This window comes from Delphinus delphis, chromosome 10 (genome assembly GCF_949987515.2).
Source record: "Delphinus delphis chromosome 10, mDelDel1.2, whole genome shotgun sequence".
Lineage (NCBI taxonomy): Eukaryota > Metazoa > Chordata > Mammalia > Artiodactyla > Delphinidae > Delphinus > Delphinus delphis.
The window spans coordinates 101161840-101303408 of NC_082692.2; the positions used below are offsets into that span (position 1 = coordinate 101161840).

At 57.3% G+C, this 141569-nt stretch overlaps 2 protein-coding genes across 7 annotated transcripts in view; both read right to left on the reverse strand.

The window, feature by feature from the left end:
* Positions 1–28256: 28256 nt before the first annotated feature.
* Positions 28257–103404, reverse strand: FBLN2 (fibulin 2). 6 transcript variants are annotated; one of them, XM_060023123.1, is made up of 18 exons: positions 103176–103404; positions 77200–78518; positions 51340–51451; positions 49722–49851; positions 47061–47241; positions 45980–46183; positions 45275–45388; positions 44690–44791; positions 42668–42808; positions 38550–38684; positions 36581–36718; positions 35958–36146; positions 35719–35847; positions 35213–35338; positions 32986–33102; positions 32201–32329; positions 31004–31127; positions 28257–29100 (listed from the first exon to the last, which is right to left on the reverse strand). In XM_060023123.1, the coding sequence occupies exons 2-18, from the start codon at positions 78461–78463 to the stop codon at positions 28743–28745; spliced, it is 3693 nt and encodes a 1230-aa protein (XP_059879106.1). In that variant the 5' UTR covers positions 78464–78518; positions 103176–103404; the 3' UTR covers positions 28257–28742. The 6 variants fall into 6 exon arrangements, with proteins under 6 accessions (XP_059879106.1, XP_059879107.1, XP_059879104.1 ...); XM_060023124.1 differs by having other exon boundaries at positions 35958–36101; positions 45980–46189; XM_060023121.1 differs by having other exon boundaries at positions 45980–46189.
* Positions 103405–134857: 31453 nt separating this feature from the next.
* Positions 134858–141569, reverse strand: part of HDAC11 (histone deacetylase 11) — a 14834-nt gene continuing 8122 nt past the window's right edge. The window contains exons 4-10 of the mRNA XM_060023128.2: positions 140519–140635; positions 139489–139531; positions 139155–139231; positions 138072–138134; positions 137716–137812; positions 136707–136885; positions 134858–136534 (exon numbers count right to left, since the gene is read on the reverse strand). Coding sequence (XP_059879111.1) covers positions 136319–136534; positions 136707–136885; positions 137716–137812; positions 138072–138134; positions 139155–139231; positions 139489–139531; positions 140519–140635 — 792 coding nt within the window. The 3' untranslated portion in view covers positions 134858–136318. The remainder of the gene's footprint in view (positions 136535–136706; positions 136886–137715; positions 137813–138071; positions 138135–139154; positions 139232–139488; positions 139532–140518; positions 140636–141569) is intronic.

Consider the following 141569-nt stretch of genomic DNA (forward strand, 5'->3'; position numbering starts at 1 on the left):
TAAATGGCAGTATCTATCATGCTAATCTATATTTTTCTCTTTCATTCTTTACAGAATTAAAATATATACAAAGGTTGGAATGGAGCATTAAAGCCCTACAGTTTTTAGGGTAGCTATAAGCTCTGTGTCTGTAGCTCTGTCTTCAGCTCCATGAAAAGGAACCAAGTTCCCCTTGCATGGAGGTGTCACTATCCCTTCACAGCAGAGGAAACAGCTCTTCTCCAGAACTCAAAGAACATCGAACCACAGAATCACTGGGCTTAAAGTTACTATTCCACAGAGGAGGAGACGTGGCCCAGAGACATTGAGTGACTTGCTCAGGATCACGCAGCACAACCATGGCAAAGACTAGAGCCCAGATCTTTGAAGATACATTTCAGATTGAACCTGGTCTGGACAGATCTCAGCCCTGAAGGTTGTCCAAGGCAGGGTTTCTTACTCCCCGAGATGCTGAAATTCCACTATCCACAGTAGCCTTACACGTGGGTCCCAGTGAGGTGGGAGACCAGAGTCGCCTTTGAGTCCTGCAGCTGCTGTAAGGTCAGGGGAATGGGGAAAATAATTAATCAAAACTTTCAACCAAATGCAGGGTGAAACTGCTAAACAATGAACTTGAGAGTTGGAAAAAAATGTTTTCCACTACAAGTCCATTTCCTTGGGTCAAAAGCATTTCAGCAGGATGGGTTTCCAGTAGACCATGAAGACCTGAACATACCCAAAATATGTAATCCCTTAAGAAGCGCTGGAGAAACCCTGTGCCGGCGCCCTAACAAGCTGCCACCCGAATCACAATACAGTTTCAGCCCCCGGAGAGGAATCAAAGTCCCCGTTATTAAAATGCGTTATTTATGGCTTACAGAAAGTCTTCCAGACCCCTGACAGCTCAGGAATGACCTCAGAAATTAACTCTTTGATATTATCAGGGTCAATTCATCTCTCTGAATTCTTCACCCTGTGTTCTTCTATTCTTTTCTTTTTCTGAAAGGCACATACGGAAGAGGAATTTCATTCAAGGCACACAGGAGTGACGAAGTTGGCTGGGGCGCTGCATTAGTCCCCTCACTGACCAACCCTCTGATTCATCCGTCCTTTCTGTAAAGACAGAAATGACTTTTTGTTTCACTGAAGGTGGCTGTGAGGACCGGAGAGCCCAGGAGGTGGCTAGGGATGCAAAGCACGAGGCTGGAGAGCTCCCAGAGACCACCTGATCCCACGGAGGCTCAGAGAGGGCATGGAGCCTGGCAGACGTCACACAGCAAGCCTGTGGCCCAAGGTTGGGCTGGGGTGGCAGAAAACCAGAGTCTCAGGCCAGTGCCTCCCCCCTGAAGGGCCCTGGCAAAGTTCTGACTCTGCTTGGAGCCTGTTTTTCCATCTGTAAAATGGCTGTGGACATGAGTTCAGCGTCTTTCAAACTTTTTTAGTGGTTGAATTCCTATTTATTTTTCAACTGAAACCATTAAAGAATCCCCAAAACATAAAACAACAACAACAAAAAAGATGAAAAATGCTGTCATTTTCTCCTGGCCCATCGACCATGAAGGCCGAGGGACCCCAGAAACTCTGGGCCACACAGAAGCTTGTGTGAGCTTCAGGCATGAGTCGAGACTGAGGCTCTTCCCATGTGGAATCTGGTTCTGTGTGTGGGAAGCTGTTCCTCTGCCCCTGAGCTGAATTCCTCCTGCGCTGGTCCTCGGCAATAGCACAGCAACCGTCCCCAGCTCTAGCTTCATGTCCTGCCCCAGGGCCCCCAGTACAGAGACGGGCCCCTGCTGGGAGGCAAAAGAACTGGCCCACCCACCTTGCCTGATTCTGGGGGCTCCCAGCCCCCTACCAGCTCACCCTCCCAGAGGCCATTCTAAGCAGGGCAAAGAGGCTCGGAGAGGCAGGGCCTTGGGTCAGCTCCCGTGTCAGTTACCAGCTCACTGGGTGACTTTAGGCAAGGTCTCCCTCTCTGGGTCTCCCTCCCTGGTTTCTCTACAAGTACAATGCCGGAGGGTATACTGGGCAGGATTACTTCAGGTGCCAAGGGCAGCCAATGCAAACCGGCTTTTAAAAAAATGGAGAAAAAGGCACCCTTGTGTACTGTTGGTGGGAATGTAAACTGGTGCAGCCACTATGGAAAACAGTAAGGAAGTCCCTCAGAAAATTAGAATTAGAGCTACCATATAACCCAGCAATCCCACTCTTGGGTATTTATCCAAAGGACACGAAAACAGGATCTCAAAGGGATAGCTTCACTCCATGTTCACAGCAGCATTATCCACAACAGCCAATATATAGAAACAAGGTAAGTGTCCAACGAGGGGTGAACGGATAAAGCAGATGCGGTTTATATAGATACAATGGAATATTACTCAGTCATTAAAATGAAGGAAATCCTACCATTTGCAACACCATGGATGGACCTTAAAGGCATTATGTTAAGTGAAATAGGCCACACAGAGAAAGACAAATATTGTATGATCTCACGTATACGGGGAATCTTTCAAAAAAGAAGTCAAACTCATAGCATCACAGAGTAGACAAGTGGTTGCCTGGGGCTGGGCACGAGGGGATTAGGGAGAGCTTGGTTAAAGGGTACGAGCCTTTGGCGATAAGATCGATAAGGACCTAAAGTATAACATAGCGCCTATGTCGACAGCCTGTGTCGTATAATTGAAATTTGCTAAGACGGTAGAATTTAAATGTTCTCACCTCACACACACAGAACACAAACAAACACATGTGAGGTGACCATGTGTAAATCGACCAGATGGGAGGCACCATGTATACGTATAGCAAATAATCATGACGTACACTTTAAGTATCTTACAATTTTATTTGCCAATTATACCTCAATAAAGCTGGAAAAATACATGGAAAATGAGAAATGGAGAAGTAGGGAACACTGGCACACGTAAATGAAAAGCTTAGTGGTGGATCAGGACTCAGGCAAGGCTGGACATCTGGCAAAAGGTGTCCCCAGGACTATCTCTTTGCCTATTTCAGCACTGTTTTGACCTGTGTGGCTCGTCCTCAGGCAGGATCTCTCCTGTGGTGGCGAGATGCCGGCCAGCAGCCCCAAGCCCCTAGAAGGTGGCCCCCTGAGGGAGCCAACCTCAGCACCGGTGCTGACTGGCCTGTCATGTGACCTCATGTGTCTCATGTCATGTGACTATCCCTGAGCCACATTCAGTGTGGTCAGGACATGCTCTTCTCTGAATGGCCAGGTGTGAGTCATAGCTCACGTCTTCAGAAGACCACATCCACAGAGGACCCTAGAGAGACGTGGGGTCCAGCTCGTGTAAGCACGAGACCCTGACCTCAACACCCAACGCACGAGAAAGCTCAGGTCGCTTTGGTGGAAGGAACTGGGTGGTCCAAGACCTGCTCACACGCTGCCTTCCCCTCCTCCCTGCATCCCAGCAGGGATGTTCAAAGACCCATCCAGCTCCCTAGAAGAGATGCTTCCATGGCCTCGGGGGCTAGGACTCGCGCTCTGTACCGCCAACAATAGCCTGAGATCAGGACAACCGCGCCAACCTGCGCCTCCCCGCTGACAGGCCCCAAGGTCATCCTACCCCACCTCCCATGTGACAGCTAAATCCCTCCCCAGCAAACGGTCTCTCCACCCTCCTTCCCACCTCCAGGGTCAGAGCACCCACTCTCTCTCCTGACTCTCACCCCTCTAGGTGTTGTCGCCTGTTCAGTCTTCACTCCAGACTGTGAGCTTTGCAAGGGCAGAAATAGAGCCTGTTTCCACTGCTGTGACCAGCCTAATGCAAGGAAGATCGATAAATACCGGATGGATGGGTGGTGGCTGGACAGATGGATGGTCAGATAGACAGAAGGACAGATGGATGGATGAATGGATAGATGGATGGATGGATGGGTGGATGGATAGATGGATGGATGGATGGATAGATGGACAAATGGATGGGTGGTGGCTGGACAGATGGATGGTCAGATAGACAGAAGGACAGATGGATGGATGGATAGATGGATGGATGGATGGGTGGATGGACAGATGGATGGATAGATGGATGGATGGACAGATGGATGGACAGATGGATGGATGGATGGATGGGTGGTGGCTGGACAGATGGATGGTCAGATAGACAGAAGGACAGATGGATGGATGGACGGACGGACAGACAGATGGATGAAAGGAAAACATATCTCTGAAGATAGCCCATCTCTTCCCCAGAAGTTGGGACTGGGAAAAAGCACTTCTCAGACAGAGCTACCAGCCTCCCTCACTGTCACATACACAGAGGGCCCTGACCCTGTGCTCTGACCCACAGACTTGCCTGCTCCCCAGCCCCCAGCCCCCTTCATTTCAGGAAAGTCCCTACAGACACCAGAGCAGGCAGTGACTGGGACCCTGGGTTCACCTCTCTAAGCTGAGTGGCCCACCTCCTCCAACCGTTCCCCGTGAAGTGATGTCTCTGTTGCCTGGCTGCCCCACCAGACACCCCCAGCCTACACCTGTCCTTGTCCCAAGGATCTCAGCTGTAGCATTTAAGGGATTCTGAAGAGTACAAGGGTGAAGGCAGCAACCACCTTCCCCCTTCCAGGCTCTACGCCCTAAGTAATATGGCCTGGGGCACATCTGCTTGTCTATACCACACAGGGACTGAGCTCCTGACCACCAGGGACAGCGCTAAGCCATAGCCTCTGACTCTGGCCACATGCCACTTGCTTTGGGGACCCCAGTGCTGGAATTGACATTTATTGCTAATTAAATTCACTTCGCATCATTCCTGCCAACGTGACAAAACCTTTCCAACTCCTGAATCCGTGTGTGGCCTGTCCATGGCTCTGGGCCATCTCCAGATGGCCCAGGCAGGACATGATGGCATTCTCCCTGGAGGGACCACAGCTGACAGGGAGCTGGAGAGTGGGGAGGGCAGGGCAGTGTCCTCGTGGCGAGTGCAGGAGTTGGACCCTGATCCTCGACCTTCCCCTAAGTGTTTCCTTTTCCCTCCTCTGCTTTTCCTTTATCCCACATTTGCGGCTGCAGTACCCCATCTGCCAGAAGCTTCCCAAAGACTCAACCCTACTTTTCCCCCCGAGAATCACTGACAAATGTGGGCAGATAGGGAAACTGAGGTCTTTGGAGATGATGCACCTTGCCCAAGGTCTCCCAGAGCTCTGGGAGCCAGACCAGATCCCACCTCTGCTAAGGCATCCCCACCACTTAACACACAGGGCTGTAGAAATGAAAACAAAGATAAACGAATGGCACCTCATCAAACTTACAAGCTTTCGTACAGCAAAGGAAACCACAAACAAAACAAAAACACAACCTACAGAATGGGAGAAAATATTTGCAAATGATGTGACCAACAGGGCTTAATTTCCAAAATATACAAACGGTTCATACAACTCAACAGCAAAAAAACAGACAACCCAATTAAAAAAAGTAGGCAAAGGACCTAAATAGACATTTCTCCAAAGAAGAAATGCAGATGGCCAACAGGCACATGAAAAGATGCTCAGCATCGCTAATTATTAGAGAAATGCAAATCAAACTGCAATGAGGTACCACCTCACACTGGTCAGAATGGCCTTCATTTAAAAGTCTACAAATAAATGCTGGAGAGAAGGGAACCCTCCTACACTGCTGGTGGGAATGTAGATTGGTGCAGCCATTATGGAGAACAGTACGGAGGTTCCTCAAAAAACTAAAAATAGAACTACCATATGATCTAGCAATCCCACTCCTGGGCATATATCCAGACAAAACTATAATCCAAAAAGAACCATGCACCCCTATGTTCACAGCAGCACTATTTACAATAGCCAAGATATGGAAACAACCTAAAGGTCCACCAACAGATGAATGGATAAAGATGTGGTACATACATACGGTGGAATACTACTCGGCCGTAAAAAAGAACAAAATAATGCCATTTGCAGCAATGTGGATGCAACTAGAGATTATCACACTAAGTGAATAAAGTCAGAAGGAGAAAGACAAATACCATATGGTATCACTTATACGTGGAATCTAAAATATGACACAAATGAACCTATTTATGAAATGGAAACAGAATCACGGACATAGAGAACAGACTGATGGTTGCCAAGGGGGAGGAGGTTGGAGGAGGGACGGAGTGGGAGCTTGGGGTTAGCAGATGAAAGCTATTATATATAGCATAGATAAACAACAAGGTCCTACTGTATAGCACAGGGAACTATATCCAATATCCTATGATAAACCGTAATGCAAAAGAATATTAAAAAAAAGAATGTATACATATGTATAGCTGAATCTCTTTGCTGTACAGGAGAAGTTGACACAACATTGGAAATCAACTATACTTCAATAAAAATTGTTTAAATAAATAAATAAATAAAAGTAAAATAATGAATTAAAATTTAAAAATTAAACTAAAACAAACAAACAAACAAAACAGGCAGGGTCACACAGTGGTTATACAAGGGGGTGAGTTTCTGCAGTGGAATCCTAGCTCCAGCCTCCATGACCTTGGCCAATGACCTCTCTGGGCTCAGTCCACCTGGTTGTAAAATAGGGATGTTTATTCTGTTAGGAATGGGGCCGCACAGCAGGAGGTGAGCGGTGGGTGAGTAAGCGAAGCTTCATCTGCCGCTCTCCACCGCTCGCGTTACCGCCTGAACCGTCCCCCTCCTCTGTCCGCAGAAAAATTGTCTTCAGTGAAACCGGTCCCTGATGCCAAAAAGGCTGGGGACCGCCGCTGTATTATAGGATTTACCACATACCGTCCAGGTGCTATGAGGATTAAATGAGGTACCCTATGCAGGTGCAAAGAACAGAGCCCCAGACATGGAAACGGCCAAGATGAAACTCTGCATATTTCCACTACTGGGTACCAGACATGGCACTGGGCACCTGACATACATCATCACCTTTCTTCCTCACAACGCACATGCTAGTTAGAAAGCATTATTCCCATTTTACAGCTGAGGAAACTGAGATTCGGAGAAGGAACCAGGCCTGCTGCCCTCCCTGCCCCTCAAACTGCCCCATGTATTCTGTTGAACAAGAGGCCAGAGTGTCCACTCTCAGGTCACTGCCCACCTGCCTCCCAGCTCATGGTCATTCTCATTCTCATTTCCAGGCACTGGGCTCTCGGGAGACTGCAGGGAAGGGCACAGGGGAGGTCCTGCTTCGTCTGTCGTGCAGAGACCTGGGCTGACCTTCAGCCAATCCACTGCCTTCCTTTGGTGCCCCCGGTACCCCTTATGCAAGTAAGCAAATACCTAAAAAAGACAAATTCCAAAAGTGAAAGTGCGATGATGAGAATAAACAGAAGAATAAAGAGATGAGGGTGGGCAGGTATTTATTAGCTAGGACAGCCAAGAAAGACCTCTCAGTAAATACAATTTGAGTTCTTGAGGAAACAACTCAAATTGGCTGTCTGAGGGAAGGATTCCAGAAAGAGGAAACAGCAGGTGCAAAGGCCCCGAGGCAGGCATGTGTTTGGCAAGTTGGAAGAACAGTGAGGTGGCCAGCCCAGCTAGAATGAACTAGAAGAGGCAGACAGTGTGAGGCTGACACGAAGGAATGAAGTCTGCCTCTCAGGAGGTATCGATTCTCCCAGAGCAGGGGAGATCGTGTTTGAAGGAGGAAACAAACAAGACACAATCACTTTTCATCCCAGGACATTTTGCATAAAAACTAACACACAGCTGCTGGGAATATGAACGGGTATCAACAATCAAACATTAAAAATGCACATCCTGGGACTTCCCTGGTGGTCCAGTGGGTCAGACTCTACGCTCCCAATGCAGGCGGCCTGGGTTCGATCCCTGCTCAGGGAACTAGATCCCGCATGCGTGCTGCAACTAAGAGTCCACATGCCACAACTAATAGTTCACGTGCCGCAACTAAAGATCCCATGAACAGCAACGAAGCTCCCGCGTGCCACAACTGAGACCCGGTGCAGCCCAACAATTTTTTTAAACATTTATTTATTTTTTAAAAAATGCACATCCAAAAAAAAAAAAAAAATGCACATCCTCTGACCAGGCGATTTTAGCTGCAAGAGTGATCAGATGCATTTAATTACAGCGGGCACGAGGTGGTGGCGGGGGAAGGGTACGGAATCTAGTCAACACTTTGTGTCGATGGAGGGTTAGGCTGGGTGGATCATTACACTGTATCCAGGCCTCAGTGTTACGTGGTGGCCATGGGAAATGATGCTGCGGAGTAATGATTCCCAGCACAGAAAGACGTGCACTATGTTCCGTTAAAAGGAAAAATGGCGTGGTCCCTTTTATCTAAATACAGATACACACAGGCGTAGCAGAAGAGACTGGAAATGCCAACGGCCATCTCTAGGGGAGGAAACTGCAGGCAAGTTTTCTTGTTTTCCTTTTGTTTATCTGGGGGTTTTCCCTCAAAAGTTACTTCAATTCCCCTGAGTTAAAATGGGAACTTCAAAGAGCTGCATGGCTTTGTGGTTCTATAGCTGGTGGGTGCTGGGCCGTGGCTCTGGGAGATGTGACACATATGGTTGCCACCTCCATGGGTAAGTCTGCCATCCTCAGCCCTGGCTGGTGATGTGCTGACCCCCAGCTGAGTTGTCAAACAGGACACTCTTGGGGCACCCGGGGGGGCCTACATGACCCTGGGCCAGCGCAAGGAGAGGGGAGGTGTGGTGGCAGGGCTGGGCCTGCCGGGCAGGCAGGACACCAGTGGTCAGCATCCGTGGGGCGGTGGCCTTGGGTGCCCAGCCCTGTGTCAGAGCTGGCCCCACACAGCCTTCCTTCACGACCCCAGCAACCCAATCTGGGGGATACTGTGGTCCCCACTTTACAGATGGGGAAACTGAGGTTCAGAGAAAGGCACCAAAGTACCCTGGGTCTCACAGCCTAGCAGCACCAAAGCCAGGACCCAAACTCAAGGTGTGAGGACGTTTGATTGGATGAGAGGGTCAACCTACAGCCGGCGTCCACCTGCCCATTCAACAGCTCTCAGCTACTGCCACAGCCTCACGATGGGAGACAAGCACAGAGAGATTAAGCAACTTACCAGAGGCCACACAGCCTGTAAGTGGCAGAACCTGGGGCTCCAACCCCCACTGCACACTTCGGCTTCCACAATGGGAACAGGCCAGAGGGAGCCGGCAAGATAGCCACCTCCTGTCCCTAAGGACTCGGTGGGGAAACTGAGGCAGTTGTGGGTGGGTCTTGGGAGCTGCTGATGACCCCCTTCTGGGGCACGCCAGCCTCCCTGCCTGACCCTCCAGAGCCTGAGGATCTTGAGTGGGAACTGATCGAAGTATCCATTGGAGGTGCTCTCAGAGCCATGGGGTGCCAGGAGGAAGCCCAGAGGGGGCAGTGACTTGCCCAAGGTCACAAAGCACAACAGCAAGGTGGGCCCCCTCCCCGGGCACCACAGCCTGGAGTAAGGGGGTTGTCAAGGAGAAGGAAGGAGAGGAGCTGCGTCTTCCAGGCAGAGAGAGATTCCTCACGTCTGGCGATCACGTCATCGGCCGGGACGCCGGCCCCCGGAGTCTCCGTCCCCGTCCTTCATGACCTCATCTCTTGGCTGGGCCCCAGCACAGCGCCTGGTGCCTGGAATCAATACCCCTTGGCAGGGCCCGAGGCCCCCTTGTCTTCCTGCCGGCCTCTCCCGGGCGGCCCTACCCAGAAGCACATCAGCCTTCCGCCCACCTCCTGCTCCCAGGCAGGGAGTCAGGTCGGAGCTGCCACCGCTCACCGCAGGTTGGAGGTGACCCGGAGATCTTCAAGGGGTTCCAACTCATCCTCCTGCCCAGCAGCTCCCCCAGGCTGCACTGTCTGTTCAAATCCAGATCCCTCGCACACTTGCCGCCCCCTCAGGCAGCTCACACGGCCGCCTTGGGGCTCAGTTTCTTCATACGTGAAAGCCGGCGATGAATCCAGCTTACAGAGCGGCTTACAGTGCCTGGCAAACAGCAGGTGCTCAACAAATGCTCCCTTCAGCCTGGAGCTTAATAAAGCGTGTTCAGGGCCATTATCACTCTTGGCAGCAACCATGAGAAGGAGGCAGGGTGGGGACAAAGGACTCCACTTTACAGATGGGAAAGTGGAGGGTCAGGGAGGGACATATGGAAACAGGTTTGGAATCCAGCACTTTCTCACTTCAAACTGCAGCTCAAGGTTGCATTTAAGTGCCCGGGCTGGAAAGCCTCTGAAAGAACACGTCACCAGCCCCCTCCTCGTTCACAGGTGGGAAAACCAACCAAGGCCCAGCAAGGTCAAGGGAGCGCCGAAGGTCACACAGCAAGTCCCAGGTCCGGTCCTGTGCATTCTGGTCAGGGCACACCCCTCACCACACACGTCACTCCCACTAGCCCAGACTCCCCCCGAGGGCCACACCTGGCGGTGGGCAGGGGCCGCATGTTGGCCTTGAGAGGGCATGGCTGCCGCGAGAGGCAGATCGTGCTCCCCACCCCGAGACGTCCACGTCCCAACCCTGGGACCCCGAATGTGTTACCACACACAGCAAAAGAGACTTGCAGATGTGGTTAAGTCAAGGATGTTGAGATGGGGACACGACCCAGGCTATCCAAGTAGGCCCCACATAACCACAAGGGTCCTTAAAAGGCAGAAAAGAGAGACAGGTCAGAGTCACAGGCACTTGCCTCAACAATTGATCCAGATAACCCGGAACCAGAGCACGGCATCCTCCTGCCCCAGGAACTGGCACAGAAACGACCTAATCCCTGCAAAGGCCAGAGCCTCTGCTGGCCCTGCTAAAAATCCCACATGTGAGGCCTGGAACCTCTGCAGCCACTTTGCCGTCCTGAGGGGGTGAAAAACCAGAGGCAGCAGGAGCAAGAGAATCACAGTGAGAGAAGCTGAGGCCTGAGCTGGAATAGTGGCTGTGGAGAAGGCAGAGGGGCCAGAAGGAGGAAGACTCAGGAGATGGGATGGGAAGCCGGAGCTCCATGCTGCTGGGGCAGGGGACAGCCTGCAGGAAAACAGCCGCCAGCGTCTCAGCTACATTCTGCCCACAGCAGCAAGGGGCACCCCGTGAAGACCTAGGTCAGAGTGTGACCCTCCACTGCTCAGACCGCCGGCTGCCGCCTCACGCCCAGTAAGAGCCAAATTCCTTACAATGGTTGCAAGCCCCGCATGACCTGGCTCTGTGACCTCCCTGACCTTGCCTCCTGCCGCCTTCCCCTCTGCCCAGCCCACTCCACCCTGGCCCTGCTCTGTAACTCAAATGCACCAGGCACACACCTGCCTCAGGGCCTTTGCTTGGGCTGTGCCCTGTGCTCAGCACACCTTCTGCAGATGCTTACTTGGCTCACTCCCTCCTCTATCTCCAGTCTTTTTGCCCAAGTGTCACCCTCCCAGCAAGTCCTTCCTTGACCACCCAGATCTAAAACTGCAATCCCTGCCATCACCCCAACTCCCTTTCCTGCTTGGTTTTGCTCGCGTTTATTCACTTATATCTTTGGTTAACTGACGGCAGCTCCCCGGGGGCCGGGAGCTTCTCTGCTGAGTGCCCAGTGCCTAGAACAGAATCTTACTCGGAATAGCTGCAAAACATACCTGAATCAAAACCAGGAGGCCCCCAGGTAGAAGCTCTGGCTCTGACCCCACCCCCACCCCACCCAGTGCCTGGAGCCTGCTCTCGGGCGCCCCCCAGCGCCCGAGCCGGCCATGGCGCCAGACCTCCGGAGTCTGCACGGACAACTCTGCCTTAAAAAGAGCAAGCATTCCTGGGCGGCCCCCTCCTGCCGCCCCTGCCCCGGGCCTCCGGTGCACGAGGCACATGTGCAGACAGGCCGGCACGAGGGGATTCCAGGAGCCGAGGGAGCAGCCCGCCGTGGGGCACCACCAGCCGCCGTCCCCAAGCTCCCCGAATCTGCTACCTGAACCCTGCTCCTCAGCACCTGGGCACGCACACACACAGGCACTCCATTTGGAAATGCTAGAATCTCAGAATTTTGAAAGCTTATTTCAATTTAGCCCACGTTGTTTTCTTGGAAGTCTGGACATGGCAGACTGCACAATTCCAGACCCTCAGACCCCTCAAGAGTCAAAGCGGAAAGGCCCCACGAGATCACCCTATGGCAGAGTCAGCTGGTGGCCCCCAGCACCACCCTCCCCTCTTTCTCTGATTTTCAGCTGGGCTCCCAGTATGAAGACCTCATTCCCAGCCTCTGCACATCTAGGACTGGTCATGTGACTCAGCTCTGACCAGCGGGATGTAAGAAACAGCATCCAGCATCAACTTCCATGAGCCTTTCTTAAAAGACATCTGATACCCACACTTTGCCCCCTTTTCTTCCTTTCTTCTTCCTCCTTTCTGCTGCTTAGAAGTCAGATGTGACAGCTGGAACTCTGGCAGCCATCTTGGACCCGAAGAACCAGATCTCCACCTCTGTTTGGTAGGGCCAGGAGCTAGAGGGAGGCTGGTCCTCACACGACCTGTACCACATACCCCTAGGTTTAGATATGAAAGAGAGAGAAATTTCTCTCTTGTTTAAGCCATTGCTCTTTGGCATTTTCATTTACAGTCCAACCCCCTTACTGCCTAGACGGGGCAAGTGGAATGGAGTTACGCACGGACCTGTGCAAGGCCAGATGATGAGTCAGGGCAGAGCCAAAACGCAACTGAGGCACCTGCCTTGTCTTGTTGTGAGGCTTGGGCCAGCTCCCCTGATTTCTGCTCCAGTGGGTCACAGGACCTTCTTCGCCCAAGGTCACCCAGGCCAGCCCGCTGCCTCATTCTCACCCACGGTGATCCCAAGGTCCCTAGAGGCAGCCCTGTGTGGAGGCACTGGAGGCCTGGGCTCTGCCAGGGCATCTCCATGAGCCCGGGCAAGGCCCTTCCCCTCTCTGGGCCACATCTGTTTTCCCTAGCCTCCCCCAGGACCCAGGATTCCTGGGTTCTGATTTGCCCTTAAATCTTAAGACCAGAGGCCCTCAGGAGTTCTCTGACCCAAACCCTGTCCCTCCCCTGGCATCCCTGGCACATGGTCACTCAGGTCCGGCGGAGACACCTCAGGGGACAGAAAGAACACTTCTTTCCCAACATCCTAGCTCGGCCCTGCCCTGCTGAGCTCTGACGGGGACACCTGAGGCACTCTCTGGGCTCACCTGGGGACGGGGACCAGGGTTCCCTGAGGCGGCTCCTCTCCAAGCTCATGGGTATTTGCTGACCTGCCACTTCTGAAGTCTGCATCCCAGGGAGATGTCCTGCAGGAGATTGGAGGGAGGGAACGCAAACTCATTGGGCTTCTCGAGGACTGGGTTTCTATCTCAGTGGGCAAGGGAGCTGCAGGAGCTGGCCCAGGCCTCGCACAGCATGGCACGGGACTCAGCCCATGCTGAGCCCTGCTGTGCACCGTACAGAGCGCCGCTTCATCACAATCCTCTAAGGCACACTCAAGGATTAACCCCATTTCACAGATAAGGAAACTGAGGCGCGGAGGAAACTGTCCACAGTCACTGCCCTGACAAATCCAGATGCAACCCAGGTGGATCCTATTCCAAGACCCACACTCGTCCTGACCCAGACTCAGCGGTGGGGTCTGGGCGCTGGCCCACGGCCTCCCAGGGCCCCTCCCTCGGCCCACGTCGAGACAAGACTCCGACTTGCAGGAGAAATTATGAATAAGGCGAAAGAAAGTTGTCCTGGCCCCTGTGCATGCCTTAAGTATTTAAATTCTTTTTCATAATTATCTCAAATAGTAATTATTGTAGGAGCAGATGCGCTTATCGCAGACAAGAAACCACCTGCCTTCCCATTTTTGTCAAAAGTGGAAACACTGACATTATTTTCGCGATTCGCTTCAATAGCTGTTTTCACTGTAAATACCACCTTAACCACAAGAAAAATACCCTGGGAGATGCTGGAGGTATTCGAGGTTTCGGAGGAATTACTCCAAGAGGGCTGTGGTGTTTCACAAGGACGTGGAGAAAAAGGGGCTCGGGAGACTGCGCACAAAACACCACAGGGAGAGGTGCACCCACTGCGAGAAGAGTTCACCCCACGGGGGTCCACACGCCACTCTCCCAAACCCCCTCCTTCTCTTGTCCCAACTCTCGCCCCCGCCATCACCTCCAGCTGCCCCCCCCCCCACCGACGGCCCACCCTCCAGAAACACCTCCTTCCCCAAAGGACATCAAAATCAAGGGGCGCTCCCACAGGTTCCATCGGAAATGAGGGGCCCCAGCTCCAAGAGGAAGCTCTAAGAATTCAAAGGCGGGAAGGGACGAGGTTTCCAAGAATGTGGTGTTCCAAGATTTCCAGGTCTCTAGTCCTCCACAGTCTGGCACAGGGGAAGCTGGGGAGAAAAAGGAACCCAGGCGCCATGGCCTGAAAAGTGCCACTCTCGCAAGCTCCTTCCTGGAGTTCTACAGAGGCCCAGCACCGGCTTGTCAGGGAGAGAGGTGACCTCCCTGGGGGTGTGCAAGCAGGGCCTGGACAGCCACCATGGGGAGGAGTGTCCAGAGCTGGGTGATAGGCTGGGGACAGGGGCCTTGAAGGCGGAGGCTCTCTGGACGGGCAGGATAAGCTGTGGCCACAAAGAGGGCGTCCTGGACTCCAGTCCTGTGTCAGCTGCAGGATGGCCGTGGCCGGACTTGGAGGGGCTCTCCGCCTCGTTCCTGGCGAGTAAAGTTGGGCAAACCACCCTCCCTTTTCATAAGCTTCAGCTTCTCATCTGAACTGCAGGTCTCTCTCGGCTCTGCGCCCCCCAGTCATGCATGCGCTTGTCGTGACAGTATCACCACGGAGCCTTTACTGAGAGCCAGGCTCTGTGCTGGGTCCCTGGTGGGCATGACGCATTTTGTCAGGTTTCTCGCACAAGATTCCCCGCCACCGTTCTGCCATCGTTCCCATTTCACAGTTGGAAGACTGAGGCTCAAAGCGTGTACGCAGGTGGCCCCAGGCCACGTAGCTAATTGGCTGAGGCACACACGATGGCAAACAGACACTGTTACTGGGACCCACGCAATCCTCGAGATGGAACTCTGTTCCCACCTCACAGATGCAGATCCCAGTCTCCAGGGGGACCCACCTTACCTCAAGCGCCGGAGCCGGGACTGTAGCATGTGTCCCTGCTCGTTAGAAGGGAGGAGCTTGAGAAGACAGTGGCAGGATGGGTGCAGAGAAGCGGAGAGGGAGGGGTCCAGTATTCAGCCCTGGTTCCCGACGGGGGTCCCGCGAGCCCGCAAGGCGCTCAGATCCAGCCAAGCCTCCCCAGTCCTTCCCAGTGGTGTTCTCTGTTGCCCCCGTGTGGCCAAAGGAATCAACACAGCCCCTTAGAGACGGCTTTGGGGTCTTGGAGCCAGCTTGAGTGAGGAAGCGGTGACTGGGCAGGAGGCAAGGGGGCCCTGGGCACGGGGCACAGCCCTTCTTTGGAGTCTCACCCACCCCACTCCAGCCATACCGGCACGTTCGTACTTCCCGGCTTTTGCCCTTGCACATCCCTCTGCCTGGGACGCTTCCGGCCTTTCACATGGCAGCCACCTTCCCATCATCCAGGTGTGTGGTCCTGTGACACCTCTGCTCTCCAACCCGGGCCCCCGTGTTCTATGTGCCCCAGACTCTGCTCTGTTGTCCCTCTTCATACTTTTCACCACCTACCATCACATTCTAATTTAATTTGTTCACTGTCCCTTTCTCCAGCAAAATAATGTCAGCTCCAGTGTCTGGCATACAGTAGGTGCTCAATAATGACTTCTGGACAAACAGCTGCATGAGCATTCCTGTCAAATGGCCATCCCAACCTGCGAACCCCCATTACGGGGCGGCTATGAGCAAAATGGCGGCACTTCCTCACAGCTTTGGGCCCTATCTTCCCAAGGGTCCCAGCCCAGAGGCCTCCCAGGCCCTCCTGCCCCAGGACAACCCTGCAGAGAATTAGGGACAGCAGCTGGAACCCCTGAGGCTGTGCTTCTCCTGGCTGAGCCACTCCATCTGTTCACAGGAAGGAGTCTCCAGGAGCTGCTCTCCATCTCAGAGTCCACTGAAGGATGTGGAGCTGAGCACAGGAACCAAGAAGCTCAGAGAAGAGCAAAGCCTAACTGGACATCCCCTCCCTCATTACAAGCATAGACCTTTGGTAATGTGGCCTGACAGACACAGTCATTCACTCAACAAGCAAATCTTCATGCCGAAAGGTCTGCAGAAGTGAACCTGGCCTGGATATTGTTTGCAGGAGAGGCATACGGGCTCAGCCCCGCTTCGTCCCACCCTCCTCCATCTAGCCACGTGACCCTGGACAAGTCCTTTATCCTCGCTGGCTTTAGCTCCTCTTAGGTACAGTGTGGGGCTAGTGAGATGGTCACAAAGTTCCCTAGGACCCAGGCAGCCCCCATGTCATTGCCAATGATCCTGTCCCCATGCTGAATCTGTGCCTTTCACAAGAACCTGCCCCTGGTGTGCTTTCCTGGTCCTGCAGTGACTGCCCATGGTGCCCTGCTGCTCAGGGGATGGCAGCCTCAGCAGGGGGCTGTGCCCAGGCGAGGCGGACAGCCAGTGGAAGTGAGGGCTGCCATCCACCTGCCCAGCACCCTTCCAAGATGGCCCGACAGCAGCTTCCATTGCCCTCTTCCGGGTGAATGGGCTGGTCTGTCCCAGGCCCCCCCATACAAGCCCCTCTCCTGCTGTGTGACGGAACTAAAAGAGGCAGCCACCCACGTTTATTAAGCACCTACTGTGTGCCACGAGGCATCCTGGATGCGCCTCCTCAGCCCTACATGAGACGCATCCGCATCCCGTTTACGGGGGGTGGGGGGAGACAGGTTTGGAGCACCCCACAACGTGCACACAGCCCCCAGCTGGCTGGCGTCTCCCAGGCCACGGTCTGGACCCCACACAGACTTCACCTTCTACAGCTCAACCTCCTAGGGCCTCTGGTCCTTTTCTTCCCAGCAACAGAAAAGTCTGGGCCAAATGTCTCGTGGACGCCCCCAGCCATCAGGGTTCACACAAACTGCGTCTCTCAGCTTCCTGACTCTGCACCTCCAACTGTGTCTCTGGGTTTCTGAGCCCATGAGTCAAACACGCTGTGATGAGCGATAATAATCCCCACTTCACAGAGATGGTGATGTGTAGCCATCTCTCAGCTGAGAAAACAAGGCACAGAGAAGTTAAGGGCTTGCCCACCGGCACTAGCTGCTTAGTGGCAGAGTGGGGATTTGAAATCAAGACATCCGGCTTCAGGCTCTGTGCTAAAATTTAGAGCGCATGGAGCCCAGAATTCTCGTGCTGGGATTTGGAAAACGCAGTATTACAGACACCGAAGGGACTGCAATTTCCTTCATGGAACGTCTTCGAGAACTCAGCCTTCAGCTCTCCAGGAAAAACATCGGTGCCCAGAGATCTCTGCGCACCCGTGCCCTTCGGAGAAGTGGCCCAGGATGCCTTGAAGGAGCGGCTTCCACCACAGGCACCTGTCGGTGGGCGCTCAAGCGGGAGCCGCGGCGGTGTCGGGGTCGGAGCCGCCGGCCCGCCTCCCCGGGCAGCGATAAGCAGCCAGACCAAGGGGTGAGGTGGGCGGTCCATCGCCTGGGCCTGGGGAGCAGCCGGGAGACCCGCAGCGCCGCAGCGGCCCCTGGCGGCGTCTGGCGGTGCGGCTCCCACCTTCCTGCGGTACCCGGGGAGCCCAGCGGGGAGCCCAGCTGGGAGCCCAACGGGGCGCCAGGTGGCAGGGGAGCGGGGATGGGGCGCGGGGCGGCGGGAGGGGGCGACTCCGCACGGCCGGGCCCTGCCACCTGTGCGAAGGGCGGCCCTTCCAGGGGGCCCGGGCTTCCTACCCCTCCAGACCGGGCAGCAACAGGACAGGGAAGAGAGCGGCCACACCCCAGCCCGGGGTCAGGAACCTTCCGGCCGCCATTGGCCGGGAGGCAGAGCAGGGCTTCCTGCCGCGCCGGCGCCCTGACCTCTCACGACGCGTCTTTGGTGGAACCTAGCGGGGACCCCCACCCCCCAGCATAACTGCATACTGCCCCGTAGGCCTGGGCACTGGGAGGGGGCCCAGCATCGATCTTGTCAAAGCAGAGCTGTGAGCTGATGGAAATGCCAGGGCTGGGGGTGCAGAGAAGAGCGGGGGACTTGCCTAAACACAGGGTTGGGTCCAGATGCCTTGGTTCCCTGGGCCCCTGATCCTCCACCCTGTCCGGTGACTTCTGCCCTTCCATCAAGTGTCTCACAAACTGATGGAGTGAATGGCAGGCTGGAGGGTGAGGAGGATGGCCGGCCTTGCCCCTCAACAAGCACAGACCTCAGGCAGCATTCTTCCCCGAAACCAGGCAGCGGGGCCCCCAGAAGGCAGCCTTCCCTGGATCTAACAAAGGGAGGTGGATGCTCCCTCCGCTGGAGCCTCAGCCTCTGTTTCCATGGCAACCTCTCTTCCAGGACAAAGCGAAGACTCAGAATTACCCACATCACATTAGCAGGCAGTACCAGAGGGAGGGCGCAGGCCTTAGGGTACAGAGGAGAAACTGAGGCCGAGAGAGAGGCAGCGCCACGCTCCGAGACCACCCCCAGAGCCCCGAGTCGCCCCCATCGTAGCACTCATCACACCACTGGGTCGGTCTAGCAGGGACCCCAGACGGTAATCACACAACTAAATGTACAAAATATTATCAGTGCATGTGCTTTAAAGGTAAATAAAAAAGGCTAAGAAGACAGGGAATGCTAGGCAGTGGGTCGGGGGGTTATTGTACATGTGGGGTCAGGGAAGACCTCTGTGGGGAGGTGACAATTGAGGAAAGACCCGCACAAAGGGAGGACAGGAGTCTTAGGAGTACCTGGGAACCAAGCGTTCCAGTCAGAGGAAAGAGCAGTGCAAAGGCCGTGATGCACTAGGCAGGACGAGGAACAGCGAGGAGGTGCCGATGGACGTGGAAGGGAGCGAAGGATGTGAGGTCAGGTCGCAGGGTGCGCAGGAGGCGGAACTAGGGCGGTCTCAACAGGCTACAGTAAGGAACTGACATTTACCCTGGGTGTGATGGCAAGCCATGGGGCGGGGAGGGACTGAGAACAGGCCAGTTACTTAACATAACTGCTCAGGCAGTGAGGAGAAAGGGTTGTGCAGACGGGAGGGCTGTGGCTCAGGGATGGGGCTGAAGCCACTGCCAGGACCCAGGTGAGAGATGCTGGCGGCTGGAGCCGGGCTGCCGACAGGACAGGAAGAGGAGCTGGCTGGGTTCTGAGGTGCTCTGAGGGTTAGGGGAGGCGGAGAGGCCGGGGAAGAGGTTGCGTTCTGGAATGTTCTGAGGGTCCAGCGGGCAGGGCTCACTGATGGTTTGCATGTGGGGACTGACAGGAGTCCAGCCACTCCAGATTTCTAACTGAGCAACTGGGTGACCTGAGACGCCACCGCCGTGCACCCCCTGATCCAACTCTGGCTCACCTGCCCCTTCCCCGCAACCCTGTCGGCTGTGATTTCTGGAACTCAGTTTGCAGCCAGCAAGCCCCCTAACACCACCTCTCCCTTGACTCCTTGAACATCTGAGTCACGGCCAGTGCCTGAGGACCCCTGCTGAGGAGGCTCCCTCTTCAACCCCGATGCCTGGACAGATGGACGGGAAGGCGTTCGGCGAAGACCACGTGGATGGGGGAGGGGAGCTCCCCAAAAGAACATGGGGTTGGGGTGGCCGGTCCAACAAGTAGGGAAGAGCCCCCCAGACAGACACAAACAGCTGGTGTCCCCGCGTTAACCAATGTGGACGTACACTGTCCGAGGGGCCCGAGGGGTGGCTACTAAGATTTAAGCCCATTGACAGTTGAGGAAACTGAAGCCCTGACCAATGTCCTAGCCAGTGTCTCAGCGGGACCAGGCTGGGCTCAGCTCAGGCCCCCTCGCTCAGATGCTACCCCCCACCACGGGAGTTCCCATCCCACATCAGTGACGGGGGACCTGTGTTCACTCTGGGCCCAATCTGTGAGGGCAGCCGGGATCTCAGAATGCCTCCCTCTTGCCACCTCCTGGCAAGCTCCCGGCCCGCAGGCCTGGCCAGGCCCCCTGCAGGGATGGCCCAGCGTCAGCCCAAGGGCGTCAGCCCGGTGACCAGCTCTCAGGGTGGGGGCAGCGAAGCATAAATCCTGACGTGGCTGACAGTGTCCCGGGGCAGGCGCAGAGACCCACTGTCCCCTTCCTGTCCCCGCCCTTCCTGGCGTGTTTCACAGGGTCAGAGTGGCTGGGGTAGGGAGGACAAGCACATAAACCTTGGCCCCAGCTGGGCCGGACCAGCCTTGAGCTTCCGACCTGATAAATGGACAGAGGAGAGGATAAGGTGTGGCCCAGCACTGACCTTTTAGGGCCGAGACTGAAAGAACCACAGAGGGCTGAGCCCATGGGGGACCCTCGGGGGGACCCCCCCAAGGAGCACGCGGCGGGTGTGCAGCTCCCAGACCCCAGCCTGGGACCCCGCCCAACGCTGCCGCCACCACCAGCCAGCCCTGCTCCTACTGCAGCTCTGGGCCCAACCTAGACAGTTGAACCAACTCTGATGACCACCTGAGTAGCCGGAGAGGACCCAGCCTTTCTCTGGAGCAGCTCATGGGTGGGTGCGGGGGTGTGCAAACATGTGTGTTTATTCATTCAATAAACATTTATTAGTGCCTACTTTATGCTGTGCCCGGTGCTAAGAGCTGGGGAAACAGATCATGTTTATCTGGGTAAATCCTGAGAAGGGCTGCCCCCGGGGCTGTGTGAAGTCAGTGGTGAGCACAGCGGGACGCATCAACTCTATGTGGAGTGGTCAGAGCAGAGGTCTGCAGGATGAGTGAATCTGCCAGGCACTCCCAGCACAGGGAACAGAATGGGCGGAGGCCTGGAGGTGTGAAGGCGCTCAAGGGAGCCGGGAAGGGCTAGTGCTGGGGTGGCTGGAGCACCGGGATGGATTGGGTGTGATACCAGGCCGTGGAACTTGGACTTGAAGCTGGGAAGGATAAGGAGTCGGGATGGGAATTGCACAGGAGAGGGGCCAACGCTGAGACCCCCCCCTTCTATCTCGGCCTCAGGCATCTTCCTCTCCTGAAATGAAAGGCAAGGACGCCGAGGTTCAGAAACACCAGGAATCCTGCCCCTCGTCATCCATGGCTGCACTGCCTGTGTGGCCTGGGCAGAACACTCAACCTCTCTGGGCCTCAGTTTCTGCATCTGTAAAACGGGGGTGATCACGGGAGGGAGGATGAGTTTGGCGACACAAAAAGGCGACACGGAGCCCACCTGTCTCCCTCAGACGAGGCAGGGCAGACCCCCCCACCAATACCACCTGCCACCCCTGGAAACACCTGAGCAAAATCCCCTGTGAGGGCCAGAATGACCAGGCTGAACACGGGGCTGTAGGTCAGGCCGCTGCCAGAACCCAAACACCAGAGACAGACCCCCTACACACACACACACGCACGCACGCACACACACGGCACCCCCCACATCAGATGCACTCCACTGGTTCCTCCACACTCAAGCTCACCCACCCACAGACACAACCACTGACGCCCCATAGGCCCCCGATGCGAGGGAGAGTCTGTGCACACCTGCTGCCCCTTTTGCACCCAAGCGTGCAGATGCAGACGATAAATTGTATGGTCAGCACCTTACAGGGGGCACTCGCTGGTGTCATCATTCCTCCTGGGAGGCGGTCGCAAACACTGTGTGTGTGCTTGTGCATGTCTGCGTGTGCATGTGTGTTTGTGTGTGCATATTTGTGTGCACGTGTGTGTGCCAGAGGCACCTTTGACAGTCTGGAGGACACTGTAGGTTTTTAACTGCCAATTAGATTGAAATTATAGTTATCAAAATACTAAAAAGAAGTCTATACTACGGCACAATGTGGGCCTGCTTCCTAACACCATGCTTCCTAACGCGATCCAGCGGCAGGTGGTAATTTCAAAGTACTGACGAGCCGCTGTTTTGAGACTCCTGAGATGTGACGGCAACACAGCTAATGCTACTGCGGTTTGTTGCCTGTGCTCATAATGAAAGGAAACGCTTCATTTCCATTAGAGGTTAGTGACAAACAAAAGATGTCATATTTTGCGCATCTATATTCACGGACCCCCTGATTTCTGCTCCAGGACAGGGCCAGCACTCTGCCCAGCCCAGCCCGCCCAGGCGAGCACAGCTTCTCCCTGGTCTGCGCCTGCGCGGCCGCCCGCAGTTCCGCGCGCTACCGCCAGGTGTCGCCGCGGACCCCACCCACCACCACCACCACCTCCACCTTCGCGCCCAGAGGAGCCCGCGCAAACCCAGACCTCGCCTCCAGCCTAGCCCACCTCCTGCGACTCATCTCTGCCCTCGAAACCCCACTCTGCACCTCGAACTTCCGCTGTTCCCCCAGAGCCTCACACCTCCATGCCCTTCTTCGTGCTGGTTCCTCTGCCTGTAATGCCTGCCCTGCTACTCCAGACCTGGGCCGTGAAAGCCCACTGGAGACAACACTTCCTCCAGGGAGCCTTCCCTGATGCCAGTGTAATAGCTCCTCTGAGTGTCCACAGCCCCCGTGGCTTCGTCATCATTGCAGTGACTGTCCAAATGGTTGTACCTGTTTCTGTCCAAACCCCACCAGACTGTGAGTTTCCAGAGGCTGGTTAGGGCAACTCAGTGATTTTTTCTTTTCCTGAGCAGTCTTAGGTTCACAGCAATATTGTGTGGGAAGTGCAGAGTTCCCACACACCCCCTACTTGCACACGTGTACAGTGTGCCTAACCATCGGCATTCCCCATCACAGTGCGGCATTTGTTACGACTGACGAGCCCTGCTGCACTGTTAGTAACAAAAGTCCATCATTTATATGAGGGTTCACTCTTGGTGGTTCACATCTTATGGGTTCAGAAAACGTATAATGACATCTGTCCCCCATTGTAATACCATAAAGAATAGTTTCACTCCCTTAAACAGCCTCTGGTCTCCACCTATTCATCCCTCCCTCCCCCCACACTCCTGGCGACTACTCATCTTTTTACTGTCTCCATAGTTCTGGCTTTTCTAGAATGTCATAAAAGTTGGAATCGTACAGTTTTCAGCGTTTTCAGATTGGCTTCTTTCACTTAGTAATAGGCATTTATGGTTCCTCCTGTACTTTCATGACGTGTTAGCTCATTTCTTCTTAGTGCTGAATAATATCCCATTGTCTGGAGGTACCACAGTTTATTCATCCATTCACCTACTGAAGGACATCTTGGTTGTTTCCTAGTTTGGGCGAATATGAATAAAGCTGCTATAAACATCCATGTTCTCGCTTTTGGGTGCACATAATTTTCAGCTCATTTGGGTAAATACCAACGATGGCAACTGCTGAATTGTATGTTAAAGAGTATTTTTAATTTTGTAAGAGACGCCAAGTATCTTCCAGAGTAGCCGTACAGTTTTGTGTTCTCACCAGCAGTGAGTGAGAGGGCCTGCTGATGCACATCCTCACCAGAATTTGGTGTTGTCAGCATTCAAGATTTTGGCCATTCTAATCGGTGTGCGGTGATACTTCCTTGTTTTAATCTATAGTTCCCTAATGACATATGATGTGGAGCATCTCTGCACCTGCTTGTTTGCCATCTGTAGATCTTCTCTGGTGAAGTGTGTGTTCAGATCTTTTGCCCATTTTAAAATTAGGTTATTCATTTTCTTATTGTTGAATTTTGAGTTCTTTGTGTTTTTTAGATAACTGCCCTTTGTCATCTGTATCTTTTGCAAGTGTTTTGTCCCTTGTCCTCCCATTCCCTTGAGCCATGAGCTTTTGCAGTCAGGCAGATCTGGGTTTGAGTCTCTGTATGACCTTGGGCAAGTCACATGCTCTCTCTGAGCCTCAGTTTCCACTTCTGTAGAATGGGAACAGAAGCCCTCCCTCACAGGTCACAGCAGGATGAAAAGCAATCTTAGCGATGCAGAGCCCCAAGCACAGCAGCTGAACCCCTGTGGTGTCTCCCGGTAGATGCTGGCGGAGCCCAGGCATGTCAGTTCTCTGCGTGGCACCATTTACCCCCAGTTCCACCATTAAAGCACCTGGCCGTCAATGGTGGTCCCATCCATGGCAGGGCAGGCCAGGCCAGGTCAGTAAATTCACTTGCCAGGAAGATTCTTATGGGTGGGAATTCTTGGTCCCACAGATAGGGCAGAGGAGCAGAGCCTGGGAGACCTCAGCACCGGGGCCTCGGACACACCTGCTGTTCAAGGGAGGGGTGATCACGCTGCCAAAGTCAGGGCGCCACTCAGGCCCATGTCCCCTCGAGGACCACTCCTCGCTCCGCACCTGGTGCCCTCCCCACCTGGCCTCCCCCAGACCTCCAGCCTCTGCTCCCACTACAGCCTTCCCTCCAGCCACACTGGGCCATGGTCAGGGTCTCTCGTGCGCCGCCATGAGGTACCACGGCCCTCCCTGCCACCAGGAACACCTTCCCCCATCCCACTTGTCCAAATCCATCCCTCTCCATTGGTCATTGGTAGAGCTCCTGGGCTGGGCTGCAGCCACGAGGGGGCACCGTTGCCTGGCTCAGGTGCCTGGAACGTCCAGCCTGTTGGAAAGAACCTCCTCCACCCCACTGGCTTGCAGAAAAGCAGGAGGGGACAACGCCTGCCTCACAAAATCATGGAACGTGGACAAGACAGAAACTCCAGGGCCCCATCCCATGTCCAGTGGACCTTCTTGGCCCAACTTGCACACCTCCCGTGACGGGATGCTCACCATCTCCAGCCAGGCTGTCACCGCTTCGCCATATGGTCTGTTTCGCAGGGGCCATGAGGTTCTAAGGGGCCACGGGGGCTACCGAATCGACACATTTTAAAAGAATAGCTTTACCTTGGGAAACCACAGGAAGGGAGAGGCCTGGGGTTTCCAGAAAAGCTGAAAACCTACACGTTTGGGTGAAAATTCTCCATGTTTCCATGTTGGCTCAAGACTTTTCTAAACACTATGCCAGCCATGCAATGGAGCCCACGGGCCCTCAGCTCTCCGGGAGGGACCCTGATGTTGGGGGAGCTCAGTGACTTGGATGAAGCAGGCCTGGGCACCCACGTACAATGCTCAGAACCACCACTACCCCCTCCCCGCACACAGGCCAACGGCCCTGCCCGCTCCTCCTCTTGGCACGTGTCAGCAAGTGAGACCACCCATGGGACACAGGGCACAGGAGGCTGGCTGGTGCTGCCTTTCTGGAAGGCAGCCCGGGAGGCATCACAGGGTTTACTGTAGGGGGGCATCCCAAGGTGGGCTCTGCAGCAACAGACCAGACCCACAGTGACAACGATACAAGTTTAAAGCGGTGCAAAGCAATTAAGAGACTGAATGACACCTAAAACAAGACCATTACAGACCGAAAAATACTACCAAAAAAAAAAAAAAGCCCCCTACAGGGCTTGCCCTCATGCCTACTATCTACCCTCCAGACTGCAGCCAGAGGGATGGTTGTAAACTGCAAAGGTGGCCCCCAGTGCTTCAACAGACCCCCACTGCCCTGAGAACTAATTAGGGTCACATCTGCGGTCTGCTGTGACTCCGGCCACCTGCCCCCCACCCTCTAACCACGCCCCTCACTCCTCAAGTCTCCAGCACACCAGCCTTCTTCCCCAGCTCAGAAGCTTTGCACATGCCATTCCCTTTGCCCGGCACACCCTTCCTCACTTGTTACTGCATTCTGTTGGACTTTGCCTGTTGCATTTGACAGAAAACAATCAACTAGCTTACATGAAAGAGAAGATAAAGGCAGAAAATTCAAAGGTCCGGTGGCCTCAGGCCTGGTAGGTTTCAGAGCTCAGGCTCTGCGGTTGTGCTGCCCCCTCAGGGGCTCCACCCAGACTTCAGTCTCGGCTTTCACCTGCTGTCACGTGGCGGTGGCCGCTCCAGGCCCGACAGTCCCTTAGGTTCAAGGGCAGGGGTCAAGAAAACCACCTCCATCTCAGTACCCCCGCAAAGACCTCGGGTACATCCGAGGCCCATCGTGGAACCAATCAGTGTCGGGAAACACGGGTGTCATCGGCTCAGGCCCATCACATACGAACTCCACTGTGCAGGAGGGAAAATTCCCAAACAGACTGAATCTGTTATCAGCCTGGCAGCCAGTAGAGGAGGCAAGGGCAGCTCCTGCGGGGGCACCTGCTGCCTGGTGGTGGTGAGGGAAGGTGGCTAACAGCATTCTCTTCAGGCACGACAGCGCTGGCTCTTACTGAAAGGGCCGGTCTCCTCTGCACCTCCAGAGGGCCTCCTCCACCTTGAGGACCCCAGGTTTCCACACCAGCCCTTAACGTCCCACGGCAGACCTTGGCCGAGCAGTCAAACGCCCCTGGATCTCTGTGACTCTCACACGCAGGTCTTCAGCCTGCCACACGGCTCGGTCTGCCCTTCCACCGCAGGAGCCAGGCGCCTCTTTGGGAGCTGCCGCCGAGGGCCCCTGCCTCTCACCCTTAGCCAATACCTGCTCGTTAACAGCTCCAACTTTCTCACTGTCCCTCTGCAGGGCAATACAGCTTGGCGGCAACCAGCCAATTCTGCTGTTGTATTTTTCAAATGCTTGCACCGTCGCATCTGTTGCAGCATCCCCTCCACCAGGACATGCCCCCAGGTCACCACTGGTAAGAGCATTGGCAATTGTACTGCTCCCTTGTGTCAGGGAATAGGTGTGCCCCAGCTACCAACCAGCTCCAATAAAAACTCTGGACACCAAAGGCTCAGAGGAGCTTCCCTGGTGGGCAATGCTCATACGTGAAGGCTGGGAGGAGGTTATGCCACCTGGGACTCCATGGGGAGGGCATAACCAGAAACTGTGTTAGGACGCCTCCTGGACCCTTACAGATACTGTAAGCGTGTGGGCACGAGAGACAGTGTGCCAGTTGGGACCACCAAATCACATTTCTTCAAACCAAGGATCACACGTGACACCCCACAGTGTCAACAGCAGGCAGAGAGACCTCCTCCTTGGAATGATGTTTAGGCAGACAGTTAGAACGGCATCTGAGACCCCAGTCGTCTGACATGGGGCGGGGAAGATAAAGATGCGAAGGGCTGGCTTTCAAGCCTTCCTGAGTATACGTTCACCCTCAACACCAGGGAGCCAAGGCAGGTCCCCACTAGAAAGATTCCTCTGCTTTTTAGATGATCTGGGACAGGGGGTGGGGTAGAATTCTGTTGCGACCGCACAATTCTTCACACAGGGGGAGGATGCTGGCATGACACCATCTCAACTTTCTTTTTTTGTATCTGACGCAGCTGTCCCGGGAGCAAGGCTGCCACTGTGCACGCAGGAAGCAGGGCTGATTCCTAAGCAAGAAACCATAACTAGAGTTTTAAACCTTGGTGTCAGAATTCCTAAGGGCCTGATGGGGTGGACGGTGCCTTCACCCCATCTGGCAAACTCAGGGTTGCAGCTGTGTGTCGCCCGCTGGTTGACATGGCCCCCTGGTTAACTCTACCTATAGGAACGGAGTGCGCCGGGGTACGGGGGGGGAGGTGCTCGCTGGACGGGCATTGCTGCCCTTCATCTAGACCAGCACGATGGCCAAACCTAACGTCCATTCCCAACGTGGAAGAACTGGGGTACAAATGGAGAGAATCGGAATGGAGAGAATCGGAATCACACAGGGGAAAGGATGAATGGGTTACGCAACAACTACGTTTGTCCAGGACATTAGTATCTCATGAGGCTTAGAGAAACAGGCAACACCATCTCTCAGCTCCATTATACCAGACGGCTGAAAGGGTGAAGCCGAGCTCACTCCTTCCTTTGGAACCTGACAAAGTGAAATGGACGCTGCAAACCTGAATAGCCTTGTCCTGGAAGCCATGTAGTCACATGAGAGACGATTCGCTGGATGAACTGCTAATGACTGCAGGGCACTCCAGTCTCATTTTGCAGGTTACTCCTACCTCCCGTGATATGTCCCCATAGCCCTGGCACCACTGGTGAAGCTATAATACTGACAATGGCCAAATACACTGGGACACGGAGTTACAGCCTCCGCAGGATGGAACACCAATGGAGAACGGCTGGCCCGAGAGAGAACTGGATTTAGCTAACCATTAGCTCATTTCTACGCTAAACAGTCTCACGCACGTTCGTCATCAGGTGCGAAGAGCAGTCGGTCAGGAGGTGACAAAAGTAACACTAAACGTAGATGTCCAGCTTCTGGACAGCGTCCAAAGTGACAAGCCAGGTGCGGCCCACATGTGGAGAAGGAGAGGAGGGAAGAGGGAGACGCAGGCGGAGGAGAAGAAGTAGGATCAGAAGCGAGCACGCTCCCACTGCCGTCCTTTCAGCAACCCAAGGTGAGGCCCGAGGCGGGGGCCCAAGACACGCAGGCACCGCTGGCACACGCAAACGCTGCACAAAAGGAAGCGGGTTTTCTGTTTTCACTTTTTTACTTCATAACCCTTTTGTACTATTTGAATATATATATATATTTGCAATATACATGTACTACTTCATAATTAAACAAAAACACTTAAAAACGATTTTTAAAAAAAGTGAAGAGCTAATCACAGTGGAACATGAAACAGAATATCATCATTGGGGACAGGTCACCCAGTTGAGTCCAAAATCTCCAACGTGGTCGCTGATTCCAGTCTTGGTCATGTCCAGCCTCGGATCCTCCGACCCCATCCACGGGGCACCAGCAGTGGCCTGCGCAAAGCTCCCTCCAGGGGCACAGGAGAGGCCGAAACGCGAGGAACAGGTCAGCAAAATTAAGTTAATTTACAGGGTCAGAGTAAACTGGCCACATCGCCCGCCCCCCACGCGGCCGGCAGGGAGCACGGAAAGAGGCGTGCGGCCGGGGCGCCGGGCCAGGGAGAACCGGGGGCTCCACGCGCTCGTCCGCGGCCGCGCCTCACAGGGCAAAGGTGGTGAAGAAGATGTGCATCTTGGCCAGGAAGGTGGTGACGGAGCCCTGCCGCCATAGCTTCATCTCCACGTCCAGGGCGAAGTCCCGTGGCTCGCGCACGGACCGCTGCAGGAAGACGACGCCCGTGTAGGCGTTGAGGCGGCGCGTGCCGAAGTAGCCCTCCTCGTTGCCCTTGGTGATGGTCAGCGCGATGGTGTCGCCGGCGAAGGCGGGCACCGGGCTGATGCGGAAGATGTGCGCCGGCACGAGCAGCCCGGTCTGGAAGTTGAGCCGGTAGTACGTGATGCGCGCCGGCGCGTTCTGGCACTCCATGAAGTCGTGGCACAGCGCGCGCTCGCACTTCCTGCGGGGCGCACGGCGGGGGCGTCAGCGGCGGGCTCGCTCCCCCCCCTACACTCACCCAGCGCCACCGGGCGCCGGCCCCCAGCCCAGCTCCGCCCTCGGCAGCCTCGCAGCCTCTGCCGGGTCACCTGACCTCCCTGGACCTCAGCTTCCTCGTCGTAGGACGGGTTAATGGCCTTGCGATTTCACTGGTGGGAAGGGGTGAGGTTATAAACATGCGGGCTCTCAGCACAGCGCCAGGTAGCTTGTCATTCTTACCTCCCTGCCTGCATTCTTTCCCTTGCCTATGTGCATGGATTCCCTGGCCTCGGTGTTTTTACTGTTGTGATCTTTTCTCAGATTCCCTTTTCTTCCATGATTGACTCTCCCGCGGAGCCATTTCCTCTTCTGACTTGGGATGGCCTGCCCTTTCCCCTCTCCGAGGATCAGAGAGCTGAGTCACACCTGCTCCAGAGGACGCCGGGAACTCGGCCACGCTACGGGACCACGATGACAGAACCTGCACCAAACCCCACGGGGCCCAAGGCTTCGGTTTCTAAGCTCAGCAACAATCTGGTCTCTTCTGGGTGCAATGAGACACTGTCACCTCCATCACCAAATCCCTGTCTCAAAGCTCAGTGCTTCCAAAATGGCCACCAGGGCCCAGCAGGTCTCGTGGATGTTCTGAGCAGAGCTCCCCAAATGGGGGACCACAGTGCCCAGCCACGCGGGGTTGGGATATGACGTCACCAACACATGGCACCAATGCAGCGCCAGGCCATGCCATACACTCTGTAAACTCATGACGTGTTTTCACTCATGCCGTGCTGACACCCACCCTGGGGCTGGCGCTACCATCACCCATGTTGCAGGCGGAGCAGCTGAGACCCAGGGAGGGGAGGCCACCTGCCCAGGGTCACCCAGACACAGTCACCCAAGCGTCCCAACACACCTGCACGTAGACACTCCCCAGCACTGTGTGTATTAGCAAGCATGTCACGGGGTCAGCAGGACAGCCGGCAAGTAAATCACGAGCGCATACATGCTCAGAAGCGCCACCCCAGGCGGGCTGCACGCACAGATGCAAAAGACGGCGACCAAGCAGAGAAAGCACGCTTCGAACAACCGAGCACATCCACATGACAGCACCGCGCAGAGAAAACAAGATGGGCGCTCCAGCAAGCCCTCTATGGAAATGCATGTTTAGTAAGGAAAGGACAGGAAATACGGCGAAACACCAAGAGGCATCACTAGGGAGTGTGGTCACCAGCCTGCGAGATGGCCCCGGTGTGTCCCCTCCTGTCACTCACACTTTGAATGTTGCCTCCCAGGGTACCCCATGCAGTGCTGGACTGTGTGGCCAGGAGTAGAAGTGATGAAATGTCACTTTTAGGATTGGGACCTTCACTTGCCTTCTTCATGACCCGTGCTGGGAGAGCTCCGGCCCCATGAAGAGGCCACATGGTGAGGCGCTGAGGCCTCCTGCCCAGAGCCATGAGTGGGCAGCGGGATCCTGCAGCCCCAGTCAAGCCTTCAGAGGACCCAGCCCTACGCGACCCTTAGCCAGGACCACCCAGCTAAGCAGCTCCTTGGCTCGTGACCCTCCAAGACTGTGTGAGATGATAACTACTTGTCACGTTAAGATGCGAAGTGCTGGAAAGAACTCGTTACACGGCAAAAGATAATGTGTGTGTGTGTGTGTGTGTGTGTGTGTTTGAAAGAGATTTTTGTGTGTGAGTTTTCCTCCTTTCATGCTCTATGCTCCAAGCTTTCCGCAAGGTGCTCCCTTGTACCATTTATAGTCATCAGACCACAGACCTGGCAGTGGGGCCTGTGAAGAGCAGGAGGTGGTGAAGGCATGCGCCGGTCACCTGGCCTCCGCCCTGGGCAGTGTGGATTGGCCGAGGCCGGGTGGGGGCACTCACGTTTCAGAGACCCGGACGTAGTTTGGGGGACACTCGAAACGCAGGCAGCGGAAGCCACCCTGGATGTTATGGCAGGTCTCAGCCTCAGAGCAGTTGTGGGTGCCCAGTGCACACTCGTCCAGGTCTGGGGGGAGCAGAGGAGGGCGATGGGAGGGATGCCCAGAGCTGGAGACCCTCGTCCGAGCCACCCCAGCCCGCCCCAGGGGCCTGGGTCTCAGAGCAGCTCGGCCTGTGGGCGCACAGCTCACGTGCCACCCGAGCGTCACATACTCCCGTCTCTTCCACTCTGTACAGTAGCCAAGGGCCTGGGAGCCTCTGTGCTGCCAGCACAGGCCATTCCCCAGCCCCCGCGCCAGGAAGGCCAGGGAGGAGGGGTCGGGGGAGATGTCCTGAACGCGAACAGGTTTCCGGCCTGAAGCGCCTTCAAGGACCAGAATCATGGCAGCGTCTGAGCCGCCCAAGAAGCCCGTGCTGTGCTCCCACCATCAAGCAGAACAGGGCCTCAGGTTCAAAACTGAAATCACGCTCTAGGCACATGGAGTCATCGTTCCCGCACAGCTGTTTGCGGCAGGTAAGACCCTCACCTTTTACAGAGTCCACACTGATTTTTTTTTTTTTTTTTTTTTGCGCTACGCGGGCCTCTCACCGTTGTGGCCTCTCCCATTGTGGAGCACAGGCTCCGGACGCGCAGGCCCAGAGGCCATGGCTCACGGGCCCAGCCGCTCCGTGGCATGTGGGATCTTCCCGGACCGGGGCACGAATCCGTGTCCCCTGCATCGGCAGGCGGACTCTCAACCACTGCGCCACCAGGGAAGCCCCAGACAGATTATTTTTTAAATTAAAAAGCAGACAGCTCTGCAGCCACGAAGGCTTGGCCAGCTTCTGGGACCCCTGAGGCTTCTCTTGAATAGGCTGGGTAGGTCTCCTGTCTTTAGAACCATCCCACAGGACCCCCGTCCCGCTCGCAGGGCAGGGCCCAGAGCAGAGTCCAAGCCTCTAAGCTGGGTCAAGCAGCAGAAAGACTGCCACCTGCCTCATCCCAGGCGTAGACCTCGGTGAACACGGCCACCAGTGGCATCAGCCATTCTCTGCCTATGCACTTGGTGTCAGAGCTCTGGGAGCACAGCCAGCTGCATGAGGCTTCTGGGCCTGCTTGGAGGCTGCCTGAGGCCCCGGTGGGGCGGACCCCGCACTCACCTTTGCAGGACCTCCCGTTGGCCGTCATGGTGTAGCCGCGCTCTGGGCACACGCACTGGTAGCTTCCTGGCACGTTGATGCAGCGGAAGGTGCAGAGGATGCCGGCGCCCTGAGCGCACTCGTCAATGTCTGCCAGAGAGAGTTTCAGCCCCTCGTGAACCCTGGGTCATGCTGCCACAGCAGTGGAGCCTAGGGGCCCATTTTACAGGTAAGGACGACAGGGCTGAGAGAGGAAGAGAGCTGCCTGAGGCCACAGAGCTCACAGGACCCGCATTCCAGGGCTTGCCTCCCGGGGCCGCCCCATACTTGCTACTGCCAGCTGAGGGCCAATCAGGTACCAGACAGGGTGTGGACAAGGTACAGCTGACCCCTGAACAACACAGGTTTGAACTGCACAGGTCCACTTACACGAGGACTTTTTCCAATAAATACTACAGTACTACGCCATCTGTCCTCGGTTCAACCACAGAGGCGGAACCGCAGATACAAAGGGCCGCCTGTAAAGTTATATGTGGATTTCTGACTATCGGGGAGGGGAGGCCCTAAACCCCGTGTCATTCAAGGATCAACCGTAATTAACTTAATCCTTCATCCCACTGACGTCAGACGTGGGAAGCATTTGTCCAAGGTGGCACAGCCAGGAAACGCCCGGCTGGGACTCAAACTCTGATATGACGCTAAGGCCTCCGTGTGGCCTGTGTCCCTGGCCCGGTGGGGACTCGAGGAGCCTGGCACACGGGAAGTGGTGTCTCTCAGGAAGGGGGCCCTGGGCAGAGGAGAGGTACCTGTGCAGGTATGCCCGTCCTCGGCCAGCTGGTAGCCCTGGCGGCAGTAGCACTGGTAGGAGCCATAGATGTTGGCGCACTCCTGGCTGCAGCGCTGGGCCTCACACTCGTTCACGTCTGCAGACAGACCAGCCGGAGGTCACTGAGGTGTCCTTCCAGCGCAGAGGGCCAAGGTCTGGCTCACCCGGAGCCTTATCTTGAGAGACCATCAGTCCCAGCCTCCCTTCGGGCCGACGGGGAACCAGAGGCCCAGAAAAAGGCAAGGAGCCTGCCTGAGACATGCAGTAGGCAGGGGCAGCAATGCATTATAGCTTGCTGGTGCAGTCCCGGCCTACTGCCCAGAGGAAGCAGCCACAGGTGGGGCTCAGATCCCCACACGGGGAGCTAGATGCTGCCCTACTGAGGGTCCACAGCACTGGGTAGAGATGGGTCCGGGAGATGTCACCTAGGTGCTAACAAGGACCTGCCCTTGACCCCCAGGGCCGGCCTGCATGGGGGTGGGGGAGGGGGGAGAGCCGGCCTGCAAGGCAGCGGGTGAGCTGTGTGAGTGGAGGACGGGGGAGATGGGGCATCTGCTGGACTCTGAGTTCCTTGTGGGCAGGGACTTGTCTCTCATTCATCCAACCAAGACCTGCCGGGCTCCGACAAGCGCCAGGCCTGTGCTGAGCGTGGGGACAGGGCCACGAGCAAGACGGACAACCACCCCCCTGTCATAGAGCTGATGTTCACGTGTGTGCTGGGGAAGAAGCGGGGGGATTAAAGGGGCGGAATACCTAGTACGGCAGAAGGTGGCGCGTGCTATGGGAAGAGAGCAGAGAAGGGGCAAGGGTGCGTCTGGGAGGGCTGCAGTGTTAGAGTCGCGCGGGCATCTGGGGAAGCGTTCCAGGCAGAAGGCACGGTGAGAGCACAGGCCCCGAGGTGAGGGTGCGCCCTGGGCACGCACAGAAGAGCGAGGAGGCCGGTGTGGTCAGAGCAGAGTGCGGGGGACGGGGTCAGCTCACACGTGGCCTTGAGGCCACTGTCTGACGCATGATCCTCGGGACCTCACAACATACACAGCTTTCACACAAAATGATGGAAGCCGTGAATGAGTGAATGAGTGGCTTCTCTCCTCTACCAGGCTCTGAGCTCCCGGGGGCCAGGGGCCAGGCTGGTTCCATCTGAGTCTCTACCGTCCAGCCACAGATGGAGCTGGAGAGAAGTGGCCTGAAGTAGGGGCGGCGGGGGAGGCAGAAGGGCCAAGAAGTGAACGAATGAACTACAACTAGGGTGGGAATGACGCTCCATCCCCACGGCTGTCTGCACCCAGCCTGGCCGGGGGGAGGGCTCACGGGTGGCTGTAACCCCCGTGAGTGAAAGGGAGTGACAGGGTCTGTTTTGGGAGCCCATCCAAGTGCCGTCTGACACAGCCAGGCCTGGGGTCACTCCCCTGTCCCTGGGCTGGTCCCGTCCCACAAGAGGCCAGCTCTTTGGCCAGGCCAGGCAATCAGAGAGAGGTGCATGGCCTTCCCAGGGGTCTCAGCAGACTCACCTCCCCAGGAGGGAAATGAGGAACGCGCCTCCAGGGGAGTGCTGGGAAAGACGGCACCAGCAAATGGGGCCAGAGACCCCACACCCCCTTACTCACGGGGCCCCTCCCCACTTCACTGAGCAGCCCGGGACCCCTGCACCCCTCCACACCAACCCCCCCAAACCTGGCCCAACCACACCATGAACACAGGTGGGAACAGTGTGACGGTCCCTCACGTGTCCCCTCCGTCAGCCCCAGGCGCACCCCACATGGGTGAGTTCACGTGCTCGGTTTAACACACAGTGTGTTTAAGTTTAGATCCACCAGCGACATGTACAAACCAGCAGACTTCGCATAAATATCTAGATTTCTGGGCTCTGGAAAACCAAGATGGGGTGACTCTGGAGGGCACTGCCAGGTGCTGTGTGGCCGCCGGGCCGTCCGCGTGGCCACGGGCCTACCTCTCATCTCACTCACTCTGCCCCCCGCCTGAAGCCCAGGGCACCGCGGTCATGACCAGGGTCAGCACCTACCAAGGGGCAGAGGCTGGGCCGCCGCCCCTGCCTGCCGGGAGCTCCCGCCCAGGGGTGCACACAACACACACACCCAGCCCTTGGGTCTGAGATGGCAGTGGGGGGCCCTGGCAGGAAACAGCGTGCAGCTGAGGCCTGGGGCCCTGCACGGGGCGCCACGGGTCAGAGGCCGGGTCGGCCGTACCTTCGCAACGCTTGCCGTCGGCCGCCAGCCGGAAGCCGGAGGCGCAGGAGCAGCGGTAGGAGCCGAGCGTGTTCTCGCACGCGTGCTGGCACAGGCGGCTGGGCGAGCTCCAGCACTCGTTCACGTCTGCGGGGCGGGCGGCAGGTGCAGGGCCTCAGGGAGGGCGGAGGGGGCCTGGACGCCAGCCGCCTCCAGCCCCGGGGAGGAGAGGGACCCAGGAGCCCAGAAGGAACGCGGGGGAAGAGGGAGCAGGGGAAGACGGCAGAGGAGGTGTTGGACAGAGACCAGAGGCAGACATGGAGAGACAGACGGCACGGCAAAGGGCAAGAAAAGAGCGCGATGGGGACCGAGAGCAGAGCCACAGCTGGACAGGACGGCAGGAAGGCTGTCCAGCCCAGAGCGGGCCGGCCATGTGGTCAGGGCAAGGCTGGCCGGGGGGAGGGCCTGGGGCAGGCGGGCACCTCTCAGGGCAGCCGGACGGGGTCCCGGCCACCAGTCCCACCTACCGACGCAGGCGCGGCCGAAGGCGTCCCGCTGGAAGCCAGGCTTGCAGTCACAGCGGTAGGAGCCGGGGAGGTTGTGGCATACCTGCCCCTCGCCGCAGCGGTGCACGCCCGCCTCACACTCATTCACGTCTGCAGGGGGAGGCGAGCAGGGCACCCTGAGGCCCGGACTCTCCCCCTGCACCAGCCGCCCCGGCCCAGGGCACCCGGGAAGCCAGAGGCTAGGGGGAGGCGGGCCTTACCCACACACTTGGTCCCATCCTGGCTGGCGTGGTAGCCACGCCCGCAGATCACCGGGTTCCTCTGGCACGTGTAGGAGCCCACCGTGTTGACGCAGCTGAAGCCTGGCCGACACGGCTCGGAGAGTGACGTGCACTCATTGATGTCTGCGGAGGCGGGTGCGGGTGACAGGGAGCCTGCTGGAGCCCCTCCTGGAGCCCCAGCATCTGAGTCCAGGGCTGCACTGGGAGGCGGCCAGTCCTGGGCCCCAGACCAGTCCAGGTCGGGCTATCCAGTCCCTGAGTCCCAGGACCCGTGGGCTTTCCCTCCCAGAACCCAAGCGCTGTTGGGTAGGTTAAAAAAACGTGATTCACTTTCATCCAGTCCAATCCCACAGATGGGTAAACTGAGGCCACAAGAGGAGTCAGCCGCGAGCAGACAGTTCAGGATAATAAGAGCTTCCATTCTGCAAGTGCCTCGCGGGGCCCAGGCACTGACACATCCATTCACAGAGGGACACTGAGGCCGGGAGGGGGAAAGTGCAGCGAGCCAGGGCTCCTCTTCTGTAAAGCCCTCAGAGCCTATCCCCCCAACGACCTCTCCTAAAGACCCCCAGGGCCAGGCAGCCCCTCCAGGCCCCACTCACCCACGCAGTTGCCCTCGGGGTCCTGCAGGAAGCCCTCCATGCAGCGCTGCCGCGCCTGGCAGTAGAAGGAGCCCTTGGTGTTATGGCACACGGAGCCCGCCTGGCAGTTGTGTGTGCCCAGCTCACACTCGTCCACGTCTGCCACACAGACCAGGCCGGGGGTCAGGGGCCGGCGGGCTGGCAGGCCCCTGCCCGCACATCCCCACAGTGACCTTGACGGTTACAAAGGTCTTCTGCGTCACAGGGAGCTGCCGTGGCCCATGCCAGCAGTAACAACAACGTTACCCCCTCACGGAACTCTGCCGTGCTACCAGGCGTGTCCCAAGGGCTCTGAGACGTACTTATTTACTCAGTGCTTACATGTACCCGGAAGCAGGCTATGACGAGCCCCCTCCTTCACAGGGGAAACTGAGGCACAGGCAGGGTTCCATAGCTGGGGCACTGCTTCTGGGCAGCCAGGCTTGGAGCTTCCAACGATGGAACTGCCAGACCTGGACGGCACCGCTGTCCCCGCCTGCGGTGTGGCACCAGCAGGTCACAGGTGCCCCTCCCCGCTGTGCAGCACCCAGTTTACAAAGTGCAGGCCCCATGCTTCCCCTGTGCTTCCCGCACAGCAGGCATGTCGGGCTCTTTCCAGACGAGGAAACCGAGGCACGGAGCAGAAAGGGGACACAGAGGGCTAGTGGCACAGCCGGGACCGCCTCGGCCTCCTGACGGCCTGACCAACCTTGTGGGTCTGTCCGTGTGTTGTTCATCCATCCACCCCCTCCAGTTTCCAAGGTTTCCACCACTTTCCCAAAGGAACCCAGCCTCTAGGCAACCCTGTGCTGGGTTCTAGAACCCCCTCCAAGGACCCCCGGGAGGCTGAGAACACAGCCCCTGCCCAGCCACTCTGGTCTAAGAAGGAGGCCCTGGGATGAGAGGGGCGGGGTGCTGGGGCGTCCAGGGAGACGGCCCCCCTCCCCACGTGTCAGGGTTCTCTAAAGGGGGCTCACCGTGGATCTGTGTGAGCCCTGTGGGCATGTGTGGGTGTGCACAGGTGTGCGCCGAGGGGCCTGGGCTCACCTCCTGCCAGCTCACCCCACCCCTGCTCCGCGCCCAGCTCAGGGCCCGGCATGGAGTGCGTTCAGCACCTGCCTGAGCTCCCGCCGACCTCAGAGCCGCTTCCCACCGCCATTTTCCGGGCTTGCAACAATGGAGCACTGCTCTGGGTCTCACCTCCTGGGTGACTTTCTTCTAGACGTTTTCAGTTAAAATAAAACGCTTCCCGTCACAGGTGAAACAAACTCCCAACTGCTCGCCTATCTGGGCCTGCCAACCCCGCAGCCTCCTTCCACCGGGCAGCGTGCTCTCACCCGAGACGCCCTTTCTGCCTTTTGTGCCAAGACTCCTCCCCTCCCTAAGGGCATGACACCTGCTGCTCCCTCTGCCTGGAACACCCTTCCCAGGGGCCTCTCATCCTGCAGGTCTGTGCCCAAACATCACCGCCACAAGGGGCCGGCCTCTTTGGACCCCACCTAAAGCAACACCCAGCCCCGCGTGCCTGTGGGCCCGCCGGTCCCCCCATCAGGAGGCCAGAGACAAGAACACAACCCCACCGGTACCCCTGCCACCCAGAACCCTGCCAGGCCCACAAACGACACTGGGGAAGCATCTGCTGAAACGGTTCAATGGAACCTCTCTCTCTTCTGAGGCGGCTAGAATTTTCTGGTAAAAAGGACAGAAGTGACCGTTCTGTGGGAACTGAGGCATAGGGAGGGGAATAACTGACCCAGACACACTTACCTCGGAGGCCACCCCCCGCCCCAGCCTCTGCCCCTAAACCGGCGCAGGAAACCCCAGGGCTGGGAGCTTGCCAGAAGGGAGAAGGCTCTGGGCGGGCCAGGTGGGCTGCAGGCGGGCTGGGGGCGGATCAGAAGGTGGGGCGGGGGTGGGGAGGTGGGCAGGGCCTCCAGCCAGCTCGCCTCACCTGTGCACTCGCCATCCTTGAGCATGTAGCCGGACTCACAGGTGAGAGCCTTGTAGCAGCGGAAGGAGCCCACCGTGTTCATGCAGTGCTCGCCCCGGCTGCACGTGTGCAGGTCCGTCACGCACTCGTTGATGTCTGCGGGGAGGGTGAGGCCGTCAGAGGCTGCGGGGCCCTCCCGGTACGGCGCACGCGCTGCCGGCCAGCCGGCCCTGCCCTCAAGGTACTCACTTCCCAGAGAGCAGCACGGTCTGTGCAACCACCCGTTCAACAAAGATTTATGGAGCATGTGCCATGGCCCCAGGGGTCCATGGTGAACAAGACAGACAGAAAGTCTGCCATGGCGCGGGACACTCAGAGCGGGGGGACCAGCGGACAGACAAACCTAAGAGGGAGGGTGGTCCTGAGTCTTGTGCAAGAGAGAGCGAAGGAGACCAGGAGTGGGAGGTGAGGGGGCGGAGGCACGAAGGATGCTCAGGGCAGAGGACACTTGAGCAAAGCATCTGAGGAGGTGCCAGGATGAGCCGAGCATGTATCTTAGGCAGAGGGGACAGGCCGCCAGGCAGGCCCAGGCTCTGGCCCAGAGGGGTGTGACTGGGGCGGGAGAGGAGAGTGTTAGGAGATGCGGGGGAGGTGGGAGCCATCGAGGGCTCCAGCAGAGGAGGGAAGTGGGCTGACTTATTGGTAACAGGGTCCCCTGGCTGAGTGCAAATACTCCAGGGGTGAGGGCCTGTTAGACTAGGAGATGATGGGGCTTAGGCTGCCGCCCACAGAGGCGAAGAGAAGCAGTCGGGTCCTGGAAGTGCTGTGAAGGTCAAACCGACAGGATCTACGGTGGATGCGACGAAGGAGAGAGAAAAAGAGGAGCCCATTGGCCTTGGCAAAGCTTTCTGGACGAGCAGCTCTACAGATGGGGGCCCCGCACCCGGGCTGGGGCCAGCTGGGAGGAGCAGGCTCACAGCGGAAGGCTGGGAGCCCTTGACGTCACACTGGGCTTGAGGATGAAGCGGCAGCCAGAGGCCTGCCTCGGAGCTCATGGAAGGGGTCTGAGGCGAGACATTGACGTGGGAGTGGTCACTGCTGAGGTCACCCGGGGGCCGAGTACTGACGCCTGGGATGCGCAGGTGGGGAGGGGAGAAGCCAGCAAAGGAGGGAAAGAAGTAGCATCAGGGAGGGCGGAGGAGACCCAGAGAGGTGGCCAAGTCAGACGTCCCTGCAGGTGGGCAGAGGACACCCCGTGTCTCTGCCACGCTCCACCTGGCAGGGGAGGTACAGCAGTCGTGCGGATTCGTTCATTCACTGGACACACCTTAACGAGCAGCTATTCTGTGCTAAGCCCAGGTGGCCTAGAGGTGTGTCACAGCCTCTGCCCCCAAGGAACTGCCAGTCGGCAGGCAGGGAGAGAGGACAGGTCAGGCGGAGACGCTGGGGAGGTAAGCTGCACAGCCCCGGGCTCGGGCCAGAGCACTGCCCGCTGTGGGCGCTGCGCTGTCAGAGCTGCTCTCAGGGACAGTCATGTCTGAGCTGAGCCTACCAGGACGACAGGACCACGTGGAGAGGAGGGGTACAGGGCTGTGGGGCAAGAGACTGTCCCAAACTCACAGGTGAGCCAACTGGTGTACAGGCCCGGCCAAGGCTGGTTGGGTGGGGAAGAGGAGGAGGAAAAGGGAGAGTTCTGGCCCGTGGTTTCCAAGGAAGGGTTGGCTGGGCCAGACAGAGACTTCTGATTTATAAGCTGGATTGACAGCAAGAGACACATTCTCAGGAGCCCAGAAACATCATGGGCCAGGAGCCCGCCCTAGCCTGGGAGGAATCGTGGTGAGAGATGACAGCAGACACCACTGACTGTGTGGCTCACTTAGGGATCGGGCGGCTTACAGGAACTGCCCTCGATCCCCCAGAGATACTGCTTCACAGATAAGGAACTAGGTCTCACAGAGGGGATGTGACTGAAGTCTCCCAGCCTGCACGGGACAACAGCAAGAACAGAACCCAGAGCGCCCAGCCCTTTCCCCACTGCCGCAGAGTGGGCCCCAGAGACGGGGCTCCCATCGTCTCAAAGCCAAGCCCACCTGGAACACTATTCCCAGGACCCAAGATGTTCCTCAAAGGACAGGGCACAAAAGGCCAACGGCAAAGCACAGGGGATTCCTCACAGAGGTCACCTGTCTGTTAGAAGTCCTGTGGACTTGGCACCGCCCAATACTGTCCCACTTCAGCTTACATACCTCCAGTGATGGGGGCTCACTACCTCTGCAGGCTGCCTCAGTATAACACATTTGTTGAATCACAATTACGGCATCAAACACTAGCAAGTTCTTTACATGGATTCATGTAACCGCCACAGTGACCCTCTGAGGTAGACATTAGTCCTCTCTTTTCACAGGTGAGGAAACTGAGGTTCAGAGAGATCAAATGACTGGTCTCAGGTCCTACAACTAGAAAACGGCAGAGCCAGGATTTGAACCCAGCCAGTCTGGCTGCAGAGGCCACACTCTTAACCCGGGCACCCGTCTCCCATCTCACCAGCCAGGGTTAATAGAACATGCCTGGAGCTCACAAACGCACCGCAGAAGACACGTCTGTGGATGAGCAAGTGATGGAAAGAACGAGTGCTCACAGGTGAGATGAACACATAAGCGGAACACAAGGACGAAGAGGACACTGGGGTCCGTGCCGGATGATAAGGAAGGAAAGGCTGAAAGAATGACCATAAACTTTGCTGAATGGAATGCACCTCTGTGCTTTCATCCCAGAACCCGTTTTCCAGCTGCCCGGCGACCCCTTTCAGGACAAGGTCTTCTCTCCAGGCCGCCAGGGAACCCTGCACACCCGCGTCCTGGGAGGGTGCTCACAGGGTGGACCGCCTTTTCCCAGACACACACAGACACGAGCCGGACGGGAGGAGCTGCCCCGCCACTGACAAGCAGGCTCCAGAGGGCGCATGTTGGGCCGGGGGCTGGAGGCCAGGGGCACACATGTCTGCAGCGGCCACTCCGCTGCCCGGCGGCGGAGGGTGAGGAAGAGGACATGTCCAGGTTGGGCGTGGTCCCCAAGCACAAGGACGACACACGGGGGTCTGGGCACGTGCAGTGCAGTTCCCACCTCCACATGTTTGTTGCAGCCGTTCCTTCCTCCCTCACGCCCCTCCCAACTCCCAAATCCCCATCGTCCTTGGAGACACATGCACACGCCACCTTCTCCAGGGAGTGTGTCCAGACGCTGCCAGCTGGAATGGCCTCTCCCTTGGCCTCTCGTGTCCCTGCCACAGCATTTCCCAGTCTGCCCCGAGCCCCTGCTACCCTGGGTCTATCTCTGTTCAGGTCCATGATGTTTCCTAAACGAAAACACCAGACCCCCAGCCATGGGAGAACAGCAAGTCCTTGCTGCCCACAGAGCAGGCCTGGAGCCCCAGCCCTGGCCCACAAGGGCACCGAGAGGCAGGAGGGCAGGCGCATGACTGAGCACCAGCCCATCCGTGCACAGGCCGGGACCTGGGTACCAGCCCGTGCCAGGCCTCCGAGCCCCGAGGTTAGAGGTGAGGAAACAGGCTCAGAGACGCAAGCACTACTGCTCCGGGTCACACAGCAAATGGACGCCTAGCTGGGGTATTTGCCTCTGAAGGGGCTCTGGCCGCATCTAAGGACAATCTCAGCAGCTGAGGTCCCATGCACACCATGCCCTGGGCTCTGGCTATGCGATACACATGTCACATAACCTCCAAACGGGGAGCAGTGCCCTCAGTGCTCCCTTTTCACAGATGATAAAACGGAGGCTTGGGAGGAAGTTCAAGCCCACAGAGATACTAAGGGGTCCTGCTTCGAACCCAGGCCTCCCTATCCTGCTGCCCACATGTCTCAATGACCTCATTTCAATGACCAGCCAGGTCACACCTCAGACAAAGTTCTGACTCAGGCACGTCCCTGGGGAAAGCAGCTTCCCGGTGGCGTCGGTGGAGAAGCAGGACACGAGGGGCACGACATGGAGCATGGGGTGGCGGGCCGTGCTGAGAGCTCATATGCAAAGGGCAGGCCCTTTAGCATGTGGCTGCAGTGTGGCGGGCTTGGCGTGGAGCGGGGCAGGGAGCCGTGACAGTGGCGGCAAGCGGGGCTCTGGCTTACCCACGCACTTCCTGTGTGCATTGAGGATAAAGCCCTCCGCACAGAGCACTGTGTGGTTGACACAGTAGAAGGATCCCAGGGTGTTCACACAGAACTGTCGCCAGCTACAATCGTGAGTGCCCAGCAGGCACTCGTCTTGGTCTAGTGACGGCCGCGGGAGGAAAAACAGAAGGGCCGTTAGAGAAGCGTGGCCCCCAGTGACATGGAGCCTCCAGTGACAGATGGGGAAACTGAGACCCAGACGGGCAGGGACCTGCCCAGGACCTCCCAGCCCATCAGTGGTCCCTCTGGGCTTTGGGCCCAAGTCTGAGTTTGTCCAGTTGAAAGATGTCACAGCAGGAGCCCTAGCAGAGACAGGTGGCAAAGTGAAGCTCAGAGAGGGTAGACAGCCTGTCCGGGGTCACACAGCGGGTGGGACCAGAGGCCGTCTCCCACCCATGCTCTGGAGACCCTCTACCTCCACGGGCAGCCACGGGAGCCACACAATGGCAGGAGTTGCAAACCTAAGTGCTTAGGGGGCCAGGCTGGAGACATAAACAGGAGAAGGGGCCAAGGGGGCTCTAGGGCACTGCGGAGCCTGTGCTCTGTCGAAAGGGAGACCAAGGTTGTGGGCTCCTTGTGGACAGATGTTACAAAGTTTCAAGAAAAACCTGAAATTTGGACATTAAAAAAAAATTCTTGATCTGTCACTGCTGGTAACTTGTTTGATTATTTTAAACAGATGATAAAATGTCATCTGCAGGACTCCCCTGCGGGGCAGGCTACACCCACAAAACGCCCTCTGCATCCTCTGGCCTGGACCCCACAGCCTCTACCACTGGGGGCGCTGCAGAGAGAAAGGGAGGCCTGGAGGGATAGGGACACGGGCCCATGGCCTGAAGGAGTCCCAACCCAGAAGAGATACAGTCCTCATGTCTTCAGGGCCCTGGGAGATGAGAAGCAAAGCCAGATCTGCCCCCACCATCTGAGAGAAAGGCCTGTCAGTCACCACCATGCTGTGTGCTCTGGGCAAGTGTCCTGTCCTCTCTGGGCATGAGGATGGTTTTCATCCACACCAGAACAGTCCTGGGCAATTGGCTAGAGGTGGGTTTCGGCTTCTGACAGGGATGTGGGTCTCTTCCCAGGCAGACTTAACCCTGTTACCCATGGACCCAAACCAGGTTCATGTCTCCTGAACTTGAACCTGAAACTAAAGCATTTCCTAGACCATCTGCATGCTGTCTGCCTGCCTGTCTCCACACACGAGGAGGTGCTCAAGGTGTCATTCACTGTGGGAACCACCCCAGCAGGTGTTGGATCCGATGCCCCCCAATTCACAGGGGGAGGTCCCAGCCCGCAGAGACCCCATCGGGACAAGACCCAGACTGAGCGGGTTCGTAAGTAAGGGAGGCCTGTGCTTTTAAACCCTCTTCGGCCCTTCTGTGAAGGCAGAGTCACCAACATCCACCGTCCCTCCTTGGTTTCAGAACTGAGAATGTGCCCTCAGCTGGGGCTGCCTCTCCCCAGCCTTGTTCCCCATGGAGGCCAGCCGGAGCGATGTCCTGCCGCAGGACGACAGGGCAGGCACCGCCCTCTGTCGGCTCCACCCGTGGCTGGGACGGGAGCAAGGCGGTCACAAACCCAGTCAGGCCACTCAGATGGGGTGACCCTCGAGGACAGAGCTAGTCAGAGCGTGACCCAGGGAGTCTCGGGCCTCCCCGGCTCCAAGACCTACTAGGTCAGACCCCTGGGGCCGTGTGGACTTCTCAGGATCCTGTGGTCCCAGCCCACAGGTGACCCTGTTGCACACTGAAGTTTGTGGAGGCCTGCTCCAGGGAGTGGCGGGGCTGCGGCCAGCCCGTGTGCCCACCTGGGCTGCACGCACACCTGGCACGTGATGTGGGCGGACGCAGCTGTTTCAGCTGGTCGTCATGGCAGCCACACCTGCTCCCCGCTCACCAGCACAGCGAGGTTTGGCCCTGGAACACCTCCCCCGCTCCGGGCCCACTCAGGTGTGCGGGGCCCACGGCAGGGGGGACTCACCTTCACAGGACACGCCGTCCGCCATGATGGCATAGCCGGGGAAGCAGGAGCACATGGCGGTGTCCCCGACCACGCTGCACACCTGCTTGCAGGGCCCGTTGTCTGCGAGGAAACCGCACGGAAGTCAGAGACCATGCGGCTCCGGCCTACAGGGCACCCCACTCCTGCCCCTTTCACGAGGTCACCCCTTCAACCCGCTCACACACCGGCTGGTGTCTGGGACCTGCCCCAAAACACCCCTCCCTCAAGTAACAGGGATGCGGGTGAGGAGGACGGAGGGGAGGACGGGAAGGTCGCAGAGAACGCCCGCACGTATCTGAACGCGGGCTCCGTGATGCCTGGGCGAGCAAGGATTGTACTCTCTGCTTTACAGAAAGCGAGGCTGAAAGCGGCTGATGGGCCATGCTGGGGTCACCCACGCCTGCCCCAGGCTGCGCCCCCCATTCTCACCTCTCACAGCTCCTCACCCAACCTCCGACGGCGAGGCCAACCGACCCCCCATGCCCGAGAAGCAGCACGCCCCGGTGGGGCCACCCCGCACACGCCCAGCCCCGAGGGCTCCCCGCCTGCCCACGGCCAGCTTACCTTTGCAGGTGTTGGGCTGCGGCACGGGCAGCGCGATGGTGTTGGGGACCACTTGGGAGGATTCGGGCCTCACCGCTGACTCCTCGGCGGCCTCCGGCTTGGGGCGGTCACCGTCTGTCACGGACAGAGCAGACAGGAGGGGGGTCTCGCGTCTTCAGGCAGCCTCGGGCCCTAACAGGCGCCATGCCGGGCTCTCGAGGCCGGGGGGCGGCTCATTTTACCCACCCCCATCCACCCCACGGGAGAGGAAACTGAGGTTCAGGGAGGGACGCACCTCAGGCCAGATCCGTCTCACCGCTAATCGGGGCAGGGAGGGTGGAGGAGGACCCGTCTGTGGCCCCAGATGAATCTACCCCGGGAAGCTGGCAGGGAGAGGGTCCTTCCAGACCAGGTGCCGGAGCCTGACCGCCGCGGGCCCGGTACTGGGGACGCGGCTAGGTAGGCGGGGGCCTCGGTGGCCCAGGTCCCGGCCCTGCACTTGAATCCAGGGTGGGCCGCTGGGGCTGCCCTGCAGATGGAGCCCCAGGAGGGAGCCCGTCTGCCTGGCCTCACAAACCCATCGCTGGGGACCCTCGGCGCCGGCGGGTTCCACAGTGTGGGGTGGCGGGAGGCGAAGTCCCCCACGGTCCCCACCCGAGGAACACCACGCTCTGCGGTCAAGATCAGCCCCGCCCCAGCACCTGCCCCAACCGTCCGGGCCCTCACCTGGGCGGCAGGTGCGGCCATCGTCCTGCAGCGAGAAGCCAGGAAAGCAGGCACAGTGGTAGGAGCCCACGGTATTGATGCACAGGTGTTGGCACAGCTCCCCCGGGAGGAGCAGGCACTCGTCCTGGTCGTCACCGGGCAGGCTGTTGGGCAGCTCAGTCTCCGTGCCCAGCGACAGGGCCTCCCGGCTCGTCAACTCCGCCTCTGAAACTGGGGCAGGGGTCCATGCTCATGATGAGACCCAGGCTGGCCCCAGCAAGTGGTTGGGACCACAGGCCCTCAGGAAACCAGATCAGGTCTTCACCAGAACCTTCTGTGTGCTCAGCTGAGACAGCACGATGAAGGACGGATGGGTGGGTGGGTGGATGGGTGGATGGGTGGACGTATGAAGGATGGAGGATGGATGAATGGAGGGGTGGGTGGATGGGTGGATGGATGGGTAAGCGGATGGGTGGGTAGATGGAAGGAAGAATAGATGGGTGGATGGTGGATGGATGGAGGGTGGATAGAGGGGTGGGTGGACGGAGGGGTGGATAGAGGGGCGTGCGTGGGTAGGCGGACAGATGGACGGGACGGAGAGGTGGGGGGGTGGATGGAGGGTTGGGTGTGGAGGTGGATGGAGGGGTGGACGGATGTGTGAATAGATGGATGGGAGGATGGGGGAATGAGTGGTGCATGGACCAGAGGATGGGAGGGGGATGTGTGAAATGGATGGTGGATGGGGAGGAAGAAGTATGGATGTGTAGGTGAACAAAGAAACAGGAGGGTGGGTGGGTGGAGAGTGGAGGGAGATGGGTGGTACTAACTGGGCAGAGCAGATAGTAAGTAGAAAACTGAATGAGACCACCATCTCATTCAGAAAATCTCATCTCCTGAAAATCTCATCTCCTGAAATAACAGGAGCCCATCATGGGAGGCCACAGAACTCTGTCCAGAGCGGAACTTGTGCCTTGAACCACAGATGAAGGTGACCAAGGTCCCCACAGAAGGCCAGAGGACCCCCAGCCTTGCCTAGAAGCCCCAGCAGTTCTCCCCCGTCGGCCAGCTGGCCCATATGCCTGGCCTGGGGAGCAGCACGCACCTCTCCGTGGTACAGCCTCAGGCTCCGGAGGCCGGCGGACCTCGGGCACGATGAGGGGGTCTTCGCCCTCACAGCAGGAGAGCATGACGTGGTTGCAGGGGTAGCCGAGGTTGGGGTTGGACTCACACGACTGGCCCTCGGCCCGCACGCGGAGCCCCAGGCCGCAGCACTCACAGCATTGCTGGAGAAAGAAGAGCCGTCACTGCCCAGCCCGGCCGCTCAGGGCCTTCCGCATGGCCTGTGAGCCTGTGGGACTCACGCTGGAGCCCCAGGCTCTGGGGAGGGGCTGACAAATGGGAGCGAATTCACCCTCGTCTCCACATTGTGCCCGGGATGTGCTCTCCGGGGGCAAAGGTGTCATCTGTCCCCATTTCCCGTGTCTGGCTCAGCTAGTGCAAGTTTTTTACAATAATTCATAAATGGCCTCTTATGAAAAGAACTACAAGTTAACCCACAGCCACACCAATTAACTGCTCCCATATTTACCAGCAGACTGCCAATCTATTCAGGCCACCTAAAAGGCAGCACTTCCCTTAAAGTTACAGATAAGAGACACTGGGTGAAGCTTTCAGGAGAGCTTTTAACCGGGGCTGACTCAACTTGAAAGTACATCTTTTTTGCTCTCCCCCTTCCTCCTTTTTGGAACAGATGTGATGGCTGGAGCTCTAGCAGCTATTTGGGGTCATGAGGTGACCTTAAAGATGGAAACTACAAGCTAAAGATGATCGAGCAGAAATATAGAAGCCTGGGTGCCTGAAGATATTACACAGATTCACCCCTGTCCCAGACTGCATGCCTCCAAAAATAAAGTCTTTGATTCGTTTAAACTACTGTGGTAGACTGATTACAATAACAGCCCCAGTCGTTCACTCTTCACTGTGTCCTCTGTCTTTGCAGTCTGATAGTACAGTTCCTCCTGTCGAAAGACAGGGTGCATTTCCCAACCTCTTGACTGTGCCTCATGACTTGCTTCGGCCAACAGGAGGAGACAGAAGTGACAGTGCGCCTCTTCTGAGCCCAGGCCTCAGAAGGCCTTGCACACATCTATTCCCCATGTTGGAACCCTGCTCAGCCACTACCTAAACAAGCCCAGGCTAGCCTGCTGGAGGTTGAGACCACATGGAACAGGGAAGTGTCAACCCAGCTACAGCCATCCTAGACCTAGTGCCAGCAGAACCATTAGCTGGTGGCAGCCAAGGTCAGCTGGGCATGGCCCAGGTCAGCACAACTACCCTGACTCATGACCTGAGCCGGTCATCAGCCACTAGGTTTGGGATGGTCTGTTACACAGCAGTAGCTCACTGATACTCCAGACTGCATCTCCCAGTGGTGAACATATCCACTTAGTGAACATATCCACATACTTGGTAAACAGTTTGCATTACCTCTGATCCTCACAAACACCCCGAAAGACATGAACTATTATCCCCATTTTATAGATGGAGAAGCTGACGATGAGGAAAAAGGACTGGTCCAGGGTCAAACATATAAACACAAATGGAATTCTAAACTCGCCAGTCACCAAGGTCCTTTCGCTAATATCAGTTATTTTTTAGGAAAAATTGACCCCAATGAGACAAAATTCGATGTCAAAGGCCTCTGCCAGATGGTGCCCTCCTCCAGAGGTCCCTCAACCATCATCCAGGCTTGTGGTTTCTTCAACTCCGTCCCTTTCTCTCCCCCAAACACAACATCCTTCTGTGATACTTCCTGAAACTGTTCCAAGTTTGCCCTCATCCTCTACAGCACAGACAGCCAGCTGTTAGCCCCCAAAGTCCGTTTTCCCTCCTTCCACATTTGCAGTGGGCACACGACCTCTCCAGAATAAGGACTAAATTTCCCAGCCTTCCTTGCAGCTAGGCAGCCGCCAGACTAAGTTCTAGCCAATGTGATGTAAGTGGACGTACCGTCTGTCCTCTAGAGAGGGGCTTTCTTTTTTTTTTTTTTTTTTTTTTTTTTTTTTTTTGCGGTACGCGGGCCTCCCACCGCTGCGGCCTCTCCCGCTGCGGAGCACAGGCTCCGGACGCTCAGGCTCAGCGGCCATGGCTCACGGGCCCAGCCACTCCGCGGCACGTGGGATCCTCCCAGACCGGGGCACGAACCCGCGTCCCCCGCATCGGCAGGCGGACCCCCAACCGCTGCGCCACCAGGGAAGCCCCGAGAGGGGCTTTCTTACACCCACGTTCACAGCAGCAATATTCACAGTAGCCAAGAGGAAGAATCAACCCACGTGCCCATTGACAGATGATGGATAAACAAAATGTGGTCCCTCCAGACACAGAATATTACTCAGCCTTACAAGGAAGGGAGTTCTGCCACATGCAACAACGTGGATGAACCTTGGGGACATCACACTCAGTTGAAATGCCAGTTACAAAAAGACCAAAGGAAAAGAAAGCCCCGTGAGGGAAGGGAGTTTTGTGTTACTCACTTCTGCGTTCTTAATGCCTAAAACAGGGCCACCACAGACTGGTGTTCAAACAGTACTTCCCGAATGAATTGGTCCGTATGATAACTGGTGCTGTTTTCTATGCAGATGCAGAGCTCCCCTGCCCCCAGGCGTGAGCATCCTCCCCTCAGAGGAGCCCCACAGGGCGGCCCACCCCCTGGGCCCTCAACGACCTTCAGGCTCAGGCCACACACGCCCCAGGGCAGGCTTGCCTTGTACAGGGAGACACCGCAGGTGTCGCTGTCCTCATCCCCGCACGCCGCGCCCTCCTTGGCCCCCATGACACCGGCCATGCAGCTCTTCTCCTTCAAGTAGGACGCACAGCAGTGCTTCTGGGCCGTCCTGCAACAGAGGTGCGCCTCAGCCCCACCAAGTGCCCCATCCTCCCAGGGAACCCGCCAGGAGGGGCCGCAGGCCCTGCTTCACACAGGAGGCTGCAGCTCAGGGAAGAGAAGCCCCCGCCACGGCCCGCCGCCGGTGGGCCCCTGCTGGCGCCAGGGCATCGGCAAGGCCAGCGCATCCTCACCAAGTGACATGGGTTTTGTTCTCAGCTTAACTAAGACGACTCAGGCCTGGGTCCCACTGGGCTCTGTGTCCCTGACCAGATGAGGGAGGGGGTCCGTACTCCAAGCCCCCCAACAGGGCTGAGAAGGAAAGGGAGACCCAATCTCAGGAAGGGCTGGGCGGTCGGCCTGGGACCGCCAGCGTCCCTGGTCAGGCCTCCAATAACTGTAGGGCTGCCCCGGGCAGAGACAGCTGATGGGCCAGCACACAAAACAGGGAGATGAAAAGGTGGGCTTCAGTCCCACCTGAGGAAGGGGTTCGGCCTCACCTGAGGAAGGGCGTGTCCCAGCAAGGGCCATCTGGTGATGGACCTGGCTGGCTAGGAAGCAGTGAGTCTCCCACCACAAGAGGGATACAAGCACGCACTACTTCAAGCCTCCTGAATGCTGCATGCTCTGACTCCTAGGCAGCCCAAACTGGTGGGATGACCAAAGGGAAAGGAAAGGGACAAGGCTAGAATTTAAATGTTTCTAACGGAGGCATTGTGGGCGGGACAATAGGAAACATGGAGTCTAATCCTGGCCAAGCTCCCAACGAGCTGTGTGGCTTTGAGTGAATCACATCACCTCTCTGAACCTTATCTTCCTTATCTGGAAAGAGGAGTAGGCTGGACAAGATGGCATCCCTGGAATAAAGAAGGGGTGAATGGCTGAGCAGGATGTCACCCGGGCCTGGCACAAGGAGGGTGTGGGTATAACTGCTTCCTTTGCTGAGAACACTGTCATCAGAAGAAGCAGTCAGCGCACACAGCAGAGCACAGGGAGAGGCCAGCCTTCCTGAGACCCCAGGGTAGCAAAGTGGGGAAAGAAAGAGGGCTGACGGGCTTCCCTGGTGGCGCAGTGGTTGACAGTCCGCCTGCCGATGCAGGGGACACGGGTTCGTGCCCCGATACAGAAGGATCCCACATGCCGCGGAGCGGCTGGGCCCGGCTCAAGTCTGAGGTAGGAAATTCCAGTGGGCTGAGCACCGCCCAGCAGCAACGCAGCACCTGGTAAGAGAAGCAGCTGGCCGTCCCCAGGTGACAGCGGTCCCAACGTGTGCTCTTCCGACCGTGCTCACCAGGCCGGCGACAAGTCTGCACTGTTAGTTCATTCTTGGGGCAAGTCTCGGGCTCCCCACACCCGGAAAGAGCCCGGCCAGCCAGCCAGGCAGCCACATCCAGCCACCTGCGGGCACCTGGACGCAGGTGGAGTGGTGCTCACCTGGCAGTGCGGGGCCCGGGGCGGGGAGGAGGACACAGGGACATGGAGCCGGCGCCCACCCTACCTGCACACAGCACTCTCAGCACCGCTCTCGGGGATGTCCAGGCACTCATCGTTGTCAATGGCCCACTGCTGCCCTGCCGCACAGCACGTCTCGATCAGGTCCTTCGTGGACACTGTGGGTGGTAACACAGGCAGAGTCACCGGCTGGAGGAGGTGCCCGGTTCCCAGGTGTCTAGGCCCAGCGGGCGTAGGACGTGCTGCTGCCGCCGGGCCAGATCCCCATGCATTACTGGGCTGGGAACTCACTCACCCGCTGCCTGTTGCCACCAGCAGCTCACAGGCACAGGCTTCTCTGCAGAGCTGCCTGGGAGGGTAAGTCCACCCAGGGGGAGAGGGCCGGGAGGAGGATGGCCAATCACTGAGTAGTGGGGCTTCAAGGGCCAAGCCCGTCTCCAAGGAGACAGCCCTGTGCGGCCACGCCCGCTCCAGAGCTCTCCGTGGGGCCAGGACCATCACCAGCTCCTTCCCTGCCCCCCGCCCTGGGCAGTTTCTCCAAATGAACCACGTGCACAAGAACCCCCAGCTCAGGCTCTGCTTCCGAGGGACCAGATAAGACACCAAGACAGGACAAGACATAAGAAATAGCAACAGCATCGAGGAAAGCTCCTGGGGAAAATATCTGTGACCGGGGAGGGCAGGAGTCGGGGGTTGGGACAATGTCTTAAAACTCAAAGGCACAGACCACAGGCTAAAAAACGGATGAATTTTCCTACCTCAAAATTAAAATTCTCTGTATAACAAAGAATTCTGTGGAGAAATATAACAGACTGCTGACAGGTTAAGAGATGTTTTGGGAATGTTCTAAAACTGACAAAGAATTGCTATTGAGAAATACAGTAACCTTCTGAAAATTAACATGAAAAAAACCAACCCCAAAGTAAAATACCTATGAAACCGGAAAAATGAGAAAGAGTGATAAATGCCAGGCACAGGTGCGAACCCTCATGCCCTGGGGTGTGGGAGTGGCGACTAGAGCAGCCAGTCTGGAGGGAGACCCAGCACCTCTTACACAATTAAACACAGGCATCATCCCGGACCCAGTCGTTCTGCTCCGGGGTGTGTATTGCAGGGAAGTTGTTTCCCGGACCCATATGTAACCAGTACAAGCTCACTTCAGTGTGATTTATGGAAGTGGGTGGGAGGGAGACTGGACTGTCCATCACTGGAGGAGTATGAAGAGAACATGGGGACGTCCTCCACGGAGGACTCCACAGATGTCAGAAATGGCAGACGAGAAGTACACACCACATCATGAAGCTGGACACACGTACACACAGCAACACAGAGCAGCAAAGGACAGAGCACTGAGGGGAAACAGGAAAAAGCCAAGTGAGATCCATTACGTGAATTGAAAAGATTGTGTGCAAAATTACAGTACACATTCGCATGAACACATAAAAGCAAAAAAAAAAAGAAACCCACACGGATTGAAGAGAATGGTTGCCTAGGGTAAGCGGAGGGAGAAATGTCAACGGGGAAAGGAGATAAAAGGGAATAAATACATCAATTAAAAAAAAGAGAGTCTTGCTAAGATGATAAGGAACCAGGAAATAAGGAATGCAATTAATGCAGCCGTTTGCCTCCGAGGTCTGAAAATAAACGACATTCAAAGATGAAGCCCGTCTCGGACACCTACATACGTGCTGAGGACACCAGGGTGTCACAGAATAACTCTGAACCTGGGTCCACACCTTAGTACTACCATGTACAGCCATTTCTCCTCCCTAGAGACTCAGTGTCCTGCTCTGTTATGAGGACCTACAGCTGCACAGCCGCTGAAGCCTACAAGGATCTCTAAATGTCCTTGAGCAGTTCACATAAGCTGGCAGGGAGGAGGAAGAAATGCACCAAGAAATGTCAGCTGCCTGCAAGATTCTAGGAACAGAAAGAGCTCACTAAGAATCATCCTCTTCACCGGCTTAGTGGGCGTTTCAAGTCATTGAGCGCTTCTGAGTTTCAATTTTCCTTCTAAAAGACGGGGAAATAAGCTTCAGTATCAACCTGAGGGCTGTTCTGAGGCACCAGGAGGAAAAAAAAAATTCTCGATAACCAGTGTCTACCAGAAACAAGTAGCAACATCACACCCAGTGGTGAAACATTAGACACACACCACACTGAAGTCAGAAATATGACAAAAGTACCGACTGACACTACTGTTTAACAGTGTCCTAGAGAGGCTAGCAGATGCAATAAAGCAAGAAAAAAAGCAGCAGCAGGAGTATTAGAAAAGAAGAGACGACAGTCATTATTTGCAGATGTTACAAGTTCATCTTTCTAGAAAATCCAAAGGAATCAATATTAACACCGTACTTAAATGAATACTAATTTATTATTATCATATGGTGGCAAAAAACAAAATCAACATACACAAATTAGTGGCTGTCCTATACACCAGCAACAATTAAATAGAAAAGGTAAGACAAAAAAATCCCACTGAAAAAAGAAATAAACCTGGAAATCAATCTATGTAAACACATTAAATCTACATGAAGAAAAAAAAAAACATGTCTCATAGATATATAACAGTTTACTTTGTTAGAAATATATACCATGTGTCTAGATGGAAAGATTCAATACCGTAAAGATGTCAATTTTCCTTTATTTAACCTACAGCTTAGGTGGAATCCCAGAGTCCCAAAATAATTAGTCATGAAATTTGTCAAGTTGATTCTAAAATTCATCCCAACTAGGAAATGTCTAAAAATACCTGAGAAAATTTCCAAAAAGAAAAGAAGAGAGCACCCCTTAAAGTTTTAATAATTAAAAAGATAAGGAGATCAACGGAACAGAATAAAATTCAGAAACAGGATGACGTGCATATGGGAATTTAGTATATAATGAGAGTGGCATTCACACTCAATGGGGAAAGGATTGACTATCTGATGATGGGCTCTACCACACATCACACACAAAAATAAATTCCAAATCTATAAAGTCAATACTAGAAGAAAACCAAGGAAAATAATTTTAGGATAAAGAGAGACTTCTTCAGAAATAAAATCCACCAAAGAATGATACTGTACTCTTGTCTCACACCATATACAAATATCAACTCAAAATGAATTACTGAAACCATACAACCCCTAGAAGAAATCATAGGGGGAAAGATCCTTAACACTGGTCTTCACAACAAATTTTTGGTAATGATACCAAAAACACAAGCAATGAAAGCAAAAATCAACAGGTGGGACTACATCAAACTTAAAAGCTTCTGTACGGCAAAAGAAACAATAAAATTAAACGACAATTTACGGAATGGGAGAAAATATTTTCAAACCATGTATCTGATAAGAGGGTTAACATACAAAACATATAAGGAACTCATAAAACTCAATAGCAAAATATATATATATATGTATATATATATATTAAAAAATGGGCAAAGGACCAAAAGAGACATTTTCCCAAAGACATAAATGGCCAACAGGTATGTGAAAAGGTGCTCAACATCACTAATCATCAGAGAAATGTAAATCAAAACCACAAAGAGATATCACCTCACACCTGTTAGAATGGCTACTATCAAAAAGACAAGAGATAGTAAGCGTTGGTGAAGATGTAGGAAAAAGGGAACCCTTGTGCACTGCTGATGGGAATGTAAATTGGTGCAGCCACTATAGAAAACGTTACGGAGGCTCCTCAAAAAAATTAAAACTAGAACTATCATACGATCCAGCAATCCCACTTCTGGGTATTTATCTGAAGAAAATGAAAATACTATCTTAAAAAGATATCTGCCTCCCCATGTTCATCAAATTATTCACAATAGCCAAGACACGGAAACAACCTAAGTATCCATCAATGGATGAACGGATAAGGAAAATGTGGTGTACACACACACACACACACACACACACACACACACACACACAACGGAACGTTATTCAGCCATAAAAAGGAAGGAAATCTTGCCTTTTGCAACGACATGGATGGACCTTAAGGTCATTATGCTAAGTGAAATAACTCAGACAGAGAAAGACAAATTCTGTAATATCACTTATATGTGGAATCTAAAACAGCCAAACTCATAGAAACAGAGGAGAACGTCTGCCAAGAACTGGGGGAGAGCAGGTTGGAGGAACGGACCCATGTTGGTCAAAGGGCACACACTTCCAGTCACAAGACGAGTAAGTTCTGGATCTAACGCACCGCACAGTGCTTACGGCTAACAACTTGAGAGTTCCAACGAGAGTAGGTCTTCAATGCTCTCGCCACAAACAAGAACAAGAGAAAATGGTAACTGTGTGGGGTGACAGGTGTGTGAACTAACTTTATTGTAATAATCATTTCACTACACATGTGTATATCAAAGCATCACATTGTACACCTTAAACTGACACAATACTATAGGTCAATTACATCGCAATAAAGCTGGGGGAAAAAAAGAAATAAAATCCACAAGCAAAAAGGAAAACCTTAATACAACCGACCAGATAAAAGTCTAAAATACCTGTATGGCAGAAGACAGCCCCAGTCTGATCACATCACTCACTTTCCAGTCTCCACACAGCATTTATCACTATGTGAAACCCTCGTGTTTATCTATGAGCTTACTTTTTCATTTGTCTGTTTCTTCCCCTACAACGTCAGAGTTGCGACTTGAGTCTCTGTGGCCCCTGAGAGTGACGCCACCATTCCACGCTTAATCCTCTCTCATCACACTCCGTGCACATGGGGGTCTCACCTTGTTTGAATACCTCTGGTGGTGGGGATCTCGCTCCATTCAGGCAGCTTGTCCCTTTCTGCATAGCTCAGCTCAGAACGTCCTTTCTTTTACTGGACTGAACTTTTTCTCCCTAAGCCTTCTCCAAGATTGCCTTACAGAGATTAGGAGATTCCAACAGGCCCCTGGGTCTCAGCTAGATGACACGGGATGGGTGTCCTGTCAGGGGAACAGTAACGGCTGGAATGCACTGGTGCTCACCACGAGCCAGGCGTGAGTCCAGGCACGTTCATCCCCACTGGTATTACGGTGAGGACCGCTGCTAGGCTCGCTCTAGACCAGGCGGGGAGTTAGAAGCCCCAAGCCTTCATTTCTCCTCTCCGGCCTCAGCTTCCTGTCTCTGCACGGGCAGCTTGATGCAGCCGGTCCTGGAAGCCCTCTCTGAGAATCTAAGCACCGGCCTGAGGAGGCTCTACTTCCCTGTGGACTGAATGGGGCTCCCTTCCTGCCCCTCCCGAGCAGATGCAGGTTTCAGCCTGCGCTTGGCGGCCTGCCCTCCATTCTCTCCTGGCCTTTCCCATCCTGGTTTCCCCTCTTTCCAAACAAAGGAACTCAGGGGCGTGACCCCTTATGCTGGGGAGGCCACCCACTTGGAGCGGGAGTGGGAATCAACACAGGGGCCAAGGGCGGCGCTGCCCAGTACCGTCCAAGGCGTGCGAGAGGGGGCCGGGCAAAGCCCACAAGGTGTGTACCCCTGCTGCTCGTCCAGAGGCCCACCCCGAGGCCCCCTCCCTGACCACCCCCTCCGAGGCCCCAGCCTCTGTCTCTCTCTAACCCCTCAGAGTTTGAGCCCCAGGGCCTCTTCTCCCGTCCACGCCCCAGCCTGGCTGACCTCACCTGGCCGCCCTCCTTCATGTCCGTCTCCTGCAAACACACAGCTGGCTAAGCGACCACCACCGGGCATCCCCGGCAATCCCACGGCCTGAATCTGTTCGGCAGCCGATTGTGCCCGGACCACCTCTCCCATGGTCTTCCCTGTGCCAACCTCAGGACCCTCCTGGGCCCATTCCTTCCTCCTCACCTCCCTCCTCCCATCCGTCACCTGCAGGGCCACCTCCAAAGTCACCCCTGTCACCACCTCACCCCTCACTCTGCCACCATCTCTTGGGCCCGAGAGGTACCCTGCTGCCCTGTGTCCTCCTCTGGTCCATCTTCCAGATGGCGTCAGAATGACCATTGACAAGTATGAATCAGACTGTGTCTCTCCACGGCCTACAGCCCCCCAGAGTCCCCCCTTTCTTTACCAAGACCTACCTGGTATGGCCCTGCGACCTCCCCACCGCGTCTCCTTTCTCACTCACTCTCTCCACTTGAACCCCTCAGGCTCTTCCTGCCCCAGGGCCTTTGCACGCACTGTACTTTCTGCCTGGAATCCTCTGCCCTTTTCCTGAGCCCTGCCCGACCCCCACTCTCTACAGGGCTACCCTTGTTTGGGGCTCTCATCTCCTCAGGCAGGATGTCCCTGACTTCTGAATCTAAACTAACCTGCACCCCAACCCTCGTTGCAGCACCCTACTTAGTTTTGCTCATAATGCCCTGGCCTTCGCCAGCTCAGAGTCATCTCGGGGATCCCTGAGGCCCACGGACCCCACTGGAAGGCCACTGCCCTGCAGGATAAAGCACCCCTGCCTGGAGCGACAATCGGGGCCCTCACAGCACAGCCCAGACTCACGTCTCAGCACTTATTCCACCAGCTAGCAGGCTTCTCTGTGCACCGTATCTTTGCACATGCCGCGCCAAGCTGGGAACGCCCTTCCTCTACCCTGCCCAACTACCCAGCCTTAACAAGCCAGCCTGCACACCACTCCCTGCCTCTCCATCCTCTGTGGTCCCGCCAGCATCCACCTCCGTCCCGGGCAGAACAAACAGCCCCTCGTCCAGCCTCATTCACAGCAGCACTTGGTACATATACAACGTCACTGCCAGGGACATGCCAGCCTCAGACAGCAGAGGGACAGGGTCTCAGGGGCCAAGAACGGTTCGCAGTCATTTCAGGGTCCCCAGTGCCCGGCACAGACCTAGTACTTGATAAACCCTGGGGCTGGGTGGAGCACACCCCAGGCCCGTGGTGTATACCATCTCATGCAAAGCTCACCTTGACAACGTGAAATCGGTCAATTACCTTGATCTCCCAGATGTATAAATAGCGATCTAAGGGTTTAAGATACACAGCCCAATGGCACAGACTTAGGAAAAGGAGGGAGAAGAACTTTACACGCACACACATCACCTCCACACAGCAGTTTCTACCGAGTCTCAGAGGTGAGCCTGGGCGTGTCTGACCCATCACCGTGAGCACTGGTGTTCAGCCAGGGCACCCCTCCCTGCCTGGGGGACGTAGCCAAGTCACTCACCCTCAAGCCTCTGTGCCCTTGCCGGTGAAATGGGCAAATCACCCCTCCTGCCCGCATTTCACAAAGTGGGGAGGGGAGAAGCCAGTGTCTGGCAAAGGACAAGAGGACAGGAGCTCAGTAGGCAGTACCTCCCCACCCCTGGCACTCTTCAGTTAATTACTTAATTACAGAGGGACAGGCTGATAAAAGGATGGACAGGACGGTAATCCCTCCAGAAGAGGCAGGCGCGGCGTCCAGCAACCCCTCCCTGCTCTGCTCTGGGTTTTCATGGACTCCCCCATTTCTGTTCACTTTGCCTGTGCTCGGCCCAGAGGGAGCATGGCCTTCCTTGCCTGCCGGTTAGGCACGAGCACCGTGGCCAGAGAGGTGAAGGCCACCTCCCACTGTGACAGCTGCAGGCTGGCTGGCAGGCTCTCACCAGCCTCGTGGCTGACCCGGGCCGGGATCAGCCTGGCTCCCAGATGCATCCCCACGGGCTGCCCCTCAGAGTCAGGACACCAGGCCCCACCAGCCAGACAGCACGACCTTGACTCTGGCAGGAGTCCCACCTCTGACACCCCTGAGGAGCGGAGGGAGGATAAATCCACTTTGGAAGATGATCTACCATCATCCAGGAAAGCGGAGACACGCAAACCCGATGACGTGGTGATTTCACCCCCAGGTCCACGCCCAGGAGAAACGGGCACCCATGGTCTCCACCTGGGGACCCACAAGCAGTAGCTCCAAACTGGAAATAACCGGAGCGCCCAAGGACAGGAAAAGGTGGCCACTAGGACATGACCAGGCCGTGCAAATGGGCGCGCGGTGACCACACGGCGAATCACGGGGACACGGCCCCAGGGGAGAAGCAGTCACAGAAGGACACTGTGCACTGCCTTTCATGTGAAGTTCAAACCCAGAGAAAAGCAAAACACCTGTTGAGGTGGTAAGAACTCGTGCTCACGGAAGCCAGGACAGTGGTAACCAGGGAGGAGGTCAGGGCAGCCATGGCTTCTGTCCCCAGGGCTGGTGCCTTGGGGGGTGCCCTTCCTTAACTGTTGAGACAGTCCCTTACGCTCTTCTAGTCACAAATACTCCATGACAAAAATATTACCGGAAAACGTAGTAGGATTAGAAAATTCTAAGACTAAAGAGGCAAACAGCCTTTTAAAAATGTGACCCAGGTCTTCCCTGGTGGCACAGTGGTTGAGAGTCCGCCTGCCGATGCAGGGGACGCGGGTTCGTGCCCCGGTCCGGGAAGATCCCACATGCCACGGAGCGGCTGGGCCTGTGAGCCGTGGCCGCTGAGCCTGCGCGTCCGGAGCCTGTGCTCCGCAACGGGAGGGGCCACGACAGTGAGAGGCCCGCGTACCGCAAAAAAAAAAAAAAAAGGTGATACAAGCCAGACACAAAAGGACAACTATTATATGATTCTACTTATACAAGGGCCCTAGAATAGGCCAATTCCCAGAGACAGAAAGCAAAATAGAGGTTACCAGGGCCAGGGACGGGGGATGGGGAGTTAGTGTTTAAAGGGGCCAGAGCTTCACTTTTGGGAAGATGAGAAAGTTCTGGAGATGATGGTGGTGATGGCTGCACAACAGCGTGAATGTTCTTAACGCCACGGATCAGTACACTTAAAAACAGTTAAAATGGCCAAATCTATGTTATGTGTATTTTACCACAATAAAGAGAAAATAATGCATTGAAGTGTAAACACAAAAAAGTGACCCAGCACTTCCCCTTCTAGAAATCTAATGGCTGACAGACGTGCCGTGGGCACAAACACGTAAGTCACGGATCCTGGCTGCGTCCGAATTTGTGACAGCAAAGATCCAGAAACAACCAACCCCCATCGACAGGGCAGTGATGAAATGATTGGTGTTACATCCGCCCAATCTCACGCAAGTGTTAAAAAGAACGTGTTAGATCTTCACTCACTTCTGTGGAACAGTTTCCAAATATATCACAAAGAATGAAGAAGACAGGCTCAATGCTGAACAGTATGTATAATAAGTCACCGTTGGTCTTTTTTAAAGTAACACGTGGACACACGTGGAGGATTTCTGGAAGGAGGTCCCAGAAACGGGTAGCAGCGGGTGTCTCAGGGAGGGACCGGGCCCTGGGGAGGGAGGGAGCAAGCTGACATCCACTGTTTACCTCTTTTGTATCTTTTATGTGTTTTCCTTCCCGTGGGCAGGTATTACCTATTCAAGAAACATGCTGTCGTAAAAAGATCCTGAGATTCCAGGGAACCTAACCTCCTTTGATCACAGGCAGTGGGTGCCCAGAACAATCCGACCTGGAGGTCATGACCCCTCTAGACAGTCCCCTCTCCCGGACATCAGAGCCCAAAAGAATGGTGGCTTCGGAAATGCTGCAAAAAACACTACACCTGGGGGTGATGAGCGGCCACCTCCACCAGCACCCTGTTTGGACAGGATGTTTGTGGGGCCTGAGCAAACACCCCAGGGAATGCTGCAGCTCTGATGTTCTGTACTGCGGCGGGGGGGGGGCAGGGGGGCGGCGGCAGGGTTGTCACCCGCAGGCCCTGGTGGTGCCGGGAGTCCTTTTACAATGACTAGAAGATGGACAAACAAGAAGGATCCTGAGCGTTGCCGTCCTGCCCCGGGACCCCAGACACAACGGCTGAGAGCCAGCAGGAGCTGCTGGGCTGAGCCCACCTGCTGGGCCCACCCAACCTAGCCCCTCAGAGATGCCTTCATCCATCACCTGAGGCAGGACAGCCCCCAGCCGCCCCTGCCCTTTGCAGCACCTCCCCCAGCCTAGCTTCCTCGTAGGGGTGTTGACTGGCTCCCTCCCCCCGCCCAGGTCAGCATCCCACCCACCTGCTCACCACCCCAGCCCGGCCTGGGAGGCGCTGGGCCACCCTGGCTGACTAGCTGGACCTCTGGCCTGGCCGAGCCGCCTGGCGGGCCCCAACCTGCAGCCACGGCACCTTCCCTCCAGCTCTAGGAAGAGGATCCTATCCCCACGACGGTTTTACAGGTGAGCAGGCAGCAGCCCAGATCACATGCCCCAGCCAGGGGCAGCCACATGACCAGATATCAAAAATGACTGGAGGACTCCAGTAAATCGAGGCAGTGTGCAAAGACAGCTTGACAACAGAACAGAACAGAGAGGGCAGAAAAGACCTACTCATCTGCCCTTGGTTCCTGACTAAGGTAACAGTGCAGTGGGGGAAGAAGGTCTTTACCACACCCAGCATGGGGGCAATTGAACATCCCCTGAAAACAGAATGGGCTCTGACTCCTACTCACACCGTCCAGAGAAACAAACCTAAATGTGATCTAATGCGAAAGGTGAAACAAGTTAAAATGTCTAGACTGTAACACAGGAAAATATCTTCATGACTCTGGGGTAGACAAAGATTTCTTGAAAAGGACACAAAATACAATAACAGAAAAGTAAAGATCAGTAAATTGTATTTCCTTAAACCTCGGAATCTGCGTTCCTCAGAAGACAGCATGTGCAAAAGGTGCTCATCAGGAAACGTCCTCACGAGAGTGGAAAGAAACGCCAGAGAGCGAGACACGGCACTTGTGATCCAACAAAAGACGCATCCTCAGAATCTGTCAAGAACTCCTAGAAATCGGCAAGACAGAGAAACCTGATTTAGAAACGGGCAAAGAACGACGGAATCCCAACAGTAACATGAGAGCGTGTTCAACGTAGTAAGCTATGAGGGAATGAAAATTAAAACCACAGTGAGATCCCACTGCACAGCCATCAGGTTGGCGACAGTGAAAAAGAGACCACATCCAGTGTCGGCAAAGACTTCCACTCACGGCTGGCGGGGACGGAAACCGGTGAGGCTTCGGAAAACCGTCTGGCAGCGTCAGCTAAAGCTGCCAAACCCTCCAATACAGCAATTCCACTCCTGGTAAATAGCCGACAAATTCACACAGGATGTCCACAGCCCCTGTATTAATCACAGCCCCACACTGGAAACAGACCAAACCTCCAGCCACACTAGGACAGATCAATAAACCATGATTTATTCCTACAATGGAAAAATGAAGAGCAACTTTTTTAAGTGAATTACTGCTACACGCAAAAGTCTGGATGAGTCTCAAACACAGGATCTTGAGCTAAGGAAGTTAAACGCAAGCAAAATCACACCATATGGTTCCCACTACACAAAATAAATTCAAGAATAGGCAGGAGTCACTGATGGTGATAAAAGTCAGCCTCGTGGTTTCCGTGAGGGGTGGGGGGCAGTGGGGGGAGGGAGAGTAGAATTGGCTGAGAAGGGACACCAGGAAAATTCTGGAGTGCTTGAGATGTTTTGTATCTTGACTTGAGTGGAGCTGCCTGGAACCCACTGAGCTATTTTAGGAAGAAGCGTGTGCTTTACATACATAATACTTTATAAAACTACATAATCAGATATAAAAAAAAATTTAAGGGAGGACTGTTATATTAATCTAGATTGAAAGATATTCAAGAGTATCTATAGTATACTTTAATAAATACTTTCCAATAGAAGGAAATTCAAGAGAAAAAACAACAAAATAGGAACCAAAAAAGATCTCACCACCCCTGATAAAATATTACTTTACTAAACGGGCTATACGTTACACTTTGCGGGCAAGTGGAGAATACAAACATGGCACAAGGGAACTGGCAACTGTGGCAGGTGTAGGATCACAGTATGCAGTAATACAGGAGATGTCTTTATTTCTCCGTTGCGACACACCGTGTCAAGGCTGAAATGTTTCCATCACGCACGTGTGCGCACATGCCCGCGCACACGCTGTATCTCAAACCACAGAGAAAGAAGAGCAAGCACTGGACCGTTACGGGGCTGAGACTTCTTCCCTGAGCCCCCTGCCCTTAGAGGGTCTGTCCCAGCTGCCAGGTGGCGGCTGGGGTCCCAGGTGGGACTCTGGGATGCTGGTGCGCTGCGGCTGGTGAAGCCGCAGTTACGAGAGGACTCGACGGCGGGCTTTGCTCATGTGGAGGAGCCCTGAGGCCCCACGGTGCTTGGCTTCAGGCTGGTCCCCGGGAAGCTTTGGGAGGTGGGGTGGTGAGGGTTGGATCACCCATGCACAGGCCCTACCCTCCCTCCATGGCCTCCCAGGGAGCAGGGGGTGTGCGTCTGTCATGGGCATTTTAATGGGCTACGTCTGTTGGTACTTTCACAATCAATGAGAAAAGCCGCTTGTACACAAACAGGCTGCCCTGATGCGGAGCAGCGCCAAGACTTGCGACAAGCTCAGCTCTGTTCAAGAGGACTATGCGGCCCTGGCATCTGGGTTAGAGGATGCACCCCAGAAAGAGTCACCGGCCACATGGAACCCGCAGGCAAATGCTGAAAAACTGAATGGGACCAGCCTCATTTTCTTAGAAAATAACTTCCCCAGCACAAGGACAGAATAAAGAGATTCAAGTACTTGGACACAGGAGTGGACAGCTCACATCCTAAGAATGAACGAGTCACCGGGAGATCAGTCTAGAATCACACCATTGCAAGCATCCTTCTAGCACAGAGCGTGTGACCGAGGCTGGATGCCCATCAGGCGGGCCTTCACCTAAAAGGAGAGCTGTCCGTCCCTCCGCCAGGCTCACTCCGCCGCCAGTCATGTCCACCCCCTGCTGTGCTCCCCAGGCCTCCGCAGACCCCCAGCCCCACCCAGCACAGCCTTCCAATGTAACTCACACTTCACACAAACCAAACGTGTGGACTTCCAGAACTTCACCAAGACACTTGGGACGCATTCTGTTCCTCCTCAAAAAGAACTGCGAATTTCCTCCCTTTCATTATTAGTTGAAGAAACCGCGGCCACCCCCGACTATGCTACGGCTCAAACCAGAGTCTGATGGCATTTCGCTTCTTGGGATAGCGCTTTGTTTCATACATGAATCTTGTAAATGACTTAATTCTATTTAACTGTTCTTTCCAGATAGTTTAATTTAATTACCAGTGCATCGTACATGCACACAGTTTAATAAGAGATGATGTTTAACTTTAAGGCAATTTTGGTTTTCCCGGGCCAGTATTTACTATAAGAGAAATGTAAACATAACCTTATTTCCCACCTTAATGAAAGTGATTGGTTAAAAAAATACAAAAGTTGAAAATATCACATAAAAAACTGGACATCGGGCTTCCCTGGTGGCGCAGTGGTTGAGAGTCCTCCTGCCAATGCAGGGGACGTGGGTTTGTGCCCCGGTCCGGGAGGATCCCACATGCCGCGGAGCGGCTGGGCCCATGAGCCATGGCGGCTGAGCCTGCGCGTCCGGTACCTGTGCTCCGCAACGGAAGAGGCCACAACAGTGAGAGGCCCACGTACCGCAAAAAAAAAAAAAAAGAAACTGGACGTGTTTTTTTTCTCCTCTTAGAGGCAAACAGGAAGCAGGTCACCAGTGTGGCTTCCTGCGAAGCCCCAGGTGGTATCACTGGGCCGGGCGGTGGCAACATGGAAATCCTGCCTGGGGAACAGGCAGTGGGCACACTGGGGTCAGGCATCAGATGAGGCGGGGGGTTGGGTGGGAGGGCTGTACTGGCCAGGGGTCTGGGGGCGGCAAGTCTGTGACCTCAGGCTCCTAGCGTTCCCAAGTGGGATGCCATGCGGCCAGCTTGGGGCTCTTCTAGCCCAAATTCCCAGGGACCCCACGCAGCAACTTTCCATTTCTCTTAAGCCACATACCTGGGCCACAGCCCCAACTAGACCTTGACCAGACCTCTTCCCCTCCCCACCCCAAATATCTCCATCCTTTGTCCCACTCCCCCTGCAGCCTGCAGACTGGCTGGTGAATATTCAAAGTGAAGCAATGAGCCCCAATCAAGGGACCCAGGAGACCCCCCCACACTGAAGACCCTAAACTGGGTGTAGGTGGAAGCAGAGCTAGGAAGCCAGAACCCTGCTCTGCTTCCCACTGGCTGAGCCATCTCAGGCAACACCCTCGGCCTCTCTGTCCCTGCATCCGGGCTTCAGGGGCCATGCAATGGCAGACAAGGAATAGCGAGACCTTCCCAGGTGATCACCCACCACCCCCCCGCTGCCCACCTGCCAAGTGAGGCCAACCCAGGGGGGGAAAAACAGAAGCCTGGCCGATCATTTTCCGCCTCCGGCCCGGACCTCTTCCTAAGGCACCTCCCCTCCCCTGGGGGTCAGCGAGTGGCTCCGACACTTCCAGGATGGGATTGACCATAAGCCGCCCTCACCCACTGACCTGGGGTCGCCCATCTCAGGAAGCACGCTGCCGCACCTGGGCCTGGGAGGTGGAGTCCTGTAGATCCCGGTGCCTCCGCAGCCACCAAACCTGCCGTCCCAGATTCACCTTCCACCCTGCCCACTGCTGATGGAGCCTGGCCCCCACTCAGGCATGGCCACCTCTGTGTAAGGCCACAGCTCCCCTCTGGGCCTGGGGTGACAGCTCCCACCGCTGCTGTGCCCTCACCCTGCAGTCCCCTCTGTGACTCTCTCCAGGGGCTTTGAGCCTGTGCCACCTGTTTCCTGGGCTTTGACTCTGCTGGGCAGGGAGGTCTGGGGGGGAGCACACTGGCCTGGGAGCCGGAACTTCGGGGACCCCACCCTCGGAGCTCGCTGTGAGTCTCTGCCAACCCCCTGCCTGCCTCTGGGCCTCTGCGACCCAGACGTATAACAAGAAGCAGCTGGCGCTCCGTGAGTCTAAACTGGCAGCAAACCGGTGCCCACTTCATGCTTTACTGAGGCTTTGATATACGTGAATTAGTTGCCAACATTTACAAACGGGGAGATTTTATATAAAATTCCAGATCCTAGGCTTCTTTCAGAAAACTTAAAGTGATGGGCCACGCTGGGCCCCCAACTCCAGGGCGACAACTGGAGCCCGGGAGCGGCTGCAGCTGCATCCTCATCCCCACGACCAGCGGCTCCCCTCCACCAACTGCCTCACCGGGGGCACCTGGCTTTGCTCCCTCATCGCGTCCGTCCCAGGCCTGCGCGTCACAGCAGGCACCCCCACCCCGGGCAGGAGTGTGCTGGGCGGGGAGGTCTCCACCGTTCTGGTTCCCACTGCACCCCCAGCACCCGATACAGTCTGGCCCAGAGCACGGGGCCCATGAACTGTCATGAACGAGAACTCAAGTGGGGCAGGGAGTGGGGGGCTGCAAGGGAGACAAGACAGCTTGTCTCCTTCTCTCCCCGCCCACCCCGTCAGCTTCTGGGAGCACTGGGCCCAGGCAGGCAGGCTCCCCCCAGCCAGACTGGCTCGTTCTGCTCCCCCTTCCCTCCACCATATGGACCCCAGAGAACCCCAGAATCTCAGACTCTGGGGCTGGGGGCCTGCCAGCCCTGCCCTGGGCCCTGTTTTGCCCCTCCTGGGCTGGGGACACAGGGCAGCCCTGGAGCCTCGATCTGCTGACAACAGGAAAATACCTACTCGTGCCAGGCAGCTGGGCAAACCCTGGGAGGTGCTGGGGCAAAGGCCGAGAGTCAGTGGTCGACAAACATCTGCTTCGCTGCCCTCAGTTACCTCCCTGTGCCTCAGTCACCTCAGCTCTGAAATGGGCATAATGACCGTCCCCCCGCACATGGGTGTCACGAGGCTTTGACGCACCGATCGATTCACGCCCGGGATGCCCACAGCCACGTGATAAACGCTGCCCCTGCGAGGGTGAAGGAGGAGACCCTCCCCATTTCTGGGACGTCAGCCCCGCAGCTAGGCTGTGCCGCTGAAGGCGAGACCTCAGGAGGGGGCTGACTCCGTGGGCAGACGCTGGAACAAAGGCGCAGGGCAGGGACGGAATAGTGGAGGGGCAGCACCCCCTGCACACCTGGAGGCAGACGGAGTGACCGGCGGGGTGGGAGCAGCCAGTGAGCAGTTGAACACCCTCAACCCCACCACACGAGACCTGGCCCCTTTGCCTTTTCAACAGCGGGACAACTCCTGGCCACCAGAAAAGACCCACATCTGTTCACTTAAGCGAAAACAAATCCATGCCCCACCACCCAGAGTGCAGGGCCCTCGGGCAGGGAAAGGAAGGGGCTCACAGCCACAGCAGCTGCTCTGAGCCAGCTGACGTCCTCTCCCTACCCCTGTCAGTAATCCTGGGGGGATAGAGATTACTCTTCCATCTTGCAGACACTGAGGCTCAGAGAGCGTGAGTCCATCACCTGAGGTCACACAGCCAGGGCAGCAGAGGCAGAGTTCACACCCACGGCTTCACCCTCTGAGGACCAAGCTGGTTCACCCCCAGCACTTCTCGGCCCCAAGCCCGCTTTCCCTGTACGGAGACCCTGGAGTACACAAGGAGGGCCCAGCAGAGCCCCAGTCCACGCAAAGCTGACCTCGGCTAGACGGAAGTTCCTCCTAAAAGCTCCATTTGCTGCAGGACAAGGGACCCCGAGGCCACACAGCCCCTGGCCCGGCGCGGACAAGGTGCTGTCAGGCAGACGACGTTGACCGCCCCCCCCCAGGGAAGGTCACAGCCCAGACTTCTGACCTCCAGTTCACGGAGGCACCCGGGATTCCAGAAGGCTCAGGGTGCAGGAGGCTGGGGTGGGGCGACTTGGCTCAGCCTCGGGAGAGCCGCTCGGCATGTGAATGGGAAGCAAGCCGGAGCTCAGAGGCCGCCGCCCTCCTGGCACAGCCCCCAGGGCTGAAACCTCAGCGACCAGGACACCAGTGTAAGTGGAGCCCTGCTACGCGGCAGACCCCAGCACCTGAGGCCCGACACCAGCTTTCTCCCAGTGAGAACACGCTCTAGGAGGGAGCCCTCGGTAAGCCCACTTTACAGATGAGAAAACTGAGGCCCGGGGCAGTGAAGTGATTTGCCTAAAAGTCTCACAGAGAGTGAGGGGCAGAGCAGCCTCCCCCTGGGGGAGGCTTGGACCAGGCCAGAGACGCCTGAAGCACCGAAGGACCTGGATCCAGAGCTGGGCCCACCACTTACTCGCTGCTGGCCTGTGGGCCCATGTCCCCTGGGAAGGGGAAGGGACTCATGGTAAGGTCGTGTGGGGACTGAGATGAGGCACCGGCCGGGGCCGGGGGTAGCTTCACTGTCTGACCCCCCCATCCTCCTCCCTGCCTTTCCCACGTCCCCGGCGATGCCCATCAAGAGGAGCCCTCGGGGCTTCCCTGGTGGCGCAGTGGTTGACAGTCCGCCTGCCGATGCAGGGGACACGGGTTCGTGCCCCAGTCCGGGAAGATCCCACATGCCGCAGAGCGGCTGCGCCCGTGAGCCATGGCCGCTGAGCCTGCGCGTCCGGAGCCTGTGCTCCGCAACGGGAGGGGCCACGACAGTGAGAGGCCCGCGTACCGCAAAAAAAAAAAAAAAAAAAAAAAAAGAGGAGCCCTCGACCCCGGGCTGGCCTCCTGACAGGCAGGCAGCCCAACGTGGAGAAAGCAGTGGCTGAGCCAGTTCCAAGCCTGGGCCCAAGAGTTCCTGTGCGCGTCTCATCTTTCACTCTGAGCCCTGTTTCTGCGATGGGAACGAGTTCGTGGAGCAGAGGCAGCCGCCCTGGCAGAGGCTGTCCCAGACCAGCCACTCCCAGCAGCCACTCCCAGCCTGGGGCAGCAAGCCCGGCTGACCAGTGGACTTGGGATCAACAAGAAACGCCTACTGTGCGCCCCAGACGTTCTGCAGTCGCCTGCGACTCGCACTACTGAGGCAAGAGACTATTCGTTCCATGACCGAGGTGTGTCCCCGGCAGGAAGGACAGGAGCGGGTTTGGCGAGAGGGCAGAAAGACCACCCCCCACGCCCACGTGCTGCTGGCGGGGGTGTGGCCAGACTTGCTGGGGAGCCCACAGCCAAGGTGGGGGCAGGGGCGTGGGGGGGAGCAGGGCACACTCACAAACTAACGCCCCTGCAAGACAGCTCCCACCAGCCAAGGTGGGAACATCTGGCTGCCCCTGCTCGGTTTTCTCCCTAGCGCTTCTCACCATGCAACACAGATGAATGACTGTGTGCCCCCTGCCCCTGCCCCGATCCCACGGAACACAAGCCTCGTGAGGGGTACCAACTTCAACCATTTTGATCACGGCTGTATCCCTGGCACCTACAACTGGGCGGTAGGCACTCAATAAATATTTGTTGAATAAATAACCTGGGGAAACAGGCATTCCCATACATGGCAGGTGTGAGCAAAATCTGGTACACCATCAATGTAGATGAGCTGGCAAGTACCGCGTTTTAAGTAGGCCTCCTGTGGCCTCTGCAGCGGAGCCCATGGCAGCCAGCACCTCCCCAGAGAAAAGTGTGCAGACGACCATCAAAAGACTGGTACGGCAGGTGCACGGCAACGCTCTTGCTAACGGTCCAGGCTGGAAACAACCCCAGAGCCCTTGGCAGGAGAAGGAGCCACCAAACTGGGGTCTGACCATACCATGGGGCAGCTCTCAGCCACGAAGAGGACCAACCACGGAGCCCAGAGCATGTGGACCTAGAAATGCTGTGCTGAGCACAAGAAGCCACACACGAGAGCAGACTGCGTGGCCCCGTTTACGAAAGTCCGAGAGCCAGTCACAGTCAGGGAAGCGGTTCCCGGGACGGGCACGGAGGAGGGGACCCGGGTTGTCTCGGGATGTTTCACGATCTGAGTGCCGAGCACACGGGGTGTTCCTTTGTGAAATGTATTACTGATTTGCATGCTTCTAATAGGTTCTCCTGGTTACACTTGGATAAATGGCTTACAGAGAGAAAATAAAGGAACGCATGTGCACACAGACCCAGCGATTCCACACCGGGTGCAGCAGGAAGCCATTCACTGCCAGCAATGGACACAACGCAGCATCCGTCTGCCAGGACAGTCAGTAACAGCTGGGACGTGCACACGGCGGAGCCCTGGCTGGTAAAGGGAGCTCCCCACGTGCCGACAGCGAGAGTCCCAAGGGGGGCTGTTCACGGAGGAAAGCACAGGACAGAAAGGTGTGCACAATATGCTATACGTGAGAAAAACAGTGCACACACCTGCACGCTTGCCATCGTAGGACCTGTGGTTCCCAAGTGTGGTCCTATAGGCCCTGAGGGTCCCTGGGACCTAATCGGGGACCACGGGATCAACATTATTTTCAGAACAACACTGCAACACTGGTTGCCTCCTTCACACCCTTTCTCCTATGAGCATACAGTGGAGTCTTCCACACACTACGTGACTTAGTAATGATGTCATCACTTTGATGGCCAATGGAATGCGTACTTGTGTATTCTCTGTTTTCTAGAATTTTCTGAAGTAAACTCATGAAAAGATGCTCAACATCATTAGCCGCCAGGGAAGTGCAAATTAAACCTTCAGTGAGATACCACTTCACACTTCACACGCTGGGACGGCTACATTCAAAACGACAGACGATGACAAGTGTTGGTGAAGACGTAGGGAAGCTGGAGCCCTTGTGCGCTGTGGCTGGGGATGTAACATGGTGCAGCCGCTGAGGATGACAGTTCGGTGTTTCATCTTATGGTCACACACAGAGTTCCCAGATGACCCAGCAATTCTGCTCCTGGGTACATTCCCAAAAGAAATGAAAACATACGTCCGCACAAAAGTATGTCATGAATATTAACAGCAGCAGTGCTCGCAATAGCTCAAAGGTGCAAACACAGTGTCTGCCACCTGGTGAATGAATAAACAAAATGGGGCCCATCCACACACTGGAATGTCCGCCACGGAAAGGAATGAAGCACTTATTCATGCTGCAACGTGCAGGGGGCTTTGAAAGCGTTACGCTTGGCGACGGAGGACCGTCCACAAAGGCCACATATTGTATGATTCCATGTCCAGGAATGTCCAGAAAACGCAAATCCATAGTGACAGGGAGTAGACTGGAGGCTGCTGGGGGCTGGGAGGAGGGAGTGGGAGGTGGCTGCTACCGGCATAGCAGTCGGGTGACAAGAATGACCTAGAATTAGATTCTGACCATGTTCTCACGACCCTGACAAAAACTACTGAACTGCACACTTTAAATGGGAGGGCTTTATGGTACATGAACAATAACTCAATAAAGCTGTCTAGGAAGGAAGGAAGGAAACACAGTTTTTAAAAATTAAAGAACCCCACCACAGGCCGAGCCTTGGCCCCAGAACCTCTCTATGGGGAGCGGCTGTGAAATGCAGCTGTAAGCTCTGGGGCAGCCAAAGCCAGGGGGCCCAGCTACAAGCCACTCAGACCCCCTCCTGCCCCATGTCCTCCATGGGAGCCACGAGCCCAGCCCCTCCCCTGGGAGCCTAGGGCCCCCTGCCCAGCTCTACTATGACCCCAGAAAAGCCTCCTCCCCTCTCAGGGTGCCATTTTCTCTTCCATAAAGCAGACCAAACAGTCTCTCTCAAGGTCGCCACAGGGTGAAACTCAGTGCCTGACAGATGCCCCCAGCAGAGGACCCAGCTCTCCTCGGTTTTATCACCTTTAGAGCCCCCCCACCTCCCCGCAAGTCTGACAGTCAGGCAGCCCCTTCTCAGCTCCCCCAGTGTATGGCCCAGGGTACATGGGCCTGGTGTGCCCGCAGCTGCCGATTTTCAACAAAAGCCAGAAAGCTGGAATTTATGGGAAGTCTTCCAGCTTCTAAATGTTTGCAACAAAATTCTAGTGCTTACAAAGATGCTCTGCAGAAAGAAGCTGACCGGTGACAGGGGCGTGCACCATTAGCAGAGCAGCAGACAGAGGCGGGACCAACCCCGGCTACGCGGGGTCAGTGAGGAAACCGGGGCTCAGAGGCATCGCGGCCCAGGCCCCAGGTCACACAACGAGCGCGTGTGAGTTTCGGCCCGGGACTCACCACGGGTGAGCAGGGGCTGCGGGAAGCCCAGGCCCCTCGTTTGCAGGCCCTGCTGCCCTCGGCAGAGCCTACGCTGCCCTGGAACAGTCAGACATCCCAGGTCAAGGCCCGTGGGCTGGGGGTGAGGAGGGGAAGGGCCGGCTGGCCCACCTGCAAGCTCTCCTCGCAGGGCGCCCCCTCCCCAGGCCGCTTTGGGGAGCCAGGAGCTCCTGTGGCTGATTCTGGCACACAGAACATGAGCTCAGGTGTCCAGACTCCCAGCCTGGCTCCCTCTGGTCCCCAGGCTGTGCTCAGGGACCACTCAGACCCCACACAAGCTTAAGTCTCCCACAGCTGAGCCTGGAGAGGAGAGGGGAGGGTCTGTAGGAATCCTCTGGGGAATAGGGCGAGGCTGGGCGGGTCTCCCTCTGCCCCCTGGAACCACAACCCAGTGATTCTGGGGGACCCTGGAGACCCCCAGACACTGAAGGCCCAGGGCTGGCTCCTGGGGCTGCAGGGTGAGGCGGGGAGAGCCTGCTCCTGTGCTCTCCTCCCTTCACCCAGAGGAAGTGCTGCATGACACAAATAAGATCCTGCCAGTTCCTGCCTGACACCTGCAGTGGCTCCCCACTGCCCTTGGGGAAGGGCCCAGATCTTCATCCTGAGGGTAAACACCATCGCCCTGGGCCTGGCCCCTGACCACTCCCCAGCCTCTTCTCACACCAGCTACACAGCCTCCTTTCAATCCAACTTCTTCCCTCCAGCTGCAGGGCCTTTGCACGTGCTATGCCCTCTGCCTGACGCACTCTCTTCTCTCTGCTCCCCACCTCTCACCCAGTCAGCAGCTCCTTGTGCTCAAACAGCACTTCCCCGGAAGACCTCCCTGATCCCCAGGGGAGTCCGATCCCCCAGACAGGCTCACAGAGCACAACCACCCCATTCCTCGGTCCTCGTCCTATGACTACCACGTTTTCTTCCCCACTAAACCATAATGTCCCGAGGGCAGGGGCAACACGGTCCATCTGGCGTCTGCCACAGCCCCTGCACACGCCGGGCACCAGACATGACTATCAGGGGTGAAGACATGAAGAAACGGCAGGGGCACCTGGATCCACCGCTTCCTGCATGTGTGTCCGTGGGCAAGTGGCCCTATTCCTCTGCTGTGCACCAAGGGGGCGGCTGTGGTGATTAAAGGAGCCAGTGATCTCAGAGGGCTTACGATGGTGCAGGCACAGGTCATAAGCCAATATGGTGTCTGCAATTAATACACAGTTATTTGAATTTTAAAGCTTCTCTATTAACTGGAACGTCAAACCGTTCAAGTACCGCTGCCCCACGGGATCCGGTGATGTGAGGCCCCGAGGAAGGAGCTCCTTTCCTGCCACGGGGTCCTGGGGCCTGCAGGTTTTGCTGGAGCCCTTTTCCAGGAGAGGGGCTGGAACCTGCATCTTCTGAGGGCGACCCTGACCCAGGTTCCCACCCTTGTGGCCCAGGAGGGCGGGGGGTGGTCCCCAGCTCCCTCCATCGTGCCAGCCCTGTGGTAGAAGGCGCCCTCACAAGCCCCCTGAGGGACGACAGACGTCAGGGCCCTTCTCCCCGGCAGGGAGCAGGGCATGTGGCTTCCATTAGGCTCCATCTGGACATGCTCAGAGGCAGCCTGGATCCCTGGCACAGCTCCGGCTCAAAGACAGGACCCCCGCTGCAGCCGGGCCTGGGGCAATGGCTGGAAACCTCCTCCTCCAGGCCCCAGGGCTGCCATGGCAACATGGCCGGGGGTCATTTCCGCCCCACGGTGCGCCTCTCAGCCGGCCCCACGGGCAAGCAGGACAAAGCTACCACCTCCCCAGTCCTCCCCACTGAGGGCCCCTTCATCCCTTGGGAACCCCCAGGGCTCCCCCTACAACAGCAGTCAGAAGGCTCTAAGGCCCTCACTGCCCCAAGGACGCTCGTCGGGTCCCTGAGCCCCACCCAGCAGGCATCCCCTGGCCACCCTCCCCACTCCGTGTGCATGGCTGTGACCACGGACAATCTTTGTGGGCTCGTCCATTACCGCCCTCCACCCCCATCAGACCCCAAAGGGGAGAGGCTGTGCCCACCCGGTTCACTGGACGGCCCCTGGTGCAGAGAGGGTGCTCTGCACCTATCTGCTGCAGAAACTAAGTGGGTGGATCGAGGAACAGATGGTGAATAGTGACGGCTAACATTTCTAATTACTCAGCAGTGCTAGGCCCCATGCCGAGTTTGAATGAGTTAGCTCATTTAATCCTCAAAACACCCCCAGGAAGCAGGGCCTTCTCTGCCGCTTCCAGATGGAGAAAATGAGGCACAAGGCGGAGAGCCGCTCGCCTGAATTACAGAGCACATGCGCTGGTGGGTGTCAGGTGGACACTGGGTGAGCAGAAGCAGGGAAGATGGACGGGGGTGGTGGACGGCAGCCAGCCTCTGCTTACACGGCCTGGGCCAACTCCTGGGTCCCATTTAAATTCACCCTGCCGGCCCACCTCTCCCAACTTCCTACATCTCCCTTTCCCCGAGCTCCAAGAAGCACAGCCTGTCCCTGCCCTGCTCTGGGCTTTGCATGGGCGGGGCCTCTGATGGGATGAGAGGCACTCAGTCAGGGGCCCCACCCCCAGGCGGCCTTCACCAACAGCCACACCCCAAAATCCATTTGAGAAAGCCTGGGGCAGAGGAAAGAACCCGGGGCTCCTGAGAACGAAGCATCTCTCCAGGGTTCCAAGGCCCACACCACAGAGAGGCCTCTGGTAGCAAGGGGGCGGGTGATGGGGCCGGGGCCGGGGCGTGTCTATTTTGGAAACCCTGGAGGCTGCACGCACCATCCCCGGCGCCAGGCCTGCAAGCCCGCCCGGGCACACGTGGACTTCATTACAGCCCCGCCCCCTGCAGGCTCGGGGCTGGGCGGGGAGGAGCCCCCGGAAGCCCCCCGCCCTGGTCCCCGCCGCCACCTCTCACGGCGCACCCTGCGGCCACGAGCCACACCTCTCCACCCTCAACCTGGTCAGCTGAAAATGAGAAGGAGCCCAGCTCCCAGCTTGTGGGCGGATCGAGTCACAGACGGGGCCGGGCACCTAGTAGGTGCTCAGCAAGGGCGAGTTCTGTGCCCGTCCACGGAGAGCAGGATGGAAGGAGCCGCCAGGGCGGGGGCCTGGGGGCTGTGGGAGCCTGCAGTCTCGGCCTTAGCACACAGCGGTCGCCCAGCAAGGGCCATAGCTCTGGACACACGGGCCCCCTCCCCCAGGAAACCATCCCAGATGCCACCCGGGCAGCCCCCACTCACAGCCTGTGGACCACACTGGCCAGTTCCTGCCTCCCAGCGGCCCATTAGGGCCTGTCCACAGTTGCTACCTAATAAGGGTCTACAGAGTGAATGACACAGGACTGAACAAGACATGGACTCGCAGCTGTGGAGAGAGATATCTAGACACCCAGACAACTCCTAGGGCTCCCTCAGAGGTGGGGGCAGGGAGCTGCAGAGTGGGGATGGAGGAAGGGTCATGCAAGACACAAAGACCCAGTGAAGGATTCCTGGAAGCGGTGCTGCCTGAGCTCACTGGGAAGAGTGTGAGCAGAGGGGTGGGACACAGGGGGATGACAGTGTAGGGTGCTCATGGGGTGGCAGAGAACTAGCACGAGGGGGGATGACTGGCAAAGGGGTGGCCAGAGAGCCCCCCCCATTCCCTCAATAATTCACCCAATGTTTACAGAGCACCAACTGTGTGCACAGCAGAGAAGATGGCAGATGGGGTCCCTCCACTCATGGCTCTAACATTCCACCGGGGGAGACAAAATTAAACAAGTAACGATGTGCTACAATGCCAGGTATTACTGGGAGGAATTAAAGCAGTGTAAGAGGAAGGTGGGGTGCTCTTTGACTGGGGTGGTCAGGGCAGGCCTCTCTAGGCAGGTAACCCTGAACAGAGAGCAAATGGCAGGAAGAAGCGAACTTCACGGACACCTGGAAGAGCACTTCAGGAAGAGGCAGTGGCAAGTGCAAAGGCCCTGGGGCTGGAAAGTACTGGAAGGGGCCAGGAGGCCCGTGCAGCTAAGCACAGTGCGGAGGGAGAGGGTTGCTAGGCACTGAGTGTTTATGCTCCCACCTCCAAACTCATGCGTTAAAACCCTAATCCTCAGTGGGATGGTATCTGGAGACGGAGCTTTGGGGAGAAAACTAGGTCTTGAGGGTGGAAGCCTCATGATGGGATTAGTGCCCTTCTAAGAAGAGATGCTGGAGAGCTTGCTCCACCTCTGATGTAACCCAGATGAGATGTGGCCTCATCTGCTCTACCAGGAAGCAGGCTCTCATCAGACAACCGATCTTAGACTTCCCGACTCCAGGGCTATGGGAAATAAACACCTGCTGTTCAGCCACCCAGTCTATGTATTTTTGTTACAACAGCCAAAAGGGACAAGAAAAGGGTGAAGAGAAGCCCCGGGAGGCCCCAGGGTCAGGCTGTGCAGGGCCTGAGGCCCCTGAGAGGACTTCAGTATCTACTCTGAGTAGGTGGGAGCCCCAGCAGGTACTGAGCAGAGGAGGGACAGAAACCACTTGTATGTTAGCAGGACCCCTGGCAGGAAGGGGTGACAGACCCAGTACTGGGCTCTTGTAAGGAGCCCCAACAAGAGCCTGCATCCATTCTGCTGCCACCACAGAGGCCAAGAGCCCAGCATCCATGACCAGAGGCTACTGTCAGGGAGGTGTGAGCAGGCAGCTGTATCAGGGTTGTGAGCTCCCACTTCCTGCCAGGGCACCTGTGGACCCCTCTGCAGGGGCTCCCCAGCCCTGATAAGGTACATGTAAGAGGCCTTCGGCCACAGCCCTATCAGGCAGCCCAGCACCTACCGTGACAGGGACCCCACCCATCCACCCACCATGCTACCCCCAGAAGCTGAGCCAGGAGGAAGCCCCATCTCAGAGCCTCCAGCCCAGAGCTCAGGGGATGGCGCTGGCTGTCCCTGGCCTGGCCCCGCAGACCCAGCTTCCCCTGCTCCAGGCAGCTGTGCACAGACCTGGGCCAGGCTACAGAGCCCCGAGGCTGCCCTTCCCTGGGATGAGTGTCCCTGGAGAAACCAGGAAACAGGCTTACCTTCAGGGTCACCTCTGGGGACAGAATGCACAGAGTTGGGGTCTGTGTCTTCCTCTGGCCGAGAACGGGGCACAACCGGTGGCTGCTTGGGCACTTCCTGGGTGGGTGGGACGCGGGCCGCCTCCTGGTGAGGTGTGGTCAGGATGGCGTGGGTGCTGGGCTCTGCCGGGCCCTCGGGAGCGCTCTGCGTGGCCTGTGATGCGGGGACACTGGCCGTGGTTGACGCTGGAATGGGCCCAGCTCCCTCCTGCCCAGCGCTGCGGGGGGTGGCCTGGGCGTCCGGGATGAGGTTCTCTTCGGGCCGTGCCCTGGCCTCTGCCGCCTCCTCTTGGACAGGGAGACCAGGGGCTGGACCTGCTGTGGGCCGTCCATCCAGGCCCCTGGGGCCACCTGCTGCCGGCTGCTCCCTGACTGTCAATTCCTCTCTGTCCTCCTGTCTGTCCTCCGTCACTCTCCTGGCCTTGGCCTGCACGGGGGCTGGGGGACCCAGGGCGGCAGCTGCCGTGGGCCTGGGGAGGGCAGCCGGCCAGCGGGTGGCCTGGATGGCTGAAGGTGGCTGACCCCCAGCTCCCAGAGCAGCCGGGCCCCCAGCGCCCGCCTGGAGCTCGCCCTCCAGGGCCGCCGCGGCCTCCGCCTCGGCCACCTCCTGGTCGTAGCTGTAGGGGTCTTCATAGTGTCGCTCGGGGTCACCCTCCTCGGCGTCAGAGAAGTTTCCAGGGGCGGCGTCTCCGTGGCAATCGGGGAGCCGGTAGCAGATGAGCTCGCCGCCGGCGTCGGGACAGTGGCAGGCCCGGCAGGGCGACAGGTGGACCGTGTGGCCGGCGGCGTACTTGCGGCCGGAGTGGACGCAGCCCACCTGGCCGCACTGCGGGCAGCTGTCGGCCGCCACCAAGGCCTCGATGCAGTTGGGCGGCAGCTCCGGGCAGGGCATGAACTGGCAGCTGATCTTGCCACCGCCCGGCGGGCAGGAGCACTCGGTGCTGCCGAAGTCCACGAAGTAGGACTGGCCGGCGGGCACGCGGCCGCGCACGAAGCCACCCTGCAGGCAGTCGTAGTACTGGTAGCCCTCGCAGGCGCAGCCCTGCTGCATGCACGTGGCGCAGCAGGCACCCGGCTCCAGCGCCTCCTCGATGCAGTTCTCCAGCGGGGGGCACTCGACGCCCGTGCAGTCCTGCCCCGGGACCGCCGTGCTGGGGCTTGGGCCCAGGGCCAGGGCCACGGCCACGGCCAGCCAGGCTCCCACGGGCTCCGCGAGTGATGCCATGCCCCGCAGCCGGCCACGCGTCGCCTCCAGATCAACCGTTCTCTCTCACGAGGCCCTGGGGGAATCGGAAAGGACACGGATCAGCACCACGTGGCGGCCACAGGGGGACACGTGTGCACACCTGGCACACACACCGGCACGTGCGCACGGCTGGGCAGCCTCCCCACCTTCACTCACACGCATGCACTCGTCCTCACATCCCTACGCACACGCTCCCACTCGCACCTGCTCAGATGCACAGACAGGCATGGCCGTCGCTCAGGTGTTGACAGAGTTGCCAGCGTGGCCCTGCCCAGGGCCGCTGACCCCCACTCTCACCTGCCACCTGACACGTGTCCCCGGGTAGGACCCTCAGCCGACGGTCCCGCACACACTCACACTGTCACATGCATTCTCCAGGCACATGGCTGGCACGCCTGGGGCATCGGGGTCTCACGCCCTCCGTGGCAGGCACGCAGAGGCCGGGTTACAGCCCTCCAGGCACAGTTACATGCGCTGTCTCACCCACAGCCTCACCTATGTGCCGGGACACCACGAGTGGTCTCACACACACAGTCACCAGCGCCCAAACAGTTTATCTCCCCCCGAAACCCAGCTTGAGCCCCAGCCATGCACCCAGAGTCCCGTGGCTGCCAGCCAGAGGGCAAAGCCAAGTGGACACTGGGCAGGAACCAGGCCCTCCCAGGCCTCGGCACACAGCCAAGCCCCCTGCCATGGCCCTCGGACCCCAGGGCCCAGGAACACCCCCTAACAGATCCCCTTGCACTGCAAGTTATGCTGCAGGGGAGGCTCCTGCCAACCTCCTCAGATGCCTCAGCAAATAATACCACCGTTCCCAGAATTATCCTGGACACCCGCTGTCCCCCGCACGTGCGCACGCGCACACACACATACACACACACAGACACACACACACCAAGTCCCGCCCATCGACTGAGCTGCGTGAACAGCTCTCTGCCCTCTGCCCACTTCCCTCCACCACCGCAGCCTCGCCCTGGCTCGAGCTGTACCCCCATCTGCCCTGGAACACGCCTGCCACCTCCCTCCCCGCCATCCACTCCTGCCCTTTCTCTGCAAAGCCGCTGTGATCTGGAAGGAGCTGACCCCAATGTGCATGGCTTCCTGGCTTCCCAACCAGGAAGCAACAGTCTGGGTTCCCTGTGCGAGCCACCCTAACCCTCCCTCCAGGGGCCCTGGCATGACCCTCCCGCAGCCCCTCCTTGTTACCCTCTACAAGCCACTCAAATGTCACCTTCTCACTGTCCTCGCTCCTCCCCCCACCTCCATCCTCACAAAAGTCGCCGGTCCCACAGCCCTGGGACCCGCGTGACTCGGGGCCAGGCCTGCACCCCTGGGCTGCATGCTCCTCAGTCACAGACAAGGGCTCCCTCTCCACCCATTCCCGGCCCCGAAGCTGCACTATCATTTGCAGTCACTGCAACGATTGTCTGATTTAGAAAAAAAGACAATAAAGTGAGATCTCTACTATTTTAAGTTTGTAAATTTCAAACCTAAAAAATAGAACAACAGGAACTTCTTAAAAGTCTTTAACAGAGAGGAGAAAGAAGCAGCCATCGTGCTGCCCACCTCCTGGCTGAGCTGGGGAGAGTGTGACGGCAGCGCAAGGACCCTGTCGGGCAGGGCAGTGACGGAGCAACTCAGCGGCCATGCAGCAGGAGAGGAGGTCTGCCTCCGAGGCCAGTCAGCCAGGATTGAGGGCACAGGCCCTCCAAGCCGGCACCCTCCAGAACTGGGGCTTACCAGCAAGTGAGGCAGGCCCCATGGCCATTCTGCCAGCGCTGGCACTCTGGCGCGTGGAGCAATTCCAGAGGCTACTGAACGCCAGGCAGTCATGAGGACAATGAAGACATAAATGAATGAAAGCCAGGAAACGGGACAGGAAGAGGCCGGGGTGTGGGAGAGCCTATTTTGGCCAGGGTGGTCAAGCAAGGCTTCTCTAAGGAAGTGGCATTTGAGCTGAGGCCTGAGCAAATCGGTGAACACAGCCCCATGAATAGACGTCTGGAGGCAAAGCATGTCAGGTGGCAGGAACAGCAAGTGCAAAGGGCCTGAGGCAGGGCTGCACAAGGGAGGTGGGGAGCAGCAGGGGCCACTCCAGCGGAACCAGTGGGCAAGGGCCAGGGTGGTAATGCCCAGATAAGCCCTGGAGCCTGGAATGACCTGATGGGACGCTCTACTTAAAGGGTTCGTCTGCTGCCGCGCTGAGAATGGGAAGGTGGGTGAGAGATGGGCAGCGGGAGAGGACGTGGCGGGATGTGCTGACGGCCTGGGTGGGGGTGAGAAAGGGAGTCCAGGATGAGCAGAAGTTTGGGCCTGAACACCTGGAAGGACAAAGCTGGGGCTTCTTGAGGCAGGGAAAGCCGTGGAGGAGGGCCACAGGCCTGCATGGAGATGGGCAGCCTGGTTTGGGCCTTGTCGAGTTTGAGAAGCCCAGAGATGGTCCGGGTGAGGATGGTAAGGGCGCCTCCAGGGACAAGAGCCTGTGCTGGGTGCGGAAAGAGGCGAGAGGGGGCGTCTCTGGACAAGAGCTGACACGCATGTCCCCCCAAGCTGAACGGCTGCCTCAGGAGGGTGGAGGGCCCCGTAGGACAGAGGCCCAAGATCCCCATGACAAACCACGGAAATGGGAGGGACGAAGGCCCTCCCTCCAGTCTGCCCTCAACAGTGTCATTTAAGAAAGAAGCCTCCTCCCCCCGTGCCCCCCACTCCTCCTCGACACACACTCACAGGAACCCTGCATCCAGGAGGCAGTATTCCCGCCACAGCCCACACACGGCTCCCAGCGGGGCCGGGCCCTTGGACCCCCTACCGTCACAAACGGCCCACAAGCATGTGAATCCAGGCCCGGAGGAAAGACAGAACATCAGCCCCCCGCTTGGCGTTTTCACTTGCTGTGCAACCCTGAGCAAGGCCCTTGCCCCCTCTGAGCCTCTCAGCTCTGCATCTGTACACAGTGGAGAGGCTCTACCACACCTCAGGTCATAGTTGGGGCCCACGGGCACTACCGAGCCCACGAATGCACTGTGTGTCCCACGCAGTGAGCTTTTTTAAAAATTTTTATTTATTTTAATTAATTTATTTTTGGCTGCGCTGGGTCTCTGTTGCTGTGAGCGGGCTTTCTCTAATTGCGGTGAGCGGGGGCTACTATTCGTTGCGGTACGCGGGCTTCTCATTGCCGTGGCTTCTCTTGTTGTGGAGCACGGGCTCTAGCCGTGCAGGCTTCAGTAGTTGTGGCGCACGGGCTCAGTAGTTGTGGCGCACGGGCTTAGTTGCTCCGCGACGTGTGGGATCTTCCCAGACCAGGGCTCGAACCCGTGTCCCCTGCATCGGCAGGCGGATTCTCAACCACTGCGCCACCAGGGAAGTCCCCCACGCAGTGAGCTTTTACTTTTCAGTTAGTAACCAGCACTTACAGATTGGAAATGCTCACGTGAAAATTCCAGCTTCTTACTTCTCTGGAAAATTCCTGAGCCCCAGCCACCCTGAGGTGTCATACAGCGTGTGGCCTCCCGGTTCCCCACGAAGCCTACGCCATGGACTCTCTGCTCACTCACACTTGGCTGGACGTGCTTGAGCTCTGGGTCCCCCCAGGCTCACCTCTGAACTGGGAGCCCCATGGTCATCCCCACTGTGGTCTCCAGCTGGGAAAATGGAAGTCCGGGTCCCTGCACGCTGCTCAGAATCCCCGTCAGTCTGCAGGGGGTGCGCCCACCTTCGAGAGGGATGGGGCCGGCTGGGATGTGTCCGCAGGAGGTGGCCCAGTGGCGAGGGGCTGGGTCCCTTGGGGTGGCTACCCTGGGGAAGAGCAGCCTCAGGGGCGCCTGGCACAACTCCCCAGCTGCTCAGGACGGGTTATGGCCCCTCAGGTGTGTACGGAGGATGGAGGGCAAGAGACCTCAGCTCCACGTGGGGAAAGCTTTCTCCAGGTCAGAGTCAGACCAGGCTGCAGGTGCGGAGGGAGCTCCCCGTCCCTGGAGATAAGCTAGCGGGGCTGGGAACACGCATACGAGTGAGAAGTAGGAGGGCACAATCTCTACATTGCTGGTTCTCAGATTCAAACATGCCCCTCCCAGGGGTCTCCAGCTGCTGTTTCCCACGGCCCCTGCAGGAAGTGGCCCCCTGAACATGTGGCTTCTGCAAATCGGCCCCCCTCCAATATGAAAAGAGGAATCATGACGGGAGGGGCTGAAAAAGGGGACCTGACCTCCCGGAAGTGGGGAGCCCCAGCAGGCAGACTGTGGTGACAAAGACCCCTGAGGCTGGGCCTGAGGTTGGGTCACGGGGCGCACACTCCGAGGTAGGGGCTCATCGGGGACCCGGCAGACGCAGAGAAAGACCCCCAGGATCTCCTGACACCCACAGATGAACGAAGCTGGGTAATGCACACACGTTAACAAGACTACGATTGTTACAGTGCCAGCTGGCCTCCGTGAGCCCTGGAGCGGACACCAGGAGAGGGGCACGCACACAAGCAGGCCACACGTGCGTGCAGGGTGAGTGCCGAGCTCTCCTCCCCGTGCATTTCCCTGAGAACTCCGCACCATGTGGCCACTGGGTATTTGTCCAGCTGGTGGAGGGGACACAGGACACGGGTACAGGCCACTAGGCCGGTGACCGGCCCCCAGACCCACTCCCTGCCCTGCCCTTCTCCACCTGGCTCTGCACCGGCAGGGACAGGGGCGCTGCACTCCTCAGACTGCGTGCCCGGGCTCCCGCAGTGCCCAGGGGCCACCACTGACAGGGGATTAGAGGGCAGGAGAGGGGTTGGGGTATTGGTTCCCCACCTCCCTTGCTCCTTCCCTCCAGAGCAGGGGTTTGGTGATGACTCCTCCCCCTCCCCCATGGCCACAGCTCCCGCTGGAGCCCCACTAGCCTGCAGGAGGGCTCAGGTGAGGGCACGAACACACCCAGCCAACCCACAAGCCCATCCCCCCTTTGCTGCGACTGGTGGCAGGGGGCTGTAACCATGGACCAGTGAGACTCAGAATGGTGACCACTCCCACAGGGGACGCAGAGGGACGCCGACACCCCCCCCACAGGAGCTGGCAAGCTTCCACCTTGGTCTCTGGAGTCCTGAGCCACCAGGAAAACGGGTGAGGACCCTGCCCGGGAGACCCTGCAAGCCCAGTGTGCACTCCCGCTGGTCACACACTGGCATGTGAATGAGGCCATTTCAGACACCCCCATCAGACCGGAGACTAGTATAAATACCACCAGGGTCCCCAACGACACACCTGCCTAAACCCCTGAGCAAATACACCGCTACCACCAGGTGTCGGGCCGCTGGTCACGCGGCAGCTGGACCCGCAAGCACTGGGACCCAAGTAAGCAGCCCCAGCAGAGAGTCCAGGGGGGACCTTCTAAAGGACAAAGGCCCCGAGTCCTCGGCACACAGCAAACGTGGGCAGGGGAGATGCTGTGCTGGGTTCACACTGGCCTGAGACGTGACAGCCACCGCGTGCGGGATTCCCGCTCGGACCTGGAGCGAACAGACAGCTGAGAGACACCGGGCTCCCCGGGCTCCGAGATGGGCCACGGGCCAGGGGACATGAAGGGACAGCATCATTCCGTGAGCTCCGACAGCTGCAGACGGTGGTGCTTCTGAAAGACTGACACTCTGAGTACCACCAAGCCTGCGATGTGCCCTCACACACTCAGCACGAAACAAAGGCCACGCAGCCAACTATGCCCAGCAGTGAAAGCCGGTGATGGCGTCTGGGCATCCTCTCCGGGCTTCACGCTCCACAACCAAGAGACGGAGACAGCAAGCCTTAGACGGGAAGGAAGATGGGAGCCCCCAACACCACACCGAGGTGCATCCAGCTGTGCGGAGCTGAAGCAGGCTTAAGGCAGGAGCGGGCAGGTGCGGAGGCCCTGGCTGGCCAGACCCCTGCTAGGGCGGGGGCAGCGGGCTTCTCACGTAGGCCGGGGTCAGCGTCTCACAACCAGGATGTGGGGGGACGGGGCAGGGGCACACTCCCGGGAGTGTCCAGGGAGACAGGAGGCTGAGGGCTCTGTGCAAGACACGCCCACCGTCCCGTATCCTCCCTCCCTCCCCCACCCCCGGGCACCCGGGCAAGGGGGGCTGGCGATCAGAGCTGACCGCACTTCTGCCGCCCTCACTGCTCCCACCCGCAAACACAGATACACGTCCCTACAGTAAGTGACCCCGTCCTGACAATGAACCTCAGTGGCCACCCAGAGAGGGCCCCAGAAGCAAGGCCACCCTGGTGCCCCCCCATGGCCCTGGGGCACTGACTGATCACCAGTGCCACCACTACCGAAAGCGGGGTCTGGCCTCATGTGACACCGAATCACAAGGTGAAGGAAATTCTTCCTTTCCTGGTTCTCTGAGCCTTCTGGTTCTGACAAGAACAGGCTTGCCAGAGCTAGCAAATAAAAATACAAGACATACAGTTCCAGAGGAATTCCAGATAAACAGTGCATCATGATTTGGCATTAAGTAGGTCCTGTGCAATATCTGGGAGATATTTATTCACCACTTCTCTGAAATTCCAATTTAACTGGGCATCCTACATCTTTACCGGGCAGCCCCAGACAAGAACAAAGTCTCAGGTTGGTGCTGGTGTGGTTTCAAAACATTAAAAATGTTTGCAGGGGATCTGTCTTTTAAACAAGGGGCAGCTACAGCCAAACACAGATTCTCAAGCAGCTGGGGATGACAGAAGGGATATAGACACTCAGGACCCTGTAGACACACCAGTTACAAGCCCGCGAGTCATCAGGACCACCTGGCCCGCCGGCCACCACCTCTGAGGGCGGTGCCGCTCCCAGCTTCTCCCAGAAGCCTGCCCAGATGGCTGCCGCTGCCCCCAAGTCCAGCCAGAGGGTGGCCACCGGCCAGCCGCCTGGCTGGCTGTCTATGGAGTGTGTTTGGGGGCCCACATGGCACTTTTGAAATTAGTTGCTGTTATTAAAACATGGCGATGCTATTAATTTATAATTGATTTAATGTCATAACACTTAAAATCAGAACATTTTACACCTAAGTTGGATTCCCAACTTCTCTAGGAAAATCAGAAGCTGGGCCTGACGGCGGGGTATCACTGGTCCACGCTCACTCTCCAGCGGCATCACTGGGCTCCCCCGTTCCCCTCTATCCTCTGGAACCCTCCTGGACCTCTCCTGTCTACACACAAAGGAGGGAGGCCCAGGGGAGGTAGGAGTTCCTGCTCCCCCGGGCCCAAAGCCACTGCCTGAACGGCCTGGTTTCCTGGGTTAGGACCTGTCTCTCCTGTAAGTGGCAGACACTGGGAATTGTGCCCCCTCCAAGGAGCCCGCTCCCACCCAGGTGGGCTCAAAGGTCAATCGTACCAGAATCCAGCGGCATCCCCACAGCCGCACAACCACGGGAGGGACGCTCGAGTTAATTACACTGTCTGAAGCCGGGACCTCCCAGAAGCAGAGCCTGAGATGGGGTTCTGAGCATGTGGTTTATTGGGAGAACCCCTGGGAGAAGGGAACGGGAAACAGGATGGCAAAGACGTGGTCTCAGCTGAAGTCCGACACCAGCCTGCAACCGTGGTGGTGGGCGGGGGGGCTCTGCAATGTGACTGGCACCCCAGGGCTCATCCCACTCAGGGACATCAGTGGGTCATTGGCCAAGGCTGGCAGTGGGACGAAGCGGGGGGATCACCTCCTGGGCCCATGCGGGGAACCAATACCTGTTGGCCAAGGGCGTCTGAAGAAGCACGCAGGTGTGAGCCACTAGCGGCAGCTGGGGGACGAGTGCACCAGGAGGAGGAACCAGCCCGGGCACCAGCGGGGGCACAGGCTCTGCCACACACACACACACACCCCTGCAACAGCAGGTCAGAGAGTCTGCTCCTAGAAACGATCCCAAACCTAGCTTTAATTTCTAATCTGGGCTGAGATCACCCCAGGCTCAGAAAGGTAAGAAAGTAATGTACTAAAAACAGTATCTGCACACCGATGTTCATAGCAGCATTATTCACAGTGGCCCAAAGGCAGAGGTAACCCAAGTGTCCATCAACAGATGAGTGGATAAACAAAATGTGGTCTCTTTACACAATGGAATATTACTCAGCCTTAAAAAGGACGTTCTGGGACTTCCCTGGTGGTGCAGTGGTTAAGAATCCGCCTGCCAATTCAGGGGACACGGGTTCGAGCCCTGGTCCGGGAAGATCCCACATGCCGTGGAGCAACAAAGCCTGTGCGCCACAACTACTGAGCCTGTGCTCCAGAGCCCACGAGCCACAACTGCTGAGGCCGTATGCCACAACTACTGAAGCGTGCACGCCTAGAGCCCGTGCTCCGCAACAAGAGAAGCCACCGCAATGAGAAGCCCGTGCACCGCAACAAAGAGTAGCCCCCACTCGCTGCAACTAGAGAAAGCCTGTGCGCAGCAACAAAGACCCAACGCAGTCAAAAATAAATTAAAATTTCTAAAAAATGGCTAAGAGGGTCAGTTTTGTATGTATTTTACTACAGTAAAAAGTAATAAAACGTGCACTGTGGAGCCAAGAGTGAGTAATCAAAGAGCAGAGAGCGGAAAGGAAAAACAGTGCTGCACTGAAGACCCAACAGGAAACAAGAGCTGCCCCTGAGACCTCCCCATCATGGTCAGCTTCCTGGCACCCAAGGCCAAAAGGGAAATTAGAGGATGACCTGGTGCTCCTTGTATGATAAGAGGAAGTCATCTAATTCACTGGGGAAAATAATAAACGTGTTCTTGGCACAGAAACTTAGGAGGGATTTTAGCTGTTGATCAGGTTCATATTAACTATCACTTCCTCGGCACCGACATGATGCCAAGCGCTGGCCTGAGAGCTTCTAGGGATGTTGATTTCATTTAACCATGCTCTGCAGATAAGGAAACTCAGGCCCAGACAGGATACACGACCTGCCCCCGGTCACACCATCAGTAAAAGGTGGTGCGCAGACACGAAGCCAGGTCTGCCTGGCCAGGGGAGCACAGCCAGAGGCCTTCAGTTTGTCGATATTCATTACACACCTGCTACCTGCCAGTCCCCACAGCAGGTACTGCGATGTGGCGGTGAACAAGGCCCAGAGAGGCCCTCCCCCCGTGTGGCCAACATCCTGGTGAAGAGAAGAGACAAAGAACAAGTAAGTAAGAAGATAGTAAGGAGGCTGTGAGGGACAGGGCCTGGGGCCCGCCCCTGGCAAGAGCGGGCAGAGAAGCCCTCACTGAGGAGGTGACACTTCGGCTGAGACTTGCCTGGCGCAGATGCGGTGGCCGTGCAAGGAACTGGGAAAGGCATCCCAGGCAGAGGTAATAGCATGGGCAAAGGCCCTGAGGCAGGAACCAGCCGGACCCACTGCGGCCGGCATTGCAAGGAACAAAGAAGGGAGCGGGAGGAGGTGAGGTGGGCAGCAAGAGGGAAAGAGGCGCGGGGCATGAAAATTAAGGAAGGAGACAAGGTCAGAAGAGGACACCGGTCAGTCAGTCACCCACGCCCAGGGCCCCAGAGAATGTAGCAAAGTGTCTTGACAGCGTGGACACTGTTCCAACGGGGCGGGGGCAGTGCACCAATGGGCCACAGCACGCTGGGAAGTCCTCAGGAAGGCGGAGGAAGATTCCAGCCCCAGGAAGCGCAGCGCTGGGTAACACCTTAACATCACAGAGGGAGTACGGCACCTGCGGTGGTGGTGGTGGGGGGGGAGATGGGGAAAAGACCGCGGAGGGGGAAGGGTGCTGGGGTTAGGGCAATGGGGGGCGGGTATACGCTGACTTCCATGTACTTTTTGTATGTTTTTATATGTATTTTTTCACAAGAGCAGAGACTTTTAAAAGAAAAGAGCCTATTATAATAGTCCAGAAAAAGGAAACAGAGCAGAGGCCAGAGACTTCTTGGCAGAAGAAATGGATAGGAGGGGAGGGATATGAAAAACAATCACAAATCACCGCAAGAAACGTGATCGAGCCTGGCTTCCACCGTTAAATACTTATTTTCCTTCATTTCCTCATGGGCAAAAATCTCAATAATCAATGCGATTGTTTGCAAAACGACAAGTCTGGCCTGGGGAGAGCGGGCAAGGCTGAGGGCACAGGGGGCTGGCCTGAGACCCCCAAGGGAGGGCTGGGGGGCTGGGTCCAGAGCACAGGGACACCGGGTCTCAGGCCAACCCTGGGTGCAAAGCGCTGACAGCAGTCAGGCCCAGGTGGAATGCACAGAGGGTTCTGGCGGCCCGTGTCCTCACGCTCATGGACCCCTGGGGACCCTCCATGGGTGAGCATAAAATCACTGGGAAAATCGTCCTTCCAGTACAACAGCGAGGTTTTGTTCCCTTCCCTTCCCCCTCTTAACTAATAAAGAAAAAATAAGTAAAATGAATAAAAAGCTCCTTAAACCCTGGGTGAGAAGTGACCCTGCATATGTAATCACTAATCTCATTATCAACATAAACAGGTGAAAAATTACACAGATGAATGTCCGTGACTTATAATCAACCTTTGAGAAAAGAAAATGTTGCTTTTGGCACAGGAGGGAGCGATATTTTCCTTCCCCACAAGTCATGACTCTGGAGAGAAGAAACACTCTTTGGGCAGAGTGATGAGAAACCGTCCTGCCCGTGGCCAAGGCTGAGCTCACTGCTCTCCCCAACTGCGTCCCCAATACCCTCCACCCGGCCCCAGACAGGCATCCAGCTTGCCCGTGGTCCTGCCTGCCGACGACTTCTCGTCTGATGTCCTCCCACCCTGCTCGAAATCCTGATGGTTCCCTACCACCTCTGGCCCTTGGGTAATCCACCCGCGTCCACCAAAAGAGGAAAGTGTGAACAAAGCTTAGTAGTGGACATGGGGTGGTTTCTCCTCACCCATCGCACATTCACCCTCCTTCCAAGAAGGGCCCCTGGATTTCATTCTGGGGTCCACACCACTCAACTGTCAGGCCAATCGGTGTTTCTCATTCCTCTCGCAACAATGCCTAACTCAGGGATGGACACGAGGCCAACCTGAGCCCGTGAGACCCAATTCAAGTGAGACATCAGGCAAATGGCCTCTTGTTCCCACTGTATCAGACAAGAGATGATTTAACCTTGAGGGTCCCTGAAGCCATCCTGTTGTCAGCCGGAGACCGTCTGAGTCTGGAGTCTACTCAAAAAATAAAAAGGGAAAAGGAAAAGCCAAGATAACAGAGTCACAGTGACAGCTGCTGAGTACCTAGATCCAGCCATACCTGAAGCTAACTGAAAAGCTGAACTTTGCAATGACAAAGTTGCTCAAGCAACTTTTTGCTCAAGCAACCATTTTGCTCAAGCTAACTTGGAACATGTTTTCTGTCACTTGCAACTTGCAACCAAGAGTCTTAACAGATATATGGGCTTATATATAAAAAAAAATCGTTGCCTATCATTTTAGGGGTCTTACAGACGCCCTGGAACTCACTCATGGACCCCGGGTTGAATACCCTTGGACCAAGGATAAAGTGAAAACTCCTAAGGGTGGCATTCCAAGTCCTTCACCATCTAGCTCCCACCTATCTTTCCCTCCCACCTTTTCTTTCCATTTCCCTCCGTCGCCCTCCATACACCCAATTCCCGCTAACCTCGAAGACTCTGGTTCCCAACTCCTGATCTTGGTTTGTATCATTATCCCAAACCAGGGTGCCCTCCCTCCTGAATCTCTCCACACCCAAACCCTACCCCCTACCTTAAGGCCAAGCCCCAAGGGCAGGTGGATGGATGGATGGATGGATGGATGGGTACATGGATGAGTGGACAGATGAGTGGGTGGGTATATCACGTGGAAGACAGATGGAGGAGAAAGTGCCAGCGGATGGTTAAGTGAACTGGTAGGCAGATGGGTCGTTGATCGTTGATGAAGTGAACTGGTAGGTGGATGGATCGTTGATGAAGAGATGGTTGGGTGTCAGATGGATGGTGGTCCCATCATGGATAAATGGTGAGTGAATGGATGGCAGATGGAGGACAGATGGATGGGAAGGTGGAAAAGTGGCTGGATGAGTAACCAGCCTGTGGATAAATGTCTAATAGATGGGCAGGTGGGTGGGTGGAACGATGGGTGACGAGATGGAGGAGGCGTGGATGGGAAGGTGGGTTAATGGTGGGTGCATCAGCACGGGGACAAAGGGCTGAAGGACGGCTGGCCGACTGGGCGGGTAATGGACAAGCGGATGCACGGATGGCGGGTGGGCCAGCGGATGGTGAGCGGAGCGAGGCCAGCTCTCCTGATGCGCCATCAGTGCTCTTCCCAGCCTCCCTGGAAAACCCAGAGCAAGGGCAACGGCTCTCCTGCAGGCCAGCATCTCAGACGATCCTTGCACCGCGGTGAGCAGCGGGAAAAGCACAGGCCCAGGGAGAGTCAGACTGGCCTGCGCTCACAGCCCAGCGGAGCCGCCACATGCTGTCTGACCACGGAGCAGAGGCTCCGGCTCTCTGAGCCTCACCTTGCCCATCTGTTCAATGAGAAGCATCACGTTCCCCTCGCAGGGTGCTGTGGGATGAACTTTAAAAGCATCTACAGAGGCCAACCCAAGACAGGGTACAGTCAGAGCGGACGATAATTCCCACCCTATTAAAAACTTGTTCCAACATCTAGAAAAAGGAAGGTGGGTCCTCCTGCCATTTTATGCGACTAGGAAAGTCCTGATACCAAAAGCAGACGTGGTACTCCAAGAGGAAGGTAGTGGCCAGTCTCACTTAGGAATCTAGCTGCCAAGCCCTAAGTCACATAGCAGGAAATCGACCCCAGCAGCATATTACAGGGATATAACACATTGTGTCCAAACAGGGTTTACCTCAGGAACGCAAACGTAGTGCAATACCAGCAAGTCAATGCCATTCACTAGAAGACCAATCTACGTGGTCAGTTCAGCAGATGCTAGTCAACAAGCGTCAACGTTCTGTGACTAAGAGCTCGGGGAAGAGCAAGCGTCTCCTGGTGAAGGGGATCATCTACCAGGTCCCTACGGGAGGGGCACCTCCTCCGCACCAGGCACCGAGAATGGGTTCACCCATCACCCCCCTCACAGAATAAACTGGTCTTTGGGGGATTTAATTCTTCCCCTGAAAGGAAGACAAAGGTGGGAGATAAACTTTGGGGTCCAACCCTCCTCCAGAGCCTCCCAAACCCTGGCACGGCCCCTTCTCACGCCTTCTCCAGATCCTGGATTTGAGTCCAGGGCTCCGTCTACACTAAGAAACCACTCCAGGAGGTGAGGGAGTCCCCAGAGCGGGGCCCGGACCCCATCCTCACCCTACCTCTGAGCTCACGCAGACCGTCTCCTGCGTTCTCTTTTCCTTCTCCTTTGGATACAAGATGTGTTTTCAAGGGAAGCTGAAAGACCAAGGGTCCCTGCGTGAGAGGTGCGTGTACATGCGGGTCCGTGTGAGCATCGGGGGACCGGGGGTCGGGGGCGGGGGGGGGAGTTTGGGTGCGTAAGTGCATCTGTGTGTATGTGAAATCTAAGTCTGTGTGAGTGTGGGCAGGTGTGTGCACGTGAGGTGTGTTTAGGCATGTATGTGTGTGTGAGTGTGTGTGAGAGTGAGCCTGCGTGTGCACGCACGTGCATGCTGGGCCGCCCTTACCTGGTGGGTCCTGTCCCTTCTCCAGCCCCAGCAGGGGCAGGGGGTCCCTAGTCCCCGAAGCCCCTGACCTTGACCTTCTGCCCAGATCACGCTGCTTCCTAGAACCCAGGACTTGCTTCCTGCTGCCGCCGGGTTCACAGCTGCACTGGAGCCCGTCAGCGCCTAAGGCATCACGGGTCCTGTCCAGCCTCAGCGCAGGCAGCCCTGCCAACACCCCCTCAGCGAGGCTCACGCAGCGCCCTGCGAGGCGCACTCTGCTACCACCTCCTCTCTAACCAGACGGGATGCTCACTGGGGCTGAGGCTGGCAGGTTCCCTCCCACGCTAGGAGCTGACATCTCACATGGATGAGACTGAGGCAGGGACCCTGCTCTCCTGCTCAGCCCTGACCCGGGGTCTGGCCCACATGGGCACTCAGATGCTTTTGGTGGGTGGCAGGGTGGGGTTGGGTGGACTGATTAATTTGTACGGCCCCAGCACAGGGCTGACACAGGACACGAGATGAGTTATAAACGTGAGTGTCACCAACACTCAACCCCGTAGGGCCTTCAAAGACGGAGAAAAACTTGCCTAAGGCCCCCTGGCAAGTCAGGGGCTGAGCTGGGAGCCTCACGGCGTGACCACCGCTGTCCACCCTTCAGACAGAAGCCCCATCTCACGTGTCCTCTGAGCCTCACAGAGTGCTCAGCCAGGGAAGCTCTGCAGCTCTCTCGCGCCTTTGCCAGGCCAGCGCCCCTATTCATTCGCATGGCCCTGAAATTTAGGAATTTCTCAAGGCTGCCAGCAGGGCAGCTGGTGCGCAGCCAACCGCGGCGTCTAGCCCAGGCTGTGGCATGACCGTAGGGCCCCCAACGCCATCAGCCGCCCCAGCCGGAGCAGAGATGGGCAGCAAGTGGGATCAAGCCCTGGGCCCCAGAGGTCAGGGTTCGAATGTGAACCCAGCTCCCCCCAGACTGCCGGGCGGCTCAGAGCACATGACCCCGGAACAGACACACTCCCATCTGCTCATGGGCCCAATCACAATGGCCTCCCAGCAACACGGGGAGGACTCAAGGAGGGGACGTAAAGACCCCAGCACCTCACCGGGCAAACAACAGGCATTCAATACACAGTCAGTATAAAAAATAAATGACCTGCCCTAGGTCCTCTAAATCTTTCACAGCTCCTCAAGTCTGCCCATTCCTTTGTTCCCTCTGCCAGGCACACCCTTCTGTCCCTGAGCAAACTCCTGTTCATCCCTAAAAACCCAGCTCAGTACTCCCTCTTCAGGGAAACCTTTCCTCAGAGTTCATGGCTGCCTCTTTTGACCTCCCTGCGTTCTGTACATGGAGTTCCCGACCACTTGGACTTAAGTATGGCTGGGCTGGAGACCAGGACCCCGCAGTGCCAACCCCAACCTCCAACTCCCCATTCTAACAGGAACTACCCCAGGTGGTGAAGAGCTGCCTCTACTCACACTGGGACATCCTCACGTTCCCTCAGGATGGGTCCACCACGTGAAATGGGGACGGGGAAGGAAATGTGGGGGCCGTTTATGGAAAGCAGGCTGGCGATGCTGTGCGGCTCTCTGCCCCCTCCTCCTGGTAAGAGAACCCCAACTCTCCCACTCTTCAGGCTACGTGGCCCACAGAATGGCCAATCAGAGGCTCCTTCCTCCTTCACAATGACTGGTGAGGGATGGTCCTGTAACCCAGTTGCGCGGGCCCACGGTGAAGCCCCTGGGCCGAAGGGAGGGAGCCTGGAGCTGCTGGGCCACCCGACTGCCACATGGCAGAGCCCGCCTGAGAATAACCAACATGGAGGATGGAGACAGAGCCCTCACAGCATCTCTAGAGCCCACACATACAGCCAAGCCTGAAGGCAGCCATTGTACATTTTAGTCCCATGACATTTTTGCTAAAGTCGTACTTTCTATCACTCCTGACAGCTGTGATGAGGAAGCAAGAGTAGCAACTGTGCTGTATGTGTCACTGACCAGATTCCTAGAACATCTGAGTCTCTGGAGTTACTGAACTTTGTTCCTGCAGTGGACACCTCCTGGGGTGGCAGCCGGTTTCATTCAATGCTCATCCTTAGGGACCAGCTAGAGCTGCAGTCACTGTCAAGACTAAGTGACCCCACCCCTAGCCACAGCCGACTGACTGGCCCAGAGTGGAGGTTTGCCCAAGCTGGGCCAATCAGAGCTCTCCCCCAACAAACTGGGCCCATCAGAGTTCTTCACCCTCAGCTCAGCCAATCAGAGCTCCCCCACCCCAAACTGGGCCAATCAGAGCTCTTCCCCAGGATTTTGAACTGGAACTAGAAGAAAACACAGACCAACTCTGGTGGCAAGAAACTGTGAGTTGAGGGTGGGCACATTTAAGTCATTTTGAGAGAATCATCCAGACTCACAGAGAAAAGCAGAGACGAAAAAGATGGGGCGTGAGGCAGCCTTGGTGGCATGGAGTCCCCAGCCCTGCACTGACCATGCAGGGACCCCCTCAGACACAGATAAGCCTACATGAGGGAGACCCTCTCCCACAGCGACGGGAAGGCCTCTCCTGACGCCAGGAGCAGGGAGAGCACTATGGGGGTCTGAGCCCAGGTCGTGGTGGGCTACCTGGCCATGTGCTCAGGCTCCACCATCCCTGTGGGACCCCCCGGGGTCTGAGGCCAAGGAAGGGTCACTCCTCCCACCCCACGCATGGGAAGCCACAGCCACATCGAGGGGGTGTATCTGGGTCAGGCATGTCCTTCCTTGGGGACAGGCACGGGATGTCACCACAACCTTTCCATCCCCAGCAATCCCTTAAACGATTCTCGCTCACTTTTGAGAGTGTAAGGTCAGGCACTCAGAAAACGCATTAGGGGACTCGTGGTGCAGTGGTTGGGAGTCCGCCTGCCAATGCAGGGGACACGCGTTCGAGCCCTGGTCCGGGAAGTCCCCACCTGCCGCAGAGCAACTGAGCCCATGTGCCACAGCTACTGAGCCTGCGCTCTAGAGACCGTGAGCCACAACTACTGAGCCCGTGTGCCACAACTACTGAGCCCGTGCGCCTAGAGCCGGTGCTCCACAACAAGAGAAGCCACCGCAATGAGAAGCCTGTGCACCGCAACGAAGAGCAGCCCCCGCTCGCCACAGCTAGAGAAAGCTCGCGTGCAGCAACGAACACCCAACACAGCCAAAAATAAATAAATAAATAAATAGAATTTTAAAAAAGAAAACACGTTAGGTGGGGGGGTGGTACAAGGACTGGGGCAAACTTTCCTCCACGCCAGGTCCCGTGGCTAAGTAGGGCCTGACCGGCCGTTACTGTGGTGTCAGTGGTGTGACCCAAAAGAAGTAACATTAATGACTGCTCAGCTGGGTGCAGAACTTTACAGTTTACAAGGCACCCTCCCATCTGGCCAGGCCTAGTTCCCCACCTCCTCCCTGGACTGGGCCCAGCCTCACCTTGCCAGGCGCCATCGCCCCCTTTTCCCGGCACTGGAGCCCTGGCCCTGAGCTCCAGCCTGTCCCCCACTAGCATGGACCCCAGGCCACAGGACGGCCCAGGCTAAGCTGCCTTCACCCTCCAGGGCTCTGCCCAGGCAGCCAGAAGGGCACAGAGCTGGGGTGTAGGGGACACCATAGCCCCCACGTGGGAATGGGGACCAGCCGCTACCTGAGAACCAGGAACTTGGTCTCAGAGAAGACATCTCCGTTGGAGGGACAGCAGCCTCCTCTCACGGCCCCGCCCAGGAGGAAACGTGCCAAGGGGGGGCCCAGAAAGCAGGAAGGGATCCCCAGAAGATGCAAGGTGTGTAATGACCAGCTAGAGGGTCCTCTCCCAGTCGGGCTAGAGATGACCTCTCGGGGTGAGGTGAGACCTCAGGGAGAAGGCAGCAGTACCAGCGGCCCCGCGATGTGTAATCATCCCCCTTTATCCTCTTACGCAGTCAGGACGGCAGAGAACTCTGTGTGGAGCGAACACCTCCCTGACCCTTGCCAACCTTCCTTCGTGGCACAGAGGAGGTAGGCGCACCGGGCGTAAGGCCGGCAGAGGCTGGGAACAGCAGGGGCTGGGATTCAGTCCTGCACTGGGGCTGTCATCTTTGTTCTCACGGGTATTGCTGATTTAGAGCGAGTGATCCTGATTCTATCTACAGTTGTGGAAAACGGCCTCCTTTCAGTATAAGTGTAAGTAAAACAGGGGAGGAACTATTTAAAATCTATTAACTATAATGTAAAGGCACAGGAGGTGGGGGCGATCCAGCACAAAACGTGACGGCATTGTGCTAATGGTTGCTTGAGCACAAGCAGAAGCCAACATGCCCTGGCTTTTTTTTTTTTTTTTTTTTTTTGCCAAGAAAGGGCACAAGACCCCCTATGCAGTGCCCGTGTTCGGACAACACTTGAATTCATCTGCTCTGAGGATATGCAGGGGGTCAGATGAGGGCGCTCGGCCAGCACTGAACCCCCAGGAGGATGGCTAATCTCTCAGCTCCCGAGGCCTCGGAAAGTTGACGTGGAAACCAGAATGAAGCATGGTGGTCTTGAAAGAGAACATGTGTGTGCGTGTGTGTGTTTACAGGCGCCTGTGTGTGTTTCAGGTCAAGGAGGGTACCGTGTGGTTGTGCACGTGTGTCAAGACCACTGTGGGGAGACTCTAAGAACAGAATTTTCTGGAGCGCCGAAAGCTCACTTGGTGATCGCAGACACAGCTGGACGAGAGACCCAGGCTGAGGCAGGATGAACTCTGGGAGGCTCAACAATGGGTGAGCCCGGAGCACAAGGCCCAGGGCCAGCCCTGATGCAGACGGTGGCATATCAGTGATCACGGAGAAGGGGGGCGTGACCCTCGACAGAACCGAGCTAACACGTGTTAACTAAGCACTGCATATGTGCCAAGAGCCGCGCTGGGGGCTTTCCACAGGACCCTCCCAGGCGGGCACCGCCACCAGGCCCATGCTACAGATGGAGAAGCCAAGGCCCCCGTCATCTGGGCCCAGGCAGGCGCTTCCCTGGCCTGGCGAGGTCCTCACCCCACCATCACCCAGCCCCTCAGAACCCTTTTCCCACGCTTCAGGCCATTCCCGGGCACCAAATGACAGCAGAACCAGGAGGGCTGTCCCCAGTGCGCAGATGAGGAAACTGAGGCCCTGGGAGGTGAGATGGCCTGAGGCCAGCAGGGTCTGCTTGAAGACAAAAGCCTCCCGTGGCCGCAGGCGGCCATCCACTCCCAGGCACATGGGTTCCCGCGGCCCCCACCCTCTTGGCCTCGCGGAGGCTCTCGACGCTCCCCCCACCCCCCGGCCGCACCCGCGCCCCCAGCAGACAGGCAGGCAGGCGCACCACTTCTTCACCAACACTGACCCGGGCGGGGTCGCCGTGGCCGCCCACATTATAGCCCCCACACACCGAAAAGCCAGGCTCCCCACCCTCGAGGAAGGAAATAACCTTTCCCCAAACCAGCACTTTCTCTGCAATAATCTCCGTATATGAGAAGACAGAGGTGTTTTTGCAACGTTTCCAAATTCCAACAACACTGAGGACAATGGGGCAAAATGACGCATGGCTTGACCCCAGAGGGGCCCCAGGAAGGGACCGGCCCAAAGGAGAGGAATTAGTGGTGCGTACGTGCCACAGTACCCCATAAGCCAGGGCGGCCAGCCCGGGGCAGGACCTCGAGGTGGACAGACCTAGCTCCCGCCCAGCCCCTCCTCCTCACTTGCTGTGCGGCTGCAGTCAGGCCCACCCCCTCCGAGCCTGTTTCCCTGCCGTCACCGCTCAAGCCTCCTGCCTGCCAGCTTGCCCCTCCACTCCCCCCCACACACCTGGGCTGCCAGAGGGCCCCTCCAGCACTCTGGCCATGCCCCTCCCCTGCTCAAAAACACCCCGAGGCTGCCCATCTGCCACCCTCAGAGCAGGACATGAGGTCCTCCATGTCTGGTCCAGTGCACGGGGCCAGCCTTCCTTCCCCCCTCCTCCAACCCACCTTCCACTGTCCACCCCTCAACCTTCACATCACAGCGCCAGTATCACCCCCTCCAGGGAGCCCTCCCTCACCATGCCTAGGCTCCCAGAGCCTCTGTGCTCTCCTCCAGGACAGCCGTGACTGAAGCATTTCAGAATTGCCTACATGGGTCTCTGGGGCCCTCGGGAGGGGCAGGGAGGGACCATGGGCCGGCCCACACCAGAGGCTATTCTGAGTGCTGTGTGCAAGGAGAGGGACCAAGGCCCCTGATGTGGAAGGAACCCCGAGTCCAGCCAGCCTCTCCCAGCTGCTCCCACACAACCCCTGCCCAGGGTTGCCCACCCTTGAGGAGGGAGGCTGCAACTCCACTCCCACTGCCCCACAAGGCCCGGATGGAGGCCCCAGGCTGCTGCTACCCTCCAGGCTGCTACCCTCCCAGCAGCTGGGGCGGGGAGTGGAGGGAGCCTGAAAATCCCAGGAAGACCTCACCCCTCCCCGAACTGAAACCTCACCACACCCAAGATAAAACTGAAAGCCCTCCTGCACCCCCAGATCTGACCACCCTCCTTGCTCACAGGGGTCCTGTCCTCCAGCTGCTCCAGGTCATTTGCACGTGCTGTGCCCTCTGCCTGAGTGTCCGTACTCCACGGGCCTCCTCCGACGCCCTACCTAAAGCAGCCCCACCCCCACCCTGGTCTCAGCCAGCTCCGTCTGCTTTTTAGCCCAGGCGCACAGGGCCAGCTCTGACAGAAAGCAAGCTCTGTGGGGGCAGTGGAGGTCGTATTGGTACTGCTTTATCCCAAGAACAGTGACCAGCACCCTGGTAGGTATCACTTACTTCCTCCTTCCAACAACCCTAAGAGAGGGGTTATGACACCCATTTGACAGATGAGGAAACTGAGGCTCAGAAAAGGTCACTGGCCCGAAGGAAGCATGGCCTGTGAGTGGCAGAGGTGGGATCTGAGCCTGGCAGGTGTCCAAAGCGGGGACTTCCCTGTGCCCAGCTGCCACCTGCACAGACCCCCGGGGGACTGGACCTGTCGCTAAGCTCCGGTCCGGCTGGGAGGCGGGCTGTGGAAACAGGCTGAGGATGGGACGCTAACTGCTGTGGTGCCCACCCCAGGAAAAGCCAGCAGTCAAGTCGGCAGAAGGAAACACCCACAGGAAAAGGGGGAAGACAAAAAGGGGGCATTTTTTCTTTTGTCCGATTGCCAAACTGTGCAAAAGAGTGACTTTGTTCCCATCTAATTTTAATCACAGTGGAAACCTTTGTATACCACGCCAGAAAGAAGTCAGTGTGTTCGACAACAAGGTCAGTAAAGGGAACTTAAAATCCATCCTTAAACACTGCACTTAAAACCCACAAATGAACAGTCACCCACCAACTGCCCAACTGCTTTTGAATTTAATGTAATATTGGAACAGGCAATACAGTGGTACGGCTCAAAATCCAGAAAATATAAGAAGGCACACAACGGGAGTGTCCCCTCACCTGGCACCCTTGTCCCCCACCTGCACACGCCCTGCAGGTAACCACAGGTAACCACTGCAACCCCGCAGGGCTTCCTCTCAGTGTTTGCCTATGAGCCTATAAGCAAACGTGGATTTACGTCTTATTTGACACAAGAGGCAGCGTATTTTACACACCATTCAGCACCTCGTTTTCCTCTCAACAGATCTTAAAGATCAGAGCCGCCTCATTTTTTACAGCTGCATAATATCCCATTGTATGGCTGCACCAACATCTATTTGACCAGCGCATATCACCCTGGATCTCAAGTGTCTGTCCACAGCCCTGCTTCCCCACCTACCTGTGGCTTGTCAAGGCTGAGACCTGCCCTCCGGCACAGGGCCCGGGACAGGGCCTCCGCACTCCTGCCAACATCCTCACTGCGGAGGCCTACAACCTCTAGATCCTGCAGCTGGGGAGGCTGTCTTAAAATGGGAATCACATCTCATTGCTCCCTCGAGAGAAACTTCTCCGAAGCTTTCAAATGTCCTGCCCCACCCCTCTCCTCCTCCCCCCTCCCCTCGCCCACCCGCTCCTGCCTCCTCCCTTCCTGTCCCTCGCACACACCAAGCCAGGCCCCACCGAAAGTCCTTTCTTTGCACCAGCTGTACCCTCTGCCCACACCCTCCCATCTCAGCTCAGAGATCCCCTTCTCAGAGGGCCCCGCTCTCCCGCCTGGACTGGGTTGCCCACTGCGAGCTAGAACTCCATCCCAGGGCAGGGCCTTCAGCTGGTGGGGAGGCGGGTGCTCAGAGCTCAAGAAGCCAGAGAGGGGATACACCACCTACCTCCTAGGCAACAGACCCCCAGTTCCCATCCCCAACACCCACTTCAGTACTGTGAGCCCCAGAAAGTGGTCAGACAGCACCCACTTTACAGAAGGGAAGACTGAGGCTCACTGACGGGAGGGAGAGACCCCCTGCACCACCTGTGTGGCCAGGCCCAGCACCTTCCTCCCCAGCAGGAACGAAAACCTCCAGGAGGTACACGGATGAGGCCAGGGGCTGCCCACCATCCCCAAGTCCCGTGTGCCGCCGACAGGGCTGGTCCTCGTTCACTCAGTCAACAAACTTCCAGGAGGACACACATCACAGGGACATTCAGATCCCATGAATTCAGCCGCATAACGTGGTAAACAGAGACAGCAGAGAGTCACAGGAACCAGGACGTAAAATAATTCAGCAGCTGCCCCACCCCACGCCACCCAGCAAGAGGCCACCAAGGAGCGCGCGCGCGGGAGCTGGGCCTGTCCCTCGGCCCGCGTCCCTCCCTGCAGAGCGCCTCCTCCACCAAGGCCAGCCAGGGAGTGAAGGAAAAAATGCTCCCACCCACAGCCCCACGTGCAAGGCAAACACAGAATTCTGACGCCCAACAGGACACACCATGGTCCCCCTGAGGCCCTGCAGGGACTTGGGGTCTTCACCACACTGGTCTTGGGGTCACAGTCACCCGAGAGCAGAGCAGGAAAGTGTGCTGGGCTTTCAGGCCAATCAAATGGAACCGTGGTGGTCCTCTAGGTCATGTGAGACTGTCACCTTAGGCCCTGAATTGAGCTCCACCCTGAACCCTGCTGAGAAGGCAGCTTCACTGCCCTCAGTCCTTCTACAAGCGTTCATTAAGCACCTACTGCCTGTCAGGTGTGAACGTGGTTTGGGGAATTTGCCCAGGGTCAATGAGACCAAGTCCCTCCCCTCGTGGACTCACTGAAAGGCTGGCAAAGAGCTTGGTTTTAGAGTCAGAAAAACCTAGGCTGAAATCCCAGCTGTGCCCTTTGTTCGCTGGGAGACCCTTCCTGGGCCTCAGTCTCCCCAACTTTCAAAAGGGGCAAGACTGCGACCTTGCAGGATCATGCCTGGGATCTGGGGAGAAAAGCGAAGGACGCGGCCTGGCTCTGAGATCCCTGCCTCCCTCCCACAGGGACCCCAGCGCCCACCCCCAGAGCCCCGCAGACAGTGCCGGCCACCATCACAAAGAGGCCCCGCGCTCCAGGTCCCCTCATGGCTCCCACCACTAAGGCCATACGAGGCTCACCAGCCATGGGCGAGGGGACTACCCTAGGTCCACTCCGGGGTGGGCACTGCTGCAGAAACGGCCCAGTTTACACAGCAGGCACAGCCGACACAGAGGTCTACGCAGGCCGGGTGGGAACTGTGGCCAGATGGTCTCCTGCCCCAGCCCAGGGGCAGCAGAAAAGCAGCACTAGCGAAGGGCACCTCGCAGAGATGTGGGTCCTGAGCTGCAGACCCTGTGATTTTTCAGAAGACGGAAATCCGTACTTTTATGTGAAAGCTGCCAATTTGTAAATGCTGGCAGCTAATTAACTTTTTAAAAATAATAACAACAGGGTAAGAGCCAAACAAAACATGCACAGCCAGCTGCGGTAGGGGCTGGCAAGTTTGCGCCTGCAGGAGGTAACAGCCTTTCACTTCATCCCTCCCCGGCCCAACCCTCTTAACACGGGCGGGCGGGCGCTGGACGCCAAGAGGCGAGGGTGGGGGCAGTAGTTCCCGGGCCCTCCCTTCCTCCTGGCGGGGATCGTCGCCCCCATTTGCACGTGGGGAAGGTGAGGCTCAGAGCCCCAGTGATTCGGCCACAAACTCGTGCCAGGACGAGGCATCAGGGCTTTCTCAGGCAGCGCCCTGGACCGGCACCCTTACTCAAGGGGCTCTGGATGACGAACACCACCCCAATTTTCCTTCCATTTCTGGCCCGTCACGGCGACACCTGCTGGCTTGGACCCGCCCAAGTGGTGGTCACAAACCGAGGTGGGGTGAGACCTTGTGACAGCAAAGGGAGGGAGGGCACCCCTGCAGGGAGAGTGGGAAGGGGGAGAGGATGCAGGGGGGCAGGGCGTGATGAGGAATGGGGAGGTCCCCGGAGTCGGGGCCACCCCTGCCTACTGAGCCCCCTGCCTGTGCTCCCCACACCCTAAGGGAGCCTCAGCCCAGAGCTTCCCCCAGCCCGACTCGGGGCCCATCCGGCTCAGGACGGCACGGAGGGCTGTGCTCGCCCAGGGGAGAGGGCCGGGGTCCGCTGGACTCTTAAGTTGTTGGCGTGTACGACTGTGTGTGCAAGAGTCACGGTGGGGGGGGAGGGGGTCTGTCTGCCGCCCCAGGGATGTGAGAGACACGTGTGTGACACATGTGAGACATATGTGTGTGTGACAGACACGCGCGTGTGTTAACGAGGCACACGCGTTTCACAGACGGCGGGCTGACAGAGGCGTGCGTGTCTGGGAGACGCCCGTGTGCCAGGCACGTGTGTGTGAAGCCTGCGTGCGCAAGAGCGACGTGTGACAGATGAGTGTGAGGGGCCGGGCGTGCGTGAGAGCGAAAGGGTCTGGAGGGGGGATGCGGGACGGAGACGCGGGGCCGCCCCGCGGAGCCTGAGGAACTTCTGCCGCCTGCGATGGGCGGACGCGAGGGGGAGGAGAGCGCGCGGCGGCGGCGGTGCCCGACCGAGGGCCCAGTTCCCTCCCGGGACGATGACCCGGGTTCGGGACTTGCGGGGCGGGGTGGGGGAGCGCGGAAGAGGGAGGGGGTGGCGGGACCCGGGCGGGTGGGGGCCCTCCGCCACCTCGCGAGCCGCCGGGCGCCGGCCAGGGTGTCGCATCCGCCCGCCGGGGCGCCGTCCCCACGGCCGGCCCGGGGGCGTGGAGCCCGCAGCGCGTGCCGAGGTCCGCGTGCACTCACCGCGCTGCGCTCCGCTCGTCCCGCGGCGGGCGCGTCTGTCCACTAGTCCGTCTGCCCCGCCGTCGGCGCGTCTAGAGCTCGGGAGTCCGGCGGCGGCGCGGGGCGGCGCGAGGCGGGGCGGGGCGGGTCGAGGGGCGGGCTGAGCCGGCGCCGGGCCCCCTGCCCGCCCTGCCCCCTCCACCTCCGGGGCGGGGTCTCCGCCGCGGCCGGGGAGGGGGCCGAGGCGGCGCCGACGCTCCTCGCCCAGCCGCTCACCCGGGGCCGGACTTGGCCGCGCCGCGCGTGCGCCCCGAGCCCCGTTCCCCCGTGGCGCGCCCCCCTCGCCGCACCCCCTCGTCGCCGCGTCTGAACGCGGAGTCCCAGCCCCCGCCCTGCTGCCCGCAGCGTTCTTTGGCCCGGAACCTCAGCCAGCCTGGGCCTCAGTGTCCCCGCCGGGAAGATGGGCCCGGCCACCTCGGGCAAGTTGGGAGGGCCTGCGAGGCTTAGAAGTAACACTGGCTGGAGGGAGGCCCAGCTTGGCCGCCTCCCATCCCCTGCTGCCTGCCCTGGGCGCCCCCACACCCCTTCCCCCCCCACCCCGGCCTGCTGGCACCGGGTCCCAGCCTCCAGCCTAGGTTTGTCCTTTCCCTAACCTCCACATCTGCCTGTGGCCACTGTGTGACCTCAACCAAGGCCCTTGACCTCTCTGAGCCCAGCCTCCTCATCTCTTGGGCAGATTAACCCTGGGCTGCTGGTGGGGAGCCATGGAGAACCCCATGTCGTGCCCTCAGCACAGGGCCCAACAGGCAGTGAACAGTCCAGGCTCTCAGCTCAAAACGTTAAGTACCGTAACTCTCCCCCCCAGAGCAGAGGCAGGATGGGTCATCGTCGGCTCCCCACTCACCAGGTTTGGCAGCCTTGGAGCCTGTGCCTGGTAAGAGGACCTACAGGGAACAGGCTACCTCCCAGATGCTTTCTGCAGGCCAAGGGCTCAAAACCCCATCCCAAAACCCACGCAAGCAAAATCAGGCCCTGGCAGATCAGGGCAAACATTTGGCACCAGAGCAGACCTGGTGAAAGGGGGACTGGCCCCAAACCCACTGGGCCCTGCAGGCCCGGACTCTGGCACAGGGATCCACACCCTGGTCCCTTCCCAGAGAGAGTCGGGATCCCGGAAGTCTGTCCTTCCATCTCTGTCTCTCTCTGCCACCTTCTGTCTCTTCTTAATGTAGTAAAATTCACATAGTGTAAAATTCACCTTTGAAAGTGTACAATTCAGCGGCATTTAGAGCATTCACAACTTTTTCTCTTGTTATCTCTTAGCCACTCCTCCTCGATCTCTCTTTGCTGCTGTGAATCGACGTCTCTCTGTAGCTCTCCGTGTCCCCTTCAGATGGCCCATGTCTCCGTGTCTCTCTGGATCGTCTCACTCTTCACCCACCCTGTCTCTCCTGCTCTGGGTCTCCCTCTGGGTCTCCATCTCAGTTTTGACAGCAGTCTGTCTCTCTGTCTTACTCTGTCCTTGGTCTCTGCATTTCCCTCCGACTCTGTCCTTAGTCTCTGTGTCTCTCGCAGTCCTGGGGCCACATTCTCCAGGACCTGAGGCCTAGCCCAGGACCTCTGGGAGCTCCGTCCATCCCTGCCAGGAGACAGATGGCCCAGCGGCTGCCACCTCACATCAGAGCAGCAGCCGTGGACCGAGAGTGTGCCCCACCCCCATGCCGGGGGCCTCCGGAGCCCAGGACTGGGGTGAGGCAGCAAAGAGCAAAAGCAACGAGCGGGGAAGCCACCTGCCTGGGGTCACACAGCTGGGAGGCGGTAAAGCCAGAAAGTGCCCAGGGGCTCAGACAGGGCTGGCCGCGGAGGAGCCACAAATGAGACGGAGGGGCAAAGCCTGCACTGAGAGCCTGGGGCCAGGCTACCCCGGCTTTCTGTGTAGCCATGCCAGGCCCTTCCTCTCTGGGCCATTTTCCCCACTGGAGCTTGTTCTCCCTTGGGGCCTCTGCACTTGCTGTTCCCTCTGCCTAGAATGCCCTTCCCCCAGGTCCCCATGACTGGCTCACCTTTGATTAGATACAGGTGCAATGTCACCACCCCAGAGAGCCCTCCCTAAGACCCCAGCAGAGATAGCAACTGCCCCTCCCTCGGTCACTCTTTCCCCTCTCTACACCTCAGAGTACTTGTCACTAGCGGCCTTTTTAAAATTCATTTATAAGTGACTGTAGGTAAGATAGCCTGGTAAAAACTCCACCACCACCCACCAGCTGTGTGACCTTGGGCAAGTTGCTTGACGTCCCTGGGTCTTGATTGCCTCAACTGTAAAATGAGCTGAACGATATCAGGGCCAATCTGGTGGGATTGTTGAGAAGATTAACGGAACTGAAATCCAAGAGTACTTTGAACAGGGCTTGGCCCCAGGGGCGAGCTCAGTAGCATCTGATGATTGAGTGAGTGGTAGATTGAATCCTTCCTTCCGTCATTACTTGCGGAAGGCACCAGGCCTTGCCTCGCGTGAGCCTGGGCGACTCTCTGCCCTCCAATGCGCTCCCTTCCTGCCCCAGGTGTCCGAGCGGAGGTTTGGCCTCCCCTCAGCCCGCCCCCAAGGCCTGGCCAGCTTTCAGGAGAGAAAGTGAGATACTTCCCTGTTATCTGAGCTGGAGATGCACTAAGGCAGCCGCCCCCTCGGAGCCCTGCCAGGGCTGTTATCGCAGACGGAGTGCACATCACCCACCAGGAATTTGGGGCCCGGGGCTCAGGCGAGACACGGTTGGAGGGAGTTCCAGGCCGATAAGGCCAAGACAGAGTGCTCAGAGTGGGCAGCCGAGTTACATCGGTGACATCTCGGCAGCCTCCCGGGCATCGAGGCGCCAGGGCTGGCGGGTGCGGGGCCCACCTGCACCCCCGGCCAGCCCGGGTGGAGCGGAGGAGGCCCGCCGGGCTTCCTGGGTCTGCATCCTTGCTGGGTAGCCAGGAGGAGGTTACTGTGCCTCTCCTGGCATCTGAGAAATGAGAGTGACAATAATAATAGCCCACACAGCAGTAGCGTAGGGTTTACACGCATGGGCCCTGTAGCCACGTGGCTGGTTTAAAGCCACGTGCCCCTGTGTGACGTTCACGGTGGCTTTAGCCCTCTGCCCTCAGTGGCCTCGTCCACACAATATTTCCTGTCTCCTGTGATTGCTTTGGAGATGCTTAGAGCAGGTCTGGCAGGTGATGAGCCCTCAGTTAAGTGCTTGCTGTTCCTAACGGCACACGACCTAGACCAGCTCGAGCCAGCATGGCGCCCCCGTCTCCCTGCACACCTGGGTGCCGGCAGCGTGGGGGCAGCTGGCTCCTTGGATGCTGGGCCTGACCCCCCTGCCAGGACCTGGCCTGCTGCTGCTTCTGGGGGCCAAGGGACCCCCCTTTGTCCAGGGGTGAGCTCTGCACTGGGCCGGCTCCGTCATCGCTCTGGCCTCACATTCAGCATCCGATGTAGCCACCATGACTGGGCAGCACGGAAAGGGAGTGTCTGGGCCCAGCCAGACTTGAGAATATTCCGTAACTACAGAATACACATTCAGAGCGGATGGGCAGTGATTTTCGCACAGAGGCGCTCCTCACCCAGGGGTGGCACTGCCTGTCAGACTTCTGCCCAACAAGCCCCAGGGCAGCGCCACCCAGACCTCAGCTGTAGGACAAATCCGTCCTCTAGAATCACCCGGGGGCGTCTACACCCAGAACGGGGGGAGCTGAGTCTCCGGAGGATGCAGCTGGGCATCAGTATTTTTTAAGCCCCAGGTGCCCGGAGATGCTGCCAAGTGTAGAAAGCACAGCCTCCCTCTACCCTTCTTCCAACTGTGTCCCTCCCACCTGGAGCCCACGATGCCTCATGCCAGGCCCTGGCATCCCCTGCTCAGACGGCCCTGAGTCCCAGGGTCTGTGTTGGCCCTGCCCCCAGGTGTGGGCCGCGGTAGACACCCCCCAGGCCCAAGGGGTGGCCGAGGGCAGCGGCTGGCAGGTGGCGTGAACGGAGCTCAGATCTGTGGGCACACAGGCAGTTCTGGGAACGCAATTCAGGTCCTCTCTGGTCTGGACTCCACCCACCTCTCAAGCCCCTTCGCCCACCCCACGCATGCTCCTGTCCGTAGCCCCGGCCTCCTACTCTTCAACCCCATGGACAGCTGATCGTGCCCTGAAAACTTCCCCACCTCCTGGCCTTCCCATCCCCTGTGGAAGCTGGGCCACCCGGGGCAGACGTGACCAGCCGTCCCCCACTCTCCACGTAAGAAACAAAACTATAGAAACGTGACACAGACCCACGGCTGCCTGACTAAAGACTACAGTCCCAGCCTCTCCGGCATCCAGGTAGGAAAGTGAACATTTGAGGCCACTGAATGGGAGCAAAAGTGGTGCGGCCCCTCCCTCCCTTTCTCCTTCCTGCTGGAGGCGGCGGCCTGGGGTGGGCACGGAGCTGCAGCACCGCCTCGACTACCAGGTGGAAGTCACACTTGGGTGGAAGGCATACCTGAGCATCGTGGAGCCACTGCACCTGGCCCAGACGTTCACCTAAGAGAGCAATGAGCTCTCAAATGCGGTAAGCTGTGAGTCTGCAAGGCCTGAAGCCAGCCCACCCCTTCCAGTTCCAGGGGCCACTAAATTCCCTTTGGGGCTTCCGCCAATCTCAATTTGGCTCTTACTGCTTGCACCCAGGAGCCTTGGCTAATAGTCCGAGTTTCACTGTGGCGACATTACCTACCGGCATTTCCCAGGCCCATTTTGGACACCGGGTTAGTTGGCCATCAGGGATCCGTTTTTTATGATCCCCAAGGATGCTTTACCTTAAATAAATGAAAAGTAAACTCGTATCTGTTCATCGTACACTTTAATAGGCACCCTACACTGATTAATTCATTCCATCCTCAAAACAGTCCCAGTGGGACTAGATATTATCACCCCCATCTCACAGACAAAGAAACTGAGGCTCGGTGGCATAGCTAGGGCCCCAGCCCAGAGCAGTCTGACTCGAGTTCACACGCTCTCCCTGCCCTTCCCGAGGCAGGAGGGAAGCACCCTGCAGTCAGGCAGTGGGTTCCCCATCCCCAGGGTATGAACAGGGACCAGGCGCCCCCTTGGCAGCGTGGCTGGAGGGGCTGATGCACGTGGAGGGGGGTATGCAGAGAGAGGAGGTGGGGGAAGCCGTTACAATTTTTCTCTCACTCACACTTTCCCAAGCTGTCTGCTTATTCCAGGAAAGCTGCCCAGCCTAACGCCTCCCATCTGGGAATGGTCAGCCCCTACCTCCTGTGGCCTCGCTCGTTCGTGACTCACCCCCGCCCATCCCTCCGCCTGGTGTGATGAAATTTCTGGCACTTCTGAAAAGTTCTGGCCACCCTAGACAAGACTTGGCCCAGCCTTGCAATCAGGCCAGCTCGCCTGGCAGGGGGGAGAGCAAGGAGGCCAGGGGCACTCCGTTCAGGGGCTGGGACCTCCCTAGCGGGCTGGAGAACTAGGCTGAAGGGTCTCAGAGCCGTTTCCCTACTGGAGCAGCCCAGAGACGGGAGGCCTGGTCCCAGCAGGTTTCTTGCTCGCTCCAAGCCTCAGTTTTCCCATCTGTGAAATGGGAGAGGCTGACTCTGATTTTTAATAAACAAGTTAGGAAACACACATAAAAAAACATTCAACACCAAAAAATCCACCTTCACAAGAGAACCTCTTCCAACCCCTTTTGTTTTATACATATAAGTTGTTGCATGAATGAATGTATGTATGTACACCCACGATCAAATTCTAATGAACACTTTTTCTGCTCCATTTTTATGTGATCTATCGTGGCCATTTTCTACAACAAAACATGTATCTACACGATCACTGTCAAGAGCTGCCCAGTATTCCACTATCTGCTATAACCACGGTTGATCTGATCCTCCACTGATCATTTCCAATTTTTTTATCATGAAAAATGATTTGAAGATTATTCTTGAATCTGTATTTTGGGACATTTGTCCACCTCACAGAAGTCGCAAGGGCGAAGGGCACGTACATTTGCAAACGCTTGTGATACGTCCGCCAGGGGAAGATGCTGTCCCGTTGTTTGAAGCCGATTGCCTTTGTAAATGTTTACCAGCCATTGTGTGTCTTCTGAGAGCTCCATGTACGTGTCCTTCATTCACTTTCATTCTTGAGGCGTTCATCTTAATAATTTTTAAGACTTCTCTGTATAGTAGTAGTACTGGCCCTTTGTCCGCCAAGTACATGCAGCAGACGCCTCTGTTTTAACTTGGTTTCTGTATATATATTTTTTTTACATGTAGAACTTGTAAAGTTTGACGTAGAAAAACTTTCCAGTATTTTCCTTTGTGCTTAGAAAGGCTTTCTCCATTCTAAGAGGGACGTAGTAAGCTACCTATGTTTTCTTCCAGCACTATTCTTGTTCATTCATTCATCCATCCTTCATTCATTGTTACTCTTTAATCTAACTCTGAGTCCTCTGGTTACCCGGGTCCACAGAGCTGGTGGCTGGACCCTTAGCACAATGCCTTGTTGAGGGACAGGAATTTCTGGTAATTCCTGGAAGCCTCCCCTTCTAGGAATGTGGGGAGGGGAAACACATCTCTAAATAATGAACCTTGGCCTCCAAGGCTCCCAATGATCTCCAGTTACCTGACAGGGCTCCACCCAACCAGTCCTTGGGTGCCAGCGAGTTTAGGGTAATGATGTTCGTGGAGGCCATGGGAACACATCACTCAGATCTCCTGCCCCAAGCAGAGCGGGTAACCGCCCACCCCCTCCATCTGAGCTGCCCCCCAGCCAGCAACGGAGCACAGTGGCTACAAATGCAGGATCACTCCAGCAAGACCCAGTATCCCCCCAGCAGAAAAGTGGCTGAGGGCCCCCGCGTCCTGGATGAAGCTTTTTGGAATAATAGTAAAGACAGTAACTAAAATAGTCATGGTGTCATACACTTTTGGAAGCTCTGGTACGACCATGTCTCTTGCATCCCTCTCCACCACACCGCTGACTCAGAGCTGGGCTTGGGTCCAAATCCAGGCTCTCTCTGTCCCACCAGGCAGCTTGTGTGAGCCCCGTGCCCACTCCCACCCCAGAGTCCCAAGCCCTTCAGTCTAGGCCTCCCAGTCCAGAGCCATGGCCCAGCAGGCTCTGTGTTTCCTGATCCAACTCTGAGACCCCTGGGCCCCACTTGGCCATAGGGTTGCCGGGGGACAGGGCCCAGAACACCCTTCCCTGAGTGGAGGAGCCTGGAACCTCCTGCCCCAGGTGAACCTGGAAGAAGGAGCCAGAAACTGGGCTATTAGGTGTGGAGAGAAAAGTCTTCCTCACACAGAGAGGCGACTCCTTCCTGGGCTCCGGCCCTGCCCTCCGGTAACCGCAGAGCTCCCTGCTCCTCCTCAGTCAGGGCCCAGGGCGACTATGTTCCACACCGACAAAAGCCCAGCACCCTGTGGTCATCTCAGCCTGTCCCTCTCCCAAGGCTGGGCCAGAGGCTGAGCTCAGGACCCCAGGGCTCTCTGTGCAGCCTAGAGAGAAGTTTCACCTTCCACGTTCCAACCTTTAGACCTCAGGCGATGTGACCCAGGCTGGAAGTAGTTATTTGGGGTGACTATTGAACTGCCCATACACACGGACCGCAGTGCCCCTCGGCTGCCGGCTGAGCACACAAAGCTGAGGACTCCTTTGGGTTTTTTTGTTTGTTTGTTTGTTTGTTTTGCGGTACACGGGCCTCTCACCTCTCACGGCTGTGGCCTCTCCCGTTGCAGAGCACAGGCTCCGGATGCGCAGGCTCAGCGGCCATGGCTCACGGGCCCAGCCGCTCCGCGGCATGTGGGATCTTCCCGGACCGGGGCACGAACCCGTGTCCCCTGCATCAGCAGGCGGACTCTCAACCACTGCGCCACCAGGGAAGCCCTGAGGACTCCTTTGAAGGAAGGGCTGTGGAAGGACAGGATTTGACGAGGCCCGGTGGGCTCTCGGAAGCATTCGGTGTTTATTCTGAGAGCTGTGGGAGCTGCTGGCGGATTAGTGGGAACTGCTGAGGAGGCTGGTACTAGAGTCCAGGTGGGAGATGATGGAGTTCAGATGAGGGTGGTGACATGAGGACGTGGTAGGATTGGAGAGATACTGAGGAGAGAGACCACACAGGCTGGTGTGATGCTGGGAGCCGGGGAGAGAGAGGGGCAGGGGTGACTCCTGGGTTTCTGGCTCAGGAGGTGTCACTGATGAGCTGGGGAGGGGTGCCGGTCTGGACTTCCTGCTGCAAGTCACAGAACACTTGACTCAAAGAGGCTTAAGCCAAAAAAGGGAGGACTTCAAGCATAGCTGGATCCAGGTACTCAAATGTCTCCAGGAGCAAGTTTCTCCCCGCTTGTCTCTGAGCTCTCCTCCCCTCTCCTCCATTTTCCACCAGAAGCACCTCTCCTGGGGACCAAAATTCCCAGCAGCTCCGGCCCACAAGCCTTCAAGTCCAGACAAAATGAAGCAATACTCCACTGGTAGTAAGGTTCTCTCCAGTTGGGGGGGTTTAAGTCAGATGCTCAGGCCTGGACCAATCACTGCAGCCAGAGGAATGGGCTGTGCTGATTGGCTCAACCCAAGTCATATGCTCTCCCAAAAGCCTGGCTGGGGGGGTGAACCTCTAATTGGAAACTGGGGTCCGTTGCCAGATGCTGGAGAGGAATCCATGAATGACCCCGACAGGGCGGATAAATTTGCATTCTTGGATTTGAAGTTGATTTTTTTCTACATTCAACTCAGATACTGTCAGCTAATAGCACACATTCTTAAAGTATGTTCTCTGTAAAAGCCCCAATAGACACAAGGGGACTTCATCAAGCTCATCAGTGATTGGCTCTCAGCCGAGGAAGCCCTGAGCCAGTCCAGCCAATGAGAGCCCAGAGATTCCCGGATCTCACACAGTCATTGACTCCTGCTGGGCTGGGTACCAGAGGCCGGGCACCACCGTGGAAGCAACGTGGGCCTGATAGGAATTCTGTCGCCTGTGGCTGGTGACTAATAATAAAACAAGCAGGTTACACCCATTGCAAAAATGTTAAGCCAGCTGGAGAGAATGTGACATGAGCCCAGTGGCTGATTTCCATTTTGTGAAAATGCCAGAAGGGGAGATTGTGAAAGACAGGGCCTTCCAGATCCAGAAGTCCCCTCCCAGGCTCCTCCCCAGTTGCAGCATCTCCCCAGTTTTCCTGAAAAGGGTGACTACCTCTGGGTACATCCCTAAACTGTTATGTCGTTTGGGCTGTATTTGAACTTGACCTAAACAAACACCGTGTGAATGTTCCTATTTGCATCGATGAGCGCACCCATGTCAGTCTGCAGCTGGTCTGCGTTTCCTTTCAGTGCTGTGTAATATTCCACTGCCCCTAACACGCTGGGTGAATCTCCTGTCTATCAACATTTAGGCTGCTGTCTGATTTTCCCTATTACAAGTGATGCTAATCTGATGGCTCTCACACCAGTCTTCCCGTGACATTTGTACTAGTCCTCTAGGGCCAGGGTCCAGGAGAGGCAGCGCTGGGTCACGGGTGCATGCATTTTCAAGTTCACCAGCTCAAGCCAAACTGCTGTTTCCGAGTGTTTGAACCAACCTGCACTCCCGCCAGCTGCTGCCGACGCTGTACCTCCACTCCAACCCTGTTAATGTTAGCCCATGTAGTAGGTGTGAAATGGTATCTCAGTGTGGTTTTAATTTACATGTTCCTTGTTACTAATGAGGATGAGCACCTTGCCAGCCATCTGCATTTCCTCTTCAGTGAAATTTCTGCTCGTGTCTTTTGCCCCCGAAGATATTGTTTTCTTCTTGGCAATCACTGATTTCTAAAGCACAGTCTGGCCATGTAACTCCCTGCCTTTAAGCCCTTCTGTGGCTTCCCAGGGGCCATGGAGCAAAGCCCACGCCCAGAGGCCAGGCCGGCAAGGCCCTACAGTGGTTGGGCTCTGATCTGCGTCTACCCTCCATAGGAGCAGAGTGTTTCTGACTCTCCTCTCACAGTGTCCCTTCCCCTCCATGCCTACGGGGCTTCTTCCACTTGCTTGCCCACACCCTGCTCTCTGCAACCTCCCGGCTCCTGCTCATGCTGTGGCACCTGCCAGAAACACCCTTCCTTTCCCCACTGGCCCCACATCCTTGCCTGCCTGCTTCTTTCTCAGCCTTCAGGTCTTAGCTGAAACATCACTTCCTCCAGGGAGCCCTCGTGGCTTCGCCCCCCCCAACCCAGACTGTGGGGCCACAGTGCCTGTGTGCTGTGTCTCCGGGCACTGCTCCCGTGCCATAATTGTCAGCAGCCTCATCAGCCTTTGCCACTGGACAGCAAACTCCCTGACGGTCAAGAGCATGACTGTTTTGCTCACACTTATGTTCCTCATAAGTGGGAATGTGGCTGCACAGAGCCAGATCAACAAAACTCTCTGTGGAAGACAGGGATGGACAGGGGCAGCATGGGCTTGTTTAAGAAAAGTGGCAGCCCCGACACAGACCCTGGGAGGGACCCAGGGACCACTAGGAACCGACATTAGGGTGGAGGAGGGGGGAGCAGTGGACTGGGAGTCCGGGAGCTGGTGGGTTCCAGTCCGGCCGGTCTAAGCCCTCTCTGTTTCCACGTCTCACAGAGGGGAGCCCTGGCCTTGTTTCCATCAGAGATCATGCCCTGGGTGGCCGGTCTGAGGTCTGACCCACCATTTCAGGCCAAGGGAGTGGGCAGATGTGGGACCGAACCAAGGGGCCGTGTTCTGGACTCTTTCAACAGCTTGGCTGCCGCTGAACAAAGCCACATGCCAACATGTGGGAGAAAGGGGCGGCGGGCAGGCAGCATCCCAGCATCCCTCAGCCTCCAGGCCCTGCCATGTGAGTCTCGCGCGCCCCCGAGCGCCAGTCAAAGCATGTTCCTCCCCTGGCTCGTGCAAGGCTCACACCAGCCCTCCGGGCAGGCGTCACCGCCAGTCCCGTTTAACAGATGAGGAACCTGAGAGGCTTGGAGGTCATGGACACGGGCCCTCAGACTCTGCCAGGAGGGGCAGAGGCTGGACCGAGAGTCACTACACTGCCCAGAGGCTCCCTGCCCGGGGTCACAGCATGGTGCCGTCCAGTGCTCTCAGCAGCCAGGGCAGGGGCGTCCTCCCCCCAACCTCCCCTGACCCTGCCCTGAGAAGATGGGGTGCAGCACAGCCTCCCCTCGGCAGATCAGAGGACAGGCAGGGGCGGCTGTCATCACCCGGCCTGCTGCACGGCTTCAAGGGAGGAGCGCATCTCAGTCCCACTCACCACTTGGTGTCAGGAAATCTGTGGAGCATCCGCCCACGTCCCCTCCACCCGCCGCCTGCCAGCAGAACGCCTCCCGCAGAGAGCCTGGCTCAAGTCCCATCCCGCCTCCCGCACGCTGTGTGACATGGGGCAAGGGACTCCCTCTCCGGGCCTCTGTTCTGTCGTCTGTGAAGTGTGGTAGAGGCTCGTGGGGGAGCAGAAGGACATGGTGCGTCCCACGCCCACTGGGTTTGCAGAAGGAAGAGGACGGAAGTCTCCAGTGTGGGCAGGGAAGGACAGCAGCTTCTCGTCCGCCGCTGGTGGGAGCTTCACACAGTACGATCATCTCAGAAAACTGTTTGGTAGAATTGGCTAAAGCTGAACACTTGAACTTGGATAACCCGGAAACTCTCCTCCAGAGGAGGTGAGCGGGCGTCCTCCAGCGGCCCGACAAGAAGATCCCCAGCAGCACTGCCCGTAGTTCCCCAAACTGGAAGTCACTCGAGTGCCCACCACAGAGGGGACGGACAAGCGAGTCAGGGGGTGCCCACACACCTGCAGATGGTATCGCAGTGAAAACGAACAATTCCCGGTCACGCGCGACAACACGGACATCGCTCACTAACTCAGCCCAAGAAGTCGCTTGGGAGCGGGTACCCTCGGGGTGGCTGGGACTGGGAGGGAGCACACGGGGGACTTTCGGGGGTCTGCTCAGGTTCTGATTCTTGATCTGGGGGCCAGTAGCATGAGTCTGTGTGATTTGTGAAAATCCAGCACACACTTATGCCGGGGGCATAAGAAGTTACCCAAAGACAGGACTGCGGTGAGCTGCGATGTCCCCCCAGGTCTGTTTATGTGTGTTTTGATTAGGTCTCCAGAGGGTATCAGAGTGGTCCAGTGGCAGACAACGTCCGTGCCCTGCCCGCCGCCCTTCAGCCCATGTGGGAGGTCGCCGCAGCCCCCGTGGTCAGCCCTGCTCCCACAGGGCTTCTGGTCGCAGGGGTGCACCTGGCCCACGTGTGCAGGGCCACCCGAGTGCCACGGAGTTAACCTCGGCCAGCGAGGGGCAGGATGGCTGGGCAAACACCTGGTTTTCTCGGCCCCCGCCAGGGCAGTTCTGAGGGGTGTACTGCACAGGCCCTCCAGGGTCCCCAACTGGCTTGGGCTCCAGTTGCCCCCGTGGTGACTCACTAATGAACACGCCCCCTGCTGGTGACTTTCCTCCTTCTCTTGCCTCCACCCTCACTGTGCTTTCTGGGGTCACTACTTGTACCCGAATCCTTGTTCCTTGTGTCCTTAGATGTCAGAGCAACAGGGAGTGATGGGGGGATTATCCCTATCTGGGGATCTAGAGGAGGGAAGGCAGCCTCAGATCTAATCAGGACACCCTGTGGGGTCGGGGCTGAGTCACCACCTTATCGGAGCCTGTCAGTAGCCCAGGGTGTTGCGAGAGACTTTTGCTTTTCCAGGAACTAGTGGCCAGGACCCAAACCTAAGGACAAAGATGCCCCCCGAAGCCCACACTCTATGAGAGTTTCAGATTATGGTTTTCGTACATATTTTCTTTTTTAGGGGGGCGCTGCACCACACGGCTTGTGGGATCTTCGTACCCCGACCAGGGATCGCACCCAGGCCCTCGGCAGTGAGAGCACTGAGTCCTAACCACTGGACCCCCAGGGAAGTCCCAAAGCCCACGTTCTAAAGAGAGTCAGAAGCCTGCAGCTCCGGCCATCCCCCCAGGAACCCCTCACGCCCCACACACGCATCTGAATCTGTAGCCGACCAGGAGGATGTGGGGTGCTGGGAGGGCATTCAACAACCATCAGGGCTGTGCACTGTTCTTACAGGACATAAGCCGAACTTCCCCTCCCCCAGAAGCCAAATCTCTGGGAGATCAGGTGGGTCTGCAAGGACACAGGCCCCTCACTCTCAGTTTGGATGTCACGTCCTGCAGAGGCCCAGTGGCTCTGTATCCTGCACCTCCGTGTGGGCAGGAGACAGCGGGCGGGGCAGAGGGCGGCTGCAGGGACTGTCCGCTGCTGCCCAATGGTCAGCACAATAAAGGGGCCTGGCGTGGGCTGTCTTGTCTGTTTCCCACCCTAGAGGGACGCCTGGTAATGGGAGGACTACAGCATCAGGGGGCCCTGCTGGGGCAGGAACCGAGCAGATGGGAAAGAGTCCAGCTGGGCCCAGGTGCCCCAGGTCAGGGCTCTCCGCAGAGGGGGGGGGCCTCTCCCTAACCACTTTTGGAAGAATCACATGTGCCGTGAATGTGATGGTTGCGATGGAGGCCACACTGGGGACACTGACAGCCGCTCAGTGCAGCCCAGGAGGTTACAGAGACCAGCAGAGAGAGGACAGCAGACTTGGACGCCGGCCTCCTCCCTGCAATCCCCCACCTCCGCAGGCTGCATGCAGAGGAGGGCGGGGAGCAGGGGAAGGCCGGCCGCACCCTCCCACCATGTCCCGGGCCACAGACCACATCCAACCCGGGAGGGGAAAAAGGGGAGGAGATTTGCAGTGGCCGGAACCCGACTTTCCCTAGCTGAGCCCTCTGAGATCTGCCGGAGGTAGAGATCATGGAACAGCCGGCCAGCAGAGCTGGGGGCAGCACGGACGGAAGGAAAAGAACCTTCTGCTTTGTCCCCCCAGGAATGCAGGCTGCTCAGTGAACCGGTGGCAGTGAATTAGGAAGCTGGGCCTTGTGAAGGAAGAGACGGGGGCTTCACGGGGCACCAGGCTGCAGCCCAGCTGCAGGAGCCCCCCATCCACCAAGTCAGGCCCCCACCTGCCACGCAGACTAAGGGGGTCTCCGTCCGCTCGATGACTTTGCCAGTGGCCACCAGCCTCACACATCAGGAGCCCCCCCCTCCCCAGAACCCCCCAGGCTGTACAGATGAGCTCAGGTCTACGCAGACCCAGGAAGCTGCACCCGCAATGACCACCCGGCCCTCGGTCTTGGGGCCCCGTCCAGCTTAGATGGCTGAGCTGGTGAGAGCATAGCGGGGCAGGGGGAGCTAAGAAATAGAAGACTCCCCCAAGTACAAGGAAGGACAAGCACAGGCCAGTCTCATCCAGAGACACAGATGCAAACATCCTGAACAAAAATGAACAGACCAAATCCAGCCGCCTCTGCAGAGGGAAGGCTTCACGTGCACGCACAGCCCATTCGGGAGCCTGGCCTCACCTGTAGGGCAGGTGGGCCGGGTACTGGAGACGCAAAAGGCCATTCCATCGTCTCAACGGGCACGGGGAAAAGTGCTTAATGAAGTCAACGTCTTCGCACAGACTGGGGTGGCGAGTAACCTGATAAAGTGTGTAAATATATCAATTCCACTCCTGCAGAAGATTGAAGGCAGGGCTGGACGAGCCCATGCCTAGTGTCCAGTCTCATCTCAACACCGATGGCTCTTCCAGACAACAGCGTCCCTCAGCACCTCCCGGGCCGGACCCATCACTCTGCTGATGTCGTACAACAGCACTGGGTCCCCACCTGGTGGACTAAATACCCCGTGGGCCGTGCAGAGCCCTTGCCTTGGGGCAGAGCTAGCTGCCCTGGGGCTTTGGGAACAGGCAGCACCGGCCCTGGCACCACCACGCCAGCCTCCCTGGCCTGACTTTCCCCTCCCCACGGGAACATCACGGCCACCGTCTTTAAATTGTAGTCATTTATACATAGCACATAACTGTAGTAAATACACATAATGTAGAATTTACCATCTAAACTGTTGTTGAGAGCACAGTTCAGTGGCCTTAAGGACATTCACACTGTTGTGCAGCCGTCGCCACCATCCATCCCCAGAACTTTCTCATCTTCCCAAACTGAAACTCTGTCCCCATTAAACACTAACTCCCCCTCCCCCATCCTGGCCCCCACACACATACACCCGCCCATCCTCCTTTCTGTCTCTATGGATTTGACTGCTCTAGGGGCCTCATATAAGTGGAATCATACACTATTTGTCGTTTTGTGTCTGGCTTATTTCACTGAGCAATGTCCTCAAGGTTCATCCATGTTGCAGCAGGTGTCAGAATTTCTTCCTTTTATGCCCAAATAATATTCCATTACATATACAGACCACATTTTGTTTATCCATTCATATGAATGAATGAATCAACCCTGGGGTGTCCAAGCCAGTCCACCTTTGGCTATTGTGAAGACTACTGCTGTGAACATGGATGTGCAGATATCTGTTCAAGACCCCACTTTTTTTTTTTTTTTTTTTTGCGGTATGCGGGCCTCTCACTGCTGTGGCCTCTCCCGTTGCGGAGCACAGGCTCCAGACGCGCAGGCTCAGCGGCCATGGCTCACGGCGCAGCCGCTCCGCGGCACGTGGGATCTTCCCGGACCGGGGCACGAACCCGTGTCCCCTGCATCGGCAGGCGGACTCTCAACCACTGCGCCACCAGGGAAGCCCAAGACCCCACTTTTAATCATGAAATGGAAATATTTTATGCCTGGACAAAAACATGCACCCACCAAGTGAAAGCATTTCTCTCAGAGTTTGCATTTTTTTCCCCACTGTTTTTAGATTTTAAACCCAAGTAAAAGCTCTATGTGGTCACATAGAAAGAACAATAGTAAGTCAAGTTCTGCTTTTCCATCTTTATAATCCCTGTGCAGTCACCGATTATTTCCAATCACTGCCTAAACACGGGTAGTTGGCACCACAGGCAGTAGAGACACCAAATGCACCGTAAGTGGCCTCGGTACTCTGAACCGTCACCAACTTACCCCCCAAACACATGCCTAGAGCTGAATCCACAGGTGCCAGGGCGACTGGATCACGGGGACTTCAATGAAATTCCACATACAACATAATGCTTATGAAAAGATACGTCATCAAAATTCGCACATCCGAAGCACGCATCTATGTTATTCAAACAACCGTATCCACAGCAATGGTTGGGCACAGTGAAGTATTTTATCCTTGACCTCTTTTTAGACGTTTTGGCGCGTGGTGATGATACAAAGCAGACTGCCTTTATTATTGATTCAAATCATGTACAGGCAAGGCCCCCATGTTCGTTATCAGGGGCATGGGGGGCTGTTCCCCCTGGTCCACACAGCCCTGGGAAGTCGCCAGCTGTGAGAAAGGGTCCTGCTCCCCAGGCCTTGCCCTGGGGCCACCACGCGGGCCCTGTGGCTGGAGCCTTTGTCTTGTTTGCTGGGCCCACCCGGTGGGCATCAGATCAACAGGGTCTTCGCCCTGACTGTGTCCCACCTGGAGTGACCAGCAGGCCTCTGATCTGAGTAGTGGCAGGGCTGGCCCGGGGGGGAATCTCTGAGGATGCGGACATTTCCGGCTCTGCCCTGTTACCCCAGAAAGACACTTGTCAGGCTCTCTCTGGCTCTCGTTTTCCCAGCCCAGATGGCCGCGAGCCCACCACTGCAGAGACGTGACCCAGCAGCCAAGCCCCGTACCAGCAGGGAGGCCGTGCCCAGCAGGCAGCCTGGATCAACCCATGGCTGCTCTGCCAGACTGATGACCCTCATCCCACGTGCAGACGGGGGCCGGCCAGAATCCCTCCTACGCACAAAAGGCCTTTGTTCTGCTGCCCTTGCCCCTGGCCCCCCATCTCAGCCTTCCCTGAGGCCAGGGAGGAAGGAGGTTTCCTGCCTAGCATCTACCACCGCCAGACCCTGTGCAGGCCAGCCCTTGTGTTGCAGCTGCGGAAAATGCTAGAAAGGTCAAACGTGGGCTTTGGTGTCACACCCAAGGGGGCCACTCCTGATGGCCAAACACCAGCTACACAAGTCTGAGGCCCACTTCCTGGACAAAGAGATGTTCTAACTCCCGAAGCAGATCTTAGGGCAGTGGGAGTCCCCGTTGTCCCCATGTGTCCCCTGCTCCTTGCTGTGTCCCCCACCCCCCAGCCTGCCTGGACCCTGGGCCCTGGCGTCTGTGGAGCCCTGTGTCTGGGCCCTGGTGTCACCGTGGCCCTGATCACGCTGAGCAAGCAAGCTCTCCCTCTCTGTCTGCATTCTTACCCGGTGTAACACCTACAGGTGTATAACCCAGTGGGCCGCAAATAGTTTCCTCTCTGGATCCTTTACTAGGGTTGCCAGGTTTAGTACATAAATAAAAATACAGAATGCCCAGTTCAATTTGAATTTCAGATAAATGACAAGCAATTTTTTTAGTGTAAGTGTGTCTCAAATATTGGACATACTTGCATTTTATCTGGCAACCCTCTCCTTTACACTCTTAACAATTATTGAAAACCTCAAAGAGCTTATGTTTATGGGATTATAAACATTGATCTTTACTGTATTAGAAACTAAAATGGAAAAATTGCTAAAATATTTATTTTTAAAAAACAAGAAATAACGTATTTTTATGAAAAAGAGCTCCGGGGCTTCCCTGGTGGCGCAGTGGTTGAGAATCTGCCTGCCAATGCAGGGGACACGGGTTCGAGCCCCGGTCTGGGAAGATCCCACATGCCGCAGAGCAAGTAGGCCTGTGAGCCACAACTACTGAGCCTGCGTGTCTGGAGCTTGTGCTCCGCGACGAGAGGCCGCGACAGTGAGAGGCCCGCGCACCGCGATGAAGAGTGGCCCCCACTCGCTGCAACTAGAGAAAGCCCTCACACAGAAACGAAGACCCAACACAGCCAAAAATAAATTAATTAATTAATTTAAAAGAAAGAAAAAGAAAAAGAGCTCCATTTTGGGCTTGCCTGGTGGTGCAGTAGTTGGGGATCCGCCTGCCGACGCAGGGGGCTTAGGTTCGTGCCCTGGTCCGGGAAAATCCCACATGCCGCGGAACGGCTGGGCCCGTGAGCCGTGGCCGCTGAGCCTGCGCGTCCGGAGCCTGTGCTACCACAAAAAAAAAAAAAAAGAGCTCCATTTTGCAAAACAAAAGAAATTAATAAGAAAAGTGGCATTGTTTTGCACTTTTGCAAATCTCTTTAATGTTTGGCTTAATTGAAGATAGCTGGATTCTGCATTCAGTTTACTGTGACATGTGATTCTGGTTGGACGTCGTGAGGAATACCTGACCTCACACAGATAACGTAGTAAGCAAAGGAAGGAGTATTCTAATAGCCTTTTCAGATTGCTGTGAATAATTGTCTTTGCTTTCACACCAAAACTCAACAAATGGTAATTTCTTAAACTTCAGTTGCTACATGGAATCTGAAAACATATGAATGAACTTTTCATACTTGGTTACACAAAAATCCATTTGTCTACCTTGCACTTTGAATGGGTCTTTTATTTACACAGGATTTTGTATTAATAACAACCTGCATTAGTCATTTGAGAAATACAGGTTTCCTGGTCTTGCTAATGTTTACATATTTCATTAACTAGCTACTAAACTTCACATTTGTTGATAACACTGCCTATCTCATCAGAAAAGCCTTAAAGTTTTGGCTTCTAGTGCACATGGAAGTTTTCCCATATTCTAAGTTTCTAGCTCAAATTTTATCACTGGCAGCAATTACTGTCAGCTGCTCCCCTTGAAGTGACAGCTCTCTTCACTTTCGAGAATATGTCTGTCAGATGCCCAAGTCTGGATAACCCGTGCTTTTCTTTCAGTTTTCCTTCCCATAAAAAGGCAAGTGGTCGAGCTAGCGCCTCAAATAGTCATACACGTGCTTTTTCCTGAGACAACCATCATACTTGGGGATGCTTTCTGTGTGCTTCCCATGTCTTCACACAGAATAGGAAAAAGACGCGTGCTCAAGAGCAATACAGTCAGTTACGTCCTCGCTTTAGCAAGGACACAGCGCAAGGGCATGGTGGTGAAGAGTCCAAAGACCACTACTGCAGCTGTGCTGTGGCCCTGATCCATGCTGGACCTGCCATTTTTTGCATCATCAGTGCAAGTATCAGCAAGAGAAAAGGGCAAATAATATCTTAGGATTATTAGGAAGGTAGTTTTGACCTTGCGGCTCTTCTAAGAGAGTCGTGGGGATGGCCAGGGCTGTGCGGACCACACTTTGAGAACCTCTGCGTTAGCATGGACTCTTAGCCCCTCCACCGGTGCCTGGCACTTAGGCAGTGCTCCCTAACATACCACAGAGGAGGCTGATGTCTCCTTAAGACGCAGGATTGACCATCACGGCTTCTCCTCACTGCCCAGAGGGACCCATGGCCACGACTCTGCTGCATAGACATTCAGACATTTTTCTATGGGTTTCAATATATGTATAACACACACCCCTAGTAAATAAGTAATATTAATTCAACACATACTTCCTGAGCACTGACTCTGTGCCCGTCACTGCTCCAGGCGCTGGGGACGCAGCAATCGACAAGTCAGATTCTCCGCTCTCATGGACCTAACGGCTTAGTGGAAGAGACCACTGGACAAGACAGTGTGTCCGACGGTGACTCAGGCAGCAGGAGAAATGCAGGAAGAGCTGGCACCTGCTGGAGGGTGAATATTTAGCAGGGAGTCAGGCTCCTCTGAGAAGGTAACATGTAAGCAAAAAACCAAATAAAATGATGGAGTAAGCTGCGTGCATATTCAGGGAAAGAATGCACGTGCAAAGGCCCTGAGGCGGGAATATGCCGGCTTCCTGTATTAGCCAACAGTACACGGGTTCATTCAACACCCCTGAGATATTTACAAAGTAGACTGCCAGGCACTGTTCTAGACCCTCATGGAGCCAGACACAGAGAGAGGAGAGAGACAGTAAAAAAGAATAAATGAACAAATAAATAGGTAACATGTCCGAAAGCGGTAGGTAAAAAAAAATACATCGGGGAAGGACAAGGACAGACTGGTTGCTGTTTTTAAAACAGAAGCTAGGGACGGCCTCCCCGAGGACGTGACATGAGGAAGAAGAGGAGAGCCTTGCTGGCTTCATTCCCATTTCACAGACAGGGAAACTGACCTGCCAGAGGCACAACCACCCAAGGGCACGCAGCTGTACAAGAAGGAGGCAGGAGGGGACCCAGGGGTCCCAGAGCAGAGCCCCCTCTTGCTGCCTCAAGCCAGCGGGGCCCAGAGCTCAGGGTGGGGCTGCAGGGGGGCTGGGCAGCTCTCACTACCAGGCTCACACTGCCCCAATCACTTCACGAGCACCCAGTGAGAACGCGCAATTGTTACCCACATTATATAGGCAAGGAAACTGAGGCTCAGAGAAGACACCTCACACTTGGGGCTACGGGCACACTGACTCTAAAACCATGATTTTTTTTTTTTTTTTACAATTTTCAATACAAAACACTTCATTATTTAATACTGACGTATTCCTATATGCCACTCCAGGTCCGACCACAGTGTAACAGGGGCCAGCCCTTTGGGCCTTGTTACGGCCCAATAACATTCCGCTGTGTGGACAGACCACATTTACTGTACACGTTCATCCACGGATGGACATTTGAGCTGCTTCCACTTTGGGGCACACATTTATTTGCACGAAACTGTAAACCATAGTGCCCGTCCACACCCACGTGAAGGCAGAATACTTCCCCACATTGTCATAAATAAAACAGTCCGGGGCTGAGGATTCAAAGTGAGAAATTTCACACCACAATAGACAAAGCACTTTGCTATTCTTTAGGATTTGCTTCATGACTTTTTACTACCTCAAATTTCCAGCAGAAGTAGACAGCACGGTGTAACAGCCACGGCAGGTGCCCACCGCGAGGCTCCCTGAGTTCCCGACCCCAGGACGAGTCTGCCCTCACCCCGAGACCACCACAGCCCAGGGTCCTGCGGGGCTGTCAGGAAGGGGTGCTGGCACTGGGCCTGCTAGGGGATCGTCCAACTGGTGGCCACCCAGGTGTCCCTGGTCACACTGCCAGCTTCCCCCAATTGAAGATTTTGGCCTGGGCTCAGGCAGCGTTATCTCTGGGTGGATACCTTCCCTGTGGAGCCGTCTGGGCAGGATGGAATGCTCAGAGGGCGGGGCCTCCCTGAGGGGGCCCCAGCACTGTCCCCACCTGGGCAGCTGGCCACCGTCCCCTGCCTCATCTTTCCCTGCCCCTGACCTCGTAATCCCCTCCATCCATCCAAGGACAGCCTGGCTGGAGCTGGAGTTGGGGAAACAGAGGCCCAGAAGGGTCAGGGAAATCTCCCCATATCTCTGGGGGCACACTCCTCAGAGAGCTCCTCCCTGGGGTGCCGCAGAGGGAGGGCCGCTCTGTCTCAGCCTGGCGCTGCCCGGGGTGGGGAGGGGAGATGGGGGTCAGGTGGGACGGGGCTTCCGCAGCGCCCCAGGGCGTGGGGTGAAGACGCACCTGCAGGAGGGAGCCAGCCTCAGCCTGAGCCTGTGGGTACCTGTGGGGGCAGCTGGGCATCCCTTTGGTCACACACGGTGACCACCGTGGTCTCACTCTGGGGCCTCACTTCCCTCTGGTGGTGCTTAAGTCTTCACAGGGTTTTCTAAACGGTCCAGCCCTGGTGCAGGACCCCAGCACACTGAGGTCAGGGCGTCAGAGAAAGGTCACCCCCAGCCCACCCCAAGGCCTGGAGTCATGGGTGAGGGGGGAAAGACACTCAAGGTCAAGTTCAGTGGGGGCACTGTGATCCAGCTTCCCCACCAAGGAGGCTGCCCTTCCAAGACCAGCCTTGGGGAAGGGAAGCACCAGCTCTGAGGACGACCAGGGCGGCTGTGTCTAGTGATGCTAGGACACCCGGGCATGGGAAGCCGTGCCCCCCACCAAGCCTGAGCACGCCTGCTGTGTCTGCTGAAGGGCCACCTTCTTGCAACACACTCAAAGGCATTCTGAGGTCTACAGCTGCTCTGCGGGGCCACACAGGCTGGGTCCGCTGGGTCCTGCCAGCCCACCCAGGGATGGAGATCTGACCCCAGGAGTCCTGGCCCCAGGCCTGGAAGCCTGGTCCCGGCTCCCTGGCTCCGCACGCCATCTGCCAAGCCCTGCTAGACGTCCTCCCCTCACTCTCAGCAGCTCCCCTTCCCCGCCTCCCCAGGCCACGTGTCCAGCTGCCACAGGGAGCTCCCCGAGTCAGCCCTGTTCCAAGCATCCTTTGGGGAGATATTTGCTCACAGCCTGCAGGCTTCCCCAGCTCCCCTTTCCAGCCCTCAGTGGGGAGCACTGCTGTTTGCTCTAGACCCTGGCCAGAAGCCCCTGGCGCTGAACCTGGCGGGCAGTGCCCACTCTCCGTCCCAGGCCCAAGAGAGCTTGGCAGACCCCTACCCTCCCGTTCCTGGGATGGACCCAAGTTCCCATGGGCAGAGAATCTGTCTCTGGGTGGGCGTCGTCCGGGAGAGGCAGCCGAGGGCTGGCCTGGAGGTTCCCAGGGCCATGGGAACCAGAGCCGGTGCCCACACTACCCACATCTGCATCCTCAGCTCCCCGGACAGAGAAGGGGGGATGGAGGTGGCCAGAGGCACAGAGCACCAAGTGCTTGCGGGCTGTTGGTACACACGAGGGCCAAGTTGCACACGTTGGGGGCATTACTTCCCCGCTTTGTGGAAGAGGAGTGGGGACTCAGAGAGGAGAAGGGTACTGGCCAAGGTCACACGGCCGGGAAGCAGCCCAGGCAGGATTAGCACCATGGCCCTGTCTCCTCAATGCTCCTCAGGCCGGCCTCTCCCTGCCTGGGGCCCGGGCCTTCCTGACCAGGGAGGGAGGGGACAGCAGCCTCTCTCCCATCAGCAGGTAGGGCTGTGGGCCCTGTCCTGACCACGACCCTGGGGCCTGAGTGCCCACTTAGTAGCTGTCTCCCTGCTGGGTCATGTTCATCAGGTCCTATAACTGGGCTCCTGCCTCCATTTTCCTGCTGCCCCAAAGGCTGGGCCCTGCTGCCCCTGCTGGTTCCAGCAGGCAGTAACAAGAACCCACGTGGGCCCAGCCCATCCCCAGGATCCACCTGGCCTGGGACAAGCTCCCCAGGCCAATGTTATAAATCTCCCCCCAGCTTCCCGAGGGCCCCTGTCCCATTCTGGGCAACGTGGTCCTTCCACAGCCCAGGAGCTGCCGCTCAGCCCAGACCCAGATGGGTCAGGGTGGGAGGAGGGGGTGGCGAAGGAGTGCAGGCAGGGACTCTGGGGGAGGTACCCCACCCCTGGAGGCGCACCTGGGCATCTTCTCCCTAAAAGGGCAACGGCCATTTCTGCCTCTCACATGCCATCAGGAGGTGGCTCCCGGGGCCCTGCCCCGCCCGCTGCGCCCCGTCCGCCGTCCCCCAGGCCTGGAGTGGGAAGGGCACGTGGAGACCCACAGCTCCATCCCCTAGTTTTCGGGTGGAAGCAGGGAATGGAGGGCCAGAGAGCACCAGGCCTACCGCTGGCTACCCAGGGCATGACGCGGTCAGCCAGGGGCTGTCCCAGGCCAAGGAGCCGGGGAAGCCAAGGGGCAGGGGGGCCGCCAGGGGCTGATGACTGCCGTCTCCTCCAAACAACAGCGCGGGACGGCGGCCAGGCGGGTGGGGACAGCTTGTTCTCACAGCCGGGCCCAAGGGATGTGACTGACCACATCTCAGCTATGCTGGACCTCACATCTGCTCGGCAGCGGCCCTGTCCCCACCGCAGCCTCGGTTTTTAATTCTGCGCAAAGGGGGCCGGGACATGGCAATATCCGGGGCCATAAGTCCACCGTTTCTACGGCCAAAGGAGCTGTCCCCTGCCTCTCGGGGCAGCTCCCAGGCTAAAAGAAGGAAGAAGGAAGACAGAAGGGGAAGGAGAGCAGGAGGGGGGAAGGGGCTTCCACCTACCCCGTGTCTATTGGCTCACAGCTTCCCTACGCACCGGGTCCACTGAGGCTCGAGGCCAGACAGACCTACTTCACCGTAACAGTAGAACCCACAAGAACGATGACTTACAATCATAATAATCATGGCAACGCAATTCTGGAGTATTCATTCTGTGCCAGGCATTATTCTAAGTGCTTTGCGTGGGCCGACAGCAAGGCTGAGAGGTAGGCACTGATGCCATCCCCATTTTACGGATGAAATTGAGACCAAGGACGTTAAGTCACTCACCCAAGGTCAGAGGAAAGTGCCAACCAGCACCATCCACTTCACCCCTGTGGATGGAGAGGGTGAAGCTGCGCTCCTCCCATGCCCGCCAGCGTCTCACCCCGAGCCCCCCAGCTTGGCTGCCAGCAGCTCCTTGGAAGCTCCAGGTGGAAAAACAATTGTGGTGTTGGCCCGGGGCTGCCGGAAGGGCCCAGGGCTCCCTCCTCCATGCCCCACAGATGCCAAGCTGCCCTGACGGAGAGACCTGCGAAGGGCCTGGGCAGGGGCTGGGGATGGGCAAGTGATGGGGCACTTGCTCAGGATTCAGAGGGGGGGTTGGGCTCCCCCCGCAGACGTGGGATGGGGAGGTGGTCTCTAGGCTTGCCTGGCAAAGACTGCTCCTGGCCTGTCCCCACGCCCAGCCTGCAGGGCGCAGACCAGCCTGACGGGCACCAGCCGGTCCCCCTCGCCGCCGGAACACAGATGGAGTGCTTACGGAGCACCTACTGCGTGCCAGCTGGCCCTGTTCCGGGGATGGTGCTGGGGGGCAGACCCCATCCCTGAGCGCTTACTGTCCGGCGGGGAGCACAGAGAGCGGAAGCAGAAAGGGCCCGACTGCTTCCCACACCCTGCGAAGTTCCATCTGACGGATAAGGAAACTGAGGCTCCACACAGTGAAGCGACTTGCCACCACGCCCTGTGCCAGCCCGTGCGCTGAGCACCCTCTAGGTGCCAGGGTGCCCCCATGCCCACCTGACCCCCCCCGACGACCCAGCAGGTGGGTGTCAGCTTTCCGTCTCTTTTGAGAAGTGGCAACTACGGCTCCGAAGCAGGGAGCGCTTGCCTGGAGTCATCTAGCTGGAAAAGGCCACGCTAAGACGCCACCCCAGGTGGTCCGACACCAGAGCCCCCAGCCTTCCCCAAACCCTTCCTGGAAGCTCCCGGCATTTCGAGTCGTGAGCTCTCCTGAGCCGGGCAGAGTGGGGTCAGGGCGCTGGCCTCTGGGCAGACCCTCCTGTGCAAGGGACAGCTGGGGGCTGGACCTCGGCCAACACCATCCTTTCACAATGATACGTTATTTATCTAGCTTAAGCCACACACACATGTGCCCTCTCCAGATAATTTTGGTCTACCCTTTTAAGCAACAACACAGTTACACTTAACCATTCAAGAGGAAGTGAAGCCCACACAATGTCTCCTCTGTGCTCCTAAAGAAAAACAACCGCGCCGACCATGTTCAGGCCACAGCACAGCAGAGCAAGAAACTAGGTGCTTGTGGAGAGAGGGGTGGTTACTCACGCCTACATAAAAGGCCCCAAACTGATACTTTGTTGATGCTGTTCTTGTGTCTGCTTTTAATGGTTGTTCTGTTTCCTCTCTTATTGTTGGACTGTTACTTCCAGAAGCACCTAGGGTTTGCTTGGAAAGCGGCTAACAAGCTTGATGCGTCTTGCTGGTCAACGACTGGACAGTCAAAGACTCTTAACGACAAAGGGATTCATCACGAGAACAAATGCCACCAAGTCCTGCTCGAGCTCCGGATGCTCTGGGGACTCCAGGACTGAACTCGGGGACGTGACACTGCAAGGCTGCCATCCTGGACAACAGTTCTGTGCCAAGTACAGCAAGGTTCCACTTCCTTGAGACACTTTACTGCCACCTGCTGGAAAACTGTCCTGATAAATACACACATCTACCCCGATTACTGTGCGAACAGGACACTTCAGAGTTGTGCAGTGCGCAACTTGCACAGCTGTCCATGGCAGCCCTATCTTGACGCCACCAGGATTCCCTCTTTCTCCATCATGTTTTATCTTTTTCTCCCTCCATTTCACTCTCTTGTACCTTAGACAGGCTTTATCTTTGTGATTGAAGTAGGGCTGCTCTGTAACTCGTTAGACAAGGTCCCTTCCCTTCCTGCCCCCAAATTTAAAAATCTAGGTAAAGACTCTGGTCCAGCTTGAGTCACACTGCATCACTGAACCATCCCCATGGTCAGGGGAAGGGGACGGGTATCAGTCAGGACCGTCAAGGTTGTGCTGTGCAACACGCCGTGGAAACCCTCAGTTCATTTCTCGCTCACACTGAATGTCTGCCCCCGTCTGCCTGGGGGCTCTGCTCACCGGGGGCTTTCAGAAACCCAGACTAACAGGTGCCACGGCTCAGAATGTGCTCCCGCCATTGCTGCAGCCAAGGGGAGGCACTCGGAGAATCGCCCCCTGGCTGGGGAAGCTTCCCCCCGGGAGACACACAAGCACTGAGCTCACACTTCTTGAAGCAAGTCCGTGGACACATCCGAGTTCCGAGGGCGGGGAGGTGCAGCCCTCTAGGGTGATTGACCTTGAATCACATTCTACTCTTGGGGCAGCAGGGGCTGGGCTGAGGCGGGCAGGGGACTGTGCCTGTTACAGGCTGGGACTGAGGGGTGGGAATTCCTCCAGGAAGGGAGGAGGGTGCCAGCGGCTCTAAACAATTGTTCAGAGCAGCAGCTAAGCGTGAGCCAGGCCAGGCGGGAGGGCCGTGTGTGAGCGAGGCCGCCGAGCGGCCACACCAGCCTCCGGACGCGGCCGCAGCAGGAGCCCCGACGGACCCACAGGGACCAGCACCCCGGGAAGAAGAGCACGAGGGGCCCGGCCTGGACTCCACAAGGATGTTTTAGATGAGGAGCCTCTGTATTCGTTTCTCCTCTGGTTCTAGGGATGGCTGTGGGTGGGCGGAGGTGCCAGGTGAGTCAGGAATGATTATCGACATCCCTCAGAGCTGTAGACCCCGTTCGACAGAAGCTACTGGCGCTTGGATTGGTTAAGGAACTTTCTTGGGTTCATGGAGCTGATTGGGAAACTGGTGCTGACTAGGTACCCACCACATGCCAGGCTAGTGTGCCCCCCTCCAGGAGCTCCTGTCTCTGCTGCACGGGCGAGGAAGCACAGAGGCCAGGGGCACATAACACAGCCAGGCACCCCCCTCCAAGGCCTTAGCCCCCCACGGCATCTCAGGACTCCCGGGGAAGGAGCCGCAGCCTTAAAAAGGATGATGGGTCCTCACGTGATCGAGGATCTCGGGGAACCAGATGGGCGTTTGCCGGCCTGTGTTCTCGGCACATTCCTGAGCTCCGAAAGGAGAAATAAAAGTGTTGCCTTGTCTGCAAGCTGAAGAGACAGCAATATTGTGGTGTAACTAGGACCAGATGGGCTCCAGGAATTTCCAAAGGCCTTTTAACATATTAGACAAAATAGCCTCCCAGCCACACACCATAACTCCGTCTGGCCGCCTGGGTATCGGTTACCGCGACGACTGGCGGGCTGCAAGCACTGGCTCGGGGGTCCCAGCAGGGAGGAGTCTCTGGCCGGGCCCTGCCCACTCCTCCTGGCCCCGCGGGAGCGCCCCTCGGATGTGACCCTTCCCTGGACCTCCAAGGCTTGCCAGGGAACCTGCCAAGAATCTCACGCTCAGAGTCAGAAAGGGGTGGGAAGTCCCAGCAGCCACCTAGCTGGATCCCCGACCACCCCTCGCTAGCACACCCCCTGGGAGGGGAGGTCATGGCCAGGGGGCACCCAAAGGTGGGGTACCTGCAGCATGCTGGGCCCAGCCTCTGGGGTGGGCAGGGGCCATATCCGGGTGGAGACCCACCCTCCCTGCGCCCCTTTCCTCCTCCACAGACACAGTTGTGTTGAGAACAAAGCGGTTGAACACACGCTCGTGCGTGAACCGTGCCGTGAACCCAGAAGCTGCATTGTGTCCCGGCTCTGAGAACACCCGTCTCGTTCCCACCTGAATGACATCATTAGCTAACGTTAACTAAGCACCTGTGCTGATGCCAGGGCACCGCACGGGGGGAAGATCGGGGCTCAGGAGGGTGACTGCCTTCCTCAGGGCCGCACAGGTGGCGGAAAAGCCAGGATCCGACCACCATGTACACCGCCTCCCGATGGATGAGCTCCCACATGCGGCGAGGTCCCCGTCTCTCCGGGTCTCCATTTCTGTCTGTGCAGCGAGAGGGTGGGGAGCAAGCCAGAAGGATGCATCCCACACTCACGCTTTGGACGCTAATTCTGCCCTCAAGTGACCCAGAGAGTATAGGCCAGCACACTTCCGTCACCTCACACAGGCCTCTGCAGAGGGAGGGCCAGCTTCCGAGCGGGGACACACCTGCCCAGGGTCACTCGCAGGCCAGTGGCAGAGCAGGTTCAAACCAAGGCTGGCCAACCCCAAAGTCCACGTCCTTTCTCCAGAGGCCCCCCGCCGTCCCGGCAGAGCTCAGGACTCCCACTTGCCCTGTCAACCGTGCCTTGACCCTGGTGGCAACAAGGGGTGCAGAGGAAAACGCCCGGGGTGGTGGCGGAAGCGATGCTTGGCCCGCCATGGGAGGAAGCCAGGAGGCGGGCTCTGGTACCAGTTGGCCGCCAGGGGTGTCAGGCTCCTTAATAGCCCTCCCTGGGCCTCACTTTCCCCATTGATAAATTGACGGTGGTGACCACCAGCAGCGAGCCAGGATCCCAGCGGGCCCTCCACGAGGACAGCCTGCCCTCTCCTGCAGTGCATCCCACCCACCATCCAGCTGCCATGCACGAGGTGGCCTCTGGGTGCCATGTGCACGAGAGGTGAACAGGTGGCCCCGGGGCAGGACGCGGAAGCCGCCTGAGCAGACAGCCACTTAAAACCGTCACATGTACCTCAGCCTGGCCCTGACACCACACTGCAGGACCCAGGAGGGATGCCTTCCCTTTGGGGTCCGCTGTCTCATCTGGACATCGGGGTCTGACACCTGCCTCTCCCAGGCGTGAACCAGGGAACAGCTGAGAGGTCCAGGTGGGCAGGGGGACACCATGCCCCCCAAGATACTCTCATTCCAAACCTTTGCCAGAAGGTCTGGTTGTGGGAAAAGGGCACTCGTTCTAGTCAGGTGGCCTTGGGTCCCTTCCCTGGCCTTTCCATTGCCTGACTGTGTGACCTTGGACAAGTCACTTGACGTCTCTGAGTCTCGATCTCATCATCTGTAAAATGGTAATGATGACGATGATGGGTAACTTGTACCAAGTGTATGCTCCATGCTGGGACTGCGCTAAGCACTTTAGAAATATTAACTCGTTTAATTCTCATGACAGTCATCCCCATTTGGGGTATCATCCCACTTTACAGATGAGTATATTAAGGCACGGAGAGGTCGAGTCACCCAGCTAGCAACGGCAGGAGGTAGGACGCAAGGCCAGTCCAGTGAGGCATGGATTAACCACTGCCCCCCGCAGCCTGGCTAACAATCACGGGACGACATCGCTCCCAGGGTGGCACCGAGCTTCCCCGTGTTGGCCCTGGGCTACGAGCGGAGCATCTCCAGCCAGTGTTGGCTGAGCTAAATGAAACCAACTCAAGGGCAGGCGGCCCTGGAGGAGTTCCTGGCCCTAAACTCCAAGCATTTGGCCGAGGAGCCAGGGAGGTGTCCTACGTCTCCTTCAGCTCTGCCCAGGAGTCCTGCTAGGCTGGGGGGCCCTGCCAACGCCCCCGCCTTTGTTTATGCGCCAGGCATCAGGCTGGGTACATTCGTTCCTGCCTCTGCCCCCACCAGCCTCAGGAGGGGGTAGGTGGGGGGACACTGCTGCCCCAGTGCTGCCTGACAGCCCGCCACCGGCCCCCGGCAGAGAACAGGGCTAGGGCTCCGCGAGGGCACCCCCTTCCCCTAGGCCTAGCAGGCTCCCGCCAGCGCCAGGCACGGTGCGGGGTCTGGGTGGGGAGGAGAGGGACGGCAGCGATCACACAGCACTCACGTGGTGCCAGGTTCTGAGCTGCCTCCGGGGTCACCCGACACCCCTGCTCAGCCCTGCAGGCTCAGGATGTGACCCACCAGGAGGGCTGAGGAAGGAGGCTCTGAGAGGCTGTCACTTGCCCAAGGCCCCACACCCAGGCCCAGGCCCTGCAGGGCTCCCCACGTGGCGGGCTTGGGGTCCCAGGTCTGCCCACTCCCCAGCATGCTCCCCAGCACATGGTGGGGGGAAGGGGCCTCATTTGAGCTCAGACATTCAGGAGGCTCTGGAGCCGTCTGTTGCAGAAATCCCACGCCCGCCAGGACCTGGCTGGCCCACACGGGCTCCTTTTTGGAGGTTCTCCCCGGAGCACGTGTCTGACCCCAGAGCTCCCGGCCTGGCCCCAGTCTCACCCTGGGCTGCCCCACCCGCCCGGACAGCCAGGGCTTGGAGTGTGCCCCCTGGGTTTTGATAACTTGGAGAATAATTTGCAAAGAGGACAAAGTGCACAGACCTTAAGAACAGATTCTGAACACCTCACAGGAACTGGCCTTGGCTCTTCTCTCTGCCCTTCAGGAGAATCACCCTCATTGCTAACACCCCCTGGGCACTCGCGGCGTCCTAGGTGTTTACTCCTGGGCCCACCCTCCCGGTGACTACGGTGTCCTTAAAGGCCCAGAATACAGAGGAGGAAAGAGCTGCGGGTTCTGGAACCAAGGCCTCGGCTGGAACCCTGCTCCTCCGCCTGCTAGCTGTGTGCTCTGAGCAAGGAACCAAGCCCCCGTGCCTCGCTGTCTGCCTCTGGAAAACAGAGAGGACGGGGCCGTGCCAACCTTCATCCCCCTCACACCTAGCACAGGGCCCACCACCCCGATGTCTTCATCTCCTGCCCTTGCCCCGGCGCTGACCCTTGTGGAAGCGCCCATTCCCCACCCAGGCTGTGCCACTAACCCTGGGGGTGCCCTGGTCACCCTGCCAGGCTGAGGACAAGGTCCTGCTCCCCAGCGGCCCCCACCCAGCCCATTCGCACCTGTGCTCCCAGCCCAGGCCTGGAAGACCCCACACACACACACACCACCCCACCAGGGCCCCCAGCTGCCTCCTACACTGGGCAGAGCCCAGCCCAGCCTGCCCTCCCATCCCCACCCTTCCCCGCCCCTGCACCCCTCTCTGTCTAGAGAGCACCCTTCACCCTTGCCTAACCTGACACAGCTGAGAACACATACTTTGGAAACTGGCAGAGCTGAGGTCAAACTTGGCTCTACCATTCACGAGACATGTGGCCTGAAGCAAACGCCTCTCCGACTCTCAGCGACCTCATCTGTAGAATGGGAATAATGACCTTCTCCATGGGACTCTGTGCATGGGCTAAAACACTAGCGTTTATCAGGCAGCTACCCCACGCCAGGCCTCTTGCCGTGTGAACTTTCAATCTTTATTTCCTTTAATCCTTAGGAGTTATGGATTCTTCACCTCAAGAACACACGGCAAGGCTTCCCTGGTGGCGCAGTGGTTAAGAATCCATCTGCCAATGCAGGGGACACGGGTTCGAGCCCTGGTCTGGGAAGATCCCACATGCCACGGAGCAACTAACCCGGTGCGCCACAACTACTGAGCCTGCGCTCTAGAGTTCACGAGCCACAACTACTGAAGCCCGCGCGCCTAGAGCCGGTGCTCCGCAACAAGAGAAGCCACCGCAATGAGAAGCCCGTGCACCGCAACGAAGAGTAGCCCCTGCTCGCCGCAAGTAGAGAAAGCCCACGCGCAACAACGAAGACCCAAGGCAGCCAAAAATAAAATTAATTAATTTTAAAAAAACACACGGCAGCCAGGTCGGATCAAAAGAGCCTTTATGGTTCTCTGGAGCAGAGGCTCCGTGGTGACAAGCCTGTCGCCGCCTGCCCCACAAGGCTGCAGGCCGTGTCGGAGGTGAAGTGGTGTTAGGTGCCTCGAGTCCGATGCAGGGACCAAGGGCAGGGGCGGGGCAGGGACGGGGTGGGGCAGGGCGGGGCGGGTGCGCCGTCCAAGCCTAAGGAGTTCAGCCTGTTTGACACTTGGTGATCTTGGAACCCTTCCTGCCCCGCCCCCTCCAGCAGAGGGAGCGGCGAGAGGGGTGTGAGGGAGAAGGTAGGAGAATTCAGGAGACCCCCAGATGGCAATGAGCACAAGTCCCATGGGGGGGTTGATCAGGGACGGCCCTCTTTCCCTCCCCACCTGCTTTGACCACTAAGAACACACCCAGGCAATGGAGCAGTGGACGCTCCCCCCGACCCCCAGCTTCCTGTGGGGTCCTGAGCATCCCCTTCAGAGTAGAGCTGACGACAAGGTCAGGGCCCCCCTGGGCAGTGCACATCAGGGCCTGGCATTTTGGATGAGCCCAGTGGAGGCTGCAGCCCCCGCCGGGGCCCCGCCCCAGCCCCCTACGCGTACAACCCTCTGCTCCCCTCCAGCAACGCCAGCCTGGCCTCGCCAGCGCCTCACTCCCCACCTGGGCCTCGGGGCCTGTGGGACCCAGCTTGGCCACCTGTCCCTCCCCGATTACCTGGTCCAGGCCTCACCTTCCTCTGTCCCTCAAGCCTCCAGAGCTAAGGCCTGTCCCTGAGCCAACAGTTCTTTCCCCCAAACCCGGCGCCCTCCCTGGACAGGCAAGATGCTGCTGAAGCAGGGGTTTGGGGCTCCTCAGGCCTCCCCTCCCCTCCCCACCAGGGAGGGGCTCTCGGACAGCAGGTCCAGACCTCGCTTTATTGAAGGAGAAGCCAGATGGGAAAACCCACCTGCATCCCCTTCCCTGCCACCCCCTCACATCCAGGACCAGGGCCCCTGCCTGCTGGCTGGGAACCCAGGGACCCCAGACGCCTGGCTCCAGCCCCCTCTCAGGTCTCCCACCCCTGAAGGGAGGAGGAGAGGGTGCAGAAGAGGAGGGAGGGGGCCCAACTGTGGAAGAGATGGAAGCTTCCTTGGTCTGAAACGGTCGCACTGTTTTGAAAACCAGAACACCCCACCCCTGGGGGCCCTCCCTGCGCCTGGGAGCTTCAACTGCCCTCCTCCCTCCTGGGAGAACTGCCGCCTGGTCAGGCCATGACCGTGACCGTGTGGGTCTTTCTGGGACTCAGGCCCTGCCCTCTGCCCCCACCCGCAGAACGGCCCGGAGACCGCGACACCCAGTGCGGAGAGTGCAGCTGCGCGCGAGGTCCCCCCCCCCCTCATTTGGAAAAGGAGAAGCACTGAGGGGCAGGTGGGCGGGCGGGCGGGCAGGTGGGCGGCAGGCAGGGAGCCACTCAGAGGGCAGTGTCGTCAGGGCACCTCCAGGGGCAGCAGGGGTGTGTCTGAGTTCTGTGCTGAGACGTTGGCTGGCTGGGGCCCGATGAGCCCCTGGCCATACAAATTAAGGATGGAGTCGGCAATGATGCGGGCTGTACGCTTCTGGTACCCGCCCGAGGTCACCATGAGGATGGGCACCTGGTGGCCTCGGACCAGCCGGAACACCAGCTCATCCCGCTTCACGACACCCTGGTGTGGGGGATGGGGAAGGCTGGAAAGTCCTGCTGCAGGTCTAACCCTGCTCCAGACCGCTGCTGCTTTTGCCCTTCCCCTCTGGCTTCAAGAGAAGCACCACTGCTGCCCACCTGCCCTGCCGCTGCTGTGTCCCTGGACCCTCCCCTGCCCCAGGGTCAGGAGGTACCTGCGGACTGATGGACAGCCCCCCGAGGCGGTCCCCCTCAAGGACGTCAGTGCCTGCGTTGTACACCACCACGTCGGGCTGATGCTCCTGGAGGGCTTTCTCCAGGTTCCTCTCCACCTTCCTCAGGTACTCATCATCCTCCGTGCCCCACTCCAGCTCCACCTTCCGCCTGATGGCCTCTGCGAGGGAGACAGCAGTAGCCCCAATGTGCAGGGGTGGGAAACTGAGGCTGGGGAGGGCGAGGACGGCCCATTTCCCCATCTGACTCCCCAGTGCTCGACCTCTTATTCACCCAAAACTAGGCTAAAAAAAGAGCACACAAGCGGCAAGGGGGACCCAAAGGAAAGCAGGGGGATCACAGATGAAACACTGCCTTGGGGATTCAGGGACCCACGTCAGGTGTCTGAGCCCACTGTCTCCGTAAGTCCTTGCCTGGACACCCCATGTGCCCTTAGGTCCAAATCCAGAACATCTGACATTCAGTTCAGAAACGGGTCCCTGGGGCGGCAAAGCAGCTGAGGTACGCACAGCAGCTCCGCCGGCTCTTACTGCGCAAATGTCCCTTCCCCACAGGGTGGGCAGGTCCCTGTGTTTCCAAAGCTCATCTGAGAGTCTCTACCTTTTAATTAATCCACCTGCATTTACTTAGTAACTATTATATTTGAACTAATTTCTGCCGTCTTATTTTATATGTATTTTTCCTTCTTTTTTCTTTTTGTCCTTCCCTGTTTTTGACCAGACAGCTGCATACCTAGTAGAAAAGGCTACTTTAGTCTTCTGGTGGTTACCCCAAAAGAAGGACTCACAGTGTTTATTGGGCAGGTTTATGTGGTCTTGGGTGGGTCAAGTGACCTTTTTAGGTCTCCGTTTCCTCGTCAGTCTCCCCCTCGCAGGGATGCCGAGGATAAATAAATGAAGGGGCCTCTGCAGGTCCCAGCATGTAGGAAAGGCCCCAGAGAGAGCCCCATCCAAGCAAGAGGCCCTGGGGCTGAGGGACAGGGCAGCTTACGCTTGGCAAAGCGGTCCCCGGGGTAGATGTGGCGGTTGTAGACGTCCATGATGTACACGCGCTTGTCGCCCATGAAGTCCCGCTCGTGCCCGTTGCCCTGTGGGGAACACACGGAAGCCACTCACAGGCAGGTGCCCCGGGAAAGGCACCCCCAACCACACCCCAGGAAACACCCCACGTGCCTGGGTGCGGGCGTGCCTGGGTGTGGGCGACAGAGGCCCAGCCTGGGGCTTGGGGGATGCTCCTGGGGGAGCGGAGCCCACAGCACGGTGGTGCGCGTCAGAGGCAGCTGGGGAGTGCGGGGAGGTGGCCCGGGGGGCGGGCCTGTGGGACCCCGGGCCCCACCAGGCACTCACCTGATGGGCATCGAGATCAACGATGGTGGCTCTGGAGACACCCTCCACTCGCTCAAACAGAAACTGCCCAGGGCGGGAGAGGGGAGAGGTAAGGACCACACAGGCCAGAGGACACAGCCCTGTAGAGGCTCCCAGTTAGCGAGGGGGTGGGCCGAAGCCTGTACATGCTTATGGGAGATCAGGCCACCAGGCAGAGCCCTCGGGAGCTGTGTGGCTCTGGAGAAGCCTGTGTGTGTATTCAGGGAAGGCTCCCTGGAGGGGCACGTGCTGTGCCCTGAAGGGCCAGAGGTGAGGAGGTTAAGAGAGTTGGCCCTCCGCGACAGCTCAGGATTCCCGGGGAAATGCTGGGGTGCAGAGCGGGGAACCCCCCTCGAGGCTGTGCCTGGAACTTCATTCTGCCATCTCCACCTTCCTACAGGGCCCAGCCCTAAAGCCTCCTCCTCTGAGAAGCCCTCCTTCCCCTCCCCCACCCTCCAAGAAGGTCTCCTTGCGTCCCCCTCTCCGAATGCCCAGGGTCTGCTGACTTGTCCCTCCTCCCCGTGGCGACAGGAGCCACGGGGCCCATGCCAACCCCGAGCACGAGGCCACGCGCGGGTGCTGAGGCAGCACTGCGGTCTGACCGACGTGGAGACCGCTGCCAGCTCTCCCCTTCCGGCTGTGCCCTCGCCCCTCTGGGCCCGTTTCCTCATCTCCTCCTCTGTAAAACGTGAGGATGCAGGGGCGAGCCCTGGAGGATGGAGGCGGCCACAGGGCCGGGCCCGCGGTAAATGCTAGCCGTTGTCACCACCATCAGGGTCATTATTTCTATCTCACCCTTCTCATAATTTAATATTGACATGGAAACTGTTCCCCTCCGGTCCCCTGCCACTGTTGAAGGCTGTCACCTCTGGACCGTCTCAGGCAACACGAAAAAGCAAGTGTCGCATCTGGGTTTGGGTCCCAGCCCGGCTGAGGGACCCGGGCGAGCTCCCACCCCTTCTGGGCCTCAGCTGTCTTCTCTACAATGCGGGGTGAGCACACCAGATTGGGGGATTCCAGGGAGGCTCTCGGAGGTGACCCCCCCCCACATGCTCTCGGGCACACCTTGATGGCGAGCGTGATGTCTGCGTAGGCGCAGAAGCCCCCGCCCCGGTCGCTGGAGCAGTGGTGGAAGCCGCCGCCTGCGAGGACAGCCGAGGTGTTGCCAGGGCCAGGCTCAAGGCCCAGACGCCCCCCTCCCACCTTCCTCCCAGGGCCCCCCTCCCCGCTCAGCTCCCAGGGACGGCTCCGGGCTCCAGGCTGCCTAAGTCAGCTGACCCCACGTGGGCATGTCACCATCCCTGGGTCAGGAGGCAGCTTTGCCATCGCGGCCACCCCTGTCCACAGTGGCACCAGAGCTGCTGCCCCCAGGACCCAGGCCAGGCCACGGGGCACTCACCTATGTTGATAGCCCAGCCTCGCTCCACGGCCAGCTTCCCCGCCTTTGGAAACAAGCACAGGATGAGGGGTGCGGGCGGCCAATTCCTGCACTTACTTATTCATTGAATCACTCATCCCATAAACACCATTTCCAGCCAGCTCCAAGGTGGGGATGAGCTGGGAGGTGGGGTACAGGAAGCACCCACCCATCCCCAGCAAACCCCGAACTGGCTGGCTTATGAGACATGCGGTGCGTAAGCCCCTGTGCAATTTGGTGAGGAGACTGGAGGAAATCAAAGTTCAGTTCTTAGGATGGAACGTGAGCTGACAAGGGTTCTCAAGCAGCTTTTAAAGGGAAAATGGACAAATTTTTGTTCCTGGAAATACTGTCGCCTTATTACTGAAATCCTATAGGAAATCATAATTTTGGGGTGGGCAGTAATATTCTAATAAACTTTCAAAATGCACAAATTTGCAAAGCTGAAAAGAAAACTATAGGGGTCAACAGGTATTAATCCCTGTCTGGGTTGGATCATTGTACATTCAAATCATTTCAGCTCCTCTACCTCCAATCAACTCAGCAGTCTGTGGTGAATTTTAGAGAAAACTACACACAGAATGTGAAACCCAGTTTTGCTGCAACTGTTTGTGACTGTCACACCCGCGATGGGGGGGAGGGGCACCATCCATCGCTGACGTCATAGGGGTTTGTTTCCATCTGAAATTTGAGTAGCTCGGAGTCACAGTTTTAGGACATACTCTCCAGGGGGTGGGATACATCTTATACACCAGCAAATACGGTAACTCTAACAGGTGGTCTTGGGGGCAGAACAGTGAATTCTAATGTCCCAGCCAGGCAGGAGAGGCTTTGGAAGAAAGAGTTCTTGTTGCTGCCTTGAGGAATATTTAGGATTTTGCTCAACTACTCAGCAGCACGAGGCATTCTAGATGGAGAGCCCAGGGTGGGCAAAGACCCAGGGTGGGAAGGAGCCTGGGGTGGAGGGCCCAGCCCAGCCGCTGCTCCCCGCCCCAAACCAGCTCCCACCTACCATTATGGTTCCTCCCGTCTGGGTCCGGAGGGGCTTCAGCACCTTCCTCTGTACCAGGAAGTTGGGCAGGAAGATGACAGGGGGGATTTCTGTGATGGTTGCGACAGCAAAGGACCACTGTGGAAAGAGATGTGGGCCATTGGCCTCCCTCTGCCCGGTGAGCGCAGAGGCAGCAGCGGGGAAGCAGATTCCCCCTGGGCCAGCTTCGGGGTGGCGCGGGGGGGGGGACTTCGGGCGAGCGCAGCTCCTTGGGTGAGAAATGGGAGCTCCCACCGTGGCTGAGCTCTGGGCTCAGTACAGAGATGCTCACAACCGCACTCTCCTTAAAGCTAAGTCAGCCCTCGGTCCTCGTGCTCCAAGGCCCTCGGCTGCCCTCTTGTGCCCAGAAGGAGAGCTGCAGGGGACTCCAGGTCACCACGGAGCCCACCCAGAACTGGCCCAGCCCGCCCACTGCACAGAGGGGCACTGAGGCCCCGGAGAGGCGGGGGGCTGGGGGGAGGATCTTTCCTTCCAAGGTCACAGGGAGTCACTGACGGAGCCAGGACTGGACGCCCAGGGCTCCTGCTGTCCAGGCACAGCACAGCCTCCCCATCCACCGGGAATCAGTCATCCCTTCAAATGGGGCTGGATGTCCTCATCCTCCACTGCTGAGGCAGGAGGGTCTGGAGCACCGAGAAGGCGTCTGCACCAAGATAAGGACACAGGCCTTCCCTATAACCTCCCGAGCCCTGGGCAAGCATCCATGCACCCCGCTCCTAGACCATCTCCTGCCTGCCTGGGAACGCCCGAGGTCCAGACCCTGCTCTCCACTGACCCCAAGCAGGGCCCTGGAGGGGCCCCAGCACTTGGTAGGTATTTACTAAGCGCCTGCTAGGCTGCAGGTCCCAAGATGGCACTGCTCCTGGCCTCACGGACACATAGCAGCCCAGCAGGGAGGCGCTGATATGCAACGCGACAGCCTTGCTGGGGAGAGGGAGAACATGGTCTGGCTGGACAGCTGCGAGACCCATGTATGTGTGTGTGTGTGTTTTCGTGCATGTGTGCAGAGGTG

Excerpts from the sequence above, each read along its gene's own strand:
- FBLN2 (XM_060023121.1), bottom strand. The coding sequence starts at position 78,463 with ATGGCATCACTCGCGGAGCCCGTGGGAGCCTGGCTGGCCGTGGCCGTG. Across the intron at positions 38,685-42,667 it reads TGCACACAGGAAGTGCGTGG|ACATCAACGAGTGCGTGACG; the intron begins GTAAGCCAGAGC and ends CCCTCCCCGCAG. Across the intron at positions 36,719-38,549 it reads CAAGGATGGCGAGTGCACAG|ACGTGGACGAGTGTGAGCTG; the intron begins GTGAGGCGAGCT and ends TCTGTGTGGCAG.